Source organism: Erpetoichthys calabaricus, chromosome 2, assembly GCF_900747795.2.
Source record: "Erpetoichthys calabaricus chromosome 2, fErpCal1.3, whole genome shotgun sequence".
In the NCBI taxonomy this organism is placed as follows: domain Eukaryota; kingdom Metazoa; phylum Chordata; class Cladistia; order Polypteriformes; family Polypteridae; genus Erpetoichthys; species Erpetoichthys calabaricus.
In genome coordinates, this window is record NC_041395.2 from 260616360 (window position 1) to 260738255 (window position 121896).

Consider the following 121896-nt stretch of genomic DNA (forward strand, 5'->3'; position numbering starts at 1 on the left):
AACAACAAAAGGAAGTTGATCGAGTGACTTAGCGTATAGGAGAAACTCAAAAGCTCATGTTCACAAAGTTGCACAAAATAAAAAAGAAGTTGTCACATATCAAAGTCGCCGTGAAAAGGTGAGTCATAGCCCACCGTCTGAGTGTCACATGAAAGCTTATTAGGGTACAGAGAAAAAAAAAGGCACACAGTGGGAAAAAAGCACGAAATGTCAACTTTAATCTCTAAATTTCCATTTTAATCACGTAGTTTATTTTGTCATTAAAATAGAACATCATAAACTTCATCCTAAATCGTTTAATTTACTAGTTTCTCAATCCCATCGTAACTAAAGTAGCACGTTAAATGCTTTGTTTTGTATTTGATCTTCTATGTGCTCTATGTGTGTGAATCACTACGTGCTTCCGGCTTTCTCTTCCTCTGACAGGACACCGAATCTATTACATTCGTGATATTACAGCTCTCTGAATAATTAAAATACTGAGATGTACACGTGATATCATTTTCATGATAATAGGAGTTAAAGTATATTATTAAACATGGGACCATGTTTCCATGGTGGCGCAGTGATTGTTCATGTCTCATGCCAGATGCTTGCTGCGCCATGCACGACCTTCAATGAAATACTTTATTGTAGCAGTACTGTCTCTTTCAAACAGACTAACCTCCAATTCCTGTCCTTACTTTTCTTTCTCCAAATACCCAATCGCCACACAATCAGCGCTGTAATAGATGTTAAGCCATCTGTAAGCTTAGAACTCCGATTCTTCAAAACTTTTAAGGAACATTGAAATATCTTCGTAGTACATGTTTAATTATTCTATCCAACTATCCTTCCAGTGTTGTGCCAGCCACAGCAAGAATACAGCGTGAGGCAGGAACAATCTGTGAACGGAGCGTCAGCGGCTTGCTAGCACTGCAGCTATGTGTAGTTAAAGTTAAAGTTTTATCTGTATAATATAATAAACATATTTTGCTGCATTTCATCTCAAAAATGATATCGTCATCATATGTAAATATGCGCTTTATAAAGTGGCTCAGGTTGTACAATATTATAACTGTATCGGAAGTTTACAGTGAGGTAATTGTACTTATAAGTACAAACAGTTCTACAAGGAGCACTTGATGGACTGATTGAGTGCGTTTAGAGTTCTTGGGATGAAACTGTTTCTGAACTCCGAGGGCCGTACAGGAAATGCTCTGAAGCGTTTGTCGTATGAGAGCAGTTCAATAAACAGCATGGCTGAGGCAGCATGTGTTTGATGCTATATACCGATAATTCTCTTTCCGATCAGCTGCTGTACAGCTGTGATTCATACTCAGATACAGTGATATAAATACTCCGAGTGGTGCAGTGAGAGTAATATGGAAAAAGATGATCCGATGTGGCAACACCTAACAGGAGTAGCTGAAAGAAGAAGAAGAAGGTGCAGTGAGAGTAACAACGCTAAAGCAGTTATGGTATTTGGAATAGTTTGACCATTCTGTGGACCATTATATTGTTACAGGTTAATTACAATCAGATGCAGTAAACTAATAAACAATATGCGGTTAATTTCAGTGTATTTAAAAAGCCGCGTCAGGGATGTGGATCTAAAAAAGAACTACAGACAGATATTTTTTCCCAAACCTTTAACCCATGTCACTGTAGTGCTATTGCCTCCTGAAACTTTCAGTAATCCTAGGTGATTGTGTGTGCTAAATGGCATTCATAAAAATGAACAAGTTTATTTTGCGGGACTGACAAATCTACCTTGTGGCTCTGGCCTGGAAGCCTCCTTGAGGATGAGACGTTTTGCCGCTGGTTTCCATGGCAGTACATATTTCTAGCAGTAGCAAAAGATCAATGTTGTGTGAATATTTTCCCTGGTGAGTGCAGTTCATTTGAGACATTCTATCATAGGCTCTGCTTCATTGTAACCGATACCATTTGTGCAGTTTACTGTTTTAGTAGGTCTTTAAGAGCTATCAGCGCATGCTCCTACCCCCTTTCTAAGAGCATTCAGTTTTATCCATTGTGTTTCTTGTGTGTATTTTTGAAATTTTGCCAAAGAAAAAGCTTCCTGGATAATTAAATATATTAAAGATATGTTAACATTTTAACACATTAGTGGATTACATTGGATTTACAGTGAAACAGCATCGGTATGAAGCATTGGTATGAAAGGACACCACAGATTAATCCTGATTGCTCTTCAGATTTTTGACATAAAGCCATACTGAGCATTGTTGTCAGTTTTCAGACCAGTTTTCATCCGAACAAAAGATACAGTATATGTAAAGTAAACAGCCAATTCTGCAAAAAGAATTGAAAGACTAAGTCAGGCATCACACTACAGGACTTGGCATAATTTACAGTATATTGAAGTGTGTCAGATTTAATGATTGCAGTTGCTAATCTTGTTGCTTCTGAATGTGTTCGTTTGCATGACTGTTGGCTGTTTGCACAATTTTCTCATGACTTTTCATTATAGTTCTCTCAGTTGCACCATAAAATTAATGTACCGCAAGGCCAAATAACTTTGGCAGCAAAACATCTTGGAGCACATTGGGATTAAATAGAGGAACGAAAGAAAACACAAAGCATCAACCAAACATCTGTGCTACCTCCAAAGCTGGACAATCCTCCACTCCATTTACAGAGTCCAAAACAGTTACGTTCCTTCTTTCCTTGCATCTGGCCTTGTTCTTCACTAATTGTTGGTATTGTATCTCTGGCTGAGTGGTTAATGGCTGTTAAGTCTAGCACAGCATTTCTCAGCCTTTAAGTATTTGCGACCCGAGTTTTTATAACAGTTTTAATAGCGCCCCCCTAACGTTTTTTTGAAAGGAGCCCACTAATAACAATTTGTTCTTTTTTAATTAATGATATATCATAGATGCATATTTTATTATACTTACTTAACTTTTATCGACATTTATCTAACTCTATATTTATTTTTCTAGTATCAGAATGTAGTTTAAGTTAATTTGTTTTGGTTTCAATAGATGTATTTTTCATATTTTCGATTCGTTTTCTTTTTTTCACATCTTCACGCCCCCCTTTTTGTTACTTTGCACCCCCCTAGGGGTGGTACAACACCTTAGCCGTATGACTCGCTACAAGCTTGTAGTCATTTGCAGAGAATTGTAGGAGCACAATGACTGAGTCTCTGCAGATGTCACACGACACAAATAGCACATGCTGTCACCGTCTTCAGCTCTCAGTGATATTCTTAGGATTATGTACATGAAGCATATGGCTGACAATTATAGGAAAAGGGATATAATGTGTGTTGTATAGTGTGTTGCCGACCTTACAAGTATAAGTGAGACACTAAACTGCCTGAACAGCCTGTCTGGGTGACGTGCCAGTCCAGATATGACTGAAGATGAGAACGTTAAACTTGTAGCACTGGTTACACGGGCATAGAACACAAAAACTTTTTTGATCAAAGCAGGCCATTCATTTTAACATAACAGCAAATTAGCATTCACTGAATGTGGTAAAAAAAAATAACAAGATAATTAATATCAGTTGTTCTCAAGTTTAGTTTTGGGGGGCCCACTGCAACTGCAGATTTTTACCACAGCCAACCTCTGATCTATACTAATAAAAGGCAAAGCCCTCACTGACTCACTCACTCACTGACTGACTGACTGACTCACTCATCACTAATTGTCCAACTTCCCGTGTAGGTAGAAGGCTGAAATTTGGCAGGCTCATTCCTTACAGCTTACTTACAAAAGTTAGGCAGGTTTCATTTAGAAATTCAATGCGTAATGGTCATAACTGGAACCTCTTTTTTGACAATATACTGTAATGGACGGCAGCTCGATGGCCGTGGGAGGTGGAGTTGAGTGTCACGTCATCACGCCTCCCACGTAATCACGTGAAAAGACTGTGAACGCAGTAGGGAGAAATGAAGGAAGAGCCGCAAACACCGAAGAACAAAAAATTCATTAAACAATTGAGAAGGGAGCGAAACAATAAGAAGCGAGCGAGTGAAGCATACAAGCATCTTCATAAGGGAAACAAAGCACGGTGTAAAACGTAAGTTTAAATTAAGTTTATAGAAACGCTCCCGCTGCGGATTGCAATAACATATTCGCGAGATAAAAGTTTAATGTGAAGACACGAGGTATAAACGAACCACACGCCGTGCGCAACGTTAGGGGCTTCACCTCTGGCGCTGACGTTCGAGATTCGATTCCCGATTTCCGATGCAATGAGTGCGTACGCATGAAGAGCCCAGAATTAGGGCGAAACACGTGTCGCGTACTCTTTGCATAATTTGAAAGTAAACAATTTCAACCATTCTATGATCTGCTTCTCGCAACTGAAAGACGGCACATGGCGGATGTTAACCGACTTGCTGACTGCAACGTTAGGGGCTTCAACTCTAGCGCTGACGATAGAGATTCGATTCCCGAGAGGGGATGTAGTGAGTGTGTACGCCTGATGAGCCCAGAATTAGTGAGAAACACGTGTCGCATACTCTTTGCATTATTTGAAAGTAAACTATTAAAACCATTCTATGATCTGCTTCTGGGAACAGAAAGAGGGCACGTGGCGGATGTAAGGCGACTTGCTGACCAACCACAAGCGTAACCTGGCAGGTAACCACCCATACAATCAGATTGTGATTCAGAAAACGAATGCCATGAATGTAATTACCACGATCTACATACTGTCAAATAAACGAAACACACGCCGTAGCGCGACAGCTGTGAAAAGGGAGGTTCACAAAAAAACAGATCCTTAACAAATTGTTATTGGTATATTTTCGATCCGTTTAAAAAGGTTTTCTTTTCTTCTTAATAAAAAATTAAAAGCAGTACTTCGCCGCAACGAAGTGCGAGAATTTGGCTATATATATCGGCTTCTCGCAATTAAAAGAGGGCACGTGGCGGATGTTAGACAACTTGATGACCAAGCATAAGCGTTACCTGCCAGGTAAACACCCATACAATCAGATTGTGATTCAGACTAGGAATGCAATGAATGTAATTACCCCGATCTACATACAAGGCGAAAGTCTTGCAACATTCAAAGATGATGGTTTGGGATAAGTACACCATGGAACATAAAAGAGCTTATGAAGCCTTGAACCGAAAAAAGCAAGATCTCAGAGATTGTAAAAAAAAAAAATAGGAGGTAATGTCGTTTTACTCGCTGTAGATTTTAGTCAAACATTACCAGTTATTCCACGAGGGACACCAGCAGATGAACTCAACGCGTGTTTAAAATCCATGCTTCTCCCACGGTCGGTTATATGTCACGTGTTCTCGGGTAGGTAAACCAAAAAATGTATACATTTAAGCATATAATGGGCAAACAAAAAATGAGGTATACCGGAAGGCACTGCAGTAGTACTCAATGTAACTTTACTTCTTAAATGTTAATGTTTTACTGTTTAATAATTTATACGCTTCTTATATGTTGTTCAAATTCTTTTATCAAAATACCAGTGACAGCGCAGTGCACGATAACATGGAGTGAATACACCATACGCATCCGCCCACGACCGCCCTGGTGTGTGCAGATAGGAGTTGATTCTACAATAAAATAAAATAAAGATAAAAAGAGTAATACAATCATCACCCATAAAGCGGATAGTAGACGTGACGTACTATATGTGTACCAGATTTCAAGTCAATAAGTGAAACGGTTTGCGAGCTACAGGTGATTTAAAATCCTGGACAGACAAACGAATAGCTACGGTAGCAAATTATAGAAGATTTTACTGTTTAATAATTTATATTTATATGAAATGTGCTTCTTATATATTACTTCATATTCTCATATGATAATGATGTTAATGTTGTTTATATTGATTTCTATGTTATTGTAAGTGCATGTATGTGTGTATATGTATGTATGTATATATATAATATATGTGTGTATATATATAATTTTTGTGTATATATATATATATAATATGTGTATATATATATATAATATATGTGTATATATATATATAATATATGTGTATATGTATTAATATATACTGTATATAATATATGTGTATATGTGTATATATATATAATATATATGTATATGTATATATAATATATGTATATATATGTATATATATATATATAATATATGTGTATATGTATGTATATATATAATATATGTGTATATGTATATGTATATATACAGTATATGACAGCAACACTCATAACAATGACAACACAATTACATTGACAATCATGTTACATTATTTTTAAAATGTTTCCTTTACTTTTTCATAACCTCTTTAACACACTACTTCTCCACTGCGAAGCGCGGGTATTTTGCTAGTTTAAGAATTGAAATGACAAATGTGTTCTGAGAATTTTCATGTAAGGAGGTATCAAGGTTAGGTAGTAATACTCACTAATCATGGTGGTGTAGTGTACCTGCAAGTAAGAATTTCACTGCACTCTGAACACGTGACATTCATGGCCATAGTAACCTGTTGTTCCCCAGTTTTTATGTTCTGGTGTTAATCTAGAAATGACAAAACTGGGGTTGATAAAATTTAATTGGAATGTAGGAAACAATTATACTCTGGTTTCTATTCCACCACAGGGAAATTAACTGGGACATGACCAAAGACAGATAAGCATTTAAAGCTGTGACAAAACTGCAAGTACTTCTGCATTTCATATAAATTTAAATGACACACTGTTGCACTTTTCTGAAACCAGAATAACAGAAGAAAAAATGACAAGCTACTTGGAACGTAAGAGGTAAAAATGAGTGTATTATTAAACTAGTGAGAATAAAAACCTGCATGCAAACGCTGGCCCCAGGATTAATCTTGAGAACAACTGCCCTAGATACAGTGCTGTCACCAAGGTTGGTGTCAACCAAGGCCGGATTAAGACCCCCACGGGCCCCTGAGTGACTTGGTGAATACAGATTCATAACGTTGATCATACTTTAAACAATGTCGCCCACTGACTCCCAGCAGACACTCAAATCGTTTTAAAGAGTGGAGAGGTGATCTGAACCCACGGGCACTTCATTGTTTCATCTATTTGGGTGCTTGGATTGGTGATTTCACCCCCAAAACTTTAAATAAAAACTTTAAAGACAAATCATTTGTGTGGCACCCTCTCTGATGATGTGACCAGGGTCACCTGGTGCAGCCCACACACCCCTAGTGACCCCACTGACTAGAAGGTGGCGCAGTGGTAGTGCTTCTGCTTTGCAGTAAGGAGACTGTGGAAGATTGTGGGTTCGCTTCCCGGTTCCTCCCTGTGTGGATAGTGCTTTGAGTACTGAGAAAAGCGCTATATAAATGTAATGAATTATTATTATGGTATTTTCAAATGCACAGTGAATATCCTTGTTAATTTATACCTACAGTCCTCTACATAATGAAATGTTTTCCAGTGTTTGAGCAAAATGTATCATTAGTTAGCTTCTTTTTAAATCCATGTGTTCTTGTTAATATACTTATTTTCAAGTAACCACTGGCATCCACCAACAGAGCCATTGTCAGAGCTTACTTATTCAATTGTGGAGGTGGACTATATCCCAGTAGCATCAGGTGCATGGCAGCAACCAAACCTATTTAGAATGCTAGTCATTTGCCAGGTACACACAGGCACACTCACAGCCACATAATTTCAACATCCAGTCAACACCAAAGTTTTGGATGTTGGGGGAACCAGAGAGTGTGAAGAAAGCCAACATGGACATGTGCATGTCCAAGGAAACACCACACAGACACAGGATGAGACGAGACTCGAACTGGAGATGTAAGACCACAGGACTAACTGCTGTGCCATCAACAGCCTCCGATCCTTAAAGTTCCTTTTCCAATGTCAAAACTCTCACACGGTATCTGCTATTCATCTGTGCTGTCTTACTAAAAAAAGATTACATTTCTCTAACATTTCTCCATTGTTTAGATGTCACACAACTGAATTATGATGAGAACTATACTGTAAAGGAGCATTTACCTAGGTGATCGATATTACCACTTTCAATAATAATTTTACACCAGTTCTCACTTCACAGTCCATGCATTATATAAAAAGTGAATGGAGCTCAAAAGAAAAATGCCATTGTTAGCAGTAAATCGGAGTAGTCATTTTCTGGATGCTGCCTTTGGGCATAAATTATGAGCATCTCTCATGTTTTTTCTCATTGTACTTCAAGTACAGTGCAGCCACATATCAAAAAAGTGAAACAAGTGCTACTTTAACAAAATGGTAGCTAATTCCAGTACCTTCATGTATTTAGTGCCAATTTACTTTCCTGAAAAAGACCCCTCAACTAAGGAATATGTGATAAGGGCAATTAAATATACAGACTCCCAGACCCTTGATTAGGACAATGCAAGTAGAAAAAATAAATATAAGCTTAACAATACTGACATGTTTACTTTAAAGGTATTTAGATAAAACATTTTCTGCAAGCAATTTAGTATTTTGTACGTGACTAAAGGTTTCAGTGAGGTTTTTACTGACCTTACATGTATGGAATTTTTTAAGATAAGCGCATCAATAATAATGGATGACATAGTGTATTATGAAATCGAAAACATCTTGATGCCTCAGATGGTTTGCTTCACTTATTATTCAGTTCTTCAACAGCATGTTTACCTAATACTTTCCTATTTATATAAAAATATAAATATACAGTCATATGAAAAAGTTTGGGAACCCCTCTTAATTCTTTAGATTTTTGTTTATCATTGGCTGAGCTTTCAAAGTAGCAACTTCTTTTTAATATATGACATGCCTTATGGAAACCATAGTATTTCAGCAGTGACATTAAGTTTATTGGATTAACAGAAAATATGTAATATGCATCATAACAAAATTAGAGAGGTGCATAAATTAGGGCACCCCAACAGAGATATTACATCAATACTTAGTTGAGCCTCCTTTTTCAAATATAACAGCCTCTAGACGCCTCCTATAGCCTTTGATGAGTGTCTCGATTCTGGATGGAGGTATTTTTGACCATTCTTCCATACAAAATCTCTCCAGTTCAGGTAAATTTGATGGCTTCCAAGCATGGACAGCCTGCTTCAACTCATTCCATAGATTTTCGATGTTATTCAGGTCAGGGGACTGTGACGGCCATTCCAGAACATTGTACTTCTCCCTCTGCATGAATGCCTTTTTAGATTTCGAACTGTGTTTTGGGTCATTGTCTTGTTGCAATATCCAACCCCTGCATAACTTCAACTTTGTGACTGATGCTTGAACATTATCCTGAAGAATTTGTTGATATTGGGTTGAATTCAACTTTAACAAGGGCCCCAGTCCCTGAATTAGCCACACAGCATGATGGAACCTCCACCAAATTTGACAGTAGGTAGCAGGTGTTTTTCTTCCGTCATGCAAAGCGCTTTTTGTTATGACCAAATAACTCAATTTTTGTCTCATCAGTCCAAAGCACTTTGTTCCAAAATGAATCTGGCTTGTCTCAATGAGCATTTGCATACAACAAGCGACTATGTTTGTGGCGTGAGTGCAGAAATGGTTTCTTTCTCATCACCCTGCCATACAGATGTTCTTTGTGCAAATTGTGCTGAACTGTTGAATGATTTACAGATACACCATCTGCAGCAAGATGCTCTTGCAGGTCTTTGGAGGTGATCTGTGGGTTGTCTGCAACCATTCTCTCAATCCTGTGCATATGCCGCTCCTGTATTTTTCTTGGCCTGCCAGACCTGCTGGGTTTAACAGCAACTGTGCCTGTGGCCTTCCATTTCCTGATTACATTCCTTACAGTTGAAACTTACAGTTTAAACCTCAGAGATAGCTTCACCTAAAGCATGATACTGAACAATCTTTGTTTTCAGATGTTTTGAGAGTTGCTTTGAGGATCCCATGCTGTCACTCTTCAGAGGAGAGTCAAAGGGAAGCACAACTTGCAATTGACCACCTAAATACATTTTGTCATGATTGGACACACCTGTTTATGAAGTTCAATGCTTATCGAGCTAATCCAACCAATTTGGTGGTGCAAGTAATCAGTATTGAGCAGTTACATATATTCAAATCAGCAAAATTACAAGGGGACCCAAATTTTTGCACAGCCAGTTTTTCACATTTGATTTAATTTCATACAACTAAATACTGCTTCACTAAAAATCTTTGTTCGGAAAACACCCTGTACTCAGATGTTCCTAGGAAATGAAAGACATACCACTGTTATCTTTTTTGTTGAAAGTAGAGTAAATTATTATACAAGCTGAGAGGGGGTTCCCAAACTTTTTCATATGACTGTATATAATATAATATAATATAATATAATATAATATAATATAATATAATATAATATAATATAATATAATATAATGTCAGTGGCGGACCATGCATTTCACACCTAGGCCTTCAGTAGTGCTCCGTCTGAATCAACCCGCCCCTCAAAAACTAATTTATGGTTATAAAAACCATCTTAATATGCAGAAATACAGTATAAAGAGCCATGGCATCACAGATAGATAACTCCTGTAGCCACAATAAATGCCTTTATTGAATAGACAAACCAGGGGTGAACAAGTTCCTTTCTACTGTAGCTACAGCCGCGACACACATAAAAAACATCAATAATAACTCATAAACTTGCAATATTATTTAGGAAAAATCGCAACATTTTACTCACCAAAAATTCGGATTATTTGTAAACAAAATCCATCCTCCTCTCTTTCCTCAAAAACAGTTCAATTACTCTGTCGTACAGATTATCCGTGTGCTTCAGTTCCATCACGAAGTCCCTTTCTATCGCCATCGAAGCTAATGCTGAAAGTCGAACCTGCCCTGTCGTATTTCTGGCATAAGTTTTAATTCGCTTTAGAGCTGAAAATGTCCGCTCGACAGAAGCAGTGGACACGGGAATGGTCACCGCCAAAGATACCAATGTGTACAGCTGCTCCATGTTCTCATTCAGATTTTTCTGATGAAGGAAGTCAAGGAGATCAGTGGGAGATTTTCCTGCAAAATCATCCATGGCATACTTACACCATCCTATCCAATCAACGGGTCTGAATACGGTGATGTTGCCGTATGCCTGCTAGAGGGCCCTAGTGACACCAACTCAAAATCTAATTGGTTGAAGCAACAGTTTAATCGACATTTATTTTGTGTTAGAGGGCCTGCAGAACAGCCTCCGGGCAGACTTCTTTGACTTTGACCCTGCCAGGCAACAAATGATGGCTGAAATGTGATTGTTTAAATGCTTTAATATGAAAATACATGTCTGGATGCAGCACAACCATCGGAAAAGCTATGAAAGGAAGAGGACAGACTATTTGGAATTATTTAATAAGTATTCATGGACAAAATATAATTAACATCAGTTTGTATAATACATATATATATATATATACTAGCAAAATATCCTTGCTTCGCAGCGGAGAAGTAGTGTGTTAAAGAGGTTATGTAAACATATATATACATATACATATATACATATATATACATTTCTACATATACACATATCTACATATACATATATATATATACATATACACATCCACATATATATACATATATATATACACATATCAACATATATATACACATACATATACACACATACATAAACACACACATATACATATATACATACATACATAGTGCGTTGTAACACGGGCTGTGATTGTTACATGGGAGGGAGACGACAAATCACAGCTTCCCGCTTTCTAATCGGGCCTGTGATTGGTGCTTTGACGGATGCCCAGATCCCACAGTATGACCCCTTAGGAGAGGTGTTAGGCAAGTGTAATTGAATAGCGGTGCTGCAAGTTTAGCTTTACACCTGTTTTTAAGGCTTATTGACTGAAAGGGGCTTTCATGAAAAAACTTAGGGCTTTGCTACAGGATACACCCTCCACAAGTTAAGGAAGTAAATATAAAGGTATATATTTCTGTTTTATTTAAACCTTTTAAGTTTGTATGCGGGCAGTATGGTGGTGCAGTGAAAGGTGCCAGTTAGGAGACCCGGGTTCGCTTCCCTGCGTGGAGTTTGAATGTTCTCCCCGTGTCTGTCTGGGTTTCCTCTGGGTACTCCGGTTTCCTCCCACAGTCCAAAGACATGCAGGTTAGGTGCATTGGCGATTCTAAATTGTCCCTGGTGTGTGGGTGTGTGTGGGTATGTGCGCCCTGCGGTGGGCTGGCACCTTGCCCGGGGTTTGTTTCCTGCCTTGTGCCCTGTGTTGGCAGGGATTGGCTCATGTATTTAGGATATAGCGGGTTGGATAATAAATGGATGGACATTTGTATGCATAGCCCCATTTGCCCGTTTTCGTTTTTTTTCATTCTTCAGTAATATTTCAGCAAACCCGGAGCTTGTCAGTTCAAATTGTGGTACTGACACCACTGTGTGACCCTGAGGAAGTCACTTCACCTGCCTGTGCTGCAAAAAACAAAAGTAATGTAACAAATTGTACCTTAGATGTTGCAAGTTGCTGGAATAAAGGCATAAGTCAAATAGATAAATATGTATTATACACATAGGAACTATTCATTTATTTTCAGTTAAGTCATCTGCAGCAAACCTTTATAAATGAGGGTTTCTCCTTTTTAGATAGTGCAAACTGTTTCTTCATTGAGGTTTTCTCTTGGAGAGCTTTTTTTCATTTCATTGAAAATTAAAGCAGCAGCTGCCAAAATATGTAGCTTTCTTATTAATTTTTCAACATTGTGTAAAAAAAACTTTATAAAGTAACATAAAAGGTTTAAATACTCGTTAGCCTTTTACACTAAAATATTACTAAAGAGATACAAAAAAAGTAAAATGCATATGTTGTTTTTCTTTAAGGAGATTAAATATTACTGAAGAAAAAAAAAAAACCTAAAACAGCCAAATGGGGCTATGCATACGAACTTAAAAGGTTTAAATAAAACAGAAATATATACTTTTATTTTTACTTCCTTAACTTGTGGAGGGTGTATCTTGTAGCAAAGCCCTAAGTTTTTTCATGAAAGCCCGTTTCAGTCAATAAGTCTTAAAAAGAGGTGTATAGATATTGACAATAAGCTATGCAAACCCACCAAGACATGCAATCGTTTAAATCAAGGCGCGAGTCGAAAAACACCATTCCATACTATTAGTTAATGATTAACACATTTCTATATGTATTGTAAGCATACAATACAACTGATAATATGTTGCTCTTATTTATCTGGTGTACCGACATTTTTGCGCGTTTAACGGCTGAAATCTAACGTGGTTTGTGCCCTTCAAAATGAAAACAGTTTGCATTTACCTTTTTAATAAAAAACGAGCTTTAAGCCTGAGAAATCACTCCGTAAATGCACACGTTTAATTCTTTATCACTTCAAACAACTGAACTATCCAGAACATTTCAGGCATACATCCAGCATTCAAACTATGTATAAAAAGCACAACTGTTAAAGGAATTCAGCATTTCTTAATTGAAAATGTTCCTTTAATCCTCAACATGTCTCAATGAGTCGTTCTGGTGGTTTTACTTGACATTTTGATATTCTGGTTAATTGTGTTTGCAGTTGAGATGTTCTTTCCTGATTTATACTTGTTTTCTCGTTAATATTTGTTTCGCTGGTGTTAGTGTTCTGATTAGAGGTTATTGGTCCTTTGATGTCTTGACGGTTTCTTCTTAGAACAGCTCCTATTACGCAATTCTGTCACATACTGGTCTATTGTTTCTCCGCTTTTCTGGAAACATGTAAAAAAACTTGTGCCGCTCAAACGTCACATTGCGCTTTGGGTTGCAATACGTTTCGAATTTTTCAACTATTTTGTTCAATTTCATATTGTCTCCATCTTCTTCAAACTGAAAATTGTTATACACCTCTAGCACCTCTTCGCCAATTACATGTAGAAGCATAGACGCTTTCATTTTTTTACTTTTCCTATCTGCTTCAATCGCAGCAAGATACAACTTGAATCTCTGTTTAAATCTTTTCCAATTTTCAGCTATATTTCCCTTTAACTGGAGATTTGGTGGGGGCTGTAATCCTAACATATTTTTTTTTTCTCTTTTGCTAGAACGTCTTAGCGCTTTCTGATCACGTTTTCGGGTTACTCACAGACACGCGACTCGTTCAAAAGCTGAACCTCTTCTTCAGATTCCTCTTCCAATCCGCCACTTCTGACACCATGTAGTGATCTTGTTAGGTTCGTAGTTTAATCAATACACAGGATTGAAAGATATAATAACTTTTTAATAGACAGACTTTAGAGACATTTACTGTACAAGTTACTAATCGTTCTTTAGTTCACGCCCATTCTCCTACTTGCATCAGCATTCACAGGCATTACTAATCATTCTGTAAGTATCCCTTAATAGACCTTACTAATCAACTATCATTACAAAATCCAACGTGGTTTGTGCCCTTCAGAATGAAAACAGTTAGCATTTACCTTTTTAATAAAAGGCGAGCTTTTAAGCCTGAGAAATCACCCCGTAAATGCACACGTTTAATTGCACATGTGTTAATATGTATGCTTACACAGTATTAAAAGACACTCAAAAATTAACGTCATTTACCTTCGTTCCCACGTTTGACTCGTGCTGTAAATCTCTTCCTTGTTTTTAGTTCAAGTGATTACGTAGGAGGCGTGATGACGTGATACGTGACTCCGCCTCCTCCATTAGAGTATATGGACAAAAACAGGTTCCAGTTATGATCATTACACGTAGAATTTCGAAATGAAACCTGCCTAACTTTTGTAAGTAAGCTGTAAGGAATGAGCCTGCCAAATTTCAGCCTTCCACCTACACGAGAAGTTGGAGAATTAGTGATGAGTGAGTCAGTCAGTCAGTCAGTCAGTCAGTCAGTGAGTCAGTGAGGGCTTTGCCTTTTATTAATTAGATTAGATATCTATATATATAGTGGTGGACGGCTGGCAGCTCATCCCCTGAGATGGAAGGATGCGGGGAAGGCAGCTTTTCCAGGACACTGCCTCCCCCAAAATGCTAGATGGCAGTGCCCCGGATTCCCGCAGGGCATCCTGGGACTTGGAGTCCGGTTTCTCAGCCCTGTTGGGTACCGTGGTTGCCACGAGTGGGAACTGTGAAAGGACCTGGGGAGTCATGCTTTACTTGCAGCCTGGAAGTACTAGGAAGTCATGAAGACAGAAGCCCCAAAGTACTTCCAGACTGATTAAAGAATTGGGATTCTCCATCTGACCTGGAAATGCTGGCAAATCACGTGGGAGGAAGAATAGAAGCACTTCCGGATCAGGGACTATTTAAAGGACTGCTGAAGACCCAGCAAGCGAGGAGGAGGAGTAGCACAGAGCTTGCTGGGAGGTGTGGTGGAGAAAGAGAGTGATTAGAATTGTGTTTATTAATTGTGTATTTGTAGCTGTGGTGCTTGGGGCACTGTACAAGAAGAAAGAAGAATAAAAAGGAACTTCTTCATGCTTTTAACCTGTGTTCCTGTGTCTGTCTGTTGGGGTTAAAGGGGGGCAACAGTGACCCCTAGCTTCCACTTCTTACAATATCTACTCTATATATATAAAATCCTAAGCCTAAAAGTGCAACGATTTTATGTGACGTGTTTATGTCACTTTTTTGTCACACTTTAAATCGGGCTTATTTTAAAACGTACATATATATGTTTGGTATCTTTCTTTTCGGAATTTATCGAACTTTATTGTGATGTTGTTAGATTTTCAGATTCTTATTCCGTTTTTTAAATTATAAACTAAAAAATATCAAGAACTCATGTCCTGTGAGACGAGACCTTGTACCCAGAGATTTAACCATGCCCGGGGCCGGAAATAAAAGATAAAAAGAGTAGGACAGCTGTTGTACAGGCTTTTAAATGTTCACAACGCGAGCGGCAGAGATGCAAAGTGACTGGCGTGTAGTGCAGGTGGGGGGGTTGGCAAGCAAAGCGAGCAGGGGGCGAACCCCCTAGTATATATATATATATATATATATATATATATATATATACATATATATATTTGCAGTTGGAGATCCACAAAGGGAGAAAAAATGAATCACGTATCATAAAATAGTTTTATTCCTGAGCTTTCAACCCCTATCAGGGGTCTTCATCAGAGGATAATGCTTAGACTTACAAGAATCAAAGGCAATATATAGCAACACATTCAGTATATTGGGTGGCGGTGACTAAGTCAGTATGATCAAGGCGGGGGGGGGGGTATCGTTTAGTTAAAGTGCATATGTCCTTCTTAAGTTGGCATATGCTGGGTTTATGTCCAAGTGTCTGTTGATAGCGTTTTCATCTGATAGCCAAGACTCGGCCAACTCTCTGGCGCTTTTTGTACTGGCCTTAAATTTTACTTTTACGTTGTCCCAGTTGAATGTGTGTCCTGTCGATTTAGTATGTGCATATATCAAAGATAGTGCGTCCTTTCTTCTGACGGCGTTGCGATGTTCCTGTACACGTGTTGAGATTTTTTTTGACGTTTGTCCTATGTATACAGCTGAGCAAGAATTGCATGGAATACTATAAACTGCGTTTCGTGTTTCGGCTGTCGATTTCTTGTTTTTAGCATTAAACAGGACCATGCGCAGATTGTTGGTGGGTTTATGTGCTATTTTGATGCCCCACTTGGTCAGGGTGCGTGCCATGCCTTCTGACACATTATGGTGATACGGGAGTGAATGCCAGGTGGGGTGGGGGTTCTGATTTACGTCGATTGTATGCTGATTCCTTTGGTGTCTACTGTGTAGACTCCGATTAATGAATGATTTTGAGTATCCGTTCGAGGTGAAAAGTTGAAACAGATAGCGTCTCTCATTAATTTTTGTTTCCTTGGTATTACAATGCGTGTGGACTCGTTTAAATAGGGTTTTCACGCAGCTCCGTTTATGAGATACCGGGTGATTGCTGGCGAAGTGTAGAATCTTGTCTGCGTAGCATTGTTTGCGGTAAACACTTGTGGTCAGGGTGGCGTCACTATTTCTTTTGATGTAAATGTCCAGGAAATTGATGTGTCGATTGTTTTCTTTTTCCATTGTGAACTGGATTGCAGGGAATATTGTGTTAATATGATTGAAGAACTCATTCAGCTGGTTCTTTCTTAATATGACAAATGTGTCGTCTACATAGCGTATCCAAATTTTGGGTGTAATCTGGGATAAAGCTATGTTTTCAAATCGTTGCATTACCAGTTCAGCTAGGAGTCCAGATAAAGGTGATCCCATCGGCATGCCTTCTTTCTGTGTGTAATACTTGCCGTTGAAATGAAAGTGCGTTTTTTGGCAAAGTGATATTAGGTGCATTATGTCTTTGATGGACAGTTTGGTTCTTGTCTCTATGGTGGGGTCACTATCCAGTTTCATTAATAATGTTTCTGTGGCCAGTTGGATCGGGATCATGGTGTATAGCGATATAACATCAAACGAGACCATGATCTCGTCCTCGGCGATGGATACGTCATTCAAGCGCTGTAATGCCGACTCCGCGCTGTTGACGGAATAATCTGAGTCGTCCGTTAAATGTTTAAGTAGTTGGAAAAGTCTTTTTGACAAGTTGTATGGTGGTCCGCCTATTAGGCTAACCACTGGTCTGTATTTTAGTGGTGTTTTGTGTATTTTTGGGAGTCCATAAAATCCCGGGCAGTTAGCATCATTGGATTTCATTTTGTGAAAGTTCTGTACATCCAGGCGGTTACCATTTCGAAGTTTGGTCAGAGTATAGTTTATTTTATTCTGTGTGGTTTTTGTTGGGTCGTTATTTAGCTGTTGATAAGTATTAGTGTCCGAAAGCATTTCTTCCATAGCTGTGGTGTATTGTTCTCTGTCTAGGATAACAGTTGCGCCTCCTTTGTCAGCTGGTGTAATAATAATGCTGTTGTCATTCCGTAAAGATCTTAGAGCTTTCTGTTCACTTGCCAGAATACGTGTGGTTGGTTGCCTTGTGTGTAGCTGGCTGGCGACGTTGCATCTTATTTCTTGTGCCTGTTCTGTTGGTATTTTTTCAGTTACTATGTTCTAACGAACCGAGGAAGTTCATGTTAGATGCGTCCTTATAATTGAATTTTAATCCTCTGGAGAGAATATTGTGTTCTGTGGTGGAGAGCCGTCTTTTGGATAGGTTGTGTACTCCGGATTGGGGGTTGTTCATATATTGATTTCCAGTGAGTTTACCCCATTTTTTGTTGAGTGTATTTCGTTTAGAAATACGGTTTTTGGAAGCGGTGTCCTGGATCCTTTTAGTCCATTCCTCTGTAACCGTTTGTCCATATGTTGTGATTAGTTTAGCGTGTTGCTCCATAATTACAGATCGGTAAAAGTTTCGTTGGCGGTGTGTTTCCGTGATAAGTTCATACAAAACTCGTTTAGTAAACTGTTGTATGATGGTTGACATTTTCGGGGTGTTCGTTGGTGGCTTGAATCGTAGGCATCTCGGAGTTACATCGTGCCTGATGCAACTGTGGAGGAAGAAGAGTTTTTCATAGCTGTGCGCTTCACGGATTGCCGAAGTTTCCCATCGTCTAATGCATTGGAGGGCTTCATGCCCGAAGGTTGTACGAATGGAAGAGAAGGTCTGTGATACGGTTTGCATATTTGCAGTTGGAAAAACCACACAGAATAAAATAAACTATACTCTGACCAAACTCCGAAATGGTAACCGCCTGGATGTACAGAACTTTCACAAAATGAAATCCAATGATGCTAACTGCCCGGAATTTTATGGACTCCCAAAAATACACAAAACACCACTAAAATACAGACCAGTGGTTAGCCTAATAGGCGGACCATCATAAAACTTGTCAAAAAGACTTTTCCAACTACTTAAACATTTAATGGACGACTCAGATTATTCTGTCAACAGCGCGGAGTCGGCATTACAGCGCTTGAATGACGTATCCATCGCCGAGGACGAGATCATGGTCTCGTTTGATGTTATATCGCTATACACCATGATCCCGATCCAACTGGCCACAGAAACATTATTAATGAAACTGGATAGTGACCCCACCATAGAGACAAGAACCAAACTGTCCATCAAAGACATAATGCACCTAATATCACTTTGCCAAAAAACGCACTTTCATTTCAACGGCAAGTATTACACACAGAAAGAAGGCATGCCGATGGGATCACCTTTATCTGGACTCCTAGCTGAACTGGTAATGCAACGATTTGAAAACATAGCTTTATCCCAGATTACACCCAAAATTTGGATACGCTATGTAGACGACACATTTGTCATATTAAGAAAGAACCAGCTGAATGAGTTCTTCAATCATATTAACACAATATTCCCTGCAATCCAGTTCACAATGGAAAAAGAAAACAATCGACACATCAATTTCCTGGACATTTACATCAAAAGAAATAGTGACGCCACCCTGACCACAAGTGTTTACCACAAACAATGCTACGCAGACAAGATTCTACACTTCGCCAGCAATCACCCGGTATCTCATAAACGGAGCTGCGTGAAAACCCTATTTAAACGAGTCCACACGCATTGTAATACCAAGGAAACAAAAATTAATGAGAGACGCTATCTGTTTCAACTTTTCACCTCGAACGGATACTCAAAATTATTCATTAATCGGTGTCTACACAGTAGACGCCAAAGGAATCAGCATACAATCGACGTAAATCAGAACCCCCACCCCACCTGGCATTCACTCCCGTATCACCATAATGTGTCAGAAGGCACGGCACACACCCTGACCAAGTGGGGCATCAAAATAGCACATAAACCCACCAACAATCTGCGCATGGTCCTGTTTAATGCTAAAAACAAGAAATCGACAGCCGAAACACGAAACGCAGTTTATAGTATTCCATGCAATTCTTGCTCAGCTGTATACATAGGACAAACGTCAAAAAAAATCTCAACACGTGTACAGGAACATCGCAACGCCGTCAGAAGAAAGGACGCACTATCTTTGATATATGCACATACTAAATCGACAGGACACACATTCAACTGGGACAACGTAAAAGTAAAATTTAAGGCCAGTACAAAAAGCGCCAGAGAGTTGGCCGAGTCTTGGCTATCAGATGAAAACGCCATCAACAGACACTTGGACATAAACCCAGCATATGCCAACTTAAGAAGGACATATGCACTTTAACTAAACGATACACCCCCCCCCCCCCCGCCTTGATCATACTGACTTAGTCACCGCCACCCACCCCCCCCCAATACTGAATGTGTTGCTATATATTGCCTTTGATTCTTGTAAGTCTAAGCATTATCCTCTGATGAAGACCCCTGATAGGGGTTGAAAGCTCAGGAATAAAACTATTTTATGATACGTGATTCGTTTTTTCTCCCTTTGTGGATCTCCAACTGCAAATATGCAAACCGTATCACAGACCTTCTCTTCCATTCGTACATATATATATATATATATCATGACAAGGATGAGACTTCAGACATTATAAAAATTTGGGGCAGACACCCGTATATTATATCCCGGCTGCAAAAGTTTGAAAAAAGTTTTAACAGAGATGTTCACACGACTGAGTCCAAAATAGAACTGATGAGGTGGGCCTTTAAAGCTGCCATCTTACCTCCACCTCATCAGTTCTATTTCGGACTCAGTCGTGTGAACATCTCTGTTAAAACTTTTTCAAACTTTTGCAGCTGGGATATAATATACGTCATCAAAAGCGACAGAACTGGAAGTGACGTCATCGGGGTCAGAACCGGAAGTGACATTATCAATGACACCGGAACCTGGTGGGATTTCCTGGGAATGGTCTGCAAGGAGCTGAGAAAGACAGTCAGCACACTCTGCCGCCCCCTGGCCTGATATGGTATTATCAATACTTAAGCTCTTTAGCTGCCTCCTACTTGCACGTGTGTGGCAATATATATATATATATATATATATATATATATATATATATATATATATATATATATATATATATATATATATACTGTATATACATATATTGTAAGGTATTACACTGGATGCTGATAAATGTTGGGGAAGAAACACGTTTAATTAACAAAATAGGTTCAAATAGAAAATAGAACACGATGGCACATATATATCAAAATAAACAGCTGCTGTTGCTGTTCTAAAGCCTTTCAGGTCTGGTTCGGAGCTCTGTCTCTGTTGGATGTTGGTGCAGAATGAGAAGCCACCTTCTGTGAGCCTCACATATATAGTCTTCTGACCAGAAGGGTGCGGGGTCAGTTGCCCTCATTGGGTGTCTTCTCTGTGATGTAGGTACAGAACGAGACAATACCGTTAGCAATGGGGTGGAATTGCTTTCCAAGGATGAGCCATGAGGGCAATTCTCAGACCTGCATGTGTGACAATATAAATTGGTGGTCTGAGTAGGACATGAGAAAAGGAAAATATTAAATATAAAATATACAAGTTGAAATAACCTCATTCAGGCCATGAATAACCTCATTCAGCATAACGCATCCATTGAGGGGGCAAGGTGCTCCATTAACTCCATCTATGGTTCAAATTCTGGCCTTATAATTCTCTGTGTGGAGTTTGTACATTTTGCCTGTGTTTTTCTCCAGGGATGCTTTTTTCTTCCACATCCTAAAGATATGTGTGATTGGCTAATTGGTGACTTAAACCAGCACTGTTTAACTAAAGGTGTATATGTGAGTAAGCGCCCTGATGCTCTGGTGCCCATTCAGGTTTGATTCCTGTCTTGTGTTTATTACTACTAAGATGGACTTGTGACAGACCATATCACAGGACATTGAGAGATCAGGTAATAACGGACTATAGCCGTTTAATCTTTATGTAGTTTAGTTATAAAAAGGGCACTTACCTGTAGTGAAGGTGAGCAAGTTTTGGGAGCAAACGGCTGCTGGGGTGGAAACATTGTTGGCAGTTTTGACGTGGTTGAAAAGGCCTGTTACTCACTTCAATTTATGAACATCAGCATGCTGACATCTCAGCGTTACTTTGTGCCATATCTGTGAGGGACATCTACTTGGCTGCACAAGTCATGGCGAGGTAACCAGCAGAAAATGGAGGTACGTAATATTGGAAAGTCCCAGAGAAATAAAAAAAAATGAAAGCAACTTCAGGAAGCTGCCTGTGGTTGGAAGTGTGTGCATATGTTGGCTGTCATGCACCTGATTAGAACAAGACATCGTGGATATACAGAGGCTTCCGCCTAGATCGAGGCTATTGGGGTGGAAGGTCACAAGCAGCGTAGTTGACTGGATTGTGTCGGGCTGGTGTTAATGATTGGCCAGGTAGATTGGCCCAGTATATAAAACTGAGAGGCACCCAGCAGGGGTCATCTTTTAACCTTTTAGTGTAGGAAAAAGAGAGGTAGCTGAGTGAATTAGATATAGCAATCCTTATTGAACGTCCTGGTATATAGAGCTTTATTTGATTTCTTCACTGATTTCCTCATGTTTCTTGTGCTTATGCTGTTTTTTTCACTTTTAATTTTGATAACTGTTTTTTCTGTCCTTTTCATTTTTGTCCTGGGAGAAGGAGGAAGAGTTGTCAGACTGTTTATGTTATTTTTTTTCTTCACTTTTATTTTGAGCCATGTAAATACTGTACATATTCATCTTCACTTATTTTTGTTTAGTGTTGCATATATACAGTATATTCTTTCAGCATCATTGCAGAAGACAGCATTTCATTTAAAATGGCTGACTCTAGGATTATTATTTTTTTTTTGTTTTGATTGCACTTTAATGAAGATTTGTTTTCTATGAATATGTTTTGGGTTATGTGCCTCAAATTACATCCCTGATCCATTCGGTTACATTACAGACTCCCAAAATTCGAGCGTGTCCAGAGGTGCCAAAGCACGGGATGCCATAACTCCGAACACTAAAAAAGCTCAACTGAATGAAGTGGGTGTGAAAATGGACAGATGGCTTTCAGGAAGTGGAATTTACTTTTCTTAGATCTGACTCATGTGTGTCAGCAGCATTTGCACCTGCCCCTTATCTGTGCGACTACTGTAAACTGCCATAGTGTATGACTTCACATAGTCTGTGCACTAAAATATTTCAGTACTTTTATCCATACCTTACAGTATATCCAGTCCCTGAAGTGGATATATATAAATGCTAGCTCTCTGTTTAAGACAGCAAAAAGTGACGGAGGAGGAAACCCCCTTGCAGTTTCGAGCAACACGATTAAGGTAACATGATATTAAAGGCTAAAAGATAACATGAGCAAGGGAAGGAGGGTTGGAACAGTGTAATGCTTGCCAGTATGTGCCAAAACATTGCCAGCATACACCAGATTCATCTGCTAACAACTGAAAAGTGCCGGTAATCTGTAGCGGAGCATACTGGCCCTGCTTATATCCAAAAATATATAACCAGCTTTGTCAGAATAAGAATGCTGCTTGAAAAGAAGTTTAAAGTTCTCTCTTTAAATAGAGTCTCCTTAACAAATGTTCATGCCTTGCAATGAGAGTGTTTTGTTTCAGACATGGAATTTTGCTTAATATTTGCTACAAAGGTTACAGCCCTAAAAAAAAAAGTATAGTTGACATAGACAAGTGCCAGGAAATGTGCAAATAAAACATTAAAAACAAACAAACCAACAAATAAATAAATAAAGGTCAGAAGCTCAACAGGAAAATGCCAGAAAGAGATGCTAAGAGAAATCTCAGTGAACAAGTGCAGCTGAGCACCCAAGGTGTTTAAGCCCAAAGGATTTAGGGTGTGCCTATCAAGAAATGGGTAATGATAAGTGCATAATATTCAAAAAACTTAACTGAATGGGGGGCGGCATGGTGGCGCAGTTCTAGCACTGCTGCCTTGCAGTTAGGAGATCTGGGTTCGCTTCCCAGGTCCTCCCTGCGTGGAGTTTGCATGTTCTCCCCATGTCTGCGTGGGTTTCCTCCGGGTGCTCCGGTTTCCTCCCACAGTCCAAAGACATGCAGGTTAGCTGCATTGGCGATCCTAAATTGTCCCTAGTGTGTGTTTGGTGTGTGTGTACTGCGGTGGGACTGGCTCCAGCAGACTCCCGTGACCCTGTGTTAGGGTATTGCGGTTTGGAAAATGATTGACTGACTTAACTGAATGGGCAAAATCTAGCTAAAAACAGAAAGGCTGCATATATGACATTGCTATTAAGTCACAGAAAGGATTTATTTATATTCCTCTCACTACAGAGACAAATTCCTTCTGTGATTAAAAATAAACTGTGCAAGTAGTCAAATTACAAAGTGGATCAATGCTGATGAAAAGATTAACAAAAAATTTATATTACCGAAAATGGGCAGCAGTGTGGCATACTGGTTAACACTGCTGCATCCAGCACAAGAACCTTGGGTTCAGACCCTGTGCTGTCTCCACGTATTCCATTTTCCTCCCATGTCAGCTAGTAACTAGTGTTAATTGGGGAAATTCACTAAAGCATTCTTTTCTCAGCAAATATGCTGTTTTCACTGTTGACCTTGTTCATCAAATATTTTCCTAGAACTTCTCCTGCTGGCTGGCCAGCTTAGACACACATTGCTTTCGCAATGCACCATGATGCTTTGCGAGGACAGCGTGATATCACAGAGCTCAACGACCCATGCCAGAACTTTCACGCATGCAAACTGCAAGTTTGTTGCCACTCTGCTTCTGGCATGCGTGATGTCACAACTCGCTCAGTACTACAGCCTTTCACACAGCATGTGTTGAAAAAAATAACCTTGCAGTATTTTGAGTTGATATACAGTACTTTGTTAACCCCCGATTGGAAACTGTCTTTTTGCATGATATTTGGGGGTAATTTTCAGGTTAATTTTCATTTTATGGGTACATTAGTTGATCATAATGAGAATATTATGAGTACAGGTATCCATTGACTCCCATACGAGTTATATCCTGGCACTGGGGACACAAGTTAATATGGAAGTATCTCAATAATTATAGGGAAAAGTCACATATGCTGTACAGTATAAGATGCAATAATATTACTTATGGGGCGGCACGGTGGTGCAGTGGTAGCACTGCTGCCTCGCAGTTAGAAGACCCTAGTTCGCTTCCTGGGTCCTCCCTGTGTAGAGTTTGCATGTTCTCCACGTGTCTGCGTGGGTTTCCTCCCACAGTCCAAAGACATGCAGGTTAGGTGGACTGGCGATTCTAAATTGGCCCTAGTGTGTGCTTGGTGTGTGGGTATGTTTGTGTGTGTCCTGCGGTGGGTTGGCACCCTGCCTGGGATTGGTTCCTGCCTTGTGCCCTGTGTTGGCTGGGATTGGCTCCAGCAGACCCCCTTGACCCTGTATTCGGATTCAGTGGGTTGGAAAATGGATGGATGGAATATTACTTATATTTAAAAATTGTTTTCCTATTGTTTGATAACTTTTAAGTTTGTGTAGCAACTTGATATGTGGTAGGTGTGAGTCTTTGCACAGTCCACGGTGTGGAGTGAAAACTCATGAACACAGCTTCCCCTTAGAAGACAAAGAGGATGAGCAGCAGACTATATAACAATGGCTGGTAGCCCAGCTCCACATGGCTAATTTGCATATAATTAGCCATGTGCTGTAGCCTATACAAAATAATCCTTAAAGGAGCCCTCCTGCTATTTACAAGGTGTTATTTCTTCTTGATAGAAGAAGAAAGTGATGTGCCAGCTATGCTGGAGCCTCAACTTCAAACAGCCAGTCCTACATGTGGACCAAAAGTGGAACTCTGTGAGCGCAAAGATCTATATTTTTATTTACTTATTGCAGTTTGTGGCTATTTGTTGTATTTTGTTTAGGTATTCGTTCCCTCTGTATCTTTTGTTGCTTGAGGCAGAGTGGAGCAGTGGTTAACACTGCTGCCTCACAACTCAGGTCACATATTTGGCCATAATAATCGGTCCAACATAGTGGGCAGACTCTTCTCTGGTCCCCAGGGACACGTAAAAGACCATTGCACCATTATAATCCACTCAAAACTTGTTCAGTTACTTCTTCCCCTTTGACCGTAATGCATTTTGCAGAGTGTGCTGAATAACACACACATTTCTGTGACTTCCCAAACTTACTGAAAAGCAAACTTCGCAATTTTCACTCACAACTACAGGTAACACTGCATTCTCCGAGAATAACTAAGTGTCTTTGTCTTGCACTTCATGCTGTCCAAGAAAGGCAGTGGAACCCTGCAACCCTGTAACAGAGGAAAAAGGTTCAGAAAATGAATACATGAAATTCAACAGCGTTACGGAAGAGTACAACACACACATACATAGCTTTAACCTGTGCTTTGTAGAATGGCAACATTATTGGACATAACTGAGTCCGAAGACGATATATATTATCCTTTATTTTCTAGTTTATATTTTCTTAGAGAGACAGCTGTTGCTCTACTTATTACAAAACATTTTTACTGACATTTATATTTACCATTTTTAGATTACAATAGATAAAATAAGTGGCTAGGATTCAATTTATGATTGTTCCTTTCTGAAATTATCTTCAAAATGTTGATACTGTACATAAATAATGGCTCCTAAAATTACACAACTGTGGAGCTCTGAAATCAAGGCAAATGAATTGTATTGTGAATTTAAACAACACAGTCATTGGCTGAGGCCGGCTGTTTGTGAACCTTTCATATGTCATTTGCAGCTTCATATCGTACTTTCTTAGTAATAACTATTATTTAATGTTCAGCTTTTCAGTGCATACTCCTAACCTCTCCCTCTCTCTTTTCACTTTACTAATAGTTGCGTTTCAGGGGACCACTTATTCCATTGTACGGTCACGAAGAACCCAAGCCAATATCAGCAACATTGGCTGAGAAGCAGGAACTAACAGTTGATGAGATGTCATCGCTGGATAAACCCACACACATTTACAACAACATGAGGTGCCTTTTCAGTTGACATATGCATTTGAGGTGGGAAGAAACTGTAAAGGCTAGAACATCGGTCACTGTGGTCACAGGGCAAATGCGAGAGCTCCACACAGAGAGTAGACTTGGAACCCTAGAACTGTGAGGAGCATCGCTAAACACTGTGCTACTCATCAATCAGTTTTTATTTCATGTATTTTGTGTCAAAACTTGTATAGTAAAAACACAGTGGTGACCTTCATGTAGAAATGATGCCTCCAAAAAAATTAAAGAAAGGTCATTCTTATTTTAAACTAGGGGTCTCTGTCCCCTGCTCGCTTTGCTCACCAACCCCTGTGTGGGCTCTGCGCACTAGTCATTTTCTGGATCTGCCGCTTGTGACAAATCGTGCTGTGCTTTTGGATAAACACGAATATCAACTCTGTCTTTGATTTCTCCATCTTTCGAAACTATTATTGCCTACAATTCATCACATGTTGGTTTATTATATATGCGAGCGTGATCTTTCGAATTCATATAGAAATCGAAGAAAACTTCTTTGTCCATGTTTTTCAGATAAATTTCGTGTAAAGTGTGATACTTTAAGATGTATGGATTTGTATCTATTATTGGCTGCAGAATTTCTAATACGTTCAATTGTTTAACTCTTTCGATTCTATGTTGCATCACTTCTCCGTGATCATAAATATAAACCTGACCGAATTGTGTTTTCTTTGAAATTAAACTTGTACTGTAGTAGCTCTGTCATATCACCTATGTCCATATATTCAATCTCTTTTCGTTATTTCACTGAGTAATAATTTCCATTTGTTAGCACTAATGCGATCTTTACTATCAGTTTTTTAAAACTTTCAAATTTTAGTACTTTCATAATCTTTAACCTGCTCCGCATGTGTATTGCGCCAACGTTTTTGAAACTCTTTACAACGTTCTACTTCATCTTCTACTCTTTGTCTTTTCTTCTTCTACTGTTTGTCTGTTATTTCTGCCCCCGCTTGGACCTGTTAGGTTTTCAATTCATCTCTTGGTACAAAGTCTCGTCTTGTGGGACGTGAAATTATCTCTCGTCTCGTTTCTCTGAAAAAGTCTTGTCTTGTCCCAAGATTTTTTTATATAATAGAGAGACTTGATGATCACATAAAGGAAGACCAAAAGGATGCCCCTCCAAAACTTGGGACTTCAAACAGCTGGGTTTTATTTCTAAAATACTAAATCAAATAATGTTTGTCTTACCATTCAGTTCATCTATTTTCTACTATTTTAGGCCTTGCTATTGTCCACCCTGTTTCTGGAAAATCATTATTTTCAGCAAAATGATCTCTGTAGGGGTCAAACAAATGGGAGTTAAGGTAACACTGAATGCAAAAATTTAAACGGGCAACAGCTTCAGCCTACTTTGAGGGAATTGAAAGTGGTGCCACACTTTTTTGCATTCTTAACTATTAAAAGAGCAAAAAAATTCTGTGTAGAAATATTTTCACCCATTCATCCATTTACAGTACTAAGAAACCTATCCAGCACAGAGGAGATAGGAGTCTCACCTTATCCTAAATGTACTAAGTGCAAAGCTGAAAGCAAATCTGAATGGGATGCTGGTACATTACAGGAACTGCAGTCAGTTTTTCATTTTCTGACCCCTATTTCAACAAAGGGTCACTGGAGGCCTGAGACCATCCCGGCAACATCAAGAAAAAGGCAGGACTAACCCTGGATGGGGCAGTAGTCCATTGCAGGGTACAGTGGCTCAAACAGGCCTAATTTGAATCTGCATATCAACCTAGCCATCACGTCTTTAAGACATGGAAGGAAACTGGAATACCTTGAGAAAATTAACAAGGACGCAAGGAGAGCATGCAGTCACCACTTGGCCAATATCTAAACTCAGAACTACTAAAGCATCAGTGCCCATCCATAATTTTTTGACATGTGAGGTTTTTAATACCTATGTGAATGAATTTACCAACATTCCTTTTATGGAACAACTTGCAAAGAAGTACAAAGGTGGACAAATCTTAAAGATCATTGAAAAAGTGCTGAACACCTCCTGAAAAGTGATGAAATGAAAAGGAATTGGCCCATGTATATCTGCATGAATTTTGAAAAGTCATTGAGTAAAGCATAGCAAGTGTGAAAAGAGATCAACATATTCTAACGTGTCCTGGACACATTTGTTGGTACCCCTAGAAAAGATCATAAATAATAGGGTTAGAGTAATTTTTCAAACCAGATGTTTTCTTCAATTAGTATCACACGTCTCCAATCATTCAGTCTATTTAAATGGAGAAAAGTAATCACTCTGCTGTTTGGTATCATCGTGTGTCCCACACTGAACATGAACCAGAGAAAACAAAGGACAGAGTTGTCTGAGGAGATCTGAAAGGAAATTATAGACAAGCATGTTAAAGACAAAGGCTATAAGACTATCACCAAGCAGCTTGATGCTCCTGTGACAACAGTTGCAAATATTATTAAGAAGTTTAAATCTATAGGACTATAGCTCCAGGCCTTTAATGACCTCTTAGACACAGCCATCAGCATTGTGTCTGTCTGTGGACAGAGTGTTGACTGCGTCAAGAGGTTTACTTAATTCGGCAGTGACTCTTCCTATGAAGTCAGTAGACAGATTGGGAGAGTATGGGGGGTCATGAGGTCACTGGAAAGGGGTGTGTGGTGCTCCCGATATCTCTGCAAATGGACAAAGGTCCAAGTCTTTAGAGTCCTGGTGCTTCCTGTTTTACTATATGGTTGCGAGACACGGATGCTATCCATTGACCTGATATGAAGACTGGACTCCTTTGGTACTGTGGAGAATCCTTGGGTAGCGCTGGATAGACTTTGTGTCTCACAGGATTCTCATTGTTGAAGGCCCGAGTGGTTGGACAAGGCCAAGGGGATGCCCATGTAACACTTAGATGTAGCTAATAGATAGTCATTTCCAGAGGGTGGGATTGGACCGCATGTCTGCCTGGGGGGTTGCAAACCAGGATCCTGAGCTGTTCTGTCGTGTGGTGGGTGTGGCAATGCACTGTACCAGTGCATGATCTCCAACCTGACCTGTACGTAGCCAACCTTCCTGAATGTGGCAGCAAGAAGAAAGTCAACCCCTGAATAGGCTGAAGTATAGTGAGCGTGGTAGACAAAAAGCCAAAGACAATTTCCAAAGAGATGCAAGCTGAACTCCAAGGTCAAGATCTATCAGTGTTTGATTGCACCATACTTTGTTTTTCAAGTGACAGTGGGCTCAATGAAAAACATAAAAAAGCCAGACAGCACATCTGTCTCACTTAAAACTGTCCAAAATGTTTCCAGGGCAAGATCCAACCTGCGAATGCTGCAATCAAGTTCCAGCCTCTCTGGGCCACATGTTTTGGGCCTGCACCAAATTAACATAATTCTGGACAAAAAATTTTAAGTGCCTTTCAGACAGCCTTGGTGTCACAATCCCTCCTAATCAACTAACAACTGTGTTTGGTGTTCTTCCAGATGGGCTTAAAGCGGAGAAGGACAAACAAACTGTGATTGCCTTTACTACACTATTGGCGAATAGACTTATTTTGCTAAACTGGAAGAATCCTAACTCTCCTCTTTTAAGTCAGTGGGTAACTGATGTTTTATATTATTGGAAACTGGAAAAAATCTAATTCCTCACTTAGAGGATCTGTGCAGAACTTTTTCAAAACCTGGCAGGATCTAATCAATAATATTTTGTAATAAGCTCTTAAAGCACTGAGGAAAGCAGATTCTCTTCCCATTTCTTTTTCTTCTCCATTTATCTTTATCCACCTATTAAACTCATCGATTTATTTATTTTTACTAGCTTAAAGTTTTACTCCATTGGCCATGCTGTCTTTCTCAGGGGTGGGGGTTGATTTGTTTTCAATCCTATTTTTTGTAAAAATTGATCTATTTGTATGGAATAATTACAATAAAATCAATCAAATTAAAACAGAAAAAAGCCAGACTGGAATTTGCTAAAATACATATTGACAAGCCACAATTCATCTAGGAGAATGTACTTTGGACAGATGAGACAAAACTGGAACTTTTTCGCAAGTCATATCAAATCTATGTCCACAGATGAAAAAATGAAGCTTTCAAAAAAGAGAACACCATAATTATTGTGAAACATGGAGGAGACTGCTTTGCTGCCTCTTGACAGGTGCAGAAGTCTCACTGAGAGCTGTAGGAATCGCTTGTTTGCAGCGATTGACGCTAAAGGGTGTGCAACAAAATATTAAGTTGAGGGCACCATCATTTTTGTCCATGACATTCTCACATGTGTTATTACTTGAAATATTCTGTTGAATCAGAATAAAAAATGATAGGTGCCGACTGCTTTTGTCAGTTTCAGGTTATTTCAGGGACAATTGTGAGTTCTTCTTTTTCGTAGAGAGGTACCAACAAATTTGTCCACATCTGTATAATGCAGGGCAGCACGGTGGCGCAGTGGTAGCGCTGCTGCCTCACAGTAGGGAGACCCAGGTTCGTGTCCCAGGTCCTCCCTGCGTGGAGTTTGCATGTTCTCTCCATGGGTTCCCTCCGGGTGCTCCAGTTTCCTCCCACAGTCCAAAGACATGCAGGTTAGGTGCATTCACAATCCTAAATTATTCCTGGTGTGTGTGTGTGTGTGTGTGGGCCCTGTGGTGGGCTAGCGCCCTTTCCGAGGTTTGTTCCTGATTAGTGCCCTTTGTTGGCTGGGATTGGCTCCAGCAGACCCCTGTGACCCTTGCAGGATATAGCGGGTTGGTAAATGACTGACTGACTGCATAATGCAATTAATTTTTTTTTTAAATAACAAATAGCTATTTGTACTATCAGATGGTGAAGCTTACATTACACCACTATTGGACAAGTTTATTATTGATTCCAATGTGCTTTTCACCAGCAGTAAAGGCAAACAATTAACAAAAAGACTGCCTCTCAGTACATCATGAAGAAACAAAAGCTTACTATTGTACGTTACACAAAAGCCACTGTCAGGATGAAATACACTTTCTAGTTACAGTGACAGTGCATTTGTAAGCAAGGCAAGCTGGCTGCTGTTGCCAGAGGGACAACTTGTGGTCTGACATTTCCGATCTTAGTATGAGTGCTACAGACACCAGAACTGAGTAGCGTGCACTTAATTCAGTAATGCAGGGAAGCATGGGTTGCTAGATTTGGTAATGGCATCCTCCTGTGACCTGTCATAAACTGTGGCCTTGTGGTTAAGGCATTGAATAAGTAACAAGGCTGACTGTTCACCTCTCACCTCCTGAGTAAATGATTTAGCCTGGCAGTTCATCAATGTAAAAATATATGTTTAAGCATTAATGATAGCAGTTAGTGCTTGTAGAGAATCTTTGAACTGCATTAACCACTGACAGGTTTTGCTTTGATTAATTTTGTTTTATGCCTTGTGATCATCGTATTGTACTGCAATATGACAATCAGCTTTCCCTTCCAGCACTAAAAAATTGGGAGTGGTATCCCCTAGACTTTTTTGTATACTCAGATATGGGGATGGATATTTGAGGAGTAAACAGTAAGACAACTATTATATTTTTATATTATGTACATTAAAGAACCATCAACAACAAATCCAATTAATAATATATTGAATTATTATAACAGTAAAGTTGAATAAATTGGACTCTGCAGCTGCATGAATAAAAGGTAAAGTACCACTTCCAGTTAACAGAAATAGCCCAAACGTTAATAGAAATCTATATTTTGTACCTAATACTTGTATGCAAAATTTGATTGACCTAAGTGAAAGCGTACTCAAGTTATCGTGTTTACACACACACACACACACACAGAGACATAATTCCAATTTTCGGACTCAGGGAGGTCAAGATTCATCAAAATCTCGAAATAGAATTTTTGGAGGATTACAATACTTTTCCTATACTTCGTATACAAGAAAGTAAAAATGAGCTCTAATATTCTGCAACTGCCAGCACCTTAGCGAGGTTCTAAACGTTCATTGCAGGCAGTAAATCAGCAATTCCTGAACAGCAGCAGTTTTAACAGGCTAATGGCAAGCTTACAGATAAGTTTGTATATAAGCTACATAGCAGCCTCAACCTTAATGATCTGGTGATTCATTATCAGTGAGGATCATGTGGACTGGGAATGCTTTGTGTTTATTATCCACATGGAATGAACAGAACCAGCATTATCTTACAGTTATTTGTATCACATTAATCATATTATATCACAGGCGCTTACTCTAACTCTCTTACAACCGTGACTGGCCAGGTTCATTGCTACAATTTTTACTTTTGTTAAACTGCTTTATTATTCACATACTGTATGTCACAATAGAAATCTTATTCCCGTTTGCTATATTTACTCTTAGTTTATTAATAATGCACACATGATAGCTTGACTGAAAACCATTAAAATAAGTGTTTAAGCAATCTTGTTAAGAAAATTTGTGTAGAAATGAAATAAAGGCATAGTTTCAGAGTGAACACATTGTAAAAGAGCTGCAGGCTGCTTCAGTTTTACTAAACAGTAGTGCAGAGTTAGGGGTATTTACTGCGTTGTGTGCTATCCAATATGCACCTCCATCCTGTGTGTCACGGCACGGTGGCGCAGTGGGTAGCGCTGCTGCCTCACAGTTAGGAGACCTGGGTTCGCTTCCCTGCTCCTCCCTGCGTGGAGTTTGCATGTTCTCCCCGTGTCTGCGTGGGTTTCCTCCGGGTGCTCTGGTTTCCTCCCACAGTCCAAAGACATGCAGGTTAGGTGCATTGGCGATCCTACATTGTCCCTAGTGTGTGCTTGGTGTGTAGGTGTGTGTGTGCGTGTGCCCTGCGGTGGGCTGGCGCCCTGCCTGGGATTTGTTCCTGCCTTGCACCTTGTGTTGGCTGGGATTGGCTTCAGCAGACCCCCGTGACCCTGTAGTTAGGATTTAGCAGGTTGGATAATGGATGGATGAATGGATCCTGTGTGTTTCTATAGTGGCGTCTGTTGGCTGTCCGATCTGATAAGAGAATCTTTCCATCTGATGATTCCAATGCTTCTTTATCCGATATGACTTTTCCATATTCAGGAGAGAAGTCTGGCAGCAGAGCAGTGGCACCAAGTGTCACATCCAGAAACTGTGAAGAGAAACAGAATAGAAGAGGGTTAGTAACTATTTAAAAATATTGTGATACTTATATTTCTGTACAAATAACTAACAGAAATGCAGTGTGCACAGCTAATCAGCAGCTCTACTCAGGGTATGCTAGACTAAAGTAGTAAGACTTCAGCCTGGATTTAAATGCTGAGACTGAAGGGACATCTCTTACATTAGCAGGCAGATCGTTCCACAGCTTCAGGGCCCTGTACCTAAAAGCTTGACCTCCCACTGATTTTTTATTAATCTTTGGAATCTTAAATAGGCCACAATCTCGAGATCTCTGGTTTGTAAGTAACAATAAGCTCAGATAACTAAGCAGGGCCCACTAACATATACACCCACCCTCATTCATTCTGGAACCATTTATATATCAATTACCTTAACACAATTGCTGTTGGTGATTTAGGAATAAAACTGAAGTACATGGAGAAAAACTCATACAGACATGAGGAGAATGTGTAAAATCCTCACAAAGCCTTAATGCGTGCAAGATTCAAACCCAGGACATTGCATCCATGAGGTTACAGCACTACTCACCTTTTAACCAAAGGATTAACAGCATTACTTTTTTTTGCAATGATAGGTTCCAGTAATGTTTTCAAGAGAAATCTAACCCACATCCTTGTTTTTATTAACAAAAACCAGGAATTAATACTGCATAATAAATGCAACCACAGTTATTCCTTGCAATTTGTGGGGGTTAGGGGTGCAGAACAAATGTGAAAATCCATGAATACATTTTAAGCCCTGTTGTGAGGCAAAGGGGGAGATGTAAATTAGTTTTAATTGCTTAATCCTTTTTAGTGGCAGGATAGCACAATGCAGAAATGAAAAGATTGCAGGGTCAGTGCAGGGAGGAGACACAGAGAACAGAACAGAAACAAAATGAATCGAAAACAGAGAGAAGGCCCGCACCAAATCAGGGGAAAGGTAGATGGTGCAGGACTGCTGAACAGTGCGTGGGGAGCAGGACGGACGGCTGGAGAAGATTCAGAAGGTGACTATGCTCTTTGCAGCTGCAGGGCTAAAAAAGCAGAGAGAGGCTACATAGTTCTGCAGTTCTTTGATGAACTGTAGCATTTTAGATAGATAGATAGATAGATAGATAGATAGATAGATAGATAGATAGATAGATAGATAGATAGATAGATAGATAGATAGATAGATAGATAGATAGATAGATAGATAGATAGATAGATAGATAGATAGATAGATAGATAGATTATTAATCCCAAGGGGAAATTCACATACTCCAGCAGCATACTGATAAGGAAACAGTATTAAAGAGTAATAAAAAAAACGCAGGTAAAACAGACAATAACTTTGTATAATGTTAATGTTTAACCCCCAGGTGGAATTGAAGAGTTGCATAGTGTGGGGAAGGAACGATCTTCTCAGTCTGTCAGTGGAGCAGGACATTGACAGCAGTCTGTCGCTGAAGCTGCTCCTCTGTCTGGAGATGACACTGTTTAGTAGATGCAGTGGATTCTCCATGATTGACAGGAGCCTGCTGAGCGTCCGTCACTTTACCACAGATGTCAAACTGTCCAGCTTCATGCCTACAATAGAGCCTGCCTTCCTCACCAGTTTGTCCAGGCGTGAGGCGTCCTTCTTCTTTATGCTGCCTCCCCAGCACACCACTGCGGAGAAGAGGGCACTCACCACAACCGTTTGATAGAACATCTGCAGCATCTTATTGCAGATGTTGAAACACGCCAGCCTTCTAAGGAAGTATAGTTGGCTCTGTCCTCTCTTGCAAAGAGCATCAGAATTGGTGGTCCAGTCCAATTTATCATCCAGCTGCACTCCCAGGTATTTATAGGTTTGTACCCTCTGCACACAGTCACCTCTGATGATCACAGGGTCCATGAGAGGTCTGGGTCTCCTAAAATCCACCACCAGCTCCTTGGTTTTGCTGGTGTTCAGGTGTAGGTGGTTTGAGTCCTTGTTTAGGTATACTCCTCCTCCTGCCCACTCCTGATCTTAGCCCATGATAGCAGTGTCGTCAGCGAACTTTTGCACGTGGCAGAACTCCGAGTTATATTGGAAGTCTGATGTATATAGGCTGAACAGGACCGGAGAAAGTACAGTCCCCTGCGGCGCTCCTGTGTTGCTGACCACAATGTCAGACCTGCAGTTCCCGAGACGCACATACTGAGGTCTGTCTGTAAGATAGTCCACGATCCATGCCACCAGGTATGAATCTACTTCCATCTCTGTCAGGGAACAGAGGTTGGATGGTGTTGAAGGCGCTAGAGAAGTCCAGAAATATAATTCTTACTGCACCACTGCATCTGTCCAAGTGGGAAAGGGATCGGTGTAGCATGTAGATGATGGCATCCTCCGCTCCCACCTTCTCCTGGTATGCGAACTGCAGAGGGTCGAGGGATTGGCGGACCTGTGGCCTCAGGTGGTGAAGCAGCAGCCGCTCCATGGTCTTCATCACATGTGACATCAGAGCGACAGGCCGGAAGTCATTCAGCTCGTTAGGACGTGATACCTTTGGGACTGGGGTGATGCAAGATGTTTTCCAAATCCTCGGGACTCTCCCCTGTTCCAGGCTCAGGTTGAAGATGTGCTGTAGAGGACTCCCCAGCTCCAACGCACAGGCCTTCAGCAGTCATGGCGATACTCCATCTGGACTCACTGCTTTGCTGGCACGAAGTCTCCTCAGCTCTCTACTTACCTGGGCTGCTGTAATTGTGGGTGGGGGGAAACTCTCTCCTATGCTGGTATCAGCAGAAGGATGGGTGGAGGGTGCAGTACTCTTAGGTGAGAGAGGGTTAGGGTGGTCAAACCTGTTAAAGAAGTTGTTCATCAGGTTTGCTCTCTCCACGTCTCTCTCGATGGTGGCACCCCACTTCAAGCTGCAGCCAGTGATGATCTTCATCCCATCCCACACTTCCTTCATGCTGTTATTCTGCAACTTCTGCTCCAGCTTTCTCCTGTACTGCTCCTTTGCCTCCCTGAGCTTTATGAAATTTATAATAAATGTATTTGTATCTTTATGGTAATAAATGATAAAAATGATTACCGGTAATATTACATATTATATTAATATTATAATCATATATTACAATTATATTAATATATATAATTCATTACTAGACCTTTTTAGTTTTCTTTACATTTTCTAGTCTATACACTTTATATGCATTTTTCCACCGTAGGTCGCAAAACTTGCAAAATGAATTTCCATTTAATTATTGATGACAAATTTGCAAAGGCAGATCAGTGAATACCTGCAAATTGAAGGGCCGACTACATTAATATAATTTATGAACCTTTGTTTAATATTGTGGCTTACTGTATATCACAATATCGATTAATTTTGGATATTTAAATATTCCTTGCACATCTTTTTCATATGAAATTGTATTTACTACCTGGAAAACAATATGAACAAGGCTAGGATAAAAACAGAGAAATAGTATAGCTTAGTGGTTAAGCCTGCTGTCTCACAGCTCCAGGAGATGAATCCCAGCCTGGAGTTTACATGTTCTTTCTGTGTCCCACAACCCAAAGACATAATAATTTAAGTTACTGGTTGACCCAGAATGAGTGAGTGTTCCACGTGATGGACTGGTGCCCTAGCCAGTGTTGGTTATACACTGCCAGGATAGGCTCCGGTAACCTGCTTCTCTAAATTGTATTATGCAGCTAAAAAATAGATAGATGAATAGCAGGATTGCAAAAATTATAACTGATTTTGAAATTGTAACACACATACAAACACCTAATCATCTTTCCAACCCAGTTTCATAACACTGAAACCATACATTTATCATGAATTATGGTGCTAATCCTTCAAAACACAAAACGGACAGATGATTATTGGTAAAACGTGGATACTTCAGGCAGGATTTAAATTTCAGAACTGTGAAAGCATTTCTGACATCTAAAGGTAGTGAATTCCAAGGTTTTGGGGCAGCCACTGAAATAACTCGATCGCCACTCTGAATGTGGTGAGAGCATGGCACCAACAAAGGAGACTGGGAAGATGACCTGAGTGCCTCAGAGGTGGAATATTAAAAAGAAGATCTGAGATACAGGGAGAAGCCTGGTTATTTAGGGCTTTACACACAAACAAAATCACCTTAAACTCAATCCTATACCTAACAGACAGGCAACAAAAAGAGGCCAAGACATGAGTGATGCATCAAACACCAAGCTGTCGCATTTTGAACCAGCTGTAGCAGAGCTAAAGAGAACTGACACCAAAGTACAATGAGTTGCAGAAGTCCAGTCGATTAAAAATAAAACCACTGATGACTGTTTCCAGGTTTTTAGCTTAGTTTTAGCAGTTTATAAGATGAAAGAGTCTTCCTTTGACCACATCAATTTAACTTTCTGTCACAACCGAGCAAAAGATCACAAATCACCCCCAGATTTTTAGCATGTGTTTCAATATTTGAGGAAAGAAAGAAAGCTTGCATGGTCAATGGTCAAAAATAATGCTTAGGTCTAGCAAGATCAAACAGGTACAGCCCCCAGCATCAACTGCCAGCAGCAAAAGATCATTGGCCACTCTCAACAGAACAGATTTCCCGCTGTGGACTCTGAAACCCCTAATGGAATTTTTCAAAGAGCTGATGTTTATTTAGGAAAGGCAAAAGTAGTGAGAGGGCAGCCTTTTCCAGGATTTTGGCTAGAAAAGGTAACTAAATGAATGATCAATGCATTTGCAGCACCATGGCTGATTCGCAGCTGCCCCAGCCTCACCATTCCAGAGGCCTGCGTTCAAACCCCAGCTGGAGCACTGTCTATATGGAATTTTATCACTTTACTTTCTACGTCATAAAACACAGAGATTGTGCTGATCAATGAAAGTAAACAGGCTCCATATCAGTGAGCATGATTGTGCCCTATGATGTGCTCCATTCTGGGTTCCTCCTGTTTTGCATTTGATACCTCTTGACAGTTTCCAGTCCTTATGATCTGAACTCGATTAAGCTAGCTTGCTCATGAATGAACATTTGTAAATAATATATATCAAATACCACTTGACTCACATGCACAGCCCTTCTGCTCTGACTATTTTGAAGCAGTGGCTTCCCCACTTCCCATTTTGCAAAGCACTGCAAGACACACTTTCTCTCTCAGTTTTTGGTCTTTCTTCTTCACCACTGGTAAGCCTTTGGCTAGCATACATCCTTATTGTAGACTCATCTGGTCTCTAAAAGATAGCGTCCTTTAAATGCTACCCCAGGCATACATCTGGCATTGGGTTTGATTTATAAATACAAAGGATTTAGCACTTAGCAGGCCCTGGAGAAGAAGCACTTGTCAGTTCCTGAATAACTTTCACATGGGACAGCCATCCAAAGCTCATCCTCTGCCTGCTCTTTCAGGGGATCCGGCTTCTCCCAAGTTAGATAGCCTTGCTGCCACCTTTGGCTGGCCAAAGTCATTTGCAATATAGGAGGATGCCTAGGTGACATCGTCATAGAAGAGGCAGATAGTGTGTAGCAAGTATAATCAAAAATTGGTATGTCAATTTTATGCTTTAGCTGGTTATGCAAATATAAATATGATGCTTTGCTAAATTTCTGTATTATGCACTAAAATTTAGCTTTCTTATACAAAGTCATATGAGAGAAATTAGAAAAACTAGACTACAGATTTGGACCTAGAAATTGCCAGAATGTCTGATCAAAATGGCAAGAAGAAGTATATATGGATTTTTATCACTTATTGGGCTGATGCCGTAAATAATATTTGAATAAGATGAGAAAAGGGGGTAAGTGCCATACAGTGCTATTAAACTATCTATTACATTTTCATGAGTTAACATCTATGTATTATCTTGCTGAACGTCATCAAGCCTTGCAGCCTTTGGATGATTTTCCCAAATCATGTGTGACAGTTTGAGGTCCTCTCGACCCCTTGAACCCTCTGACCACTCTTCAGACACCAGGTAAAAGTCCAAAAATTATTTATTCGGACAATAATAAAGTGCACAAAGCACCTACACTCCACAATACTCATATAATAAATCAATAATCAGTAATAAACAATCAATACAATCCTCCACTCCCAGACGCGTTGCCACCCTTCCACCCAGCTCAGCTCAACCCTCTGGTCTTTCACAGTTCTTTTTATAGTCCTTGACCCGGAAGTGTTTCACCCTCTCTGTCCACATGACTAGGAACACTTCCGGGTTAGATAAAGATCCTTTCTTCTTCACCCCGGAAGCACGTCATTCCTCCTGTCCATGTGACTTGAATGCACTTCCGGGGCGTAGGGCAAATGATCCTTGTTCCTCCCTAAAGCGTCCCCTAGCAGCCCCCACAGCATCCAGCAGGGTTGGGGATAAAAACTGCATTGTCCAGAATTCCCTGCTGGCATTCGGGGCACCTCCATGCTGCAGGGAGGGCTCCACCTGGCGGCCTGGGAGTATTGGCCGGGATGAACGTCTGGCCACATATCACACATGTCACCTGGGAACAGCAAAACAACCACCAAACTCACTGACAAACAAGAAACTGGCCATATTCCTTTTGCGGCAGAGCCTCTCATTCTGATAATGATGATAGTGATATGCTTATTGTCTCTACAGCTGACTGTATGGTCCAAGTTAAAACAGCATTAAAAGCTAACTTCTTTCCATCTAATGTGCACATGTTGTGACCTTTGCTTCCCTTTTTCAGATTTACAGTGATCCACCCCCCTATATTGCACCCCTGCTACATCACGTATTTATTATTATTATTATTATTATTATTATTATTATTATTACTAGGGGGCTCCGCCCACCCCCGGGTTTGGTTTACCGGATGAACAATTTAAAGAGATTGTTATTTTCATGGCAATTGTTACATACGCATCATTTTCATTTTACTTTAAAACTTTTATAAAAACAATATTTGTCCTTTATTTCCTGCCCCAGGTGTGGTTAAATCTCTTTCTTGCAGGACCTATAACGCTGCTCGCATTGTGAAGGGGGGGTCTGAATGCACGCTAAAGAGATGCGATCAGTTCAGCTGCTGTCTTGCTGCTGCTGCTGGCCAGCTGCGTGTTCTGCTTGTCGTGCTTTGTGTCAATCATTTAAAAGTCTATACAGCAGCTGTCCTTTTGTCACTTCGTGTCTCTGCCACTAGAAGAGGAGAAGGAGAAGGAGAAGGAGAGGGTGGGGGGTGGTGAGGGATGAATGTATACAAAGGAGAAGTGCTCGGATCATCTGCTGGCGAGCTGCGTGTTCTGCTTGTCATTGTTTTAAGAGCTGGGAGCACATGAAGTGTGTCTGCAAAAAGAATTCCAACAACTGCTAGGTTAGATGTCCGTGAACTTGTTTTAAATTGTTTGTAAGCAGGGCATGACGTGCAAAAGTCACTGTCTCACAGGTTTTGCTTCCTAAGGTTGTAATGTCTAGTCTTGCGTGTCATCAAAGTGTCTCTCTGAGATGATTTGGTCTCGATCGCTTCGCTCAACCCCCCCCCCCCCCCCCACAGAGGCGCGCTATGCTTTTGCCACTTTGCGTCTCTCCTGCTCGCGTTGTGAAGTGGGGGGAGCTGCACACACGCTAAGGAGAAGCAGACGGATCAGCTACTGGCTTTGTGCTGCTTCTGCCAAGATGCCTGTTCTGCTTGTTGTTCTGCGCGTCGATCATAGTAAATTTACATGTGTTTAAAGCATGTGGGAGGGGTATTTTAAGGCTTAAACTATAAAAAAATGTTTATTTATATGGTCTTTATATATTACGGATTTTCACCTATCGCTGATGGGTCTGGAACGTAACTTCCGAGATATGCAGGGGATCACTGTATTGCTGTTTTGCGGTAGCATTAGGCTCAAGATAAGGAACCATGTTCTGACAGTTAAACTGAGGACAGTTAGCCAAGAAGACTTCCTCTGTTATACAAGAACCACTGTTTCTGGACAAAACATTTAAATCTAAACCCAAGATCAGGTAATAAGCCATAACTGACTGTAATCCTGCCCTTTGTAACCCTAATCTTAATTAAGATAAATACAACATTAGAATCATTATATAATCATATGCAAGCAGAATGGTTGGTTGTACACTAAAAAATACCTGTGCTGTTGCTGGCATCCACCTGGGCAGACAGCTGAGTCCAACCATACAAGTTTGCAGTCAGAGATCTCCATTGTGTGAGGTGAGATGCTGAGAATAGAGTACTAGAGTACTTAAGCCTAAGATTGTCTACAAGGAAAACAGCTATACTGGAGGTGGGCCTGCTGCAACCTTCTGGCCTACGTATATGAGTTGCTCTTGCCTCCTGCCAGCCTTCTAAGGCTTTTCCTTCCTCACTGTTTCCCTTTAGTATTTTATATCATAGGCAGCTGCACCACACACAGAACATATAATAATCAAGCAGTTCCTACAATAAGAAGCAGAGGACAGGAACTCTTGAAGAGCGATGACGTGCTGCATGTTGGTCAGGAATATGAGCAAGAACTTCACTGTACTATGTACACATTGCAATGGACTTGAGCTTTAACCCATTATAATCTTTATGGTGTGGGCTTATAAACCATTTAGCCTTGAATTGTAAATGTAGTTATGTAACTTTTGCATCATGTGAAATTGTGAAAATGCTGACAAGGTATGTTGTGTAACTAAAGAAGTCTCAAAGTTGCAGAATAAGAGAATTCAGTTTTCAACTAATAAATCATTCTGGTTTTAGAAAACAAACAATACTTACACACTTAGTTTCATGTACCCTATATGTACAAAGTTCTTGTATTAATAAATCACTTTACTTTTAAAGAGTCATAATGTTTTTTTCTCTCTTAAGTATTCTTTTTTTTTTTAATTTTAGCTTAGATGCTTTATACTTCCATGTCACAAAGAAAACAAAATTCTTATTTGGTCTCCGTAAGTAAAGCAAGGAAACTATATTTAATATAAAAAAACATACAGGAGAAAGTAGGGTGAAAGGTGTCATTTCACCCTAATTTCTCCTGTATCAATATATGGCTAACACGGTACAACACTCTACTGCTATAAAAAAACATAGCATAACTGACTCGTAATTTATACATAAGTCCTTTAGAATTGACTTTAATGTTGCTAGCATGTAACACAGGATATTAGTATTATCCAAATTCATTTTTGCCAAAACACGTCTGTTTTACTAGCCTTGCAATGCATGATACCCAACTGCAATGGTAGTGGTTGCAGGGTCAAAGCATGACCATTTTTGATTGTCTTCAATTTATTTTGGCACAGTATAGGCTCTGTGAGTATCTGGCCTATTTATAGTTATAACATATTGACAATTACTGCACAATAGCTAAGTTCGCCATCTGTCCATATAAACCACAGTAGATTCAGGCCTTTGGAGTTCTTCTGTTCAAACTCATCAGTTGTGTTCTGACATGCATGGTGTTTTACTGTTGTTGTAAAGAATGCTGGTAGGTTGAATACTATGCCCATTGTGTACATGGCATTTTGGCATTGTAGTCTGAGATATGGCAGGATAATATCAATCTAACACATATTACAGCCTTATGCATCCATATGATGTCAGGCAATCAAAATACTAAAATCTTATCTTCTTTTGCATTTGTGATGAGTTGTCCATGGCGTTAGGCAGATTTGAAATAAATAATCATGATCTGCGAACTGTAGGCATGGAACGGGCACAGGTGATCCGATGACGGCGCTACTCCAAAATTAACTGAGGTGCCTGACTGATCGTGCATACACGTGAGAATGTGAGTGTCAGTCAGGTGCCTCATGCTTGCCTTGGAGGGAGTGGCATCTCACACCTGTGCCCAGATATGGCGATATAAGGAGCCTGCATGTCAGAGAGAGGGAGATTCGTAGAAAGAAAGAATAGATGGAGAAATTGAGGTAAAAATATAAGAAAACAGAAACTGCAGAGAGCCAGAGAGAGAAAGAGAGGAAGTAGACAGGCATCTGGGAGGAGGGCCCCTTGGGGAGCATAAGATCGATGCCCGGGGCTGCTGAGGGTCAAAGAGCGGATAAGGGAGCTGCAGTGATACAATGCCCGTTCCCGCTTAAGTCTGGTGAGAGGCATCGACAGCTGTAAGAGTAAAGGAAGACTTGAGATGGTGCCCTGCGGGTAAGCCATGTACTGCAGGGTCCCAAGTCTGGCAGTGGGAATTGGGGAGGTTCAGCATGGTGTCCTGCCAGGGATGTGGATGACTGTAGGGACCCAAACCTAGGAGTAATGAAGTTTGGCGGAACTAACTTTTTAAAGTGTCTCCTCTGCTGCCAGGTCCCGTTTGGGGTAAGCAGAAGAGACATCAGCTTTAAATGGATGCACCAGGGATTGAATTTTTAAAAGAAGATTCCTTCCTGTTTTTTTAACCTAATTTTAACGGATAATTTATTGACTTGGTTTTAACCTCCAGTATTTAATACTGTTTTTATGGATTATTTATTGGATGGACATTTTGATGCATTGCACTTATTGGACACTTTGTTTTTGTTTTGATCAATTTAATAAACTAACTGTTCACTTTTTGCACCTACCCCTTGCTGCATATAAGTGTGTCCTCATTTGCCCAGCTCACCTCGGTTATGACTATCGGCGGTTGTAGGTTCAACAGGCTCCCAGAACATACAAGGGAATATGGAGGAAACCTACACCATCACAGCATTTCATCAAAAAAACTATTCGATATTTCATTTCTCCAGCAGACTAAGGGCAGACAATTCCATCTTTCCACGTGTTTACCTAGATATTACAAGACTCAAAATCGTGACATTTCAGGAGCAGATTCATCATCCACTTGTTTTTTACTTTATACCTCTCTATTTGAATACAAGAGGTGTCAGACCTTAGCCTGATGCATCATGTCCATGACAGGAATGAACCCTAGAAGTTCCAGCCGAACACACTCCAACAGATTCACAAGCCATGTGAAATTACAATGTGAGTTTCAGGAAGTGTTGATTTTGAGCAAACCTATGTTTTTCGAAATTTGTTAATTGGCTAGTAATTACACTTCTATAGTTTGAACAACACAATTGAAAGGGTTTGAACAAACACAATTTAAATTTGTCCATAGACTGTATCATCATCTAATGGAACTAAAACTAGATATCTACCCTTATGTCATCTGTGCCCTCATGAAGTGTCTGGGACCTTCCTCCACATGTTCTGGAAGTGTCCTCCGGCTGTGGCTCTCTGGTGCTATGTAGCTGAATCCCTCTACACTATTCTCTCACTCTCCATTTATTTGTACCCTCAAGTTCTTGTCCTCCTGTTTTCTTTCCATCTCTCCCAGTGGAGGTTGTTAATGACTGCAACAATTGCAGCAAAGTTGTTTTTAGCCTCTCGCTGGAAATCTCCTGCCTTTGTCTCACCTGTAAGCTGGAAGTGTTTAGTATACAACCTTGCCCTTCTTGAACTTTCTGCATCTCGGATCAACAACTCTTCCAGCTTTACTGTCCACAACTGACTTCATGTTCATTTAGTGAAGAGCTGGTTGGCTGTTGCTCCATGAGACAGCTTCTCCTGCCCACCTTTCTTTGTTCCTTTTTTTTCTTACTTTGCCACATGCTCCTCTGTGCAGTGTGTGTGTGTGCCAGTTTACCTGTCAACTTTTATTATTGTGTTTCTGTTTAGTTAGCCATCTCAGGTGAGGTGTGGTGGGGTGGGTAGACATTTTTATTTTAACATTTCCCAAAAATCAATTATTGTTGGTTTCCTTTTAAGTATTCTTTTTTCATTTTATAAATAAAATTTTCATCACAACAAAAAAAGGCTTCACTGTTTTATTAGGTGCAATATTAGCTATGTTTAAATGTATTACTATAATTATTGTTATAATTACCACCCTGGACAGACACATTATGAATAAGGAAAGAGATAAGAAAGAAATTACTGAAATGAACTTAGACCTCGTCGGGAGGAAGCACTAAATTGCCTGATAGCTATGAGCCGAAAAGACCCCCAAAAGCACTTCTTAGCACACCGTGGTAGAATTAGCGCCTGCAGAAGGGGATTTTTTATGATGGCATCCAATTTTGCAACCATCCTCTTTTCCACAACAGCTCCCAGTGTGCCCAGGGTGTGCCCTGTGACAGAGCAGGCTTTCCTGAGAAGTTTGTTCAGGTATTGTGCTTCTTCGAGACTGCAGCGTAGAATGACAATAAGGGTCGATTTAGCATCGCCAACCTCACTAACATGCATGATTTTTCAAAGCAGTTAACTCAGTCCTAGAACACCTGAATATTACATCATGCATACATTTTCTAGCTTGCTTAAAAATAAGAAAGTGTTTATTTTCCCACAAGTATAATAAGCAGAGTAAAATACAAGTATAATACGCAAATAAAAAGTTTTCTTATATTTTAATATCACAAGCGGAACTTGTGGACTTTTTATCATTTTAAAATTTTAAACGTGTTATTGTGATATTGGGGATTGCGAAGGAACAAATTATGATATGTGACTTGGGACGTGATGTAAATATGTAGCAGTATGGTTGAGACTCTAAAATAAGGCAGTACAGTATTTTATTCTTCGTTCTTCGCCCCCGACTCCCCTCCCAGACTCAATGTCAAACATAATGGCAACGGTGTCATCTTTGTGAAAACCAACATTTAAAAACAGATTTTTGAAAGAACAAATATATGAGTATTTATCAAATTCTAGATATCATCTAAAACAGAACGAATTCGTTTTATCGGAAGTAAATTATATTGCTGATCCCGTTTACTGAATGTAGTATTTTGTTCATGTCCATCACAGCAATGCAGTCACCTCAGAAACAAATCTGGCTTTACGGTTAGTGTAGTTGACACTTAAGCACTGCAATACTGCCATCCAGCGTTTTCTTGTGATCTACTCTTATCTAAGAAAGATTGCAATAAAAAAAGACTGTTGAGTACAACTATGGCTGTGGTGGAAGTAAAAGAAATATTTTGGCCGATGAATCTACTTTTGATTGTAGTTATAATTTTTCTTTGACTAACATCTTGACATATTCTAGTATTGCGGACTAACACCAGATCAGAAATGACACATTACTGTGAAAGCGCTTTCAGCCCAAGTCCCACATAGCGCCTCTTTCGAATTCCTCCCACTACCGACAGGCCACCCCCATTGGCCCAATGTTTACGCCTGCGCATTAGAGCGGCGGCCTGGCGCTACAAGAGCCCTAAAAGTAAAGCTTCGCCAGGAAGTGTTCGCTGCCTGTTTATTTACGAATCGCGGGACGGCGGTGGTCATGAAACGACAGGCAGTGTTCCTGACCATTGTGTTCGCTCGCTTCCTTTCGGCCGGGAATGTGCCCAAATTAAACTTTTGTGATGCGTCGACACTTGCCCCTTATTTCGGCACGAAGACTAGATATGAAGAGGTGAATCCACACTTACTGGTAGACGTACGGAATATCAATAGCTCAGTTTTAGAGCTGCCCTATAAGCAATGCACGCCAGTGTACATGAACGCCGTTATCCGTCATGGCACCCGCTACCCCACCGCCAAAAACATTAAAAAGATGGATCAGATATACCAGCTGGTGATGAATAAGGCACAGGACCCAGGACAGGGCTGGGTAGAGAAAATCAAAAAATGGGAGATGTGGTATAACGACAGTATGGACGGTCAGCTGGCAGAAAAAGGCAAGGATGACCTTCGAAACCTGGCGTTCAGGATGGCGAGCGCCTTTCCGACCCTCTTCACGAAGAAGGCTTTCAATGGCTGTCACCTGCAGTTCATCACCAGCTCCAAGCACCGGTGTGTAGACAGCACTGTAGCCTACATCACGGGCTTGGCGAGAGACTACTTCGAAGGGACTGCAGAGGAAGGTAATCCCAGCTGTAGATCTGACTATCCGAGGGGGGTTTAGTTATTACCAATATGTTGTGTGAAATGCTAGTTTGGGTAGAATTCGGTACACATTTATTATTTGCAGCACACCAAACAAAAACTAAGACATCGGTAACTTGAAAAAATGTTTATTTCATTGACATTTCCGTGACAATGGTAGAATTAAAGTCAACTCTAAAATAAGACTGGAATAGACAAAACTTCATAAGAAGGAAAGCTTTACATAACACGGAGCAACACAGTCTACCAGCAGGTGTCGCTACAAATACAACTACCAATCCAAACGCGATTTCGTGGTTGTGAGTTTCTTTCCGCATTTAATGCATTTTTTGTAATTGATTAACCTGCTTGCTTAGCTTGTTTTATGTTGGAAACAAATTAAAAATCATGCATCCTTATCAGCTCAGAGCATCTACTCCTCAGCTTGATGTAGGTATTTTGATTGCTGCCTCATTTCTTGTTGGATTAGGGGTTCGTTGTATATATGGGTGAATGGGTTGTCTTAAAATGTTCACATTTTATCTACGTTTTAATATTTCTGATTCAAGTAAAAAAAACACACGGGTGTAAATAATTTAATCTGACAGATTATCAAATCAAATTTTACCACATACAATTATACACAGTACAATATACAGTAGATAGATACAGTGCCATGGAAAAGTATATGCTCCCTTATTTCCTTTTTTTGGCTTTTTCATAGCGCTAAATTAAGTCTGATCTTCAAACAAATTTAGTATAATACAAAGTGAACCTGAACAAACACAATACACATTCTTTAGATCAGGGCCGGCCCTAACGATTGCGGGGCCCTATGCGAAACGGATTGCGCGGGGCCCAGTCGGGGTAGGGATAAGGATAATAAGTGAAAATTAAGATTTTGTATTAGAAAATAAATTCGTCTTTGCATTTTATTCATTCTTTACTAAGTACAAAATCACGATCAAATTAACTTTACTTTACGAGCCTTGCGTGTAGCGAAGTCATACAGTATATCATCAAAATTTTGTTTCCTACATAGATCACGCTCAATAGCAAGAATTGCCAAATTGTTCAATCTATCTTCGTGAATTGTTGACCTCAAGTAATTCTTGATTAGTTTGAGGCGCGAGAAGCTTCTTTCACCAGATGCCACAGTTAAAAAAATGAAAAATGAACAAAATAAAGTATTTACTGATTTATTACGTCGTTATTGCATTTGATTACGTGATTTAACGTTTGAACGACAATTTGCATTTGATTATGTCACGTTTGCATTTGATCACGAGTAAATAAAATTTAAAAAAATACCTTAAGTCTACCAATGTAGGGGAACTTGAGGTAAGATGAACCACTTTTTAAAATTCCTTGTCAAATCCACATTTTTTGCTTTTTACCAGTAATTTTCAGTCAAATTATTGTTAATGATCTGCATATGCATGCGCTTGTCGCTTAGGGATGAATCGGTACGTTTTGAGCAAGTGTTTGTGAAAATTTTTTTTTTTATCTTACCCCTACTACGGTTAAGATGAAACAATCGTTTGGGTAGACGAATCACATTATTTTATTTTGTAAAACTATCTTAAACATTTGAAATGAGAGACTATTCATAAAACAAATTGTATAAAGATACAAGTTGACGTGCCGATGATTCTATGGCTGACTGTTAACATAGGGTGGGTTATCAATGTACAGGATCTTCGAATTTTATACAACGCTTGTTTCTGAGGAACAAGCTTTACTCACCGGTGAAAAAATCTTCGTCTGGCAGAAAAGAGAAAATTTAAACCACTGCCGGTAAATTTCAAACTATTCATCCAAAAAATCGATAACATCATCTCCATAAATAGCTCCTCCTATTTGATTGGTTTCACTGAGCTGAGCCATCATAAGGTTAAGAACGGTGTCTGTTTCATCTTACCCCAAGTTCCCCTAAATGACGAGTTTAGAGATAAAGCACCCGAGCAGCTACAATTTTTTTTCAATTTTATTTACTTGTCGTAATCACTTGAAACAACGACGTAATAGATAAAAAACACTGTAAAAACATAAAAACAGAATAAACACGCTGACCTATACATGATTATAAGTTATAATGGTTTAATAATTTACACCTAGAATTAGTGCGGGGCCTATGAAAGTGCGGGGCCCACTGCGGCCGCATAGGTTGCAGTGGCCTAAGGCCGGCCCTGCTTTAGATATTCATTTGATTTACTGAGGGAAAAAAATACACCAACACCTATATCACCCATGTGAAAAAGTAATTGCCCCTCAGTCATTCAGTCCACTAGTGAACCAAATTTAAATAATGGGTTCAATTGGACTCGACACATCTAACCTTCACTGCTGCCAACCCTATTACATCACAACATCACCTATATAGAAACTTTTCAGCAATGTGAAGTTGGCTGAAAGGTCACAGTAAGAAGCACACCAAGAGAAATTCCAGAAGACATGAGTAAGGAAGTTACTGAAATATATCAATTGGGAAAGGGATATAAAATGTTCTCTAAAACCCTGGGGCTCCAGTGAACCACTCTGAATGCCTACAACACAATTGTATAAAACTTGGAATAGTGATGCATTCTGTCCAGGAGTGACTAGCCTAGGAACATTACTCCAAGAACGCATAGAAAACTCATTTGTGAAGTCGCAGAAGACAACCCAGGTTGTCTTTTATATTATACTAAATTTGTATGGAGATCAGAAACAACTAAGTGTTTTAAATAAACAAAAAGAGGAAATCGGGAAGGCACAATAATTTTCGTAGCATTTTAGATAGATAGAAACTTTATTAATCCCAAAGGAAATTTCAGTGATCGACTTTGTGGTTGTGTCGTCGGACTTGCGGCCACATGTCTTGGACACTCGGGTGAAGAGAGGGGCGGAGCTGTCAACTGATCACCACCTGGTGGTGAGTTGGCTTCGATGGTGGGGGAGGATGCCGGTCAGGCGTGGTAGGCCCAAACGTGTTGTGAGGGTCTGCTGGGAACGTCTGGCAGAGCCCCTTGTCAGAAGTAGCTTCAACTCCCACCTCCGGCAGAACTTCGACCACATCCCGAGGGAGGTGGGGGACATTGAGTCCGAATGGGCCATGTTCCGTGCCTCTATTGTTGAGGCAGCTGACCGGAGCTGTGGCCGTAAGGTGGTCGGTGCCTGTCGTGGTGGCAATCCCTGAACCCGTTGGTGGACACCGGCGGTGAAGGATGCCGTCAAGCTGAAGAAGGAGTCCTACAGGACCCTTTTGTCCTGTGGGAACCTGGAGGCAGCTGATAGGTACCGGCAGGCCAAGCGGAATGCGGCTTTGGTGGTTGCTGAGGCAAAAACTCGGGCGTGGGAGGAGTTTGGGGAGGCCATGGAGAACGACTTTCGGACGGCTTTGAGGAGATTCTGGTCCACCATCCGGCGTCTCAGGAAAGGGAAGCAGTGCAGTGTCAACACTGTATATGGTGGGGATGGTGCGCTGCTGACCTCGACTCGGGACGTTGTGGAGCGGTGGGGGGAGTACTTTGAAGACCTCCTCAATCCCATTAACATGCCTTCCAATGAGGAAGCAGAGCCTGGGGGACTCAGAGGTGGGCTCCCCCATCTCTGGGACTGAGGTCACCGAGGTGGTCAAAAAACTCCTTGGTGGCAGGGCCCCGGGGGTGGATGAGATACGCTCGGAGTTCCTCAAGGCTCTGGATGTTGTAGGACTGTCTTGGTTGACACGCCTCTGCAACATTGCATGGACATCAGGGACAGTGCCTCTGGATTGGCAGACCGGGGTGGTAGTCCCCCTCTTTAAGAAGGGGGATCGGAGGGTGTGTTCCAACTACAGAGGGATCACACTCCTCAGCCTCCCTGGAAAAGTCTATTCAGGGGGTCCTGGAGAGGAGGGTCCGTCAGATAGTCGAGCCTCGGATTCAGGAGGAACAGTGTGGTTTTCGTCCTGGTCGCGGAACAGTGGACCAGCTCTATACCCTTAGCAGGGTCCTGGAGGGTGCATGGGAGTTTGCCCAACCAGTCTACATGTGTTTTGTGGACTTGGAAAAGGCATTCGACCGTGTCCCTCGGGGAATCCTGTGGGGGGTACTCCGAGAGTATGGGGTACCGGCCCCCCTGATAAGGGCTGTTCGGTCCCTGTACGATCGGTGCCAGAGCTTGGTCTGCATTGCCGGCAGTAAGTCGAACCCGTTTCTAGTGAGAGTTGGACTCCGCCAGGGCTGCCCTTTGTCACCGATTCTGTTCATAACTTTTATGGACAGAATTTCTAGGCGCAGCCAGGGCGTTGAGGGGGTCCGGTTTGGTGGGCTCAGGATTGGGTCACTGCTTTTTGCAGATGATGTTGTCCTGTTTGCTTCATCAGGCCGTGATCTTCAGCTCTCTGGATCGGTTCGCAGCCGAGTGTGAAGCGGCTGGGATGAGAATCAGCACCTCCAAATCTGAGACCATGGTCCTCAGCCGGAAAAGGGTGGAGTGCCTTCTCAGGGTTGGTAGCGAGATCCTGCCCCAAGTGGAGGAGTTCAAGTATCTCGGGGTCTTGTTCACGAGTGAGGGAAGAATGGAGCGTGAGATCGACAGGCGGATCGGTGCGGCATCCGCAGTAATGCGGGCGCTGCATCGGTCTGTCGTGGTGAAAAAGGAGCTGAGCCGCAAGGCGAAGCTCTCAATTTACCAGTCGATCTATGTTCCTACCCTCACCTATGGTCATGAGCTATGGGTAGTGACCGAAAGAACGAGATCGCGAATACAAGCGGCTGAAATGAGTTTCCTCCGCAGGGGGTCTGGGCTTTCCCTTAAAGATAGGGTGAGAAGCTCAGTCATCCGGGAGGGGCTCAGAGTAGAGCCGCTGCTCCTCCGCATCGAGAGGAGTCAGATGAGGTGGCTCGGGCATCTGATCAGGATGCCTCCTGGACGCCTCCCTGGTGAGGTGTTCCGGGCACGTCTAACCGGGAGGAGGCCCCGGGGAAGACCCAGGACACGTTGGAGGGACTATGTCTCTCGACTGGCCTGGGAACGCCTTGGGATTCTCCCGGAAGAGCTAGAAGAAGTGGCCGGGGAGAGGGAAGTCTGGGCATCTCTGCTCAAGCTGCTGCCCCCGCGACCCGACCTCGGATAAGCGGGAGACAATGGATGGATGGAAATTTCAGTGTTACAGCAGCAGACAAAAAAAGGCACACATGTACATATAACAAGAATTATCTATAAGTAAATTCACAAAATGTTGGTATTTCCTAAGTGTAAAGTGATTAGAGTTGCACATCCTTATAAATTACAATTTCAAAGTACGGGATGTCATTCTTTGGCACAGTATATTGCACAAAGCGTCATTGTCTGTTAAGATGTCCGCTAGGTCAGCTCAGTATCATTCAGCAAACAGGTAACAATACCTCCTTGACGGAGGGGAGACCCATTACAGAACCCAATAGCTGAAGGTAGAAACAACCTCACATAGTGCTCCTTGAAGCAGTACATTTGTCTCAATCTGTTAATACATGTGCCAAAATCTTATACCGGGGTTTGACAGTCATTTCCTGGGATAGTCAAGAGCTTCCCAAATGACCACTCTTCTACCACTACCTCTAGTGAGTCCAACCTGACTCCCAAGATTGAACTAACCTTTTTAATCAGTTTATTTAGTCTGTTGGCATCACCTGCACTAATGCCATTTCCCCAGCACACTACAGCATAGAAAAATATCCTGGCCACTACCTACTGGTAGAAAATGTGTAAGAGAGGCCTACATATACCAAGTGACCTCAATCTCCTCAAGAAACAGAGGTGACTCTGACCCTTCTTGTAAATAGCCCCCGTGCTGGTACCCCACTCAAGCCTGTTGTTCAGATGCATCCATCTGTACGTTCTCACCATGTCCACATTTTCACCATCAATAAGAACTGTAGACAGAGTCAGCTTGACCATCCTGAAATCTACAATTATTTCCTTTGCCTTACTAATGTTGAGCTTGTAGGTGGTTCAGTTTGCACCATTCAACAAAGTCCTTCACTAGTGTCCTGTATGCACACTTCTGGCCATCGCCGATACACTCAATTATGGCTCTATCATCTGAATATTTCTACAGATGACATGATTTAGTATTATATCTGAAGTCTGAGGTATACAGGTTAAACAGGAAGGGGGGCAGTACAGTTTTCTGTGGAATCCCTGTGCTACTCATGGCCATGTTCAATGCACAGTTTTTAAGCTGCACAAACTGTGGTCTTCCAGTTAAATGGTCTGTTATCTAGGACACAGTGGTAGCATCAAGCTCACTGACTGTAGCGTCTCCCCAAGCAGAATGGGACTAAATGCACTAGAGAAGTCAAAAAAACAGTATCCTTATCCTGCTACCCTAGATGGGAGTAGTCTCTGCTTATCAAATAGATAAGTGTTTCCATCCGTATGTAGTTCTAGAAGGTAAACTGCAAAGGATCCAGCGCTGTTTCATTCGAGGGCTGCAAGTGAGTATGTAAGTTCATATAAGCATACATACACATAATATGTGAGAACTGACAACAGGGAATCATGTAGCTCTAGTCACTGTTCTTATTTAGGATGTGGTTGGACTGTGTTAAAAAGCTCATTCTCTGTCTCTCTGAACTGGTCTTCAAGCAGCAATATTGTTACATTACCTTAGCACAGAGAAAAGGCTGTTGTTGGGATGGCTGGTATTTCTAATACTTTTCAGTGCCCTGGTCCAACATCTCTTGGTATTAATGTCCTAGACGTTAGACAGTGCACACCCAGTGATAAATTCAGTTGAACGCACCACTCACTGTAGAGCTTTGTGGCCTTGCTGTAATATTTCCTGTCGGGATGCTTTCAAATTCACATAACTACTATGTTTCTGTGGCTGTCACACTCTGTGTACAGTCTTTTGCAAAATTTCACCAATTTAGGAGAAGGGTGGGGGTGGGTTCTCTTTATAGTCAAGACCACCATTTTATTGTTTCCAAGATGGGTGTCCTTTATTGAGGGGGTCCTGCACTAGGGCAGCTTAGTTTTCTATGACAAGAGTGAAAAATATGGGTGAGCCTTCAGTTTATAAAGCTTGGATAATCTGCACAGAACAGTTAAGAAATACATTAGGTTGCACCAATCAATATATAAAGAAATAGCATGATCCGTAACACATCCTGTAACTTTGTAGATTTAAGGGTCCCAAAACAGTTAAATAAACTGAAAGTCTTTGGGAAACATCATTAATCAAGAACTGTCATTAGTATCTCATTATCTTTCTGGTAAATATACTGTAAACAGAAAGTCTTAATTTGTTTGGCAGGAAAGGTAGAGTGAGAATTATAAAAAAAAGACTTTTAAATTCAGGATTTTGCACAGGAAATATATCATTTTCTAGGTTTATAAGGTCATTATTGTCAAGTCCATAGAGTACAGTAAAATTCTTCCTTGAATGTGCTAATCAACATGCAGCACATCACCACTTTCTGATTACATGATTAGTGAGTATAACAATCTTACTGCAACACATATCTTTATTACTTGAAAAAACATCAGTACATATCAGCATTATAGGAGAGAGTTCCAAAATAGTTTAAATTAGAAGAATTAAAGAAGATTTTTGAGGGTGAGAATCAAAGGGAAATGTAATTCAAGTAGGACTGTAAATTAAGAGTTTTGCGAATAAATAAAGTCACATTTAATTTCATTATTATATTTAATTTGAATTTGGGATGTTAAAATGTACTTCAATGTCACATGCACCATGATGTGCTTGCAGAAGGTCTGCTAACATAATTTATACCATGTTTTACGCTAATGTAAGTGTTTGGTAGTTAAGCATTGGGAGCTGGGGTTTAAGCTGTGCACCGTCCATTCTCCAGTTTGGAACTGAAATCTCTTTTTTTCTGTTTTTGGCCATTTGCTTTGGGTCAGTGCGCTCTCTCTCTTTTGACCACTCGGTGTGGGGCAGGCACTAATATATAAAAATTGAAATGAAGTAAAAAGGAATTTGAACGGCGGAAGAGATAAATGTCACTCAGCTAGAAATACATGTTTACGCAATGTAGAGTAAGGCAGTTCGTAGTTTACATGTGTGACGCATATCTCCCCAGTAAATGCCAAAATGTAACTGACCATCTTACAAATACTGATCACTTCTTTACTGTGGGGTTCTGTAAAGGAGGTACTAAAACAACACAAAAAGCCATGTCGCTGCTTCTATAGGAACGAAGACAGAAGCAGCGAAGACAAAAAAAACTGTTAAGAGTACAATTACCCTTTCAGGTTAAAAAACTTTTTAAAAGCTCACATGATTTTCTTTTGCAAAAATGAAAACATTGAACAATATACCTACTAATGTAACAGCAAACAGAAGTAATACCAATAGTGCTTAAAGTAGTTAAAGAAGCATGTCCTCACTGATACCGATAACTGTTGTAAATGATAAAAAAAGAATTGCTTATTGTGTTTGCAATATTGTGTACTGAATATGAGAAAGTTGACACTTTTTTCTTAATATGAACATACATACTACACAAGTCAGTATCTCAGTCTTTGCTCGCTGTTTGACTGTAACCTCTCTGCTGCTTCCTTGCCTATGTTACAAAAGGTGCATCTTCCAGTGACAGAGCATTTACTGGATTAATAAGTTCTGATCGTGTAGGGTTTGTCAGAGGTCGCTTTCTTATTGCACTTTGATTCTGTTGTGCAAATTTGATTTATATAGAATCAACTTGGTACTGTATTTGACAAGTAAGCTATTTTAGAGCTTTGCTTTTTTCATAAAGTACACTGTAATTTGGATTAAGGGTAGGTGACATGGGATTTAGTTACAAGAATTTTTATATATAATGTGCATCCGGAAAGTATTCACAGCGCATCACTTTTTTCACATTTTGTTATGTTACAGCCTTATTCCAAAATGGATTAAATTCATTTTTTTCCTGAGAATTCTACACACAACACCTCATAATGACAATGTGAAAGAAGTTTACTTGAGATTTTTGCAAATTTATTAAAAATAAAAAAAATTGAGAAAGCGCATGTCCATAAGTATTCACAGCCTTTGCCATGAAGCTCAAAATTGAGCTCAGGTGCATCCTGTTTCCCCTGATCATCCTTGAGATGTTTCTGCAGCTTAATTGGAGTCCACCTGTGGTAAATTCAGTTGATTGGACATGATTTGGAAAGGCACACACCTGTCTATATAAGGTCCCATAGTTGATAGTTCATGTCAGAGCACAAACCAAGCATGAAGTCACAGGAATTGTCTGTAGACCTCTGAGACAGGATTGTCTCGAGGCACAAATCTGGGAAAGGTTACAGAAAAATTTCTGCTGCTTTGAAGGTTCCAATGAGCACAGTGGCCTCCATCATCCGTAAGTGGAAGAAGTTTGAAACCACCAGGACTCTTCCTAGAGCTGGCCGGCCATTTAAACTGAGCGATTGGGGGAGAAGGGCCTTAGTCAGGGAGGTGACCAAGAACCAGATGGTCACTCTGTCAGAGCTCCAGAGGTCCTCTGTGGAGAGAGGAGAACCTTCCAAAGGACAACCATCTCTGCAGCAATCCACCAATCAGGTCTGTATGGTAGAGTGGCCAGACGGAAGCCACTCCTTAGTAAAAGGCACATGGCAGCCCGCCTGGAGTTTGCCAAAAGGCACCTGAAGGACTCTCAGACCATGAGAGAGAAAATTCTCTGGTCTGATGAGACAAAGATTGAACTCTTTGGTGTGAATGCCAGGTGTCACATTTGGGGAAACCAGGCACCGCTCATCACCAGGCCAATACCATCCCTACAGTGAAGCATGGTGGTAGCAGCATCATGCTGTGGGTATGTTTTTCAGCGGCAGGAACTGGGAGACTAGTCAGGATAAAGGGAAAGATGACTGCAGCAATGTACAGAGACATCCTGGATGAAAACCTGCTCCAGAGCGCTCTTGACCTCAGACTGGGGCGACGGTTCATCTTTCAGCAGGACAACGACCCTAAGCACACAGCCAAGATATCAAAGGAGTGGCTTCAGGACAACTCTGTGAATGTCCTTGAGTGGCCCAGCCAGAGGCCAGACTTGAATCCGATTGAACATCTCTGGAGAGATCTTAAAATGGCTGTGCACCGACGCTTCCCATCCAACCTGATGGGGCTTGAGAGGTGCTGCAAAGAGGAATGGGCGAAACTGGCCAAGGATAGGTGTGCCAAGCTTGTGGCATCATATTCAAAAAGACTTGAGGCTGTAATTGCTGCCAGAGGTGCATCGACAAAGTACAGTGGAACCTCAGTTCACGAACATCTCGGTACATGTACAAATCGGTTTACGACCAAAAAGTTCGCCAAACTTTTGCCTCGGTTCACGACCACACACTCGGTATACGAACAAGCCAGTTTCCCTTTCGGTTTGTACATGTTCAGTCTCTCCCTGTGCATTTACTGTGCAGCGAGCAAGAGAGCGCCACACACACACACACACACACAGAGGCAGCGAGAGAGAGACGCACACACACAGGCAGCGCGTGAGAGAGAGAGAGACGTACACACAGGCAGTGCGAGAGAGAGAGCTGGACGCATAAGGTAGGAAGGCAGTTAAAGAATGCACTGGGCTTGATTTTGTTTTCACTTCTGTTTACAGCGATCGGTTCGTAGCGTGCATTGTTGCAATGTTACTTTTCTTGATGGTTTATTAAATTACGGATTTTTTCAAATGTTCATTTTTTTCCCTGTGCTTAAAACTCATTAAAAAAAAAAAGTGTTTATAGCCAGCGGTTGGTAGCGCTATAGCGCAAACTATTGCAGTGTTAGTTTTCTCTGTTGTTCAAGGTTTTCTCAGTGTTATTCAATGTTTTTACATTTAGTTTACTATTACGTTGTGCATTCTATGGTTTAATTAACTATATTTGTGCTTAAAAAATACATATATTTACATATAGTTCGTATGGTCAGGCACTGTTCAGCAAACCACCCTCTTTCAGCAAACCACCCTCTTTCAGCAAACCACAAACCACCTTCAGCAAACCACCCTCTTTTATATATGACCATGGCAAACAAACTGGTTACTGTTACTGAAAGCCTACTTCCTGGGAGTACAGTGTTGCTGCCTACAGGAGTGAATTATTTTTGCTACACCCAAAATCTTTTCCAGCCTTGTTTTCAGTTAAAAGTTATATTTCTGGGGGACTGAATCCCTGACAGAATGTTAGAATTTTCTGCTCAATAACATAATTGTAGTCCTGACATACACACATCAATTCTTTTTGTACTTTTCTATTACAGTATATACAAAATCTTCATAGAAAGCTGTTTTAAAATTAGAAAATTACCACCCAGGAATTAACTGTCGATATATTAATTTACAGTATGTTTATAAAGAATGCAGGCAAAACCATGTATTTACTATGAAGTAACGCATGAGGTCATTCTTGTTTACCTTCGTGCACCTCAAAATAGGTGTTTCAGGCATGGGAAGGGAAGATAGTTATGTCATATCTATAATGAATACACTGGTGGTTTGAAAATGATTATGTCTAAGTCATTTGTTTTTCTTCAGATGTGATGATACTATGTGATGATTTCCTACATGACTAATTTATTGTTCATTTAGGCCAAGTTATGTTTTATAAATTGACTTACTAAATGGATTAGATCAGTGTTTCCCAAACTCGGTCCTGGTGAACCCCTGTGGCTGCAGGTTTTTGTTCCAACCGGATTCCTAATCATTGACAATACCTGATAGCACTGATCTCATTTAATTAGCTGTTTTTTTTTCTTTTATTCGACATTCAGAAAAGCATAGCAGCATGGTTTTTACATTTATAAGACATTTAGAAATATTTCTGCTTTTGCTATAGATTTAAATATTTAACTCTCTTTTGTTGATTTCATTATACTTTGCCCTTTCTCTGTGCAGTTTTTCCCACTTCATTGTATCTTAATAATGATAATTTAAAATGAACAGATCAGACACCCAGGCAAACATCAGTGAATAATCAAAGGCTGCAACTACTTTAGAGTCAGACCCACTAATTAGTAAATAATGGATCAATTACACAATTAGAACACCTAGAAAAGTAGAATGAAAATCAAGATGAAAATACCGTTAAAAAGAAAAAAATACATTATTCCTATATAACTGCTTGGTACATTTTAATATTTTTTTTTTTTTTAGCAAACTTAGTTTTCTAATTTCTATATTGTTCCCTAAACACAGAACTTGGGAAATATCAGTTCACTTAATTAGCCCAGGAGTTCAATTAAAAACAGAAGCTGGTTGGAACAAAAACCTGCAGCCACAGGAGCTCACCAGGACCAAGTTTGGGAAACACTGGATTAGATGGTGGTAAAATGTAATTATTTTTAATAAAACTAGGGGGCTCCACCCCCTGCTCACTTCGTTTGCCCACCCCTGCGTTTGGTTTACCAGATATACAATTTAAAGAGATCGATATTTTCATGGGAATTGTTATATACAGTATGCATTATTTTCACTTTCACTTTAAAACTTTTGTAAAAACAATACTGTACTTGTCCTTTATTTCCAGCCCTGGGCATGGTTAAATCTCATTTTCACAGGACGTATAACGCTGCTCGTGTTGTGAGACTGCAGCTGAACGCACGCTAAGGAGTAGCAGTCGGATCATCTGCTGGCTTGCTGCTGCTGGCGAGCTGCGTTTTCTGCTTGTTGCTTGTCGTTGTTTTAAGAGCTGGGAGCACATGAAGTGTGTCTGCCAAAAGCATTCCAACAAGTGCTATGTTAGATGTCCGTGAAATTGTTTTAAATGTTGTCTCACTGCCTTGTCTCGCAAGACATCAAATTGTCTTCTGAGAAGATCACGTCTCGTCTCCCTAGTCTCCCTTCCAAGATTTTTTTTTATAATAGAGAGATAGCACTTTGCAAAGACCTTTATAAAAGTAAATAAGAAAAACATGGTGTTTTTTCCAAGACAGAGATAGCAGTGACCTTAACAATCATTGTTTATATGACATTAGTGTCAATGATTATGAAAGCATTTCGTTACTAAATATTTGTGTGTGTGTATTGAGTCAAATCAGTTTATTTATATAGCACATTTAAGGCCACAAAAGTGGCTTCCAAAGTGATGTTCATGAAAATAGATAAATAAAATGAAAGACTGACAAATAAAAATTTAATAAAAAGCAGTAAATGAAAACAAACAGTTGACAAATAACATTTAGCAGCTGTGATATTTGCCCGGACACCACCAGACAAAGACCACATCTTTATATAAAAAACACCCGTTTATTTAAACCTAAACAAACGTCCACACAGCACACAGTGTACTAAGCACCAATCACCCTTCCAGGCTTCAATTTCAAAGTCTGTGGCCGCTTTTCCTTACGGGGAGCTTTGTCCTACTCCCACTCCCGACTCAAGCTCCCAGATTGTAGTGAGGCGGCCCCTTTTATCTCTACCCGTATGTGCTCCAGGTGTCTTGTGACGTTCTTCCGGCAGCACTTCCTGGTGTGGCAGAAGTGCTGTCCTTTGCATCGGAAGCACTCTGGGCGTCCCTGGAAGGATCTTTGTCCATCTTGACAGGTGTGGTGGAAGTAAATATTTCCCGGGTTTCATGAGGCTTAAAACACCCCCTGGCGGTGGCTACGGGTCCCAATGGGTTGGAACCTCTTTGCTCCTTTCCCATGGTCCTCTCCTGACCCAGGGTGGTTGCCTCCTCGTGGCCTGGAAGATATCAATGCCACCTTCCGGTCCTTCCATGCGTACCAGCTGGGTAAGAACCCTAGCCTTCTGTGACACAGCACATAAAAACACATGAAAGACTAAAAGCAAGGGAGAAAAAAATGTGTTTTCAGCAAAGATTTAAAAATTGACAGGGTTTTGGAGCTGTTCTTATCTGACATGGTAGGTCATACCAGAGCTGAGGAGCAGTCACTGCAAAAACACGATTACCCCATTTCTTTTGCCTTGATTGTGGTAAGGCCAGTAGCTCAAGTCGGATTATCTCAGGGATCAAGAAGGGGCATAAGAGACAAGGAGGTCAGATAGATAAGCCGGTGCCAGACCATTTAAACATCTAAAAGTATGCAATAAAATTTTAAAATTGGTTCTAAGACTGAATGCCAATAAAATGATGACAAAATAGGAGTGATGTGCTCAGGCTTACATGACCTATTTAAGAGCCTCACAGCAGAGTTTTGGACCAACTACAGATGAAAGAGAAGAGTTTGACTGATACCACTGATCAGTTAGTTATAATAGTGAAGACGGGATGAAAGAAGAGCATGAATAACTCAGCAAAACTAAGGAAAGGCTTGATGTTTTTTTTTTAAAACGATCCTTAACTGGAAAAAGTTTCTTACAACAGAGTTTATCTGCTTATCCAATTTAAGACAATTGTCGAGGATAACACCCAGACTTTTTGCAGATAACTTGCAATGTTTCACTGATGGGCCTAAGTTAGTGGCAGGCGTAACCATATCCACTGAATGGATTAAACAGCACAATCTCAGTTTTACTTTGATTTAACTCAAGAAGATATGATGACATTCAGTGGAAAGATGCATTATTCTTAAGAAAAACAGAGTCAAGAGAAAGCATGTATAATGAAACAGAATTGTTCTAAGTATAGAGCCTTGTGGGACCCCATACTTTAGATGAGTGTAGGAAGATGACAATTCACCAAAATTAACTGAAAAAAACCTTTCACAAAAATATGAACAAAACCAATTTAGAACAGTACCTTGAAAATACACACACACACACACACACACACACACACACACACACACACACACACTAAATGCCCATTTTGGTACAATGCTAAGTCTGTCTGTTTCAGTTGTGTCACAATCCCTCTGTTCTACTTCTTATCTGTGTTTCTTTGTGCTTTGTGCTTCTTATTCCTCTGTTCATTGGACACTGTCACCCTCTTGTGGATTTCAGATGACTTTACGCCTGGGCAAGGATGCCTGATGACAGATGTTTTACCACTTCATATAGATAAATAGATAGACAGTACTTTATTTGTCCCAAGATGGAAATTTAGCTTTTTACAGAAGCTACGTAAATATTATAACAAGCAACATCCAACCTGAAATACGCAAAAGAATTACAACAACGCTTCAGACTTATCTAAAGATAAGAGTATGGGGAGTGTTTTCTACAAAAAGAAAATTACAATTATAAAATGAAAATGCAGTCTCTGTTTTGCAAGTTCATTTTCAAAGTCTACACGCAAGAATGCTGCTAAAATTAAAATGAAATAACCTTATTTGCCATTTCATTTTCAGTCTGAACAGCAGTGAAGCTGCAAAAAGCATTTCTACTTTGCATTTTCATTTTCAAGTTCTTAACATGCAAATAGCATGGGTCAATGGATGGGGCTTTGCACCTCAATTTCCCTCAAAGTTTATAACAACTATGATACATGCATAATTAGCATTTTAGAGAGATCAGTTTTAGTGAAAGCATTATATTGCAAGAAGAATTGTGTTCATATAAAAAATCAAAGGACATTGCTTTCATATAAAAGAAAACTTGTACTGAGTTCATGTTAACAAACCACTTGAATTAACTTTGTTTTGTGTAAGTACAGAATTCTAAAATGGTAGCAAATGCATCAATTAACAATGAATCATGCAGGATTTTCACAGTATTCTTTTATGTTATTTTGGTCTGTTGATTTCTTTTGCACTGACTTTCTCTCTTCTTGGCTCTGTTCACAGTACACCTGATAACATATACAAATAACATATGGATTGGGAATACAAACATTGTTAGTTCTTACCTCTTTTTCCTTTGTTTAGCCAAATCTTTGCATTACTTTTTAACAAAAGACATGAGCAAAAGACCAAACTAGCCCTCTTAGTAAATTAATAGCAACACTCGTAGAGAAAACACCTGAATAGTAATGCATACTGTGGATAAATATATTTTAGCAAACCTGCTGCAGATAACTGATGTCACTACGCCTAACTTAGTGGTGGGAGCATGTTCTTGAATAAATTACTGACAATGAGTTGTAGAAGACGGGGCAGATCGAAATCGGAAGACATGTTTTTGGTGTAGTGTCGTCACCACTGGAAGAATAAAAAGAGGCAGACACAATTTTTAATATTATTTAATTGTTAGATAACTGCTACTAATTGCTGCTTTCTGCTTGTGATTTGCATATAGTTTATGGAATCTTGCAGGCACATTTATTTTGCAGTTTGTTTTTACTCTTTTTTTTTTTATTGTTTGGAACTGTGGCTAGTTGTGCTTGTTAGAGGCTACTTACGTTAGACAGGCACTTACCATATATTTAGTCATAAATTAAACATCCATCCATCATCCAACCCGCTATATCCTAACACAGGGTCACGGGGGTTTGCTGGAGCCAATCCCAGCCAACACAAGGCAGGAACCAAACCCCGGGTAGGGTGCCAGCCCACTGCAGGGCACACACACAACCACACACCAAGCACACACTAGGGACAATTTAGAATCACCAATGCACCTAACCTGCATGTCTTTGGACTGTGGGAGGAACCTGGAGTATCTGGAGGAAACCCACGCAGACACAGGGAGAACATCCAAACTCCACGTAGGGAGGACCCGGGAAGCAAACCCAGGTCTCCTAACTGTGAGGCAGCAGCGCTACCACTGCGCCACCGTGCCATCTTAAATTAAACAACATCACCATAAAACCTCAGCTTTGTTTATTTGTTTTTATGTCTATTTCTTGTTGTTAATTGAGCAAGACAGTTCCTTTTTCTTTGGTTATTACAAATTTAGTGGTAGCTGAGTTGTAAAACATGCCATGCAGAAAAATATTTTTCATATTTAATTTGGATTGTGCATTTTACATGCCATTCTATTCAGTTGACTTTTATAAATCACATTTATACTTAACATACTCTGCACTATATGTTACAGGTTTGGAAAAAAAAAAAGTGACGCAGTATAGTATTACACATCATTTAAACACTAAGTAATGGTTCTTTCAGAATGGCTGTACCATGTTTTAGAATTCTATACTCTACCAATACTCTTAAAAAATATATATTGCAAATTCATACTGAAAACATAACCAAAAGTAAAGACTCAATAAAATTCTAATCTTCCTCATATAAAGAAATAAAGACACACTGTACAATGATTTAATTTTTTTTTTCTTGAAAACAGTCAGTAAACATTGACATTTCACAAACAATGCACTGTTTTTCAAGATGATACTGCCTGCTTTCTTTCAAAATTCTAAAGATATGAAGGTTATGATGATTGATAACTTCAAATTGGAAAGTTCTGAGTGAATCCAAGTATGTTTATATAATAAGGCCACTGGTCCTTGTCAGTTGCTCAGTGTTCTGCTCCCTAAGATCTTGTGACAAAGTTTTAGATTATGCAGGCTGAAAAAAAAAAAGAATACTTGTATGGCTCCCAAATAGCCCAAGTGGAAGATTTTACTGCAGTGGAAAGAAATGGGGAGAAACTGTGCAGAAAGGTGACCCAATAAGAAATCTAACCCGTTTCTTTACAATAGTTATGCAGCATTAGTAACCATGTCACAATCATACTGGTTCTCTGTTCACTTAATGATTTAAAAATATCATCAAATCAAATTTTGGAGGTCTCAAGGGACCTGCTGCTTAAATCACATTGGTAGCCTGTATCTGCATTCCACTGTCCATCCATCCATTTTCCAACCTGCTGAATCTGAACACAGGGTCACGGGGGTCTGCTGGAGCCAATCTCAGCCAACACAGGGCACAAGGCAGGAACCAGTCCCGGGCAGGGTGCCAACCCCACCACAGGACACACACAAACACACCCACACACCAAGCACACACTAGGGCCAATTTAGAATCGCCAATGCACCTAACCTGCATGTCTTTGGACTGTGGGAGGAAACCGGAGTACCCAGAGGAAACCCACGCAGACACAGGGAGAACATGCAAACTCCACGCAGGGAGGACCCGGGAAGCGAACCCAGGTCTCCTAACTGCAAGGCAGCAGCGCTACCACTGCGCTACCATGCTGCCCGCATTCCACTTTGTGAAGTGATATTTCATAACTTTTCATATTTCATAACCAACTTACCTCTGTGATATCTACTTCATGTTAGATCCTTCCACTTAATTCATATTACGTACACCTGGAATAAGTACTTTAGCTATTGTCTACACTTCACTAAGTGCTAATATGTCTTTCTTTTAATACATAAACTAAAACAGTACAATTTAAGGCTAACCTCCCAAGAATTACAACCTAGAATCATGTTAGCCTTTTCGTAGTTTGCATACCCTATGTTGTTGTTCACTAGGCTTACACATCTCTCACTTATGGCATATTCTCTAGTGCCAGATACCTATTATGTAATATGTACAGTTTTTTTGTAATGTATTAATAAGGCATTGCACATGGGGTGGAGGGTACATAAAAGTTACTTCCATACTGAAAAAGGGTAGAACATACTGTTTCTGCTTTTGAGGTTTCATCAGGCTGATTTAAAATTATTCATACTTAACGAATGGGTGATACACTGGTTGATCTAGAATAACTGATTAAATCTTTTTTTCTGATAGTTATGTTTTACCAGTACGCTGAAAATTAGTGGAAATTTGCAAGCACAATTAAACATATAATACCAAATGTGCATATCTATACAGTCAGCCCTCCATATATGCTGGGATTTGGTTCCAGGATCTCTGGTGGATGCTCAAGTCCCTTATCTAGCCACTATATAATGAAACGGTAAGGTCTGCGTGTTCAGTCCCTCAAAAGAAAGTGATTGTTCAGTTTGGCTTTGGTGATGCGACAAAAGAGGAAGTGTGAAACGTGTAAGGAGGAATAAAGGTATATGAGGCATGCTCAGAAAAATCAAAGATGGCATGTATAAAACTGGACAATAGGTGAGAAAGGTACCTCAAAAATGATGACAGACTGAGAAGCAGGCTTTATGGGAACAAGCTTGAGAGATAGAAAATTGGTGACGAGATCTTCACATACACACAAATACAGAGGAAATGCGCTGAACGTACACGTAGGGCAAGAGATAGCAAATATTTTTAATTATTCCATTACCTGTCTTTGACAGGTAGCATGGGTAGTATAAAATAATATTTGCATATAACCTGTGCACATCCTCCAGTATACTTTAAATCATCTATAGACTACTTAAAATATCTAATACAATGTAAAAGCTACAGTATGTCAAGTACTGGAGTTGTTATACAGTACACTTTTGTTTAGGGAATATATATATACACACAAACACACGTAAACTACACATACTGTAACTCTGAAGCAACAAGTAAACAGTTTGTAAGTATATGTATAATTATGCACTTATCTAAACGTTTACTCTCCAAATTACATTTCATGCCAGCCCTTGTAACAATTTCTGCTTATTACTAGATACATCGAATCCTTATAATTTTTACAATACATTGGGGGTTTTATGTTGCAATTCTCACATCCTTTCTTGCCTTCTGTTGCAGTTTGCCTCACAGAAGTTCAGTGCGTTTTTATTTATTTTACTTGTTGTTACTCCTTTTTTCCTGCTTTTCCTGTCTGGAATAGACAAAGCACATACTGTACATACATTTTATACCAGATTCTTCCAGTGATGGGTTACTTGGGAGGGGAAAATGCCTTTTTGGAAACCCTGGGCACAGGGCAGGAAACAAGCAGTCCTGAGTGCAGAGCTAGTGATATAGACAGTGTTTTTCAGGCACTTTTGAGTCACAGGAGGCCATCCAGTTCGTGAGCATATGAGACTTGTTCATAGGTATAATCCGCCTAACCCCCACCACTGAAAGAATCAACAAAGGAATGCAAGGTTTTTTTTTTTGTTTTTATCTCATTTCTAATGCATTGCTTCACCAACCATGCACTTTATAAACCCACCTCAACCTGCGTATGGCACAGTTGATCCCTTGCATGGTAGGGGGTATGTGTGTGTGTGTGTTTTTTTTTTTTTTTTATACCATGAACAAGCCACTAGCTAAAATTCCTTTTTTATTCTCTTATCTGCTCATGATATAGTGACGTGAGTTGCATGATGCAGTGACATTCAAATGAAGGGCGGATCCTTAAATGAAACTTCAAAAGACTCAAGTATAGTATTAACAGTAATCACAGGTATGCACTGAAATACTTCCTATATTCTTAAGTTGAAACAGAAAGAGCACTGCTCAATAAACTAATACAGGGTGTATGCGCAGCAGACAGTCTGCAGGAATGGTAATTGAATCCACGACACTTGAACCGTAAAACTGCATGCCATGATGCTTTGGTTATATTAAAAGTAGTACTTGCAAATCAAGAGTAGGGTCAAAAACATCATCAAACCTGTTTTTCTTAAAAGAATTAAAATTATGATCTGACTCTTTGTGCGTAATGATGTGTAAAGATGCCATTTATGTCCTATCTTCTAGATAGGTAGATAGATAGATACTTTATTAATCCCAAGAGGAAATTCACATACTCCAGCAGCAGCAAACTGATAAAAAACAATATTAAATTAAAGAGTGATAAAAATGCAGGTATAACAGACAATAACTTTGTATAATATTAACGTTTACCCCCCGGATGGAATTGAAGAGTCGCATAGTGTGGGAGAGGAACGATCTCGTCAGTCTGTCAGTGGAGCAGGACAGTGACAGCAGTCTGTCACTGAAGCTGCTCCTCTGTCTGGAGATGATACTGTTTAGTGGATGCAGTGGATTCTCCATGATTGACAGGAGCCTGCTCAGCGCCCGTTGCTCTGCCACAGATGTCAAACTGTGCAGCTCCATGCCTACAATAGAGCCTGCCTTCCTCACCAGTTTGTCCAGGTATGAGTCGTCCCTCTTTTTTATGCTGCCTCCCCAGCACACCACCACGTAGAAGAGGGCGCTCGCCACAACCGTCTGATAGAACATCTGCAGCATCTTATTGCAGATGTTGGATGCCAGCCAGCCAAGAAAGCGGTAGGAGTGATCAGAGAAATAGAGAAAAAGGTAGAAATGTAAAGTCGTACACGGAGCTGCTGGAAAGGCTGCCACTCGCCGCGGCACCTGAATCAAAAAAAAATGTGACATATACTATGAATGCCCACTCATAGACAACTATAAAATGGGCTGAAACTTGGCTATCCAATGATAATGAGCCTTTCACTGTATGTGGCTCCCACTGAAGTAAGTGGGATCTTTGATAAAATCAGATTCACTCAGTTGTGACATGCTACTCGCCTTGAAGTATACCTGCGCAAATCGCATATATTACTAATGAAAGAAAGCAGACAACATGTAAACTTATGATTTATTTGAAAGAAGACCCCCTTGGGTATTTACAAATACTAGTATTGCTTTTCATTGACTTGTAGGTTTACTGCAACGTACATAAGCAATTTTGAAATATGGACACCTCATGCGTAAGTGGCTACGTATATTACTCAGAGTGCTGTGCATTTCTGCCTGATTGAGGACCTGACACAAACATGAAGGAAGGACAAGAAGCAGCTGTGTCTTGTGTAGTGTTTGATTGGCAGTGTGAGTAAGTAGGTAAAAACCTATACTTCTAAATCAAATTTATTTGAGTAGCAGAGTGTTAAAAATAACTTTGATAAGCCACATACCAATGTGCACAATTAATCAGTAGAACATTTGTTATTTTGCTAAAAAAATGTTTTAGTCTGAAAAGTACATACAAATACATTACACCAGTATCTATTGTTATATGGATTTTTGGCCATACCGTCAACATCATATCAGATTCAGCACATGTCTGTCTTCATTTAAAAGTTACATGGTTGTGTAATCATTCTTTATCTTTGGACTGATATGCATAAAGCAGTCACCATAGTACTCTTCTTAATTTTTCATCTCCATTCCCCAATACTGTTACGATTTGCTATATGCCAGAATGGCTTTAGCCAGGAGGTGGGACAAGCAGTTTGAATAATTAATGCATTTCTATTCTAATAAGCATTACTGAATATAAATATCACATAATAAAACATTCCTGTTCAACACTTAAATCCCCACCTCTACCCAATGTAGACAGCTACAAGTGTAAATAAAAGGCTCACTGTAAGAGAGTTAGTTGGAGGCAGTGGCATACTGTATTTTAGAATAAATTTAATTCTTGCCAGTGTTCTTCTCTGGAGAAGCTTTTTTTCCCCTCTCTCTCTAGTTTTAGGTAATATAATTAACATTACTGTCTCACAGAGGGTGGGGTTAAGATTCTTCCTTCAGAGCAAGATGTACAAGTAGTATTATGTTAAATTACAATTGATTTATGAATGGTCTTAGTTTAGATTAATCCTAAAACATATGATCTAGCAAGGTCAGTTCTTGGGTATAACCTTGAAATATGTTTGAAATGTATAATTTTAAGATGAAGACAATGATTTGCACATATTGAGGAGTAGGTATTATGAATGACTGATTGAGTTACATTTCTTGTCTGAGATAATAGTTGAAATGTCCCTTTCCCGTTGTTGCAGAGGTGCAGGCTCCTGAATTAGTTGATATAAGTACTAGAGATACTACCAATGTTCTCATTATTAAATATATTAGTGAGTAGATATTGACAGGTGGTTATAGGAACTGGGCAGTTTCCTTTTAACAAAGTTTTTAAATTGTAAATAAAAAAGAATGCATAGACAATTGTCAATACAGAGGTTTCCGAAAGTTCCAATACCCAATGACCTCTTTGAATTATATGATATTTCGATTTAACATTTCAATTGCATTCTGCAAGGAATGAAAAGCATGGGTTTACATAAATTAATTAGAACAATGTGCTGTTGCCCGAGTATAGTGTGATTTGTTTATATAAAAGTAAAAGGATGGGTGTTTTGCCAGAATTTGAATAAGGAAATAGAAGTGTTTGGTACAAGTGTCAGAACTTTTTTCATTTACCGTACCATTTATAGCATTAGGTGAATTTAGGAACTCAAGATGGAATGCCGGTCCATTGCTCTTCCATGCTGGTAAGTATATACTGTATAACAGTTACCTTATTTACCATTGCCAATCCATAGAACAGACTTTCTCTTGCAACAGTTTGAAACGCTGTGCCTCAATGAGCACCACTTTTATGGATACCTCTTCCCCTGTTAATTTTGTACATGCACAATGCATGACTGCTTTTGATCTCATCATGTACACAGTCTTGCCATCTGATTTAACAAATGGTCAGAGCCAAATGTTCTACTATGTGCTGGTAAGCTGCCTGTCAATTAACTTTTTATTTACTTCTCTGGTGAGATCTTAACTACAGAAAAACTGTGGCATTACATTGTGTTTACGTTTTAGGGTGTCTTTTCAACATGCTGTATGAATGTGGCAACTTTAACTACTAATCTGTTTTGTGTGTATTTTTTTCCTGACTTGTTTGGTTTGTTTTGGTGGCTCTTGTTGGTATTTTTTCAATAATGTATTTAAATAATTTGTATTGTACTTCATGCTGATACTTTGTATTATTTTAAGGTTCAATCTGTAAAAGTCTTTAAATCGACTGAAATAATATTGTAATTTAATTTTATCATCTGTAAAGTCTTACCTTTTATTCATTGTGTTTGTCTTTTCTTTATGTAGAAGTGAACTGTAAACCTGAAGTAAATGATGAACTCATGAGGTTCTTTGAGCACTGCAGGAAGTTTGTGGTTGATATAGAAGAAAACAAGACAGCTTTGATGGAGGTCGATCTGTTTAAATCAAAGCCTGAGATGATGAGTGTCCTGGAGAAAATGTCTGAACGACTACAGATTCCAAGCAGTGACCTTACACCTGGTAAAACTATAAGACAAAAATTAAGTTCATATAATTTATGTAAAACCTCTTAGTGTAAGTTTATTATTTTGCATTTATAAAAATGCAGAACAGTGGTTAGTGCTGCTGCCTGAAAGATGCTCTGTTGTCTGTGTGGTGTTTACACAACCCTTCTCGTTCTAGGTGGATTTTTCTCCCAAATACCTAAAGATGTACATGTTAGATTAGCTGGCTGTTTCAAATTTACCACGTGAATGTAGGCCAGAGCATGAGTGGGCCATGTGATGGACAGAGACCCTATCCAGAGTTGTTTTTTTTTCTGTCCCTACCTCCCTCTGAATTGATAACTTTTAATACCTCCTTGACTTAGGTTTTGCCTTACCATTCCCAACCAATAGATGGTAATGCAGTACATATTTCCTTTAAATCCTTGCTGTCCATAACTGGTATATGTGAATTTCCCCTTGGGATTAATAAAGTATCTATCTATCTATCTATCGTATAGTGCATTATCTATCTATCTATCTATCTATCTATCTATCTATCTATCTATCTATCTATCTATCTATCTATCTATCTATCTATCTATCTATCTATCTATCTATCTATTTATCTATCTATCTATCTATCTATCTATCTATCTATCTATCTATCTATCTATCTACATCTGAATGCTTACGCTGTTAAAATCAATACAATTTACTGTTTCTATTGGATAATCTACTTCTAATGTGGATAACCTGCTGATTACTGAAAGAATCGGACAACACCGATAACTGTACATGGACACTTAAGTTAAACATCAACAAATTTGCCTGTGATTGGCATTTATCTCATTTATACAGCATATCCTAAGCATAAGGCAATACTCTTATCCCGCTATACAATTCATATTGCAATTCAGGCTTCAAGATGCAATATTATAAATTTATGAAATCTTCATACAAGAAATGTACTATATGCTGTTACTTAATATTAGATATTCAAACTGGTCAGGTCAGATTGGGACGCATGCAGCGTCCACACAACGAAACAGCTCCGGATCATGATTAGCAACGCCTAAGGCAGACATGCGGTCCAGTCCCACTCTCCAAAAATTAACGTCTATCTGCCACAGCCAGATGTTACATGGATGCCCCCTTGGCCTGGTCCAGCCACTCGGGTCCTCAACAATGAGCATCCTGCGACCTAGATCACCCTTGGGGAATTGCGCCACATGGCAGTAGTGGCATAACTGACGCTCATTCACAATGTAGGTATTGTGCCTCATTCAAATCAGTATGCTAACACACACATTTTAACATGTGGTTTTTGTAAGACTTTTTTTTTTGTTTTAAAATAAAATCTTAAATGTTGTGAAGAACACCCAGATTGACAGGCACAAACCAAATGACAGTTAAGCCCAAGACCGGAAGTATTTCTTTAACAATGAAAGATTATACTTGGGGAAGTAGCACCTTCCTGCTGTTATAAAATATCAGACACCAGACTAAGAAATGTGCAGAAGCAATTAAAAAGGTAAATAAAATGTTAGGTTATATTGTAAAAACTGTTAATTTAAGTCAAGGGACGTTATGCTCAAACTATATAATGCCCTCGTAAGACCACAGCTGGAATACTGTATGCAGTTCTGGCCACCATGGTACAGGAAAGACAACAGCACTTGAAGCTGCGTAGAGGAGAGCAACCAAGTGCATCACAGGACTTAAGGACCTGTCCTACTCTGACAGACTCAGAGAATTAAACCTTTTAGTTTAGAGCAGAGGAGACTATGTGGGTACATAATTCAGGTATTTAAAATCCTTAACGGCACTGATAAAGTAGATTCAGCAACATTCTTTCAGCTGAAGGGGGATTCACATACTTGAGGATATATGTGGAAATTAAGGGGAAGTGCATTTAAAACTGAAGCCAGGAAGCACTCCTTTATGCAAATAGTTGGACTCCAGAGACATGTACTGTAGTTGAAGCAGACACCTTAACAATCTTTAAGAAGAATCTGGACGAGATAATTGGGACAGCTCAGCTATTAGATACACAAACGGAGTAGATGGACTGAATGGTCCCCTATCATTTGTCAAATTTCTTATGTTCTTATATACCAACTAGTAATTAGCCACAGATATTCTTGCACCAGAATGTCTGCCACTGTCACACACTCTCTCCTGGCACTCCACTGAGGACCATTTATCTTCTGCAAGGGCTTTTATTAACCTATGATCTGAGAGTCTCCGCCTGTATTATTGAACCTTCCCAGGGTTGTAAGGTGTATCACGAATATTTCTGGGAATACATACTCTTAGCTCATCTTGCGTATGTGACAGGTCGCAGTCAATTGTGCATTTACCCATTGCATCTTAAGGATAATCTGCTGACTACAACACTAATGATATAAAATATCTGCCTGCAGTAATGCAAGATGTACTGCATGTTGATTAGCACATGCAGGTAGGAACTGCACTGTACTCTGTACACATGACCTTAATGACCCTAGAAATCTATAATATCAAGTTACAGCAGTAACTCGCTGGGCGCAGTAAGTAGCTCACTCGCTGAGTACCGGTACATCATAGACAGACATATGCATGACCAGAAAACCAGGCATTGGGTATTTGGCTGCTCTCTGCCTCTGCTATGCTAGAGGACTGCTGTTGAGTGCAATGTCAGATCTACTGGTGTATTATTCCTTATTGCTGTATTCTGCCAAATTTCTGAATCAGTATCAGTGAAAACTAAATCAAAGTCTCAGGCGCTTGTTCTCATATCCGAGACTCATGACAGCAGCAGTACCTGCAGCATGCTGGTCCAAGTAGTGTTTGAGTGTATCATGAAAACTGTTCCGATATAATGATAAATTTGTGCCTTGGTGGTCCCAGCAGAGTCTGATTTGAAAACAAGCCTGTGGATGCAGTAGTGTACTTATGAAATAATATTGCAATTTGCCATACTCAACTGAGGATGCGATTCACTAAATTAGTTGTGTGTGTGTGAAAAATTTAACCTGCTGTTCCAGCCTACTTTCATGTGCGGTGATGTCATACCATATACGATACAATGTCATACTTCGTTTTGGCAGTATTTTGTATTGCAAAATTTTATCCAATGAAGTTTTATCCAATGTCTAGTATATTCAAATGAACATGCCCACTCACACGCTTGACTCAAACATTGGTAGCAAGAGCGAATAAGGTTTCACAGCCATAAGGTGTGAATTGCATGTGGGAAGCAATAAAGAATGTCAAGTTGAAAACATAAGTCGTCTGCATTTGGACAAAGGGACTGTCAAGACCATAAGGACACAGTGGAATGCTAGTAGGTAGAGAGGGCAATTGAGGAAAGGGGAGATGCTGTAAGGAGTGACAGAAAAAAGGGAAAAATGACAGTGTGATCTATAAGGAAACAAAATGCTAGGAAAGCAGTGGTGAGTGCAAAAAGCCAAGAAATTGGTATTTGTAAGTAATATGTAGAATGAGGAGAAAAAAAAGAGAAATGTGTTCAGGGTCACGAGGAAGATGGCCAAAGAAAAATGGGATGTAGTAGGTGTGAATTGCTTGAAGAATGCAGACAGGAATATTGTCATACATAGTAATAGAATTAGTGACACCTGGAAATGGTATATGGAGAAGCAGTTGAAGGAGGAAAATAAATGTGTAAAAGCTGCTTTTGTAAGAAAATAAAAGGACTGAGCTGTATTTTCTCAAAAGAGGAGATTGTAAAAATGCTGAAAAACACACAGACAGAAAAAAGAGGACACATCTGGAGTGGTATTGCAAAGGACCAGAAGTCAGTGATAGCTGACAAACATATGCAAGCAACATGACTGTATGTGAAGGAGGATATCTGAAGATTGTAAAAATAAATAAATAAATAAATAAGTGTGCTTATTCCACTATACGATGATAAAGGTAATCCTTTGGAGCACTGTTTATATTGAGTGATCAATATTTTGGTGCAGGTAATAAAGGTGGATAAGAAAGTGCTAGAGAATAAATCATATGAAAGTAGAAGTAGTACTCCACCCAAAAATATTTTTAATGTTATTTACCCCATGTACTTTGTAGTGGTGACAAGAAAAATTTTTAATGTTATATTTTTATGTAGAATGGAGAGAAAAAAAATGACATAACAGAAGGTAATAGTGACAAATTCTGATCAAAGGCAAACAACTTCAAAAATGCCCGTGGAAACGGGAAAAAAAAAATCACACGTTACATGTGTACACATGTAAGTTATCCATTTGTATGCTCAAAATGCATAACTTTTGCTAAAATATTTGAGGGTACTTCTGAATTATGCATTATGTGTTTTAAGTAGGTGGTGTTGGGCATTAGAACATTTTAGTTGTGGTTGAATGATTAGTATCTGTGGTAATGTCAATGAGGTACATACACTTTAATTCCAGACAGTGAAGGTGGGGTTATAAAAGGGATCCATTTTGAGTCCTTTGCCTTTTGTGATAGTGATAGAGGCGGTGACTAGAGAAATAGGTGAAGGATTATCATGGCAACTTTTGCATGTCAGTAAAAGTGAACTGGTATTGATGGAAAAGATATAGAAATGGAAAGCTTGCTTGGGAGGTAAATGTAACAAAGATCAAGGTAGTGGTTGGAGGTCTTAAAGAGGTGATACATAGCTGTGCAGCATTTGCAGTAGAGGTGCTGGGCAGAAACTTGGTCCCATGTATAGTTGTTGAAAACTGATACATAAAAGATGCCCTAACCCTAACTATGCATCACACCTTGGTAAGTGGGAGCATGATGTTTAGCTTCAGAAACACTATTTTTCCTTAATAATGTACAATAATTAAACTTTTGCAAAATATTTTTTTCTTCTTTGTAGATTTGGTTGAGGCTGCATTTCTTATGTGTTCTTATGACCTAGCAGTCAAGAATATAGACTCTCCCTGGTGCAGTTTGTTTGACAAAGATGATGCTAAGGTAAGTATATACTTTAAAACTGTGGTGCATATACAGTATTAATAAAAATATTAATGAAAATGTTTTTATGTTTCTCTGCTATATATTTTTTTTCTTTGACAGATAATTTTGCAGTGTTGATCTTTTTTCTTTCTATATATACACTTTGACACTAGATTCTAGAATACTCCAGTGACTTAAAGCAATTTTGGAAGAGAGGCTATGGTCATGAAATTAACAGCAAGTCCAGCTGCAAACTGTTTCATGATATTTTCAAGCATTTAGAACAAGCACATAATGAAAGCAGCAGGCAAGTAGAGATTTTTTTTTTCTGTTTCCTTACTTTCCTTTTTAACCATAAAATAGTGTGCATTACTTTTAAGTAGAGATTGCAGCAGAACTCTGTATTAAAGGACTTCACCAAATTAGGGTATTCGATAACGTTGCAAAGATGATATAAAGTTGATTTATTCAAAACTAAAATCTGCTAAAAATCTTGACTAGTGCTGGATTGGTACTAAAATTATGACTTTGGTATCGATACCAACTTTTAGATCAAAGCACTGTACCAAAATGTTGTTTGGGGGTGGGGGTTGCCCCTAAATATTGATACTGTATATCAAAATGTCCTTTTATTAGTGGATACCTACTGCCCATGGTGCACCATCCTGCCAAATTTCATGTTTTTAGGCACATAGAGATTATAAAGCCTGTACAAATAAACAGCAGAGTGCAATTCCATAGTATATAGTCAGTCAGTCAGTCAAGTTGGGGAGCATGCACGTTGCCGCACCCACTACATGACGAAACAACTCAGGATCCCGGTTTGCAACCCCCCAGGCAGACACGAGGTCCAGTCCCACCCTCCAGACATGACCCCCTATCTGCCACAGCCAAGGGTTACGTGGGTGACCCCTTGGCCTGGTCCAGCCACTCGGGTCCCCAACAATATTACAAGGATCTTACGAGCCGGATCACCCTAAGGGAAACGCGCCACATGTCCGTAGTGCCGCAACTAATGGTCCCTCATAATGCAGGTAATGTGCCTCATTCGGGACTCCATGAGCAACCACTCATTTGACACAATGTTAAACCAATGGTACCCAAGGATTTTCCGGAGAGACACGGTACCAAAGGAGTCTAGTCTTTGTCTCAGGTCACTGGATAGCGTCCATGGCTCGCAACCATATAGCAAGACAGGAAGCACCAGGACTCTAAAGATTTGGACCTTCATCCTTTAGCATAGATATCGGAAGTGCCACACACCCATTTCCAGCAACCTCATGACCCCCCATGCTCTCCCAATCCGCCTACTGACTTCATAGGAAGAGTCACCAGAGACATGAATGTCATTGCCAAGGTAAGTAAACCTCTCAACAAAGTCAACACTATCCCCGAAAACAGACACACTGCTGATGGCTGTGACCAAGAGGTCATTAAAGGCATGGATCTTGGTTTTTATCCAGGACACTCGCAAGCCCAGACACTCGGACTCCTCGCTCAGTCTCTCGAGCGCCCCGATCAGAGCCTCCATTGACTCCGCGAAGATCACAGCATCGTCAGCAAAGTGAAGATCTGTGAATCTTTCTTCACCAACAGATGCCCCACAGCCGCTGGACCCCATGACCTTGCCCAACACCCAGTCCATACAAGCATTGAACAGAGTAGGAGCAAGAATACACCCCTGACAAACCTCAGAATCAACTGGGAAAAATGCAGAGGTCCTGCCTCCACTCTGCACAGCACTCACAGTACCAGTGTACAGGCCGGCCATGATATCCAGAAACCTCGAGGGGATCCCGCGAACCCTCAGGATGTCCCACAGGGCAGCTCAATCAACTGAGTCAAACACTTTGCGAAAATCGACAAAGGCTACAAAGAAACTCTGCCGATATTCACATTTGCGCTCCATGACAATCCTCAGTGCCAGGATGCGTTCGATGGTAGACTTCTTAGGGGTAAAACCAGACTGTTCCGGTCGCTAGTAGGTGAGCAAGTGATCATGGTGTGTGTGTGTGTGTGTGTGTGTGTATATGTATATATATATATATATATTATAGTATATATATATATATATATATATATATATATATATAGGAAATTAAGAAATTATGAAATAAATGTTGCTTATATTGTTTGACATTTAGCTAATATGAGATGGATCAATGTATTAAAAGAGGCTCCGGGTACCTAGAGACACTTTATAGAATTACTGTGAAAATGGAAAGCCACATACTGTAGGATCTTAAAAACAAATTGACCTTAGGTTTCTTTATGTTGATCTTTTAAAAGAAGTTAGTAGTCCCTAAAGCTTTTCTAGCTGCTAACCCCTAATTAGTGACTTCATTAAGTATCAGAAGGTCGTTTTTACTTTATCAGACTTACATTATACAGTTTTGTGCAGATTTAAAAAATGATTTTCCAGATTGAGAAACCCTGAGATAAAAACCTCTAGTTAAGATTTTGACATGCCACATGTTAGGTATCTTACTTAATTTAGGTTGAGTTTGACTAATAATAAATGAGTAGCCCATAAAGTAATTTCATGCTTTTCAATCTGTATATGTTTAAGTACTGTATATATTTTTACTGTGCTACTGTTTCTCGGAAGGAGGAAATAAAAAAGATTTACATTTGCAAATTACATGCAAGTCTATTCATCCATTCAATCATCAGTCATCCTACCCTTTGCGTTTAGCATACACTTGCTGGAAATCCATATTACTAACCGAGAATGGTAAACCGGATGGACGCAGGGACATCCGGCCATGGGCCGTAGCCGCAAAAGACGTACTGCACAAGCGCCCCCACAAAACCCCCCTTCCAAGCAACGGAAACCGGATGCAAAGCAACGTAAAATAAGAAATGAGGCGCCCATAGCACACAGAAAAAAGGAGTCAGACGCGAAACGGAACACACACAAAGAAGAGAATTGAGACCCACGACACACAAATGAGGCAACGCCCCCTAGCACAAAAAAAAAAAAAGAAGTCAGACGCGAGCGCCACACAAACCCATTGGACACAAAACGGGACAGACTACGGACATAGCACACGAAACATACACAAAAAGCAGGATTCGGACCCACGACCACGCTAACATAAATAAGAAATGAGACACAAAGCACCATTACTAAACAAACCGTCCGTATTAAATATACGTCATCTGAACACATTCAAATTATGCAGCATAGGTCGATCTCATTACACTGATGCACTATTAACCTCTAACTGACGAAGTACCTGAAAGTAAAAACTTTATGAACTGCATTACATCCAATACTTCTTTTGCTTTTGCATCTAATGGCATCCACTCACTTACTCAACACCATTGATAAACTTCTACAAACGTTGATGATTAATAATATTCCCTTTGGAGAAAAGGTACTTTTATTAGGAGGAGATTTGACACAGTGCTTAGCTATTGTTTCACATGTCATTCGCTCGGCTATTCTTCAGTCCACCTTAAAATACGCAGACAATTGGCATTGCTTTCAAAAGAGTTACGGAGATATTTGGAACAACAATCTCATTACACCAAATACCCCTTTTAACACAACGAACTATATTCTGTCCAAAAAATATTAATGTTGAGCACATTAATAACCAGGTCATTTCATTACTTCCTGGAGTGGCACAGCTCGGACCCACGACCACACTAAAATAAATAAGAAATGAGACACAAAGCCCCATTACTGAACGAACCGTCCGTATTAAATATACATCATCTGAACACATTCAAATTATGCAGCATAGGTCGATCTCATTACACTGATGCACTATTAACCGTTCAACCACAGAAAAGGCTCCATATTAACAGTGAGTACGATCCTCCTTATTACTTATCCATATTTCTAACGCTGAAGAACAAACAAGTCATGAATTCACGCTCACCGGTACAAAACGATACGGCTCGAGTGACGGGACCAAACACACGAACCCACATGAAAAAAAAAAAAAACATGTCGGACGACTAAACGACATACAAAAACGGGCAAGGCTCAATACAAACAATTAACGCCGTAAACTGCAACGGGCTTCTCACACAGCACAGGCAAATCGATTACAGCTCCAGAATAGCACGTCCCAAATCCTGCACATACAACGACGCACCTCTCAAACGGCACAGACAAAACATACACGTCAAGGACATAAACGACAGACACCTGCTAAACGATTGCGCCAGTTAGCTCACAATGCGTTCAATAATGAGTCCACTATTCATTAAAATTCATTGGGATTAATGAATGTCATTTGCAATCATTGTCATTCACTTAACTTCCCTAAAGAAACAACTGGCAATACAAGTAATGAATTTACACGTTATTGTCAAAAGGGTCAAATTTGACTGCCTCCTTTACATTCATATCCTGCATATCTACAGAAGCTTCTAACTAACGCAGTACCTGAAAGTAAAAACTTTATAAACTGCATTAGATCCTACAATAGTTCATTTGCTTTTGCATCTAATGGCATCCAGTCACTTACTCAACACCATTCATAAACTTCTACAAACGTTGATGAATAATGATATTCCCTTTGGAGGAAAGGTACTTTTATTAGGAGGAGATTTTACACAGTGCTTAGCTATTGTTCCACATGCCATGCACTCGGCTATTCTTCAATCCACCTTAAAATACGCAGACAATTGGCATTGCTTTCAAAAGAGTTACGGAGATATTTGGAACAACAATCTCATTACACCAAATACCCCTTTTAACACAACGAACTATATTATGTCCAAAAAATATTAATGTTGATCACATTAATAACCAGGTCATTTCATTACTTCCTGGAGTGGCACAGCTCTTTCTAAGCTCTGACAAAGTTGACTCTGATGACGACAATGACCATCTTAATTTCCCCTTAGAATATTTGAACACTATTAACCCACCCGGATTACCACAACACAATCTTAGCCTTAAAAATGGAACAATAATCATGCTATTAAGAAACCTTAACACTAAACAGGGTTTATGCAATGGTACACGTTTAGTCGTCAACACCATGCCACACAATGTTATTAAACCAAAACTTCTTACAGAATCACATGCTAACAATACTGTTCTAATTCCTACAATTACCTTACAACTTCTGACCTGGAATTACCTTTTACACTTAAACGGCGACAGTTCCCCATTAGACCTGCCTTGGCCATGACCATCAACAAATCACAAGGACAAACCATAGACAAAGTTGGCATCTACCTCTCTGAGCCCGTTTTTGGACATGGACAACTTTATTTGCTTCCTATATGCGTCATCTACACCTTCACACTATGCTATATCTCATTCATACATCACGCTCTTTGTAAATTCACAATACCAGGGGTTGGCAAGCGAAGCCCCCTAGTATCTTTAAGAATTTCAATTAAGCTTAAAGTTTCCTCCATTGCCATAGTGGACATACCAAGGTTAAAAGCTGTTTCAAGACAGAAAGGAGGCTGTCTTTCAATGTGGCTTATCCTTCTCAGAAAAACGGCCAAACAAAGCCCATGTACAGCAATGCATTAGTGAGGTCGGCAGTGGTCATCTTCTTAGAGGCATACTGAGCATTTGGCCTAAGATAACTGAGATAGCTTTTTCAGTCTGTAGAGTTAGCTACAAATTCTCTCCATCTATCTACCCATCCATCCATTTTTTACTGACTCTATAGTATTTGAAACTTTTAGAATAGTTTTTTTGGACCAAATTAAAAAAAAAAGAAACATTTACATTCTAGTTCAAATGAGTAGGTAGTTGCCATTTACCACTCCATTTACCAGCCCTTTTCTTCACCTGCTAGCAAAATGAATGTGTATTTTGTCCACAGACATTCTCCTCGTGCCCAATATATTATTAAGTTACTATAAAGCAACTGTGCTCTGGATTTTCCTTTTCTCTGGTGCACTTATGTGCTTTTGGCTTCAAATAACACAAGTTTATTTATGTTGTATCTTATCTTTATATTCTTATACAAACGTTATACAGTAATCCCTCCTCCATCGCGGGGGTTGCGTTCCAGAGCCACCCGCGAAATAAAATCCGCGAAGTAGAAACCATATGTTTATATAGTTATTTTTATATTGTCATGCTTGAGTCACAGATTTGCGCAGAAACACAGGAGGTTGTAGAGAGACAGGAACGTTATTCAAACACTGCAAACAAACATTTGTCTCTTTTTCAAAAGTTTAAACTGTGCTCCATGACAAGACAGAGATGACAGTTCCGTCTCACAATTAAAAAGAATGCAAACATATCTTCCCTCTTCAAAGGAGTGCGTGTCAGGAGCACAGGCTGTCACAGAGATAGAGAGAAAAGCAAACAAATCAATAGGGCTGCTTTTAAGTATGCGAAGCACCGCGGCACAAAGCTGTTGAAGGCGGCAGCTCACACCCCCTTCGTCAGGAGCAGACAAAGAGAGAGAGACAGACAGAGTTTGTTTTTCAATCAAAAATCAATATGTGCCCTTCGAGCTTTTAAGTATGCGAAGCACCGTGCAGCATGTCGTTTCAGGAAGCAGCTGCACAAAAGATAGCAACGTGAAGATAATCTTTCAGCATTTTTAGACGAGCGTCCGTATCGTCTAGGTGTGTGAACAGCCCCCCTGCTCACACCCCCTACGTCAGGATCAGAGAAAGTCAGCGCAAGAGAGAGAGAAAAGTAAGCCGGGTAGCTTCTCAGCCATCTGCCAATAGCGTCCCTTGTATGAAATCAACTGGGCAAACCAACTGAGGAAGCATGTACCAGAAATTAAAAGACCCATTGTCTGCAGAAACCCGCGAAGCAGCGAAAAATCCGCGATATATATTTAAATATGCTTACATATAAAATCCGCGATGGAGTGAAGCCGCGAAAGGCGAAGCGCAATATAGCGAGGGATTACTGTAATTGTTTGGAGAAAAGTTTATAAAGGTTACTTCTACTCTGAAAAAATATATATATAAAGTTTAGACACAAAAAGTTTATCTGGAATGTTTAGTCAGTATTCTTTTTCATTTTGAAAATAAACTTTTTTCTTCCTGTTTGGTACACTTTCTATATAAATAAAGTATGGTGCATTGTACTCTAAATACTTAAGTCTGACCTTCATTTTACTTGTTACACTCTCAAGCTATACAGGTATATGAACTTCAAAAGTAGTTGTTTTGGATATAAATATAAAGACCCTTATTAACTTCACAAGTTAGCTTGTTAAACAACAATACATTTTCAAATAGTCTGTTCCTTCTAAAGTAATGGTCATTTAAGACGGGGGCGGGGGGGCTGTAGATTTTAATCTTGGCTACTCATATACTGCTTCTTCTATGGCTGTCTCAGGGATGGACCCATGAAGACAGAAGGAGACTTACACTGTCAAAACTCTTGTCCCTGCAGCTGTTTTTAAGACACATAGCCCCTTGTGGCCCCAGATGATGAGCTACTCATTGAACCTCTTCTAATTATCTGCCCCACTTTCCAGTCAGTCTTGATATTTTAAAAGATGTAGTCCTTAGCCATTCCTATCCACCTTTCATTTCACATCTATTGTCTGTAGTCGATGTAGACTACAAGATCGAATCTGGATCATGTGCTGTTAGTAGGATTGAAGCACAGCATCATTTGGGTCAAAATGGTTTCTCATATACAAAGGTGTGAATCTGAATTAGTCTGACGCTGGTAGTATTTGAGGTTATCAGAGGGAAATATAAATTCTATGTGGATTTGTTATCCTCATAAACAAAATGTTTATTTACATAAGAACAGAGTCTCTCTTAATTTGCCACGGTATAAATATGGCCAAATAAGTGTACAAGAAGGGCAGTATTTATTAAGAGTAAGCTGGTTCAGTATGCTGTAGAAATGTGACATTTTAGGGTAATATGTTGGATATGTTAGTGAAGATTTTTTTTTTATTTGGTTTGATGAATGTTCAAATCCAAATCAAAATCTTTATTGTCATTGCAGCAATGAGACATTGTACAATGAAATTTTAGGTGCAATTTTCCAGTGCAAAAAAAATAAAAAAATAAAAAACACAATTACTCAAGTTAAAACTAAAATAAAAAGGGAATAAAATAAGTACCAAAATAGTCCATAACAGCAGAACAATGTTTTCCACTCATACATACATTATATTGCACTTGTCCCTCATCCAATGTTAACTTAGAGCTGTATTGTAAACATGAGAGTGTATTATATTGTAAACATGAAGGTGCACTAGGTCAGATTGACCACTTAGCAGCATTCAGCATGGTGATGGCTGAAGGATAGAAACTGTTTCTCAGTCTATTTGTCTTAGTCTTTATCGATCTGAAATGTCTGCCAGAAGGCAGACATTCAAACAATGCATGTCCTGGGTGTGATGGGTCCTGAAGACTTTTCTTGACGTTCCTGAGGCAACAGGAACTATGTAGTTCTTCTAGTGAGGGGAGAGGACAGCTGACTATCTGCTGGGCGACATTTAATGACCCTGTGGAGCTCTTTCTTCTGTGCTACTGTGCAGCTAGAGAACCACGCACAGAGACAGTAGACCAGGATGCTCTCTACTGTGCAGCGGTAAAAGGACACCAGCAGTTTCTCAGGGATGTTGTTCTTCCTGAGCACCCTCTGGAAGTAGAGTCTCTTTTGGGCCTTCTTCACTACCCTCTTTTCAGCCCTCCTTACGAGCAAATTATTACAATAAATAATGTTCACTTGAAGTTGTTGTGCTTGCTTACAAGGATTGGTGCAAATCCGTTTATTACTGTAAACACAGCTTTCCTGACTTGGCGGCCTTTAATAATGTAGATCTTAATCTAGCATAGTGTAAACTCCTTTAATGAGCGTGACACAATTAGAATGCCCTGTATAATGTGCTAGTATCACTCCACAATAAAGAAAGTGGAGCAGCACTGCTCTGCTCTGTGACTTTGCATCTTCATAACTGTCCTCATGTTATCTGACATTTCAGTTTTGATTTATCTGATTATTATGACTTTGTGAATTACTGTATGTGATACCAGCTCATCTTAGTCATAATAATGAGATTATATGTCATAATGTACATTTAATAATATAACATCACATGATTCTGTTAGCTTTTAGAAGAAAGGGTTGTAGCCTTCAGAGTACTGATACACACTTCAAGTCTGTATTTGTATGTTTGGCACTGGTTGCTGTTTTATTAGTACAGATTTACACATGCTAAGACATTCCACTCAGCTAAGAATAGTGTGCCATAATTGAGGGGACAGTTTTCAGCATGGAAGATATGCACCAAAAGAGAAATTAAAAGTAATGTGCATCATCTGGATAAATTTCATTCAAACTTGAAAATCAAGGATGTGGCATCTTTTTTCCACAATTGTGCTGACAGCTTTATAAGAAATAGAAAGGGAGTATTCAATAAAATGTTGGTAAAAAAAATGCAAATTACATACATACGTATGGCACATATTTTCAAATTGTTCATTTGCTTAGTAATGAAACCTTCAAGAAAAACAACATTCTTGCAACGTTGAAAGGAAAGAATTCTGGGGGTGCAGTACTACCTGTATTACAACACTCCTTAGAATTTGTTGTTATGCATACAATTTGATCAGCCACTGTGAGCTATTTGCTACCTTTCTTAAAGCACTGGTATGCATAAAAATGCATGTCCTGAGTTACTAGTTTATATAATACAGAAGGTGATAGCTCAGACAACATGTGTATCAACACTTTTACATCATGCTAGAATAGGTAGCACTAAGTAAATCTTACTAAAAGAAAAACATGGACTTTCTCACTGCTGCTTTTCTGGGTCTGAAGCTTGCACTCAGTTTTTGTCTGTGTGGAGTTTCTGTGTTGTTCTTACTTCTACATGCTTTTACCTAGTATAGGTATTCCGGTTGTCCTCCTACATCCCAAAGATGTGCATGTTAGGTTGATTCTTGACTTTAAACTTGCCCAGTGTGGGTGGTGTAGCCGATGGTTTTAAGTGTACCACTATGATCAGTGTTTAAAATACAGTATATCATAATATCTTTCTGTATATTATTGGTTTATTAAAGGAACAAACAAACCGTGAATGCCACTGTGGTGAAAAATGACATGACAGCTGTTGGAAGTAAGGACTCCAATGGGTGACTGGTATACAGGTTGCAATGTATGAAGTGCTCCACTGCTGATTTAAAGAGTCACCATGTATGCATCTCATCGCTCTGTAACGACAATCGTACTGTTTTGTTTCTGTACCAGCCACATTACTTAATGAAAAATCAGCTTTGGAGAGATCTACACTGAAGTGCTTAGACAGATATTATATCTGTATGTGCCATGACTACTCATAATGTAACATGGGGTGGTAGTACCCACTGTAAGGGCCCTGGGATATTTCTGTTGCAGCTATGTAACTAATGTAAGACACAAACTGATAAAGTAAAATACTTGCCTATGTAGAAGAAATTAAGGAGATCTCCACATACCACTAGTGAGAGTTTTCACTTGGTGGTCACAATTTGTTAAATGTAACTGTCCATCCAATTGTGTTCATAATTTGTGTTGTAATTGTTTTTTCACTATTGTTAAAAAATATTTATATGTGCTAGAAGAACAAAACAAGAACAAGGTACACTCCAATTTTCTATAAGCATTCTTGATGAGCATTCTGCACTGTAGGGAGGGATTGAGTACTTCCTGCTTTGTTTACAAACTCTTCATAGACTATTCACAGGTCACAGTGTCAAAGGGTGGATTGCAGCCAAAGGTTTTAAGTGTGCCACTGTGAGGTTTATTACAAACACATTTTATTAACAATAACCACACAAACTAGCTGACAGGGTGATCTTTTTGATTTTTTTTTTGTTCTTTATTTCGCCTTATGCAATTTCTTGTATTAGGAATTTGTTAGTTTTCGCATACCCCTTGGGGTCAGAGCGCAGGGTCAGCCATTGTACAGCGCCCCTGGAGCAATTGAAGGTTAAGGGCCTTGCTCAAGGGCCCAGCAGAGTAGGATCTCTTTTTGGCAGTGACAGGGATTCGAACCGGGAACCTTCGCGATACCAGCGCAGATCCTTAGCCTCAGAGCCACCACTCCACCCATGAGATGAGATGAGTCAAGTGTTACACAATGCTGAAGTGCTGATGTGCCCTCTTTGGTAATGATCATTATTATGTCCAGGGTCGCTGTCAGCTATTTCAAGGTTTCCCAAACTGATTCTGCCAAGCAAGCAACTCAGTGTTCTCCCTAGCGTGTTTTAGCCGGGCGCTTCACCCGGCCAATTTAGTTGAGTGCCTGGCTGTCATCTCGCATGACATTGTGAGATGACAGCCGTAGATCTACAGGCACAGGCAGATCTAATGATCTGCAGAGATGGCAAGGGACGAGCAGGCGGGTGGGCAAATATTGCTAAAGCTAATAGCGGGGACGAGGCGGAGTGGAGTTCACAAGCAGAGTATGGGGAGGTGGGGTTTTGAGAGGTGGGTATACATGGTAATAGCGAAGGCGGAGCAGCTTAATACAGTAGCAAGGAGTAAGCAAATAGGATGTGGAGGTGGGCGGGCAAGAGGAGGACTGATAAGTAAAAAATAGTCTTGTGGAACCAGCCTGTCAGATATCAGAAAAAGGGCGTCTGGAAGTGATGTCTCTGTTCTCAGCGTCAGTGCAGTCTGTATAGTGCTGCTAAGTGTACAGCAGCTCTCTTCTTGTTCAGTACATAGCAAACCAATATACTGTATGTATATATATATATATATATATATATATATATATATATATATATACAGTTGTTTAAGCATTAGGTGTGTTCTGTGTGCAAAAATCCTTGTAGCACTAACTGTGGTTCCTGTTTAAAGTGACCCCATCTGCCGTTCTTATATTTGCACACACTGTGTCCTGAGCAAAAGTTTTGTCACTGAATTGCTGATGGTTTTGTACGGAAGCGTATTAGGGCCATGGTGAAGAAAAAAAAAATACGGACAAAGTGAAGAAAAAAAAAAATATATGTCGAGAATAAAGTCGACATGTTGACTTTATTCTCGACATTTCCACTTTATTCTCGTCATAAACGTCAAGGTTAAAGTCGACATGTTGCTACATAACTTATGACGGGGTTTGTGAAAAAATCTAGTAAATTAAATATTCATTTTAAGATGAAGTTTAGTTTACGATGTTCTACTTTAATGACAAACTATGAGAATAAAGTCAATATGTTGACTTTAATCTCGAGATAAATGGCAAGAATAAAGTAGAAATGTCGAGATTAAAGTGGAAATGTCGAGAATGCGTACCTGCTGTAGTGCAATTGTGCATTGAATATCCAACAGGCTCTCACGTTCCCACTCAAAAGTCTTATTCATAGGTACATTTAATTTTTTTCAAACGTTTTACCAACATGAGCAATAAAAGTGTTCAGAAAACAACACTGCTCAGTTATTTCAGAAAAGAGACGTCACAGACTGATGAAGGTGCAGCGTCAACTCCTGATGTGGCAATTTCAGACAAAGACATTGTAGAAGCTGGTCCATCACAGGAAATCTCTTCAGCACACACTCTGCCAATTGATAAATCTAAGCACCACTTATCCGGCATAAACAAACAATGGTTTAAAGATTTTAATTGGCTAATGGTCAAAGAAAATGGTATGTGGTGCTCATTGTGCGTAAAATATTCAAACAAACACCCCCCAAGGAGGGAGTTACCTTGGGTAAACGTGCCATGCACAAGAATTCGAAAAGAAAGCTTGCTGGACCATGAAAAAAGTAAAATGCACATTGAGTCTTCTGCTGACCTTTTAGGAAAATGTGTACTAGAGCAAACTGGAATCGGTCAAATTGAAAGATCTGTATCTGTGTTGAATAATTTACAGAGAGATGCCTTTGTGGGACCTTTAAGATCCATGCATTGGTTGGCAAAAAATGAGTTGCCACATACAACGTTGTTTGAAAAGCTGATGGAACAGTGTAAAGAAATGGGTTGTTCCATTTTACAACATCTCAATGTTGGTAAAAATGTACATTACATCTCTGAAAGAATAATGCAAGAGCTGCTGGAAGTCTTAGCATCAGAAATAAAATGTAACATACTGAAAAATATACACACAGAAAATTTTTTCAGTATTCTGTGTGATGACACCACAGACATCTCAGATATAAAACAATTAATTGTTTACATTAACTATGTTTGCCAGGTCACTAAAGAGGTCAGAATTAGTTTTGTATCAACCCTCAATATGATTGATGGCAAAGCGGAGACTATAACCAACACACTGAGTGAGATTATGGACACTCTAGGATTGAAAACTGCTAATTGGGTTGGACTAGGGTCAAATGGAGCTGCTGTTATGATTGGGAAACAGAAAGATGTGGCAAAACTGCTTAAAGATAAAACATCTGGATTCTTGGTCAGCTGCCACTGTGTAAACCGCCGATTGGCCCTTGCAAGTGCCCAAGCAGCAGCAGCTGCTGTACCTTATTTAACAAAACTGAACAACATCTTAAGGCAGCTGTTCTATTTCTTCCAAAATTCTTCAGTTAGGATTGCTGGTTTAACGGAAATTCAAAATATTCTGAACATTCCCCAGATTAAGCTGAAAATGGCCAGTGACACTATAATAATAATAATAATAATGCATTTTATTTATAGGGGCACTTTACATTAGCAGTAAATCTCAAAGTGCAACATAAAAAGATTAAACAAAGGCAAGGCAAGATAAAAACAGAGATAAAACAACAATAATTACAGCATTCTTGTTAATAAGCTTTCCTAAATAGAAAAGTCTTTAGCTGTTTTTTAAAACAGCCCACAATCTGCTGTGTTCTTAGGCTCCCTGGTAGGGCATTCCAGAGCCGTGGAGCAGCGGCTGAAAAGGCTCGGTCTCCCATTGTATGAAGTTTGGTCACAGGGGGGGCGATGGCGGTAGGTATTTGTAACACGGAGGTTTCTTGTAGTGGATTGTAATATAAGGAGTTCTTTAAGATATTGTGGAGCATTTCCATGGATACACTGGTGAGTGAACAAACAGAGTTTGTATTCGATACGGAGATGGATAGGGAGCCAATGAAGTAACCGAAGGATTGGTGAGATATGTTCATATTTCCGCACCCTCATCAGGATTCTTACAGCACTATTTTGAATTTGTTGGAGCTTTTGAAGGCTCTTGTTGGGTATCCCGATGAGGAGTGCATTACAATACAGTAATCCCTCCTCGATCACGGAGGTTGCGTTCCAGAACCCCCCGCGAAAGGTGAAAATCCGCAAAGTAAAAACCATGTTCTTATGGTTATTTTTATATATTTTAAGCCCTTATAAACTCTCCCACACTATTATAAACATTTCCCACATAATTATACAGCATAAACACTTTGTATTCTCTTAGATATTAGGTAAGATTCGTTGAAATTATGTATGTAAACACACTGTTTATATACAGTAAAACCTAAATATTATTTTAAAGATATCGAGCGTATCCGATATCACATATGTTACAGCCATTACGACAGACAGGCCACCAGCAATAAATACGTACAATGCAAGAAAAATTGTACAGTGATCCCTCGCTATATCGTGCTTCGCCTTTCGCGGCTTCACTCCATCGCGGATTTTATATGTAAGCATATTTAAATATATATCGCGGATTTTTTGCTGGTTCGCGGATTTCTGAGGACAACGGGTCTTTTAATTTCTGGTACATGCTTCCTAAGTTGGTTTGCCCAGTTGATTTCATACAAGGGACGCTATTGGCAGATGGCTGAGAAGCTACCCACTTACTTTTCTCTTTCTCTCTCTTGCGCTTTCTCTGATCCTGACGTAGGGGGTGTGAGCAAGGGGGCTGTTCACACACCTAGACGATACGGACGCTCGTCTAAAAATGCTGAAAGATTATCTTCACGTTGCTACCTTCTGTGCAGCTGCTTAGTGAAGCGACATGCTGCACAGTGCTTCGCATACTTAAAAGCTCGAAGGGCACGTATTGATTTTTGCATGTTTGTTTTTCTCTGTCTCGCTCTATCTCTCTCTCTCTCTCTCTCTCTCTCCCTGCTCCTGACGGAGGGGGTGTGAGCTGCCGCCTTCAACAGCTTTGTGCCGCGGTGCTTCGCATACTTAAAAGCCAAACAGACCTATTGATTTGTTTGCTAGAGATTGTTTTCTCTATCTATGTGACAGTCTGTGCTCCTGACACGCACTCCTTTGAAGAGGAAGATATGTTTGCATTCTTTTAATTGTGAGACAGAACTGTCATCTCTGTCTTGTCATGGAGCACAGTTTAAACTTTTGAAAAAGAGACAAATGTTTGTTTGCAGTGTTTGAATAACGTTCCTGTCTCTCTGCAACCTCCTGTGTTTCTGCGCAAATCTGTGACCCAAGCATGACAATATAAAAATAACCATATAAACATATGGTTTCTACTTCGTGGATTTTCTTATTTCGCGGGTGGCTCTGGAACGCAACCCTCGCGATGGAGGAGGGATTACTGTATACAGTAAAATGTGTGTACAGTGACACTAAACTATGTACATGTAATAAGTACTGTACGTAGAAAATTAATTATGGTTACTCACCAACAATGACACGACGACTTGTCCGATAACGATGAGTTTAATTTTACTGCACAACAAAGGAGAGCGTTACAGTTCTTCTAAAGGAGCCTCTTCAGGCGATTGTGTAGCACAGCCGTTGTTTTTCTTCTGGCAGTCTTCAATCCAAATCCCTAAAGCAGATTCCATCCGGACTACCTCCTTATTACATCCACTTACAACTCGTTTTGCGCACTGGTTAAAGGACACTGCGGCCGTAGATCTTAGATTCTTTTCCTCCTTTTTAAATAAAAAGAATCGTGGACTCATTGATACCGTAATGGCGTCCTGCAGCGGTGTAGCTGTTCCCTTCCTTCAACATATCCAAAACTTTTACCTTTTCGGCAATTGTTAACATCTTCCGTTGGCACTTCGGCATGGCCCCTGAAGCAGTAGCAGGAGCATGTTGATGCTGAATGAGTGAGACGAGACTTCCTGGTTAACGCAGTGGAATCGAATTCGGCGCTCTGTCACTGAGCCAATCAGCACGCAGGAACTTAACTGCGTGCTCTGATTGGGTAGCTTCTCAGCCATCCGCCAATAGCATCCCTTGTATGAAATCAACTGGGCAAACCAACTGAGGAAGCATGTACCAAAAGTAAAAAGACCCATTGTCCGCAGAAACCTGCGAAGCAGCAAAAAATCCGTGTTATATACAGTGGTGTGAAAAACTATTTGCCCCCTTCCTGATTTCTTATTCTTTTGCATGTTTGTCACACAAAATGTTTCTGATCATCAAACACATTTAACCATTAGTCAAATATAACACAAGTAAACACAAAATGCAGTTTGTAAATGGTGGTTTTTATTATTTAGGGAGAAAAAAAAATCCAAACCTACATGGCCCCTGTGTGAAAAAGTAATTGCCCCCTGAACTTAATAACTGGTTGGGCCACCCTTAGCAGCAATAACTGCAATCAAGCGTTTGCGATAACTTGCAATGAGTCTGTTACAGCGCTCTGGAGGAATTTTGGCCCACTCATCTTTGCAAAATTGTTGTAATTCAGCTTCATTTGAGGGTTTTCTAGCATGAACCGCCTTTTTAAGGTCATGCCATAGCATCTCAATTGGATTCAGGGTCAGGACTTTGACTAGGCCACTCCAAAGTCTTCATTTTGTTTTTCTTCAGCCATTCAGAGGTGGATTTGCTGGTGTGTTTTGGGTCATTGTCCTGTTGCAGCACCCAAGATCGCTTCAGCTTGAGTTGACGAACAGATGGCCGGACATTCTCCTTCAGGATTTTTGGTAGACAGTAGAATTCATGGTTTCCATCTATCACAGCAAGCTTCCAGGTCCTGAAGCAGCAAAACAGCCCCAGACCATCACACTACCACCACCATATTTTTACTGTTGGTATGATGTTCTTTTTCTGAAATGCTGTGTTTCCTTTTACGCCAGATGTAACGGGACATTTGCCTTCCAAAAAGTTGAACTTTTTGTCTCATCAGTCCACAAGGTATTTTCCCAAAAGTCTTGGCAATCATTGAGATGTTTCTTAGCAAAATTGAGATGAGCCCTAATGTTCTTTTTGCTTAACAGTGGTTTGCGTCTTGGAAATCTGCCATGCAGGCCGTTTTTGCCCAGTCTCTTTCTTATGGTGGAGTCGTGAACACTGACCTTAATTGAGGCAAGTGAGGCCTGCAGTTCTTTAGACGTTGTCCTGGGGTCTTTTGTGACCTCTCGGATGAGTCGTCTCTGCGCTCTTGGGGTAATTTTGGTCAGCCGGCCACTCCTGGGAAGGTTCACCACTGTTCCATGTTTTTGCCATTTGTGGATAATGGCTCTCACTGTGGTTCGCTGGAGTCCCAAAGCTTTAGAAATGGCTTTATAACCTTTACCAGACTGATAGATCTCAATTACTTCTGTTCTCATTTGTTCCTGAATTTCTTTGGATCTTGGCATGATGTCTAGCTTTTGAGGTGCTTTTGGTCTACTTCTCTGTGTCAGGCAGCTCCTATTTAAGTGGATTTCTTGATTGAAACAGGTGTGGCAGTAATCAGGCCTAGGGGTGGCTACAGAAATTGAACTCAGGTGTGATACACCACAGTTAGGTTATTTTTTAACAAGGGGGCAATTACTTTTTCACACAGGGCCATGTAGGTTTGGATTTTTTTTCTCCCTAAATAATAAAAACCATCATTTAAAAACTGCATTTTGTGTTTACTTGTGTTATATTTGACTAATGGTTAAATGTGTTTGATGATCAGAAACATTTTGTGTGACAAACATGCAAAAGAATAAGAACTCAGGAAGGGGGCAAATAGTTTTTCACACCACTGTATTTAGATATGCTTACATATAAAATCCGCGATAGAGTGAAGCCGCAAAAGTCGAAGTGCAATATAGCGAGGGATTACTGTAATCCAGTCTGGATGAGACAAAGGCATGAACCAGCTTTTCAGCATCACAGAGGGAGAGGTAGGGATGGAGTTTGGCTATGTTTCGGAGATGAAGGAATGCAATTTTACAAAGGTGATGGATATGAATATCAAATGACAGATGGGAGTCTAACTTGACACCCAGATTTGTAACAGAAGGGTAGAGGGTAATGGTACGGTCAGAAAAAGAAATACAATTTACAGAGGAACGAAGTTGGTGGGGGGTGCCAATTAAAAGAGCTTCAGTTTTGGTGCTGTTCAGCTTGAGGAAGTTCTTGGACATCCAGGCCTCAATCTCATCCAAGCAAGAGGAAAAAGTTGATGGAGGTGTAAGAGAAGTCAAATCCAGTCTCACATAGAGCTGCATATCATTGGCACAGCAATGGAATGAAACTCCATGCTTGCAGATGATGTGACCCAGGGGTAGTATATAGATATTAAAGAAGGTTGCCCAAGGACTGATCCTTGTGGAACTCCACAGGTGACAGTGTGGGTATGAGATTTAGCATCCCCCAAGGCCACATACTCAGTCGTGTCTGTAAGATAGGACTTGAACCACTCGAAAGCAATGCCAGAAAGTCCAATTGTATAGTGAAGATGATGGAGAATATTATGATCTACCGTATCAAATGCAGCTGTAAGGTCCAGGAGGATAAGGAGTGATGGAGAGCCATGGTCAGCAGCCATCAGGAGGTCATTGGTGACTCTAATCAGGGCTGTCTCTGTGCTGTGAGAAGTTCGGAAACCAGACTGAAATTTTTCAAACAGATTGAATTTTTGAGGTGATCTTGAAGCTGAACCAAAACAAGTTTGGAGATCGGACGATAGTTTGCCAGCACTTCAGGATCCAAAGAGGATTTTTTTTTAATGAGGTCTAATTTTTGTGGTTTTCTAGGCCATCTGGACTAAGCTGCTATGGAGAGAGTGATTAAGGATGTCAGCAATAATGTAATAATGTAATAGTGTTCTCCTTGGAGGGCCCAGATTATGGGAAAACTACAGAAAAGAAGAATGAATATTTAACTGAAGACACCTTCTGCATATACAAGTTGGCTTTGAAGAATATTTTTAAATTTTTCTTCATTAGGTTTCCCATACTTTTTTTCATTGTTTTCACTTTTCTTCCCGACAGCAACAATACTTGTGCCTCTTGGTTTTTGTCATAACAATTGTTATTTAAAAATTTTGTTAGGGTTGCAGGATCCTGAATTAGATACTTCTTAAATTTAATAAAAATATTCTGGTACAAGTGTCAAACCTTAAAAAAGGAAGTCATATTGAGCTTTGGAAAATAGTTAATAATAATTAACTGATAAAAATAGTGCACATTTAATCTTCCCCACCACCAAATTTCCCCGTCCCGCCCTGCCCGGCTACTTTTTCATGCCACTGGGCTGGAAAAAATTTCTGAGGAGAACACTGCAACCTCTGTAGTAATCTGTGCAATTTTTTATTCATGCTTACCAGCAAAAAATTGTACCCATATTTGGAGTTTACATTCAAAGAGAAGACATAGAAGTCAAACAACTGCCCTGCACTACAGAGTTTACCTACAGACATCACTTCTACCCATGCCTAGGACAAAATGCCTTCCCGTACTCTCTCTGTCTGTTTATGAGTTTATATAATATTCCCTTTGTTTTCCTTACAAATGTATATGCATGATGTAAAAAATTAAGTAGAGCTTTGATGTTACAATGTAACTGTACTCTTCCAGATGATGCAATAAATTATTAAAAGTTTGAGGCATAATTAGTCATCATCTGCTATGGTGTGTATCTGCCCAGTTCTTGGGTGTCCTGTGTCTCATAGCATTCACATTACCTGCACAGAAACATATAGTAACCAGTGTAGAGTGTACTCTTATAGACATCAATACAGGTATTTGATACCTAGAATGTTACAACCTTTCCTCCCAATCACTAGGAGAATCACGTGTTGTAATATAACGATCTTTGGAATACTAAGCTATAATAACAAGATGGTAAATTGAAATTGTGAGATAGCAATTTAAAATTATGAGATGCATTTCAATAGTTTTTTTTTTTTGGTGGAAACTGGCTTTCATAAGTACAAGTAGTTTACAAAAAAATTAATATGTAGAAAAAATACTATTAATATAGAATTAACTGGTCAGTTTTAACTACACTGACCTTGTTAAAAGTATCGAAATTGGTGCTTAGGATTCACCATGGATCTTGCACTAATAGTGTTTAATATTATTTTATTTTTGATTATTTAAATTAGTTCATGAAAGGGTGGAGGAAATCATTGTTTATAATTCTAAAAAAATACAGAAATGTCTAAAATATTAAATATTAAGTCTCTCACTGAAAATCAGCTCAACTCAGCTTTTCACAAGAATGCATGAAAACCAGGGAAGGGTTATTTTAGCTCAGTAGTGTTGTATAATAAATGGAGCATTCAGTGTTGTTTTTCAGTGCTCTGTGTTAATTAAACAATTTATGGTTTATTTGCTCATTAAGTTTCTCTGTATTTTGTTTTCAACAGCGTGCAAGTATATAGATTATCAATACCACTCTTGTCTAAAGAGCCCCTTACACTATCCTGGCTATTTCTAAAATGTATTAGAAGCAGTACTTACTATGATAATTTCAAAAACTTGACCTGAGAAATTCATGATATACAAGGCCACTGTTAGTTTATTCTTACCTAATTATTGTCACCAATATGTGATTTTATCAACAGAATGTTTTTTGAAATCTAATTAGGAAATTACATATTATTCACCTTAAACAGTGTAAATTTTGGACATAGGAGAGCAAACTTAAATCACTGTGTATGCTGATAAATCAAACAATAAATCAGCAGTTGCTCTGATACCGTATTAATTAAGCTTGCCATCTGGTGCTTAAGGTAAAGATGCTCCAGGGTATGGAACAGTTCTTTTAATTATTTTTCGTTAATGAGAAATTTTAGAGTCTCTTTAATTGATTTTGGGCAGCGAAGCATAAATTTATAAAATGAAGGTAAGGTCATGGGGCTGAGCTGCAGGAAGGATGCAATAGTAGGTTGTTGCCTGGACAGTCCTTTATAGCCTAGAATGAATTCTGATTTCTTACTGTCTTGTCCATGTCTTTTTTAATAACCCAAAGGATCCAGATGCCATGGTGCAGTGTGTTTAAAGCACAGAGCAAGGAGCATTTGTACTTCTCATATGTCTAAACATGCTTGTCTTGTGACTCCAACTGCTTACTGCCAGCCCGCAAGCCACATGGGGCCCAGAAGCAAGCTCTGAGTGGCTCAGCCCATGGTCCCATGAGAAATGCAGAAAAAACTGAGAAAAACACATTTCTTGAGCTTTCATAAATTCCTACAGTAGTATAGACTATGAATGCAAAGCTCTGCGTAGCCTAGCAACATTGAATCCATAATGCAGCTTGTTGTTGTGTGTCTACTGTGATACTGTGAGGACCTGTCGAATAAGACATACTGGGGGAATCTTCAAAATGAAGACTGGCTTTCTATTTGGTGTGTTACGCTATAAATGATGCCCAACTGCTCCTTGTCTGGGTCATGGGGATGGGACACTTCCAAAACAACAACAAAAAAAAGTAGTCTTCCAATTTTCTGCCTCTTCCTACTCTTTTTTTTTTTTTTTTGTTCTTTATTTCGTCTTATACGATTTCTCTTTTTCCCATTTGCTCCCCTCTCACCCTGATCTTGTCACTCAGCTCTTTCTAGGAGGGTGCCCTAAACCCTCATAAAGTTCTTTCCCCCCAAAACTCCACCCCACATAGCCCATGCAGTAGCGAGACACATTACTATATCAACATAATGTGGGATGTGTAACAAAGCCATGCCTAATCACACTTGTGGTGATTTAAAATGAACTTGTGTTCCCTCAATGTGCAGTAGATGTTGTATTCATGTGTGATAGTTACTGTTATCACTTGTTATGGGTCTGTACACTGATAGCTTTGACAGAATTGATACTTCTTTTTTTATTCTTTTAAATGTACTTTTTGATGTAACTGGGTTATAAATATGCACTGGTGCAATGGTAGTGCTGCTGCATCACACTAAGGAGACAATTGTTTCGTGTCCCAGGTGCTCCCTGCATGGAGCTCAAAGCACTTTGAGGAGTGTGAAAAGTGCTATATAAAAGTAACAAATTATTATGATTATTGTATGACCAAAATATTTATTTTATTTCAAAAGGGCAACAAATGTTATTGCTAATATTGTGCACTATTTTGTTTTTATGCACTTTGAGATGTGCCTAGGTCAGATATGACCAAAATATTTATATATATTTTTTTTTTATTTCAAAAGTGGGGAAAAATATACTACCTCAGATTCTGCTCAGTTATCTATTTTGTTTATTGTTTATACACTTTTTGATGTGCATGTGTCAGATGTAACCAAATTTAAAAGGGAGACAATGAATAAACATTACTTGTTTTTCAATACCTTCATTTGTGTTGGTTTAAAATTTGTATTTACCTGCTGCTTACCAGCCACTGAAAATGTCTGGCCCAGCTAAATTTTTAGTTTTAAAAATCTGGCTTATCTGAATTTGTAACTGAATAGCCCTGGCTTACTGGTTTCATAGATATCTGTGAGCAATCATGCACATTCACATTAAACCGAGTCAGTCAGTAGTGTTTCGTCTATTTTCTTAGTAGATTTTTAAATACACTGTTTTTTCTTAATAACTATGACAGTACATTTGGCTATGATAAAACACAAACATGCTTTAACTTACAGAAGTAAAACAGGTCATCATACATGTTAGATCAGCCATTTTTGTGCTGGTGGATTCTCAGTGTTGTATGTTGAAAAACGTTTATATAATCTTCAAGCCAAAAAACAGTTGTTGCTGTGCTAATGTTAAATGATGTGAGACAATAAATAAGTACACATTAAAATTAATGCTGGAAAATGAAAGAGGTTCATCCATTTCATATAAAAATGTCTGTCTTTCTAATTCCAGTTCTAATGTTTGTTTAAACTGTAAAAGGTGGAAAGATGACCACCTGTTCATTTGGTGCCTCTCATTTTTCAAATTAAAATCTTTGCTTAGTTCAGGAAATGGTACCTACTGACAAGTCAATAACCTCAGTGCTACATGCAAGTCATTGAGCTTGAATAACACTTTTCCTGCTCATCTGTTTATCTATTACAACAGGAATATCATTTTTCTAGGCAGTGAGGAACATTTACACAAATCACACAAACAATGTAACCTTGTAAACTTTTACAAAGACAGTGATTCACACTTAGGAAGGGTCAATGATTATCTAATCTAGTAGAAATGAATCATTCTATAAAATATGGCTTAAAATACATCCATCCATCCATCCATTTTCCAACCCGCTGAATCCGAACACAGGGTCACGGGGGTCTGTTGGAGCCAATCCCAGCCAACACAGGGCACAAGGCAGGAAACAATCCTGGGCAGGGTGCCAACCCACCGCAGGACACACACAAACACACACCACACACACCAAGCACACACTAAGGCCAATTTAGAATCACCAATCCACCTAACCTGCATGTCTTTGGACTGTGGGAGGAAACCAGAGTGCCCGGAGGAAACCCACACAGACACGGGGAGAACATGCAAACTCCACGCAGGGAGGACCCGGGAAGCGAACCCAGGTCCCCAGATCACCCAACTGCGAGGCAGCAGCGCTACCCACTGCGCCACCGTGCCGCCATGGCTTAAAATACATGTATTTATCTGATTTAATCTGGTGTTAAAACAGGCACAGATGTTTAAGAGCCCAGTATTGCTCATAAATATAAAGATAAATAGTTTGGACTAAATATGTAGATTGGAAAGACAACACACTGAAATAACTAGGACTGATTAATGTTCAAGGATTAACAATGTTTATATTGCTATTATTGTGTAATATCATCTTTTAATAGTAATGTGGTGTGGGAGCAGTTGTATATTTTACATCTTCTTTTTAAATTCAAATGACAGCTTTGCACTTTAGCTTGATTGCTGATTTAAAAATATCCAGAAGTCCTCTCCAGCTTCAGTATTATCACAGTTCTTAGTAAATGTTTTTCAAATTTGGCTTATTTTATCTGTTAAACTGTCATTTGTGTGGGAATGACAATATTAAGATAGGCACTTGGAAGCAGTTTTTGATGTAAATGAAGTATAACTTAAAGTATTCATTTAAGTTAATGACTAATATATGACATATTATTATATGAAAACAAGTAATATACATTGTTTAATTTATTTAAGAATATATGAATACATGTTTTTTTTTTTTGTTTTTTTTTCACTATTATTACTAAAAATTTCATACTTGATTTGTTTTGGATTTTGTTACTGTTGCCATCTTTATTAAGCTTCTGTTTTAATCTCCCATTAAAATGTTAAGCTCTGCAGTTAAAAAGGTTTGTCTAACCATACATTTTAAGTAACATTTTTTAATGTTCTGCTTAGCCTTAAATTATACTTGTCCAGGGAAGTGGCTCCTTATTTGTGAAATGAGATGGAGAAAACTTTATATTAAAAAGAAATCTGCTTTATCTGAAGGAAGGGAGTGGTCATATTATCATGAAATACTGGTGTTGTTAATCAAAGACATTGCCTTTTAAAATTCTAAAGTGTGTCCTGCACATGATTTAACTCTTTTAAGTTAAGTACATAACAGATGTAAAGTTAGATATTTTAGAAAACCGATGGCACCTAGCACTGAATGTTGAGTGCTTTAAGTGAGCCCACAAATTATTTGCGTTTAACAATGTAACGACTACCAGTTTAAAGGCATATCATCAAACTACCTTATTTAACAAACTAAATGTGGGAATGAGTTAAAAAGATATGTAGTTGTATGTTGAATCATTTTAAAAGGCAGAAATGTGCCAATATTTATCAAGCATCTCAGAATTACTCCTAGTAATTGCACTAAAATCTGACTAAGATAAGAATTTCACCCAACCACAGAGTAGGACATGAGAAGTGTTTGAGGCACCTGACTCATACTACCAGCTAGGAATAAGAGAGTTCTTAATAATAATAATAATAATAATAATAAATTTTATTTATATAGCGCCTTTCCCATGCTCAAGGCACTTCATAGTTTAAGAAAGAACGGCAGGGTATACAGTATATAGCATTGTACAAACCAGATAAATAAATAAGATTAAGACAGTAAATTCAGAGAAAAAGTCTAACAGACAGCAATATTGATAGTCTCGCGCGCACACACACACAGGTTACATGAGCATCTTGACATAGAGGTAAACTGAAAGAGGGGTAATAAAGTCAAGTAGAGCTAAAAGCCTTCCTGAACAGATGAGTTTTGAGTTGTTTTTTAAAAGAATTCATGGAGTCAGCTGACCTGATTAATTTCGGTAGGTCATTCCAGAGTCTGGGCACTATACAGCTGAAGGCCCTGTCACCCATGTAGTGTAGATTAGTGTGGGTCACAACAAGATTGCCAGAATCAGAGGACCTGTGTGGGCAGACAGGCACATAGTGATGGAGAAAGTCACTGATGTAGTTTAGCGCAAGGTCATTTAAGGCTTTGTAGGTTATTAGTAGGATTTTATATTCGATTCTGTAAGACACAGGGAGCCAGTGAAGACAGAGCAGGATGGGTGTGATGTGCTCGCTGCTGTTGGTTTCAGTAAGGACTCTTGCAGCCGAGTTTTGAATAAGCTGGAGCTGTGATATAAGATTAGAAGGGGCACCTGCCAGTAGGGAATTACAATAATCGATGCGGGATGTGATAAAAGCATTAGAAAAGGAGAGGAAGGCGCGAACACGGGATATGTTACAGAGGTGAAAGTAAGAAAGTTTCTTAATGTGGTTTATGTGGGCGGAATAAGAAAGGGAGGAATCAAAAATGACACCAAGATTCTTTGCAGTAGAGGAAGGTTTGATGAGATCACTGCCAAGATGGACTGGGAAGGAGCTCATTTTATTAAGTTGCACTTTAGTCCCAATTTGCAGGAGGTCAGTTTTGTTTTGAATTTAATTTTAAAGAGTTCTGCTCCATCCAGGTTTTAATTTCACTGAGGCAGGTTGTGAGCTGAGAGAGCTCTGATGAAGTTCCAGTTTTAACATTGAAATAAAGTTGAGTATCATCTGCATAAAAATGATAACCCAGTCCAAAGCTACGAATAATATGGCCAAGGGGAAGCATATAAATACAGAAGAGAAGAGGGCCGAGGACAGAGCCCTGAGGAACTCCTTGTGTGACTGGCGCTGAGCTGGATCTGCTGTTTTCAAGACTAACAAACTCTTGCCTATCAGTCAGATAGGACTTGAACCACTGGAGGGCAGTGCCAGAGATACCCAGCATGTTCTTCATTCTGGACAATAGAATGTCATGTCTGACAGTGTCAAATGCTGCACTGAGGTCTAATAAAATTAATATGCTGGTTTGTCCAGAGTCTGCTGCCATAAGCAAATCATTGGTTACCCGTAGCAGGATAGTTTCACAGCTGTGCTGCGCCCTGAAACCAGACTGAAAGGGTTCCATCAAATTACTAGAAGTTAAGCAGTTAGTGAGTTGGGAAGCTACAACACTCTCAAGAGCTTTTGACAGAAAAGGTAAGTGGGAAATAGGCCAGAAATTGTTAAGATTGTCAGCATCAAGACCAGACTTTTTTAACATTGGGGTTACAGAAGCGATTTTAAAAGTGAGCAGCACAGGCAGTGTCAAAGGATGAGTTTATTATTGTTGTAACAGTCGGGATTATGGCATGAAAACAGGATTTAAGTAGTGTGCTGGGGATGGGGTCCAGTACACAAGTAGTCGGTCTCATCTTACAAAGCGTGTTATTAACAAACGCAAATGTGACTGGTGAGAACTTAGAGAAGGAGCTGGATGGAGTGGGAAAACAGGGAGAGATATAAACAGATGATGTATTTATGTTAGTCGAATTATTTAGATCTTTAATTTTGTTATGGAAAAAGTGGAGGAATTCCTCACAGACTTTAGTAGAAGAGGTAGTTGGGCCAGATGCGGGTTCGATTAGTTTATTAACTGCAGAAAACAAAACCCTTGGGTAATTGTGGCCACTTTCTATTATTCTGCCATAATGGGTGTTCTTGGCAGCAGTTAGTGCTTCTCTGTAAGCTCTTTGGTGGTCAGAGAAAGCCTGGATGTGCACGGTAAGGCCAGTTTTATGTGACATTCTCTCAAGGCGTCGGCCAGCTGCTTTCATAGATTGCAATTCTGAGTTATACCAAGAAGCTGAATGCTTAAAGGAAACCTCCTTATGTTTTAAAGGAGCTGTTTTATCTAATGGTGAATGAAGGGCTATGTTATAGTGGTCAACAAGACTATCTAGTGTTGTTGTATCTGATGACAGTAAAAGATAAGAAATGGATCCAGAAGGGATAGAGGGACAAATATTTTTAAGGTTTCTGTAAGAAATTTGTCATTTGCAGGTTAGAGGAGGGAGAGGCGATGACACAGTGAAAAGTACTGCTTTATGGTCAGAGAGTCCCAAATCAGTGCTGTAAATGTTGGCAACAGTCCAGAAGTACAGATCAGATCCAATATATGACCACCACAGTGAGTGGGAAAATCAACATGTTGTGTCAAGTCAAAACAGTCCAGTAAGGATAGGAATTCATTTCTCAGTTTAGATGTGGGGATGTCAATATGGATGTTGAAATCACCGAGAAGAATAATTCTCTGAGAGTAAGAGCTTAGGTGGGTCAAGAGTTCGATCAGATTGGATAAGAAGGAATCATTGTATTTTGGAGGACGATAAAGAACAATAAGTGAGACGGGACCTGATTCCGTTATTAGTTTAAGAGCCAGGCATTCAAAAAACAATGGACAGTCAATTGGGATTCGTTTGATGTTTAAATCTATTCTGACAATTACTGCAAATCCACCTCCTTGTTGGCAAATGAATGATGTCATGATTTTACGGCAACGTGAGCAGAAAAATGGTACCCAGAATGACTTTTTGTAGTTTCGTGGAAATCATGATAATGCTTCTGGTTTTCTGATACTAATGCCAACGCTTCAGCACAAAGATGATGATAATAGTAAAAGAAGAAGGAAAACATAACAGAGTAGGATATTGTGCTGACCTGCATGTAACTTTGCAACAACATCAAAAATAATACTATAACAAGACTGAGATACGCAATGAATGAGAGTTAAACCTGGTAATGGGCAAGTTTATTTATCAATGAATTATTTGCAGCTGTGCTTTCAGAAGAATCACCTTCTTGCTGTTATGGCAATGAGAAATCCTTCGTAAAGTAACAGTTATACTGAAACTAGCCATTGCTATAAGTCGCATTCTTGCTTCCGGTGTTCCAAATCATCTTCCACAGAGGTGTGCTGTACCTCTTTCAGTGATCCCCCCCCCCCCCACAATCTTCTGCAAGGCTCTATTTATCCAATGCCCTGGAAGTCTGCACCTGCCTTCTTGAACCTTCCCCAGCTTATAAACTGTAATGCGAATGTTCCAGGGGTTTGTGGAATGTGGAGTTTAGCATGCCTGTGTGACATTTCTGTGTTTATAACTTTTTTCACCCATCCTGCCCTGTTTATCTTCAGGGTAGTATGTTGGCTACTACAGTACAGTTTGCATCCATGACTACCTGTGTGTTGATACTATGATATTGTTTGTAATTCACATATGCATACATATCCACACTTGGAGCAATGATCTGTCTTTATGTGAATGCCAGTTTGCATGAATGCAGGTTGCTTTAACATTCTCTTACATGGAGTGGTGGGGAAATGTATGAATCCGCATATCACTTAACGCGTTGTAAAGGCGTTCAAAGTTTGGTGCAAAATTCAAGAAATGGTTGGTTGTGACATACCCAAATCGTCATTTAACAAGTCACATTACCAACACTTTCATTTCAACAAACAGTGCAGGGCTTCTCTGCATAGATGTAGTAGTCACTTACTGTACAACATTTGTTAAAATATTATACTGTCTCAGTGAAATTGATATATTTTACAAGCTCATTGTTGTCCAGCATTTCTAAAACATTTTACCTTACCTGGAAAATGTCTGCCAATCTCTGCCTGAACACCATCTTCTGGCAGCTCCTAGTGAGTTAGGAGGGCTTACGAGCTCTCCTAAATCTAGATGAAGTTAGGAATAGTTTCCTAAATTTAGAAAATTTTCTAAAATTCTTTTACCCTTACTTCTAAAAGTACAACCAAATTTGCGTCACTTTGAGATTTTATAGTCAGAACTGTTTTCCTACTCTGATAAATATGGGCATTGGTCCCAGAATGAGCTGGATAGAGTTAAAACTATTAACCACCAAGTGAACTTGCAGCTTTTAATAACAGAACCAAATTAAAGAAAAAAAATCAGACTATAAATTATTTGACCATTGAAGTCATTAGTCATAATTTAATTACAGACTGATTTATTCAGTCTTTGGAGTAATTCTGTAGATTATTTTTATAATACTGAAAATTGATAGTTGCAGGAAAGTTAGCAGAAATTGCAACATGACTTCACTTCATGCTATTTTGAGCTGGGCATCCTTGCTTTTATTGTGCATGATTATGTTGATGATCTTACCACCACTTCACAGTTGAGACAAAAGTGTGATTCCTGTTTGGAGAGGCCAAGGTTAAATAAGAGATCACTTCTGAACCTGCTAAATAACTTGCTATGTGAATGTTGCGGAAAACATAATGTTAACTTTAATAAGTTACATAATTAATAATGCAAATATAAACTTTCAGCAGTGTACTTCTAATAATGTGAAAGCCAAGGCCTATGAAACCTCCTGTATAAGCCCTAATTATTACTGTAGGATTCCTTTGATAATACTATAGTAATCCTTAAACAGGTTTATTGTGTTAAATAAATGTACTTAATTTGTTCTTTTTGTAGTAGCAAAATGTTCTACAGTAGGTTACTGCAGTAGTATACTATGAGAGTTTGAGGTGAAAGACATTACACTGTACAGGTTCCGCAGTTGGCCCCAAGTTACTTTTAGGGACCTGCAGCGATTAAGCATATGAAATGCTATTATATCCAGGAATAAAGTGGCTTGCTGGTAACAGGTTTTAATATACTTTGATATTCTGTTATGTGAAACCATGGTTTCAGCACCCTCTGTAAAGTATTATAATCTAAAAACCTGTTTACTTTGCCAGCAGCATGGTGTATATATTTGAATGGTACATGGTATTTTCATAGTGACTTTACTTTTTGACTTAAAATGGCAGAATTATTTAATTAAATGGTTTGTTTACTTATAATAACAAGGAGACAAATTTTTTTATTTTTTTATTTTTTTTTTTAACGAGCATTAGAAATAAATAAGTTTATTACTACAATGGTGCCTTTTTTTAGATTTTTGTGTAGAGAATGAAATTCTTTCCCTGAACCACATCTTTTGGCTCTCCATCTTTATCAGTCTTATGAGCACGATCTTGTTTATGTTTGTCTTTTCATGCTTGTTTGTATGAAAACAGCCTTTCATACCATAGCTTTGTTTTCTTCTTATGCAGTGTTGTGTGTAGGATATTCTTCTGTGTGGTTTTTTTTTTTCGGTATTGGGGTCAAACAACTGGTTTAACTAAATTTCAGTGGCATACCATTGACTCTTGAATTCTGCTACAGCCAACTTCAAACAAAGCAGTAAATAAGGCATTTTCAAGCACTTCTATCTGTAACATTATGAAATGCTACCCTCTGTTCGATTGGTAATAACAGGCTTAACTTAAGCACAACATAAACATGTGTAAATGCTTAAAGATATACTATAATTATGTATATGGGAGTTTGGGAAGGACTAGAGCAGCATGTACCTACAAAAGAAAAAAATGAAGGCAAATTTCACAATAAAATATTATAAAAAAAAGCACATTTTGAATAAAGTGTCAGCAATTGAGTATTTATGAAAAGTGTGATCAAGGTTGAGCAGCTGAAACATTGTGTTTATAACTTTTTCCCCTTCAACATAGAATTATTCTTTTTCTCCAATTTACTGTATGTATATGCTTCACAAACTTGCACAGACTGAAATAATTATGCCTAAGATGCACCATCCTCATTTGTACTATTCTGCATTTTTTGCATTCATCCAAATCAAATTCAGCCCTAAACCTCAGGTCAACTTTATTGTCATTTGGGTGGGTTTTTAAACATAATCAAAAAGAAAAAAAATATCCAAGACCAGAATTATAGTTGTGTGTGAAAGTGACTATAAAATTGTAAGCATTTGTAAATTGCTTTTTTATAAATTCATTACAAAACATGCACAACACACTTACAACAAGTTAGACAATGTACAAATGATGTAATGGCTTTTGGCAACTAAGTTAACTGATTTAAATGTTGGAGCAATTCGCATTTTTTATTTACTTCATCCAAGGGTCAATTATCACATTTTTATTTATTAAAGTGTTTTGTAACGAGTCATGTTTAAAAGTAATAGCAGTAATAGAATGCAAATACCTTTGTTAGTAGACTACATTAAATATGTGCTTTTTAACAGCACTTCACAATTGAGTTAAAAACGGAACACAAATCGGCTTGTGGTGGCTCAATAGCTTTCATACACAGCAGATTTCAATTGAAGTGATGTAAAAAAAAAAAAAGGGATTGAGTGATGTGTTTTAGTGATGGTCTGTGACTGTCTTTCAATTTTCTTAAACAAAACATTTTGAAAGTATATCTAACAGTATTGAATAATTATCAACTGAAAAATATCTGTTAATGCTGTGACATGCGAGTCCCTGTCTTGCACCCCAAAACACGAGGCTGAGTCTCAGTACTTTAGCGAAACCAGCTTTTATTCAACTTTAAACAGGAACAGCACGGTTATTTATTGTAGCAGGATCTACCACTTTTCTATACACAGACACAGCAATCAGGCAGGGTCGTAGCCAAGTAATACTGTTCCCTGCATTTATAATGTTCCTTGCATCACCCATTGAAGGCAAGCTCTTTTAGCGCGGCTGCAATCTTTTCTAATTTGGTTTTGCGGTGAACTAGTACAGCGCTGGGAGCCTGCGGTTGCCTCAGCGACCGATATGCTGTCTTCCACAGATGCGGCAATCACACTTCGGGACGCTCTACGGCATGTAATCCTGTTGGGGAGAGTCCCAAAAGAGTTTATAAACCTTACAATACAAAGTGACCAATACTAGTATAAAATCAGTATTAATATTACCATATGAAAAGGGAAAGTGAACTGAAATAAGTTATCATCTAACTATTAAAATTAGTTAAAACACAGTAATATGTTAAAATTATATAAATAAGAACTTGTAAAGGAACTGATTTATTGTAAAACGGGAATACTAATATTACATGATGGTCAAGATTATCAGTGGCTTGCCATGATTGTTTATGTATATCTGACACTGAAAGATTAGGGGCTCTGTACCAGAGATCAGGCGTGTAAGCCACTGAAGCCTCCCACCTCCCGTTGCCAATGTTCATTTTTAAACCCATCCTATGTTTATATACGTTAGGGCAGCTTCACCTTTTCCATGTTATTAATTAGCTGCAGGTTGATAATGTCACTTCTTTACAATAATAATCTGCAGATAATATTGTTTAATCAATTCAGTCTTTTATATGTTTATATAATTGCTTTCCCCTTTCATTTATTTCCAGAGAAGTAATTAATTTTCTTTATAAGTTAACTCACCTAAAGCAGCAACAGAAGGATTCTGCTGTGTGACCTGTTTGAGGGATAATGGGCACTCTGCCCAGCATTTGATTCACTTGCATCAGATATCTGAGCAGCTGACCAATGAGTAAAAGAGTATAATTTACCAAATACACAAGTTAAAGCAACCGCCCTCAAGGTAAAATTGAAACAGTATACAAATTCTTAGTTGAAGACGCATAAACGTTTCTGTTTTAAGATGAAAACTTTGCAAACTTGCTGCACAAACTTGCAGCATGATCTGTTTGAAATACCTGAATGAAAATTGAACTGTCTTGACAAATTTCTTTGAAGAAGTGTGTGACATCTCAACAAAATTGGTCCACAGGGGGCCGTTTTGTTTCATGTGAACAGACAGACAGACATGGGGTTTTGCAACAGGTGTGTTACACATTATATGTAAACACACCTAAAAATGCAATACTTACAGTATAAAACACATCAGCCATAAATGTCTTCAAGGTTAACACATGATATCTTTTGATCCCATGACCTGAATTGAAAATACTTCACTAATCAACATGCAGTTCCAAGAAACACTGAGTACAAGAAAAAAAGAGTGCACAAACATCTCAAGGATGCAGTGATACATGGTTTGCATATACTTTATGGTTTGTGGTTTACAAAAAGAAATTAATTCCGTTTAGATTTTTTGGTTTGAATATCAGGTTCTATGCAGCTTTGTATTTTAAATTACTTGATCTGTTACAGGCTGAATGTACAGTAAACTTACATTATATAGTAATTATTTTTAAATGTAAGAATTTTGGCTTTTTATTATATAAATTCCTTTTTACTTGCATTGGAATTAATTAAAATCATGTTATTTTATCACAAGCAAGTAAACCGAAGTCTCTTGATTGATGATGTGAAATAATTATGCAGAGCTATTGTTTTTATATTTTAGAGTAGAGTTAAATATCTTTGCAGCACAAGTCCTGAGATGTGAAAAGCTACACCTATTTATGTACATTTGACTTACATAATATCAGTTTTATATTTGATGCCTGGTAGGAAGGAAATTGCAGTATTTAGTGTACTTACATTAATGCTGGTTTGGGTTTATTACTTAATAACAAATGCAAGCAGTGAGTCATTTCTAGGTGAGCTGCATTCCATCTTCACATTCCTTTCCCTCATTATCTATATATATAATTCACTAAGCCGCTGACAAGTAGACACCCATGGAAAGCACGCAAGACAGCCACACCCACCAACTCTAAGACCATTGGATACGACGACAACTCGCAGAGCCACGCCCACCAACTCGGATGCGACGCCTCGGAAAACACGCCGTCATTTATGTTCGTCTGTGCTACAGTCCACATGCACCTCTGAGCCACGTTGACTTTTCGGTTATGACGCACAACCGCGTACACCATCGCAAACTGTTTTACACGCTACATACAGTAATTCGCATCCGCAACAAACATGCGTCTTCTTAGATGGTCATGCAGGAACACGGAAAACGCTTCCCTGCCCACCAACACTCTTTATTCCCCGGCCCGCGTCCACCCTCGCTCTCTAGGTATTCACACTGCCTGCTCATGTGCCCGGATGCAACAACTCACCGACCACCCCGTAAGTCGCTTTCGTCTGTGCTAGGAATCCACATGCACCTCTGAGCCACGTTGACTTTTCATTATTCTTTTCTGTTACGACACCCGATCGCGTCCACCATCGAAAACCATGGGAAAGGAACAACGAAGCCCTGCCCAGAAACTCTACACCTCCTCCCACGTGATAGGGAACGCACCTCAGAGCACTGCCCACCAACTCGAACAGCTCATCAAACACCTACTCACTCGCTTTGGTCTGTGCTGCCACGTTGACTGTTCATTTGCCCCTCCATGGCTACCGCTTCAAATGTTTTTCATGGAAACAACACTTCTTTCAATGTTGTACAGATTCCTGCAGATAACTGCATGCGCGCTACACTGAATGGATCAACGTGTGTCTACCCGGCGCAGAGAGGCGTGGGTAAGCCGTTGAATCCCATTCGTGCTGGAAACTGGGACTTGCAATTGTTCCCCATGAACGAGGAATTCCCATTAAGTGCGGGTCATACGCTCGCACTGATTACGTCCCTGCCCTTTGTACACCCCCCCCCTCGCTACTATCATGGTCGGGTGACACAAAACATGGCGTCAATCCAGCTGTGAACCACGTTGACTGTTCATTTGCCTTCCATTGCCACCACGTCAAATGTATTTCATGGAAACAATACTTCTTTCAATGTTATACAGATTCTTGCATCAGGTAACTGCACGCGCGGTACACTGAATGGATCAACGTGTGTCTACCCGGCGCAGAGAGGTGTGGGTAAGCCGTTGAACCCCATTCGTGCTGGAAACCGGGGCTTACAATTGTTCCCCACGAACGAGGAATTCCCAGTAAGTGCGGGTCATACGCTCGCACTGATTACGTCCCTGCCCTTTGTACACCCCCCCACCCCGCTACTACCATGGTCGGGTGACACAAAACACAGCGTCAATCCAGCTGTGAGCCACGTTGCTTCAAATGTATTTCATGGAAACAACACTTCTTTCAATGTTATACAGATTCCTGCAGATAACTGCACACGGGCTACACTGAATGGATCAACGTGTGTCTGCCCGGCGCAGAGAGGCGTGGGTAAGCCGTCGAACCCCATTCGTGCTGGAAACCGGGGCTTGCAATTGTTCGCCACGAACGAGGAATTCCCAGTAAGTGCGGGTCATACGCTTGCATCGATTACGTCCCTGCCCTTTGTACACACTCCCAAAATCCCCACCCCCCCACTACTACCATGGTCGGGTGACTTGGTGGATTATATATAGAAAAGCAGCCAGAACCGCAAAGAACAATGAAAAGTCTACGTGGCTCAGAGGTGCATTTGGACTGTACCAGAGACAAAAGTGAATGAGGTGCTGTTTGGAAAATGAACAGTCAACGTGACTCACAGATGCATGTAGACTGTGCAAAGACGAAAACGACTCAGGTGATGAGTTGGGGGTGGGCACATGAGCAGGCAGTGCATACTGAACGAGAAATCAGCAGACTAGCATGATGGAGGGAGCGGAATGGGTGTCCTTCCCCTCTCCTCTCCTCCCGTTCCGCCCTCTGAGCCCGAGCGCCGTCCACCCCCGTCCCTCTATCTGGGAGGAGAAGGCGCGACGGCGGTCCTCCAGTTTTCAGTCATGGACAACTGTATGTTGGTTCGTACCGTGCATTGTTACAATGTTACTTTTCTTGGTGGTTTATTAAATTACAGATTTTTCAAATGTTAATTTTTTCCCTGTGCTTAAAAATCATTAAAAAAGCGGCCTGATTATGCGGTATATGCTACGCCGCGGGTTGGCTAGTTATTTATGTTTAATCTGTTTATCCACTGACTTTATAGAATAGAATGGAAAGAGAGTAAAATTCAGTTTTCGCAGCAATATATTCAGAGCATTTTTTTTTGCTTGTAGTTTTATTGATCTGAATCATGTCATTTTGCAAAATTGCAAAATCTTTGTGTATTATTTTACTTAATGTTTTGTGCATTAAACTTATTTAGTAGTACAAAAGTGGGCCAAACAATACTGCTGAAGCAAAGGCTGTTCATGTTATCTGAGTATTTGACCTCACCTATTCTTCTATTATTATTCTATTCATATTGATGGTACACCAACAGGAAGAACTGTAGGTTACCGGAGGCAAATGGGCAGTGTGTACAATAAATTCCAGTAGCCATAAGGGAAAAAATTCAGTCATTACTGCCTAGAAAATGTACAGTGGTAATTGTGCTGTCTGCAAGGTCTGAGTTCTTGCCCAGGATTGTGTCCCTCCAGTCTTAATAATTAGTCTGACACATTTGGGCTTGACGTCTTTTACTATGACTATAACAGGACCTTTACTGTAGTATCGTTGAGTATTTAACTTTTAAAACAAATTTTCCCTCATAAGGCAGTAGCTTTTTTTAATTTTCTTTGAAACTGCAGTTTTGCCTAACAGCTTTAGGATAACACAAGTTTATGTAGCTTGCTGATTAGCTACTGTTGCCATTTTGGTTGTTAAAAGTGGACAAAGGTAACGCTAAAATGGGACACAAGAACTGTATGTCATATAATAATAAATGCCTTTTGAAACAGTTAATCTTTTACTACTTAGTCCAATTGTCATTATAGCAAAAACAATCTACTTGCTTTTAGTAGTACACATGGACAGTGGGATATGTTAATACCTGCTTCAATGAAATTTTGACAGGAACTGCATTTGGAGTGTCAATGTTAGTCAGTCTTTGCTGTCTCATTATTTATTCCTTGAATGTGCAATTCCAAAATGTTCTTTCTTTTTCCTTTTTTTGAATCAGGGTTTTGAAAATAAATAAATTCCCTCTTTGTTCTTCTGTGTTAAAGAATAACTGTTCTCTATTAATGTGCAGTTGAAATTGGATTGATTTTAATAAAGTGGAGAGAATATATTGGATAGCCTTGTCATTTTGCAGTGGGTGGCATTGACCTATTGGTCATTTAAGTGAATATGGTTACATTAAAGCTCATTTAGCAGTGTGATATATGCCTAATTATACAGATACCAAGACTGAAGTTAACTTCTACTGATGATCATTTGAATTGTGTGTGCTTCAGTGTCCATCATTTTTTTTTTAATTAACAGACTTTGAATTTTGCAATTATACTGTAGTTTTTTTCTGTCACTGTGTTATTTTGGAAAGCTAACTATCATCTAGCACTTGTCCAAAAGACAATGCATGACAATTTAGTTGAAAATATATATGGTATACAGTCTATTTTCCCTAGAGTACAGTATGTCAAGTTGTTAAACAGAGTTTTCCATTAATAATGACTAAACACTCTACATCCAAGTTGTGTTGGTCTATTGATGCTAGTACAGGCTCAGGGGTATTTCTGATACAAAGGATTCAAGAATTGCTATATATACGCTTTCTCCTTTGTATATTTAATGTAGCTGACATTCAAAACCATATTAGTTATATATATATATTTCAGTCTACCATCATTGTTCCCACACTTTAAAAATACTGTCCAGGTTCTTTAACTGTTTGCCAGTTATTAGGTAGGAATTCAGTAACTGTAAGAAATTTTAAATAGTAAACATAAATTATACATAAATGCATTTTCAAACTCACTCAATCCAATTCAAGGTGAAGAGTACTTCACTGAAACCAAGCAGAAATGGTCCACCAGTCCATGACAGATCAACAGGCAAACACATATAAGAAAATGTAACATATACGTAATCAATTTGAAAATATATAAAGCATAATATAAAGATATATCATATAGTGTACTTTTATAATAATAAACAGACATTCCACATTTTCAAAAACGAAACTGACAAACTAAAATGAGTGAACTTATTTGTCTGTACTATTGTGCCATGAAAATGTATTTGCACCATCCTGATTTCCTCTTATTTTTTGCTTATTTATAACTTAATTGTTTCTTACCTCCAAACAAATTTAGTATAATACAAAAGATAACCTGAGTAAACATGATGCACAGTTGTTAAAAGATCCATTTAATTAAGGAAAAAAGTTCACCAACATCTGTATCAATCATATGAAAGAGTTCTTGCCCCCTTAGTTACTCTATCAACCAATGAACCAAATTTAAATAACAAATTAAATTAGACTGGACACACCCATGCTTGATTGCTACCAGTCTTGTTGAATTTAAATATCACTTAAACAGAACATTTCCAGCAATTTGAAGCATGCTACAGGGTCTTAATAAGCAGCACACCATATCTCGATCAAAAGAAATTTCAGTAGACTTGAAAAAGAAAGTTCCTAAAATATATCAACCGGGAAAGGGTTACAAAGGGATCTCTAAAACCCTAGGACTTGAGTGAACCATCATGAGAGACGTCATCTTCAAACTGGGGAAAACTTGGAAGAGTGGTAAATCTGTCCAGAAGTGGCCGCCATATCAAAATTACTCTAAGAGTGCATAGATGGGAAGTCAGAGAAGAATGCAGACAAACATTGAAAGACCTGCAGGCCTATCTCATCTCGGCTAATGTCAGTGTTCATGATTCCACCGTTAGGAAGAAAACTAGGCAAAAGCCACTGCTAAATAAGATGAACATAAAGGCTTGTCTAACATCTGCCAAAAAACACCTTGATTACTCAGATATTTTTGGGATAAAGTTCTACGGAATCAATAGTCAAAAACGGAACTTTTTGGAAGACATGGATTCCGTTACATCTGGCACAAAGCTAACAGTGCTTTCCACAATAAGAATATAATATCCACAGCTCTCTACCAGACTGTACTAAAGGAGAATGTCAGTTTTTGATCTGAAGGTAATGCAGCAGGACAATAATGCAAAGTCCACCTCTGAATGGCTTAAAAAAATACAATTAAGGTTTTGGATTGGCCTAGTCAAAATCTCCATTGAGATATTGTGGCGGGACCTTAAATGGGCAGTTTATAGTCTAAATCCCTGCTAATGTGGCAAAAATGTAAAGAATTCTGTAGAAAAGAGTGGGCCAATACTTCTCCACAGCGATGTCAAAGACTGAGTTCCTTTTTCTGGAATCGTTGGATGGCAGTTGTTGCTTCTAACAGTGGCACAATCAAGTGTTATGTTTGGGGGGTGCTCAGTTACTTTTTCACATGGATGATCTAGGTGTTGAACTTTTTTCCTTCAGTTAATCAAATGATCATTAAAAATGGCATACTATGTTATAGTTAAGTTGTCTTTTATATCATTCTTAGTTCCTTTGGAGATTAGAATCAATCGAGTGTTATGAATAAGCAAAAATAGAGTAAATTAAGAAGGGGCAATACTTTTAATGGCACATCATATGTTGTAGGTATTGAGTTGGAACACTAACTTTTGGAGTGGGTGTTTGTTCATTCAAGCCATAACTGTTAATTGTCAAAATGCTTATGCATAATGATACAGTGAAAGCCTTATTGTTATATGTATCAGTGCAAACAAAAGACATTTTGATGTCTCGTCATCAGGCATAGATGTTCTAAATTCCATTTCTTTTGCTGGCATGTATGAATAAACACTTGTTCTTGTCATTTTTTGCTTTTTTCAGTATATCCTAAAAAGCAAAATAGTTCATAATAAAAGATAGTTTTGTTCAAGAATTTTATATTACTTACAGCTGTCTAATCAAGTTAAATATAAATCATATTGTTTTCTTTTTTGATTTCTCAAGTGTATGATAATAATTCTTTACATTTATATAATGCTTTCTCACTACTCAAAGCACTTTACATAGTGAGGACAGCCACTTCACCCAGCAATAATGTGCAGCACCCACCTGGAAGATGCAATGGCAGCCATTTTGTGCCAGTATGCTCCTCCCACGTTAGCTATTAAGTGGTGAAGGGGTGAGAGATAGTTAGCCAATTAGAGACACATGGATGATTAGGGGGCCAGAATGACTAAGTCACAGTTGGTAGTTTAACCAGGACACTGGGATACACCCCACCCTACTCTTTACAAAGGATATCCAAGGTTTTATGATGACCACAGCGAGTCAGGACCTTACATTTATGTCTCATTTGAAGGACTGTGCCATTTTCACAGCACAGTGTTCATGTTGTTGCACCTACAGGATCCACATACAAACCACAGGTTAAGTGCCCCCTGCTGGCCTCATTAATACCTGTTTCAGCAGCAAACCAAGCTTTTTCCTTGTGTCATCTGTGTGTGTTCAGTATAAACCTAATGTTTTATATGTACAATTTAAAATGTGAGTATAAAATGTTTAGCAAACATAAAGGCTATCAAAAAGATCCACTGCTGCTATTCTTACAAATATTATGCAAGAATAAATAGCTTGGGCATGCACTATTACCCAATAAGCTTATTTGCTGGCCCATAGATGAGTTTGTGGTGGATGGCACTTCTGGTGGAATCATATATTTACACTAACTATGGCATTTCATACGACAGTAGGCCTCAGTTAATCGGATCTATCAGACATTCTGGGCAACTAAGTGCTTTTTTATATATGCTTTTTCTAGGGTTTTTACCCAGGGTCAACATTATTGGCAGGCAGTGTGGTGTAGTAGTTAAGGCTTTGGACACACACGTAAATGATTTTGTAAGGCAGGGTGGTGGGGGGGTTCTCCTTTAATAGTTTGTAGATGTGAATGTGCATTACAATGAAGTAGTTTGTGATGGACCTGTTAAAGTTTTAACTTAACACCATCTGTCCTGCTTGATCAGAGGACACCACTACCACCTCTACTTCTCTCTCCCTGACATTTCTGTTTCTGGCAAAGTAATCCCTACGCTCACAGCCACAGTATCTGGCACTAGCATTTGAGCCTTAGACTTTGCCAGACTTTCTCGTTTCCATTTCACACCCCACTGTACTTGGCAAATGCAATTACATCTGGATTTACGTGTCCAAGACACTGCCTCTTCTGCAGTTGTCCCTCCACCCAATTGGCTAGTGCTGCATCCTTCGCTTGCACAAAACCCCCTGTTAGTTCTGCACAGAGCATGAAAGTTAAAATAATAAATATTGAAAAGTAAAAAAAATTGTCAGCAAACAAAAAACACAAGTTTTGGCTATTTTTCTTTTTTTCTATAATGTCACCATACTTTAATCAAATTTTGGGGTATTTAGTTTTTCTCTTGTGGAGGGTTTACCTTTAAATAATGATATATCAAAACATCTTTTCTTTGTCTTGCCAAATTCCAGCTTTTTAACTAAATAGGAAACATTGCTTTGTTGGTGGTTCAGTGACTAAGCCAGTCAACTATCTATATACATATATAAATATCTCTTGTTTTACATGTCATTATAAGTTGAACGTGTATTTACTTATTTTATTGTCTTTTTCAGGAATGATCCAATTTCATTTCCAGTTACAGTTCAAGTAGGCCATGCAGAGACCCTGCTTCCACTGATGTCACTCATGGGCTTTTTCAAGGACAGTACTCCGCTGACAGCTGATAACTTTGCCCAGCAGAAAGAACGCTTGTTCAGGACAAGTTTCATTGTGCCATATGCGTCCAACTTGGTCTTCATTCTGTACCACTGTGAACAAAGTTATCGTGTGCAGCTTTTGCTCAATGAGAAGCCCCTTCTTTTCCCTAATTTGGATGATCCAGCTCCCCTGTACTCTGATGTTAAGAATCTGTACAAGGATCTGCTTGAGGGCTGCGACTTTGCACAGGAGTGCCACCTTCCTGTGAAACCAAAAATCATTACTGAAGAAAAATTTGGACATGAGTTGTAAACCAAGTATTATGCGAGGGGGTTATGCATTGTGAGGAAAGAGTGCTTCTTTTTATAATTTAAATGTAATGTTAAAAAGACATGGAGAGGGCACAGTAATCACTGATTTTTAAATACACTTGGCATTATTGTATTTAAAGGATGGGTACGAGCATCACTGAGTCCAGAGTTCAAAATTCCCTACAGAAACATTTCATATTCGGACCAATAAACCACATCTATCACCCTTTGTTTATCTCAAATACTCAGATTCTTTGTGAATGCAGTTTGTTAAAAGAATACATTTATCTAAGAAATTTAATTCTCAACCCATCTTAATCAAGTTTAGGGTTGCAGCAGGCTGCAACCTATAAATCTATTTTAATAAAATAAGTCTCCATTTTTTTTTCTTACATTGTCACTTTAAATACAATCTTAAAATGATCAAACCTGGCTTTTAGTTAACACAGAAAATGCCTTCCCCAGTTACTGAGTTAAGTGCTTAACACATTTAGCAAACTTACAAAACAAACACATAACTATTGTCAGGTTACACCAAATACAATAAATCACAACTGTCGTCATTTCAAGTAGGTCTGAAATATACATACTTTGCTTAATTTGTGCCATTTTCTTTGTAGCGTTTTGTAGCCATTAAGGCATTTTAGTCAAGTAAACTCTGTGATATGTGTGAAAGCCAGCTGACTGACCCATCATTCTTGTGAAATTTGATTTGAAGCGTCACTTTCCAGAATTTCTAACATCTAATTGAAAAGATTCTCTCATTTCCCTAGTTTTTGTAGCCCTGTCCTTGTCTTAGTTGCCAAGTGCGTGCTAAGCCACTTAAGATAAGTGGAAGTTCACGTCTTTAGCATACTGCTGCAATGTTTCCTTTCCTTGATAAACAGTGTTAAATCTGAAATATGAAGTGGTGGCACCATTCCTTACTTGTTGATTCCATGCTGTTACAGAACATTGTATATTTGCACTAAAAGAAGTGGTACTGCTGGAATAGAATTGTCTGATCTTTTACAGTCATGTGTCTGAATCACTATTTGAGTCTGATTTCAAACAACAAAAAAAAAAGTTTGGAAAAGTTGTTTGAATAATTGGACCAGTCAAGTTCAATTCAGTCAATTGTGGGACCACGACAGACTGCTGAAACACAAGCAGAAATGCCAGAGTTCTGCTTACGGTGATACTTTTATTGGCTTTTAATACAACTTAAAAAGACATGATCAAGTGCACGTGAAACCAAAGTTGGTACAGATACACATCAACAAGAATAATGTGTAATTGAAAGATAACCAGACCAAATCTAACTTTTAATCATTGCCGAATTTTAAAATGAATCACTGCCAGTGAAGGTAGGTTATACGTGATCACTGACTGCATCTCAGGCTGAATGCACATATCGTGACTGTGCACTTAAACCTGTGCAGTCACTTTGTTTTTGTATAATTTTTTTTTTTTTAAGAATCATCAGGCTTTTCAGTTAAAATGCCATGGATAGGGGAAAAATGCTAACTATTAGACAATGGTGAGGGAGTTTGTGTTTAAAACAAACCAAGTGTGTGTATGTGTGTGTGTATTACAAAATCTCAAGACTGGTGTAGAAATTGTGAGGCATTTGAAGTTCAGTTTAACAGTTTTCTGGATTGTCTGATTTGTATTTTGCACAAGAGCCTTTCACTGCTCAACTGTCTGTTCTTCTTTGAAAAGAGGATGTTGCAGTTGTTAATGGTGGCATTTTGTAATAGTTTTACTACACCTTTTAAGCAAGAAATAAAATAAAGTATTGAAGTGCCTTGCCTGACTCCTTCATCTTTGCTCACCATTACAAGGCATTTTATGGCTCAAATAAAATTACAATACGGTGTCAAAGTCATGAATTGCCATTATAGACGTGACTTGCCAAGGTTTTCAGTACTGCCATTATGCTTGTATAAGTTTCTATAAATTCCATATTTTATTGGAAGTAATTCTACATGCAGAACTTCTTAAGTCTGAATATTCTGATAGGTTACTCCTAGGCACACCTATACATATAAAAAAAATAGACTAGAGGTAAAAGTCCAAAAACTTTATTTATTCAAGCATGCAACGCACACGCAACTGCTGGGACTCGGCTCAAGGAGGATGACATTACAATTTTGGAAATCTTTTTCACATAACGCCCTGTACTTTCAAACACTGCTGTTTAAATGGCCCTTTGTAGACTTTCTCTTAAACGTTCATTAAATTATCCATTTTAGTGCAACCATGTGGTTTAACAGTAGAACTTGAAACACTTTTAACAAGGGGGCAGGATTTGTCTTGCTTGACTGAACTGCTGAGTTAATTTGTGTTTCCTAAGAAAAGCATCTTTGCCCACTAAAGATAGTGAGCAGTATTTAGCCTGTGCTGTAAGCAATTAGTGAGCAATGTGTTTTACTACTGGACTCCATGCTGCCCTTCCAACTCAGACAGGCGGCTCCACAACATTCGGCTTTAAAAGCAAAGTGCTGGCATGAATAATCGGACTTCACTTACAGTGGGGTGTCTATCTTGAAGTGGGTCATCCTGTGTATACATCTAGCCACCAATCATATGGAAATGAACATGTATAATCGCCACAAACGTCCCTTGTTAAATGTGTAATTTGAAGGAAAGATGGGTAGTAGTATTAACACATAGCAACAGTATGTACTGTATATAAATCAAATAATGTGCTGTATATAATGTTTGGAAAATTAAATCAAACTTTGGTATTTCTGTATCAGTTTTCAAGCCAGAAAGCAACATTTGCCTTTATACTAATTGACCATTTAATTGTAGGACTGGATCTTGGACAGGGATAAAAAAAAAAAAATGAAGGATAAAATAACTAGCAGCAGATACTGGCATTCCATCCATGAATTCATTGTAGGGTCTCCCATTAACAGAGCAGCAACAGACATGAGGTAGCCCTGGATGGTTCTCCAAAATAAAGCCTAATGCTGAAATTGTGAGCTTCTCCTAACAACAAAGATAAGGACTGGCTACACAGAAATGCATACAAAGGTGCCAGCAGCACAGCCAAGCAATTATTGTGTCTTCTTCTCTGGCATATACAGCTACACTATTCACACTCTGTTGGTTCTCAAAACAAATCATATGAACATCAGTCTCTTTACTAAAACACCTTCAGGCACTTCCCAGACTTTGGAGTCAAAGGCAAAGTTTATCAGTGACCTTTGTAAAATCCTTATCTTCAAGCCAAGGCTTAACTACAGTACCCTATGATATTAAAAGTATGCTATGAAAAACCGTGACAGATCCAGGTCTGACTGGACTTTTTGAACTCGACAAGAAGAAAATGAGGTGCTACAGTCCAACAATAAGAAAGGTTATCTAAATAAAAAAAAATTCAACATAATATAATGCAGACGCATGCTGAAATTCATCATGAGAATGCAATTTGCCTTAAGAGAAGTGGACAAAATGTGATCACCTTTAAACGCCATACCAAAGCCAACAAAAACTCAGCCAAAGTTCACAACGCACCCAGACCATAATCACACACTACTCTGGGACACTGACAAAGAGTTTTGCTGATTACACTGTCACAATATCTTAAGCATGCTAAATTGTTTCATGGGTATCCAAGCGAGACTCATTTCAGGTTGCATTTAATTACACACGGACAAATGTAAAATAACAGAGGGTTTTGAGTTCCTTTTGAACAAAGTGCTACCTGAAAGTATTGTAATTGTCTTGTCAAGAGAAATTCAGACAGCCTTCAAAGGACCACAGTTTGCCCCAACGAAAGTCTTAGACAAAATTGTAATTAGAAATTATTTAAAAATCTGATGTGTTCATCGCATGACTTTCCCTACATAAAGCTATGATTTGATCATTTCGATATTATCGGTCAATATTTTTAAGTGAAAAGAAGTTATGGTGTCCTTTCCCTATTGTGCTACAGCTCCACCTACAGTAAGTGTGTGCGAAAAATGGCAGATCATTATCTCTGGAGAGGAAAACCTGCTGGAGCGATTTTCAGTAGTGCATTTCTAGGTTTGCGTGTCCACAGGTTCATATCCTGAAAGACAACACATGTAAAGACTTCA

The 121896-nt window shown here is 39.3% G+C and overlaps 1 protein-coding gene across 1 annotated transcript; it reads left to right on the plus strand.

Annotated features, from left to right (window-relative positions):
- Positions 1–46861: 46861 nt before the first annotated feature.
- On the plus strand, positions 46862–119612 carry minpp1b (multiple inositol-polyphosphate phosphatase 1b). Its single transcript, XM_028795420.2, has 5 exons — positions 46862–47533; positions 71011–71205; positions 76024–76121; positions 76277–76410; positions 117431–119612. Exons 1-5 carry the CDS (start codon positions 46951–46953, stop codon positions 117825–117827), a joined length of 1407 nt encoding a protein of 468 aa, XP_028651253.1. The 5' UTR covers positions 46862–46950; the 3' UTR covers positions 117828–119612.
- The last annotated feature ends 2284 nt before the right edge of the window (positions 119613–121896 follow it).

Excerpts from the sequence above, each read along its gene's own strand:
- minpp1b (XM_028795420.2), top strand. The coding sequence starts at position 46,951 with ATGAAACGACAGGCAGTGTTCCTGACCATTGTGTTCGCTCGCTTCCTT. Across the intron at positions 47,534-71,010 it reads CGAAGGGACTGCAGAGGAAG|AAGTGAACTGTAAACCTGAA; the intron begins GTAATCCCAGCT and ends TTCTTTATGTAG. Across the intron at positions 76,122-76,276 it reads TTGACAAAGATGATGCTAAG|ATTCTAGAATACTCCAGTGA; the intron begins GTAAGTATATAC and ends CTTTGACACTAG.